Here is a 112,244-nt window from a genome sequence, read left to right on the forward strand (position 1 = left end):
TTCCAGTCACTGGCCAAGGGCTGCTCCGGGGGCGGGGGACCGTGACTTAAACTTCCTGGCTATTCTGGCGCCCTCACCATGCAGACCAAGTGGCCCCAGGAGCTGGAGGACTGTCCTGCAAGAAGAGTGCCATCAGAGGCCCAGAGAGAGCGAGGGCCACCGGCAGGGTGCCCCCTTTCCACGCAGCATGTCCCAAAACTGATTTTGTAACATCCATTCAACAAGCAGCCAAGAGCCTATGGGAACTGGGAGGCTTCTAGATGCTGGGATATCAGAATCAGACCGGAAGAAAAAAAAAAAAAGCCCCAAGTGTCAGGGGATTGCATCTGGCGTGAGGTTGCAGGCAGGGGAACAGCTCATAGGAAGGTCTGAGCGTGTGTGTTCCTGTCCAGCCTGTTACCGGGCATGGCCAGGAGGGCCAGGAGGCCGATCGGCTGGAGCCAAGGGAGGGATGGAAGAATGAGGTCAGAAAGGCAGCAGGGACCAGCTGGCAAAGGGTTAGTAGGTCATTTCAAGGACTTTGGCGCCTTTTTTTTTTTTAATGTCTATTTTTGAGAGAGAGAGAGAAAGTGGGGGAGGGGCAGGGAGAGAGGGAGACAGAATCCGCAGGAGGCGCCAGGCTCTGAGCTGTCAGCGCAGCGCCCGACGAGGGGCTCGAACCCACGAACCACGAGATCTGACCTGAGCCGAAGTCAGATGCTTAACTGACTGAGCCACCCGGGCGCCCCAGACTTGGGCTCTTTCTGAGTGAGATGGGGGCTGCTGGAGGGCTTTGCACAGAATGGGACACAATCTGACTTACGCTCTGAAAGGACAATGGTGGTGGCTTGGGCTGGGAGGTGGGGTGGGGACAAGTGGCCACATTGAGCAGAACACCACGTACCGGGTATCAGTTCCAGGGAGGACATCAGACAGCTCTGCCCGCTGCACCCTGTGGCCAGAGGCACCCGGGAAAGGGGTGCAGTCCAGCACTGGATGAATCATGCTTTGCTCACGCCGAGGAGGCAGCAAGATGAGTTTTGGCGGTTGGCGGCAGTCCCCCGTGGCCAGCAGGCCTCTCCCAGTAACCGGCATGGGGCCAGTGGCTTGCTCTCCCTGCCCTCCTGCCACAGTGGCAGGACGCTCCCCTCCCGGAGAGGACAGCTCTAGCAGTGGGGCTTGGCCGGCTGCCCTATGACACACACCCGTAAGCAGAACAAAAGAGCTCACCTTGGGCCTGAAACGGGAAAGATATTCCCGCTCGAGGTGACAAGGTCAGCACGGGCTGTGTGGGGTGGGCTCTTTATCTCTTGGTAAGGAAGTGTTCCAGCCTCAAGGCCACTGTTACCAGGCACGTGGGGTTGAAAGACCGCATGGAAGGGGCGCCCGGGGAGGGGTTCAGTCGGTTAAGCGTCTGACTTCCGCTCAGGTCAGGATATCGCGGTTGGTGGGTTCGAGCCCCGCATCGAGCTCTGTGCTGACAGCTCGGAGCCTGGAGCCTGCTTCCGAATCTGTCTCCCTCTCTCTCCAACCCTCCCCTGCTCTCTCTCTCTCTCTCTCAAAGTAAAATAAACATTAAAAAAATTAAAATAAAAAAGACAGCATGCAAGAGACTGCCTTTCCCCACAGGGCAGCTCAGGGGTATGTTTTGGAAACTGCTCGCCCCAGGAAGCAGATTTCCTCCTGCCTCTGGTCTCTGGCTAAGGAGGGCTGAAGCCACTGGTCTAGTTCCCAAATCCTGTATTTCTTGCTTACACAAAGCTGAGCCTTCCAGATGAGGGAGCCAGAGACAAGCCCTCCTCCTCCCGGGAGAGATCGAGGTCTTCTGTTGGTCCAAACTAGACCAGAGCCAGCCATACATGCGGGGCCCTTGCCTTGGGCCCGGCGGACGAGTCTCCAGAACAGCCTGGAAATTCCAACTCTCCCAGCCTCCCTCCAAAACAGCTCTAGAGCCAGCAAGCCTTGGTCAAATCCCTACTGCACCCTGTGACTGGCCGTATAAGAGACAGGACAGTGTCCTAACCTCGCCGTGACTCAGTTTCCTCATCTGAAAAGTTGGATAATAATAGTGCCTGACTCAGGGATTAGTAAGGTCTGAAAATGTGTCACGTCAGTGTTTCTCATTACCTGTGTTGCCACGTTAATTATTCAGAGAGAGGGAGGGAGTGAGGTAAGGAAAGAGTTTTCCTCAACACTTTTAGGGTCACTGGCTGGGTCTGAAAAGTGAACTGACGAAATTAACCGGGAAATCATGTGCATTTTATGGGACATTTACACGTCTACGAGAACCTTCACAAGAGAAGGAAGGCCTGAAGTGACAACAGCAGGAAGCATTTCTACCTTTCACACAAAGAAACAAATGTGTGAGCGGGGCGCCTGGGGGACTCGGTTGAGCTTACCTCAGCTCAGGTCATGATCTCGAGATTCAGAGTTCAAGCCCCACGTCAGGGGCGGGGGTCTCCAGCACAGAGCCTGCTTTGGATCCTCTGTCTCCCTGTCTTTCTGCCCCTTCCCTCCGCACCCCCGCTCACTCGCTCTCTCTGTCAAAAATAAATAAACATTTTTTAAAAATGTGTGAAGAACCAACAGGACAAAGGGGTGTGGGCTGGGGTAGTGAGTGGTGAAGAAGTGTCTAGGAATATAAGGGTCCGTTTAACAAAGGTTGGTTTCTACAGATTTCTTGGCCATAAGTTCCCTGTCTCCAGTGATAAGAATGTCCTCTTTCCTCCTGGTTCAGGAAGGGTAACTTTCACGTAGTAGATTTGGGACCTGTTTCAGGAAACGACAGGGGGAGGGGTCAGAGTGACTTTCCTGCTTCTGCTATTTTTTCAAACGCTCAGGTTAAGATGTCCATGATGCCAAGATGTCCACGATATCCAAGATGCTGTATTCTGGGGGTAGCATGTTGTGAGTCCCATCACCAGTCTGTCTGACCACCCATTCCTTTATTCATTAATTATTAGTCCTCTAAACATTTATTGAGTGCTTTCTACAAGATTTGAAACAATTGTCAAGAAGGAACATAGAGGTTTTCCTCACTGGCAACAGCAGACCTCTGTGGGTCCAGTTCTTCAGGTAGTTGAGGGCTTACGTTCATACTTATTAGTCTAGCGACTATGAACAGAGCCAGCACGTTATTATAAAACATTATCAGGGTGCCTGGGTGGCTCAGTCGGTTGAGCGTCCAACTTCAGCTCAGGTCATGATCTCACAGCTCATGAGTTCGAGCCCCACATTAGGCTCTGTGCTGGCAGCACAGAGCCTGGAGCCAGCTTCAGATTCTGTGTCTCCCTCTCTCTCTGCCCCTCCCCTGGCTGTGCACGTCCTCTCTCTTTCTCTGTCTCAAAAATAAACATTTAAGACAATTTTTTTAATGTTTATTTATTTTTGAGAGAGAGAGAGAGAGAGCAGGGGAGGGGCAGAGAGAGAGGGCGATGCAGAATCATAAGCAGGCTCCGGGCTCCAAGCTGTCAGCACAGAGCCCAGCGCGGGGCTCAAAGTCACAGACTGTGAGATCACGATCTGAGCCGAAGTCGGATGCTTAACTGACTGAGCCACCCAGGTGCCCCTAAAAAATTTTTAATTAAAAAACAAAAATCCCAAAAGCAACCAGGTAGAAACGATGTTGTCCTAAGAGAAATGACAATTACACTGGCAATTGATGTCTCAACAGCATCCAAAGGAGTCAGAAGACAGGGAACGATATGTTCAAAGTGATGTGAAAAATAACATAAACCTGAAATTGTGGACTAGGAGTTATCTTTCAGGAACGAGAAAAATAATGGCCCATTCAGAGAAATGACAATAGGGTTTATCACAAACAGACCTTTGATACAGAAACGTATAAAGAATCTTCTTGTAGAAAAAGGACATTTTTCCATGAGGAAGATCTGCCATACACAAAGGAAACAGTAAACATGTGGTTTAGTGTTCAGAAAAATGCTGGTATATTTCAGGAGGAGCTCACCAGGGACAAAGTGTAATAAAGACCTTTTCTGTCTGGAAGGAGAGTAAACACTGGATTAACTTTAGGCTTTGTTAAACTAATGTCTTGGAGAATCACTGAAAGAATAGAAGAAGAATGTGTGATTTCCAAGACACCATTGGAGGGAAAAAAGGAGGAAAAAGAAAGCCTTGATCAACTCTTTTGTTGTTGCTATGTGAGCAACTCTTCAAAAGGCAAGAAAGGAGAAGAAAGAAACATGAAGTCTGACCACTAGCTAACACAAAAATAGATGTGTTCATAGATACACATCATGATCATACCTTGTAAATGATTTTCCAGGAACTTCCAGCTCTATTGTGTTTATAAAAGACACACCTAGGGGCGCCTGGGTGGCTCAGTCGGTTAAGTGTCCGACTTTGGCTCAGGTCATGGTCTCACAGTTCGTGAGTTCAAGCCCCGCGTCGGGCTCTGTGCTGGCAGCTCAGAGCCTAGAGCCTGCTTCAGATTCTGTCTCCCTCTGTCTCTCTGCCCCTCCCCCGTTCACACTCCGTGTGTGTGTGTGTGTGTGTGTGTCTCGAATAAACATTAAAAATTTAAAAATTAAAAAAATAAATAAATACAAGACACACCTAAAATATAAGGACACAGGAAAGCTGAAAGTACAAGAATGAAAAAAGTTAAAGCCTGGCTGGCTCAGTCTGTGGAGCACAGGACTCTTGATCTCAGGGTTGTGAGTTCAAGCCCCACGATGGGTGCGCAGATTACTTAAAAATAAATCTTGGGGCGCCTGGGTGGCGCAGTCGGTTGAGCGTCCGACTTCAGCCAGGTCACGATCTTGCGGTCCGTGAGTTCGAGCCCCGCGACGGGCTCTGGGCTGATGGCTCAGACCCTGGAGCCTGTTTCCGATTCTGTGTCTCCCTCTCTCTCTGCCCCTCCCCCGTTCATGCTCTGTCTCTCTCTGTCCCAAAAATAAATAAAAACGTTGAAAAAAAATAAATCTTAAAAAAAAAACACAAAACTTTAGGGACATCTGGGGTCTCAGTTGGTCAAGCGTCCAACTTCGGCTTGGGTCATGATCTCTCAGTTGGAGGGTTTGTGTCCCACGTGTCCGGCTCTGGGCGGAGCCTCGAGCTCTGTGCTAAGCCCGGAGACTGCTTTGGATTCTGTGTCTCCCTCACTCTCTGCCCCTCCCCTGTTCACACTCTGTCTCTCTCTCCCCCCAAAATAAATACACATTAAAAAATAATTAAAAAAAAAAAACTTTACTAAATTAGTATCAGACCAACTTGCCTTTAAGGCATAAAGTACTACTTGAGATCAAAGAACACCAAGATCTAAATAACAAACATTCCAGCCACCAGGTTTAGGAGGAAATGTCGGATACACCGACTCAGGAAGTAATAAATACCCCCTCCTTTAAGAATTGCTTTAGACTTTAAGAAGCTCTTTGGCATTTATTTATTAAGTTCTCATGTCAAACCTGTGAGATAGTAGAGGAGGTGTTACCACACCCTTTTTACAGATGGGAAGCTTGAGGGTCAGAGAATCGAAGGACTTGCCTCAGGCACCCAATTGCAGCACCCAGGTATGTCACCGGTCACCTGCCCGGAGGCCGAGGGCTCTTTGCCCTCCCATCTCGGGGAGGAGAAAGCATGAAATCTGGACTGAGGGTGGAAAGGCAAGGCAGGACTCCCAGGGAACAGCATGGGCAAAGGTCGCAGGTGGAAAATGCCTAGAGGGCAGTGGGACCGGGCGTCACGAGGCACTGGAGGAGTGCGGAGGGTGCACTCCGGGCGGGTTCAGCGGTACACGGCCACGGCCAGCTTGGCCCGTCTTCCGCACGCCAGCCACTTGCACGAAGCCGCGAGGCTGGAGCTCAGTCCCCGGATGAGGGGCGGAGCCGAGACTCTGGCGGAGGAGCACGCGCTCCACTCGTGCCCTGTGGCCTACGCCGTGGGCACCTGCGGCCACGCTCGCGACTCGTGGAACCGCCCGCGTGCGCCCCGGGCTCCGCGAGTCCTCTGACGTCCCCTCACCTTACCCGCCTGGGTCGTTAGCCCTCGCGGGAGGTCCCCTCCAGGTTCAAACCGGACCAGGCGGAGGACCTGAGGAAGACAGACGCTCGGAGGACGGGTCCCAGAGGCTAGGAGCACTGACCACCGGTTCTTTGGGGGGAAGAGGAGGGAGGCTCTGATGTCCCTAACTGGACAGGGATGGGGGTGGGTAGCCAGGGAGCAGAGGGTGGGAGTGAGGAGCACGCAGATGAACAGATGAAACCAGCCACGGGGCGGGGACACTAAAGGTAGGGATATTGTGAGTTGAGCTGTTTGAGATCTCCTTTGGGGGGGGGGGGGGGGCAGGTGGTCTTGGTTATGAGCATGCGCCTGGAATTAGCCCCTCCTCCATCCGTGGCCCCTCTGCAGCCAGTGACCAGCTATAGGCTTTGGGCCGGGCACGGAACCCCTTTAAGTTCCAGTTGCCTCATCTCTAGTTCTTAGGGTTAAATGACAGGGTGTCTCCTAAAGCTGCATGATGTTTACCACGGTCAGTCGCTCGTTTTCACGGTGTGGAAGCCCCTGTTATGTGCCCAGCACTATTGCATGCGCTGCAAATACTGCAGGGGAAAAAAAAAAATAACAGTGGCTCATAGACCCCTGGAGGGATAGGAGCAAACAATACTTTCTTTAGTCTGTTAGGTGGTGGCAAGTCATGGAGAAAAACCACGAAGGGTAAAGAGAGGACAGAGTGGAGAGGGTGCTAAAGTCTGGGAGAACAGTCATGGAAGGGCTCACTGCTGCGTTTGAGGCAGGCCTTGAAGGAGAGAGGGAGAGACAGTTCTAGGCAGCGGGGACAGCAAGTGCAAAGGCCCTGGGGCGGCAACATGCACAGCATTTTTGAAGGACAGCAAGGAGGCTGGTGTGTTTGTTGCAGAGAGAGCAAGGGGGTCTAGGGGTGGGGTCGATAAGGTAACTGAGGGCCAGGTGATGCAGGACAGGGATCAGAAAACTTTTGTAAAGGCCTAAGAGTAAATGCTTTAGGCTTTGAGGCCCATAGGTCTCTGTTGCAACTAGTCTGCCATTGTATCAAGAAAGCAGCCAGAGACAAGCCATTAAACCACTAGATGTGGCTGTGTTCCAAGACAACTTTACTTACGTAACAGGCACCCTGCTGTGGGGCCTTGAAGGCAAGAGCTCAGCAAAGGAGGAACCAGCAGAGGTGACTGGGAAGGAGCTGGCAGGCAGGAGGGAGGAAAGGAAACCCAGTCAAAGGCCAAACTCAGCATATTGAGTAAAAGCAGGAAGCCTGAGTAATTGCAAGGCTCTCAACCTGCAAGGCAGGAAACTCAGGGCTCAGGAAGCAAGGCGTTCCGATTGCTCGTAAAGGGTTTTTATGGGATAAATACAGCAGTGATCTGGCTTTTAGAGCTGGTTGGGTGTCTAGTGGTCATTTTTATTTGGATCAGCGTGGCTAAGTCAGGGGGACAAGGACGTCCAGAGAGACTTGAACAGGCATGAACAGCCTTGGTGGTTGGGGGATTGGTTGGTGACCTCTGCTGATTTCTGAGAAGAGCTGTGCTTTCCTGTAAGGTTAGGTTAAGTGTCCTTTATGCACCTGCGTTAACCTGTCTCCATTCTGTTCTTGATATAAGTGACTCCCTTTGCGTTTGGTTCGATACCCAGGGGGGAGCATCCTGGAGTCAGGGAAGCAAGGGGTCCCAGGAAGATGAGTGAGTGACAACTGTCCTGCTGTTGCTGCTGCCTTAAGAGAACCCAGGGCCGGCCAGGGGTGTGATGTCTCAGGGATCACCTGGAGGAAAGCAGCCTCGGGCAGGTGGGGGTGGGGTGCCGATTGCAGCGAGGCCAGCAGTTGGAGATGGGAGAGAAATAGGGGGACTTGGGAGAGATGACCTGGGACCTGAGGCTCAAGAAGGGTGGGGGTGGGGGTGGGGGGTTTGCTTTCTGTTTTTAATTTTTTTTTATTTTGTTTTTTAACATTTATTTCATTTTGAGAGAGAGGCAGAGCGCGAGTGGGGAAGGGGCACAGAGAGAGGGGGACAGAGTATCTGAAGCAGGCTCCAGGCTCCGAGCTGTCAGCACAGAGCCTGATGCGGGGCTCGAACTCATGGACCATGAGATCATGATCTGAGCCGAAGTTGGATGCTTAACCGACTGAGCCACCCAGGCGCCCCTGCTTTCTGTTTTATAAAGTTGGAAGAAATAACCGCCTGCTTAAGTGCTCATGGGAATGACCTTGTAAAAAAGGGGGAAGTACTGATGGGGGAGTGGTTTCTGGAAGCAAGGACATGGCCCTGACCCACCATAGCCTGTGTCCCACCCCCCAAGCTCTCTGTCCAGGTTCGGGCCTGAGTCTGCCGTGGGGCTGTGGGGGTCATGGGTGCCTGTCTTGATGCCCAGAATGGCACCTCAGAGGCCAGTGGTGGCTCTGGGTGCTTTCCTTGGGGAGGTGAGATGGGATGGCCCCCAGAGTGCAGGGGAAGGTCAGCCTGGGAACAGGACTGCACGGGATGGAGCGGGGAGTTGGGGGGAGGGCAGGTGGGGGGAGGCTGTGTCCTGGAAGCTGCCCAGGAAGGAACACAGAGGCATTTCTCTTCTGTTGCCCTATTTTGTGAGTGCAACGGAAAGTAAGGTCTGCTGGGGGGAGAGGGGAGGGGAGAAGAGGTGGCAGGGGTTTGGGGACAGAGGGGAAAGTGTGAATTGGCATCTAGGAGGGAGGGGGGAGGGAACTAGTCTCATTCTCCAGCAGCCTTTGCACCCACGTGGGATCAAAGGCCGTCATTTGGAGCGAGGCTGTCGGTGCAGCAGTAGGGTGAAAACCAGTCATCAGTGTTGTGCAGAGGGAGGAGGGGCACGGTCCAGGGACGAGGTGTGCGAACGGGTGTTTTTACGTGGAGGGAAGGGAGAGACAGCAAGCAGCAAGGGACAGTCAGAGGTGGTGGGGCCAGAGGATGGGGCCTGATGGGGGAAAGACCACCGGCAGGGGGCACTAGAAGGTGGGGGTGGGCTCCAGAACTGGAGCAGGTACAGTTATTTAGGATGCTAGAGCCTGGGGGCAACAGGGGAGTGGATGGCTGAGGTGGGACAAAGGGCAAGATGGCAGGAAAGGAAGAGGTCAAGGACTCCGCAGGCCAGGAGTGAGAGGCATCAGCCATGTGGACGGTGAGATCGCCAAGGACTGAGGCGTGTGTTGGCGACTGCCACAGTGAGCCAGAGCTGAAACCTTCAACGAACGAGGGGACGGGGCCTGGACTGTTCTCAGTCCCATTCAGCTTTGGGCTGCAGTGTTCTGGGGTCGGCGGGGAGAAGGAAGGAAGTGGTCTGAGAGAGCCCCACCCCCCGCCAGGAGGGCTGTCTGGGAAGCAGGGGCCACAGAGAGGTCTGGGGTCAGTGTTAGAAGGAGGGGGTGCTGGAGGACATTCGAAAATCATCAGGGGAAGGTGGAGATATGGGGGCCTGACCAGGACAGCTGGGGCTGGGCCCCAGGGCAAGCAGAGGTGCTGACGAAGGGTACGGTGTGGACCAGGGCTGGGGTGTGGCCCGGTGGGAGCTGGGCATCCTGTCCTTGCCCTTCAGGACCTATCCGATCAAACAGGCCAGACCCCTGGCCTTAGTGTGGACCAAGGACGCCTCCGCCTTGGCTTTGCCCTCGAGTCCATGGAGCCGAGACACGACGCCAGCCGCAAGGAGAACGTGCCCCCCAGGCCTGCGACGCCCCTGAGGCCAGGCAAGAGGCTTGGTGGGTCTGGGTTGGATGTGGCAGGAATAGGGTCCCCTCTCGCTGTTGGCCCATAGCTTCTTTTCCGCCAGGCCAGCGCAGGGCCTCGCTAATTCCAGAGGTTGACCGTACAGGGCCAGCTGGGCTGGGACAAAGTCTTCCTAGCCTGGGACAGAGGGAGAGTCAGGATGTCAGGAAGTGAGGCCAGGAAGAAGAGGACCAGGAGTGGGCCTGGCTCCCCCCTCCCCCCGCCCCCGCCGCCCCCTGCTAAGGCGCTTGGCTACAGAGCCAAGGCTGGAAGCTGCCCCCAGACAAATTCAGATTCTGATGCACGTGCCAGTTTCTCCAAGTCCTAGCTGCGTGACTGTGGGGCAAGTTGCCAAACCTCCCTGGGCTTTAGTTCCTGTCTTCAAACGCACACCTCCTATGGCCCAGTATAGCTGCTAGGTCCCCAGGCGTTTCCTGGTCTCCGGCTGACGAATGGCCCCCAGAGCTGGGGAGACTAAGCCCCACCCTGAGTCACCCAGAGCAGCTCACCTGCAGCTGTTTGCTGTGTGGGTCTTGGCCCTGACCCCCAGCGCTGCTTCCCCATCACCCCTGCCCAAGCCAGGAATCAGTCATCCTTGATTCTTCTCTTGCCTTCACGGCCCCCAGCCCCCCAGCCCCGAGCCTCCACGGCAGATCCGCTTCCGCGTCCTTCTCTCCCCCATCCCTGATCCCAGCCCTGCCCTCTCTCACCTAGGATGCCCTCAACAGCCTCTTTACTGTCCCCCTGCTTCGCTCTGCCCTCCTCCCCCCTTCGCACCCCAGCCCTGCTCCCTGCAGCCAGGCATCGAGTCAGACCACCCCTCAGTCCTGACCCCCTCCTGCCTGGCATCCTGTCTCTGACCCGCTCCCCCCAACCCACCCGAGCACTGACCACTGCGTCCGCCCTCGGCTCACAACTCTGTCCTCTCTTAAGAGCGACGGAGATTTCCGAAGAGCAGAGGTGTCGGCCAGGGCAGCGGACATGGCCGGTGGGTGCGCGAGTGCTCGACTGAGAGGGAAGGGCCTGCCACCATACGCTCCCCGGGGGCAGAGCGGCGCCAGGAGCCCTGCCGGGTCCAGACCAACCTGGCCGGCCCGAGCCTCATCCTGAAGGACGCAACTGGCCGGCTGGTGAACTCAGGCTTGCAACAGCAGAGCAACCTGCAGACCCCGGCCGGCAGGCCCCAGGGGAGAGCCCGAGAGCTTGTCGTCCAGCAGAGTAACCTGAGCATAAGGGGGACCAGCTTGGCCGAAGGCAGGAGTCACCTCAGCCCCCGCCTCCGGTCAGAGCTTCAGGGCAGCTTCTGGCCCCACCCGATACCCCAGGGAAGCCCTCTATCCCGAGCGTCACTGGCTAACCCACCCTCCGGCCTGAGACAGTCCCGGTGGCTGGGCACAGACACCCCCTGCCCAGACGTCCAGCCTGCTGCAGGCTTCGCCTCTCTCAGTGGGCACACACTTCCAGGCTCCGGACCCTGGTGTGTCCTGGGGAACTGGCCCCCTAGGCTCATGGGGGAGCCCCTCACCCTGGAGGACCTGACTGTCCCGGTCCAGAGCCAGGCTCGGGCCCCATCCCAGACTGCCATCCACCAGCTGCTGGCCTCTGTGCGACACCTGGAGCACGAGGTAGCCCGTCTCGGGTGCCGGGCCTCCCAGGAACCCCCAGGCCCTGCTCACCGGGACCCCTGGACCAGCAGTGGCCGGGCCCTCCCTGCCCACCGCCAGCCCGGCCAGCCTGCTCTTGCATTCTGGGAGGGGAGGGAGAAACCCGTGCGAGGCCTCAGGGAAACTGCGGATTTCCCAGGGACACAGGGGGCCCAGGCTGGCCTCTCAGACGGTCGGGCAAGCAGTAAGCCTGCGTCACCGGAGGCCACGCTGAGGATGCCGACAGGGGATTTCCTCGACCCTAAGCAGGGGGCCCTTCTGGCCAACCCCTCGAGGCAAGGAGAGAACTTCTGCCCGGGGCCTACATATGGCAGCAGGCCGAAGAGGGACCCCCGGCTCCCTCCAGGGGTGGGTAACAGGGAAGCCAGACCCTGCTCTGCAGCTTGCTCCAGTGCTGCCCGGGGCGGCCCACCAGGGCAGAAAGGAAGGGAGGTGGCCCTGCAGGAGCTGGTCGGCAAGGAGGAGGAGAGGACAGCTTCCTGCCCACCAGATGCAGCCCCAGCAAGGAGCGCCCTGCAGGTAGGGGCCAGAGGAGGCTGGGTGGGGGAGCCGGGGGACCTCAGGAGTGCTCCCAGGAATTCCCTCTGCCAGCTGGCCGCCGCTCCCCTGTCACGCTCCCCGCCCCCAGGAAGGGAGGCCGGGGACAGGCAGGCTTGGTGTCCCACCCTGCTTGCTCTTCAGCCTGAGAACCTCGTCCTGTTCTTTTGCTTTCCAAGAACAAAGCCCGAAACGTTGGGAGCCTGGAGTCCGGGACGGCCCGGTGAGGCCATGGGCTGTGGGGGTGCGGAGGGGGGTGCCAGCCGCACTCCTGGGACAGCTGCTCTCCAAGTTGCCTGGGCCAGTGGAGACGAGCACCTGGTGGAGGGCAGGCCCTGGGCTGGGGGGGGGGGGGGGCAGATGCACACAGGACTTAAGGGGGGAGGGGACTTCCTTCACCCTGTCCCTGCTGGGGGGGTGTTTCAGATGTTTCAGAGCCTGGTGGCATCGGGTGCGGAAGCGGCGGGCCGTGGCTGCGGCGGTGGCCCTGGGCCGCCGGCGGCTGTTGCGCAGGGGCCTGCGGGCGCTTCGGTGGGCACTGCGGCTCCGGGAGGCCCAGCTGGAGGTGGCATGGAAGCGACACACTCAGGCCCTGCTGGCCCAGAGCTTCCGAAAGGTCCGGGGCCTCCAGGTTGGGCCGTGGGGAGGTGACGAAAGGCTGGTATGTCTGGGGAGGAGGCCACCTGTTTTATACCTCCCAAGTGATCAGCAGTACAGCGGATGGTGGCCCGCCCAGACACGTGACCCAGCTCTGCCCGAGTTCAAATCCAGCCTCCGCTACTTTCTTTTTTCCACAAATTTTTTTGCTGCGTGGCTTTGGGCAGGTTACTTAACCTCTCTGTGCCTTCGTGTCTTTAGCCCCGAAATGGGATAACAATAGTAGTACATACCTCTCGGGATTGTGGTGAGGTTAAATTAATAAATACAAAGGACTTAGGACCCTACTTAGCACATAGCAAGCACTCTGCCAGATGAGTAGCTGCTATGTTTTTCTAACCGTTAGCCAGCCAGGACTGGGAGGGCACGTCTGTGGTCTTCCCTCCTTGGGAAAGGAGTGCTCTGGGAGGGCCCAGCTCCAGGTTTTGCCCCCCAAGGAAAGCGCTGCATTTCTCCATGCGTTCATTAATTCCCAAGGTAGTCTATAGGTTAAGACCGGAGACTTTGGAGTCTCACAGAAATGTCCCACTCCTGTCCACCATTGGGGCACATTTGAGGCTATGGCCCACATCCTTCTGTCCCTTCTCTCTTGCCCCAGTGGAGAAACCAGACTCTGCAGCAGAAGCAAGGGCAGCCCCGCGTCCAGGCTGGGCCGGGACCCCCACCGTCTGGGACGGGCCAAGGCCAGAGCCCCTCAGGAAGGGAGCCAGGGGCAGACCCTGCCTGGAGAAGCAGGTAGTCTGGGACACCCCAGGGGTCAGTTGGTCAGTGTGGCCTGGGCGGTGCTGGTGGCCTTCCCTCCCCCCCCCCCCCGCTTCCTGCCTCAGTGTCCCCTTCTCGACTCCCCCACAAGAGAATGAGGATGACACCAGCAGATGTGGACAAAGATCTCTGCTCAAGTATGTCCACTGCAACATTATTTATACTAGTAAAAACCTCAAAACAGCCTAAATGCCCGACAGCGATTGAGAAAATAACGGTTTAACAACGTGATGAGCATTTGGCGACCGTTCCGTGTGACGTTTGTCAAGACTTTAAAATTTTCTCCCCGTTCTTTTTTGGTAAATTTTTCGTATCTAGTGTCTTTTATTGGTGTTACTTCTAAATATAACAGTCATGCGTGCTTGCTTTGAAGAACATTCCAAATGGTTGAAAGTTTCATCCCTCTCCCCATGTAACCCCCTTCCTGGAAGTAGTTTCACGGGTATTTGCATGGAGTTTTTGCTGACAAGGAAAAATGGTTATGACGACGTTAAATGGGGGGGGGGGGCGGAGAATGAAAATAGTGTGTAAGATATGTTTTCTGCGCGTGAAACAGTACAGAAGGAAAAATCTGTTGCTCAATGAGTTAGCACGATGGAACTGCTCACTCAGAGATGGTTAAGGTGGTTAAGTTTTATGTTTGGTGTATTTTACTGCGGTTAAAAATGAACATAAGTAAATATTTCACACACACACACCCCCCCCCCAAAACATGCTAAGATAAGCAGGTCGTGCGTATCTCTGGAGCGGTGGAATTCAAGTTGACTCTCTTCTTCTCTCTTCCCTCAATCTTCCACCATAGGGGTGTACTGGTTTTTGTTTTTTTTTTCTCGTTTGCAAATTAACTAGATGTGCTTGACATCATTATTCCAATAACATTTGTTTTATTTTATTTATTTAATGTTTATTTTTAAGAGAGAGCGAAAAAGAGAGAGACCGTGTGTACACAGGGGAGGGGCAGAGAGAGAGAGAGAGAGGGAGACACAGGATCCGAAGCAGGCTCCAGGCTCCGAGCCGTCAGCGCAGAGCCCGACGCGGGGCTCGAACCCCCCAACTAAGCCACCCAGGCGCCCCGCTGATAACATTTATTTTAACACACGTTTGTTGCAAGAGCCCAAATAGCACTGAAGAGAAGGGAGCAGAAACAGAACCTCCCTGCAGACTGCTTAGATAATCGGGGTGAAATGAGAATGGGGTGGGGGAGGGCCAGCTCAGCGCATCCTCAGGGTGGCCGGGTTGGGACTGTGCGCTCTCCCTCTGATGCCTGGGCATCGGTTTCCCTCTGGGCAACTTTACTCTCAGTCCAGGGAGTCAGAGGGAGGAGGCAGGAGCCTGGCAGAGACCAGATGGAGGCGATGGAGAAGTACAGATGCTTCAGGCCTTGCAGCAACTGGCTGGTGAGCCATGGGCCTGCGGGGGAAGCAGGGGAGAGGGAGCTGAGCCCCCACACTGGGCAGGGCAGGGGGTCCTGAGCGAAGGTTTGCTGAGCATCTACTCAGACGGCTTTTTGGACAGGATCTCATGTGAGCCTTGGGGGACCCGGGCGAGGCACTGTGCCTAGTTTACGGATGGGGAACTGAGGCACAGAGAAGTTAAGTGGCCAGCTGGAGGACACGCAGTATGACAGGCGCACGTCCTGCATTGGCGCCACCGATGCTAGTTCGGGTCCAGCCCAGGCTTGCATGGTAGAACCAGAAAGTCCCTCAGACATCCCCTCACTCACAGGGAAACTGAGGTCCAGAGATGGGGAGCAACATGGCCGCCTCCTGTCCCTGAGCCTCCCCACTCACTCACTCTCTCTTCTTGCTCTCTCTCCTCGCTTTCCAGGCTTCCTCTTATGGAAGGAATGGGCCAGGCAGGAGAGGAGGGTCCAGGGAGAGGCCTCCCGGGCCACGCTGAGGACTCCGAGGAGGGGGAGACCCCCCCAGGCCTGGCGCTCTCATGCTGCAGACGCACCCAAGATGGCCTCTCCGGACACCCAGCAGCAGAGAGCCTGGCTCGGCAGGTAGGGAGAAGGGGAAGAAATGTGGAGTGGGCACCCCTCTCCTGGAGGCAGAGGCTGGGACGCAGCTGGGAGGTACCCTTTGAGTCCGTTCTTGACTCCTGGTATCCAGAAACAGTGATAAAAATAAGAAATGAAAACAGCTGCGGTTTGCTGAGAGCCGAGGGCACCTCCCCGGAACTCTGGGATTTGGTCCAAAGCAAAGCTCAGTGGTGGTCCTGCCCCCCGCCACCCTGGTGGAACCATGGCAGTCACAGAGGGTGTGCTCCAGTCCCACTGAGTTCAGTGTTGTGAAAGGAAGGAACACAGATCTGTAAGAGGGGTTTTCTCTGGTTAACCTTTTATTATGGGGCATTTACATCTTATACAAAAGTAGGGAGAGAGGGTGTCTGGGTGGCTCAGTTGGTTGAGTGTCTGACTTTGGCTCAAGGCCATGATCTCGTGACTTGTGAGTTCGAGCCCCCGCGTCGGATTCTGTGCTGACGGCTCAGAGCCTGGAGCCTGCTTCGGATCCTGTGTCTCCCTCTCTCTCTGCCCCTCCCCTGCTCATGCTCTGTCTCTCTCTGTCTCAAAAATAAAAAAATAAAAATAAAAAATAAATTTTTAAATAAAATTTAAAAATTAGAATAGATACTAAACCCCAGGGTCCCCATCACCCAGCTTCAAGAAAATCACCTCCTAAAAACTCATTTTATCTGTACCCCAACTGTTTCCCCCTACGTTATTTTAAAGCAGGTCCCCCACATCATGGCGTCTCAGCCGTAAGTACTTCTGTAGCATCTCTAAAAGATGGGGACTCTTTTCAATGACATAACCACAATGCCACGATCACCCCGAAAAATGGACAGTCATTCCTTAACACCAGAGAATATCTGGTCAGCATTCAAATGTTCAATTGTTTTTTATAGGTATGCATTCTCTTACAGTTTGTTTGAACTGGGATCTAAATAAAGTCCACATGTTACAGTCTTTGAAAACGATCCCAAAATAAGAAATACAAAATATTTTGAGGGGTGGTCACTCACCAGAATATGTGTCCAGCTTCCTAAATGACAACCCAGAAGAGGCCGACATTCATTCAAACGCCAAAACTTTGTACTGTGTTTTTAAATTTTTTTTTTCAACGTTTTATTTTTTTTATTTTTGGGACAGAGAGAGACAGAGCATGAACGGGGGAGGGGCAGAGAGAGAGGGAGACACAGAATCGGAAACAGGCTCCAGGCTCTGAGCCATCAGCCCAGAGCCTGACGTGGGGCTCGAACTCCCGGACCGCGAGATCGTGACCTGGCTGAAGTCGGCCGCTTAACCGACTGCGCCACCCAGGCGCCCCTGTACTGTGTTTTTAAAGAATCAGTTTCTTTTCTTTCTATTGTACCCAAATAGTGCTTGATTAATGGGGACTTTTTTTCTGACAGCCCACAGACTACTTATAGAAAATACTAGTTGTTGAAACATTAAATTTAATATTTTCTCTTTGGAGTACTTGAAGAAGTTAAAATAGATGTTGGGGGCAGGGGGCCCCGGGTGGCTCAGTTGGTTAAGCTTCCAACTTCGGCTCAGGTCATGATCTCACCGTTTGTGGGTTCGAGCCCTGGGTTGGATTCCAAGCTGACAGGGACAGCCTGTTTCAGATTCTCTCGCTCTCTCTCGCTCTCTCTCTGCCCATCCCCAACTCGTGCTTTTTTCTCTCTCAAACTAAATAAATAAACGTTAAAAATAACATAAAATAGGTGTTAGACTTTGCAATGTTCATTAGATTCACTTAAAATATGATCTATTGCCTTCAAAAAAGAAAGAAAGAAAGGCAACATGTTAAAGTTGGCTGGAATCTTTAGCAGGCTGCACACTTATCATGGAGCTTGACTCCGTGCTCTCTCCCACGACCCTGCAGTCATGACCTCAACCGAAATCCAGAGCCAGATGCTTAACTGACTGAGCCACCCAAGTGCCCCTCATTATGGGGTCCCCTCTAGTTTTTTTCTCTGCAGTTTATCTGTTGAGGAAACCAGGCCGCTGGTCCAATAGAGTTAACCCGTCGATGTCTGCATCCTGCTGACTGCATGTCCCCCCGGTGCGGTTTTCATTTTTCAAATATATATTTTTAAGTTTGTTTGTTTGTTTGTTTGTTGAGAGAGAGCTCAAGGAGCAGAGAGAGAGAGAGCAAGACTCCCAAGCAGGTTCCACAGTTAGTGCAGAGCCCAAAGTGGGGCTTGAACCCACGACCTGCCAGGTCGTGACCTGAGCCAAAATCAAGAGTCAGATGCTGGGGCGCTCAGCTAGTTAAGCGGCCGACTTTGGCTCAGGGCACGATCTCCCGGTTGGTGAGTTCGAGCCCCGCATCCGGCTCTGTGCTGACAGCTCCGAGCCTGGAGCCTGCTTTGGAGTCTGTGTCTCCTTCTCTCTCTCTGCTTCTTCCTCATTCGTGCTCTGTCTCTCAAAAATAAACGTTAAAAAAAAAAAAAGAGTTGGATGCCTAACCGACTGAGCCACCCAGGCATCCCCCCCCACACACACACACCGCCAAGTGCAGTTTTCCATGAGACCTTTGGGTGAAGGTTGCTGAGCTATACTGGGGTTCAGCGGAGACGTGAGGCTGGGTGCTTGGCCGGTTAGTTGAGGGAGAGCCAGCAGGAGAGCGCCAGGCGAGGGAACAGCACAGGCAAAGGCCTGTGACGGAGGAGCATGAGAAGCGCAAAGGACACCAGTCAAGTTGGAGCCCCGCGGTCCAGGGTGGGGGCCGTGCCGGGGCCAGACCTTGCGCGGCCTTGTGGGCCGTGCAGAGTAGCTGACATTTTGTCCTAAGAGCGAGGGGGCAGTCACCGGACGATTTCAGCAGGGGAGCGAGATTGACCGCGTTTGAGATTTGAAAAAGATCACTCTGGCAACTGAGCAGCGGCTGTCTGGAGAGCCGTTGCAGGGGGCCGGGCAGGAGGCTGCCGAGGCCATCCGGGCACCCAGAGGCCCGGGTGTGGCGGCCTGGCCAGGTGGCGCAGTAAGTCCTTACAGCTGCCCCATTTTACATACGGGAAGCCTGAGGCTCTGAGAGGTGATGCGGTGTGGGGCAGGCGGCTGTTGCTGCAATCATCGCTCTTAGTACCAGCACCTTCTCTCGGCTCCCCAGGTGCTTTGGGGCCTGGCAGCAGTTTGTGCAAAGAGGGGCCCGGTACCGGGACCGCCTGGCTCACCGCCGGGCCAGGACCCTGAGGATATGTCTGCAGCAGTGGGTGCGAATGAAGCAGCTCCAGGCCTCAGATGGAGCGAAGGTGACCCAGCTGTCCCTCTGCCGGCAGAAGGCAGGTGAGCAAGCGAGTGGCGGGCGGAGGGGCTCCCTTTCCCTCCCACCCCAGCAAACAGCGTCACCTAAGCTCCATCCGTGATGGGCCCCAGTTGAACCGATGGCTTCTTGGGATGGGGGATGGTGACGCAGGCAGCGGGGGCGGGGGGTGCAGTCTGACGGGCGCAGGAGGGTCCAGGTGGGGTCCCCGGAGTGGGCAGGCTTTGGCTGGGCCCCATTCTCACCCCCAGTCATGAGCTTCTCTGGACAAGGGACTTTGTTCTGTCTTCTACCAGAGAGGGATGTGGTCCCTGCTCTCAGGAAGCTCCTGGTCTGGGGGACACACAGACCTTGTCCCCTACCCCAAAATCTGAAAGGGAAAGATGGGGCCTCTGAGAGGAGGATTTGGAGGCAGTGGGAGGAGGCAGTGCCTGGGAGGGGAAGGGTCCTCAGGAGGGGCGCGGGGAGGTGAGGCAGCAGCCTCTGTGACAGCCTCTGTGACTGCCGTGGGTTCCACTAACAGATTTGGGTGGAAGGAGGTCACTGGGGACGGGACTGATTCATCCCTCGACTGCTTCTCAGGGAACGTGGCCTTCTGCAGCTCAGCCCCTGGCGTGGCCACAGCCCAAGGCCTGGGGACGATGGCCCAGGTGCAAGGTGGCAGCTCCCTGCGGGAAGCCTGCCGGAGACTGGCCCTCCGCCGGGCGCTGCTGCTCTGGAGGACGCGGCTCTCCCAGCGTCGGAAGGCTGAGTAGGTGTCCGCGAGCCTGTGGCCCGGGGCTGGGCCTGGGGGATGCGTACAGGGTGGGCACGTGAGCAGTGCCCAGCACTGGCAGGAGTGCCCCATAGGGAACAGGCCAGACCCCGCTCTTCCCTGTGGCACACTGTGGTTCCCAGCAGGTGGGGGGCTGGGGGGAGGTGGCCCAGGGACCTGGAGCAGAGAGCTGCAGGAGCCACGGGGTAGCAGGGGACACAAACACAGACTTCTCCCTGAGGGGCTGGAACCCTGCGATGAGGGAGGTCAGTTTCTTGCTCGTCTCCCGGCCTGGTGGGAGCCCCCCGGGTGGCAGGAACCATGTGTGTCTCACCTCTGTCCCCCAGTGCCTGGCAAGTGTCTGACACGTCAGAGGCATGGGAAAAATCCTGTAAGGGAGTAAGTGCCCCCATCTGCCTCATTATACAGGTAGAGAAACTGAGGCTCCGCGGGTCGAACAGCTTGCTCTAAATCACGTTGTGAAGTAGGAGCAAGAAGGCCCCCTTGCTTTTCCACAAGACAGTCGCGGCTGGGATTCAGGGTCCCTGGGATGGTCGCGGTGGGTGAGGGGGGTGGAGGGGGTCGGGAGGGACCAGCTGCATCGATGATACGACAGGTGGAATGTAAACCAACAGTTGTAGGGATAAGAATTCTGTCACTGAAGGCCACATGCCTAGCATCCATTATCCCCCACCCGCTTGGTCCACTGGGACCCTCAGTCTCTTGTAATGTACCCCTAGAACTCTCGGGAAAGTCAGTTCACCGTGATCTCCCAGAAGGCAGCTTTCCCTCCTCCAGTCCATCCTCTACCCTTTGGGCATCAGGGAGCAGTCCATATCTATCTACAACATAGCTGGGGCTACCCTGTGACCTAGAAGGAGTATTTGGGGGTGCCTGGGTGGCTCAGCTGGTTAAGCGTCCGACTCTTGATTTCGGCTCAGATCTCTCTGAGTTCAAGGCCCACGTCGGGCTCTGTGCCGACAGCGAAGAGCTTGCTTGGGGTTCTGTCTCCAACTCTCTCTGCCTCTTCCCTGCTTGCGCATGTGCACACACACCCTCTCTCAAAAATAAATAAACATTACAATAATTGTAGAAAAGAAAGAAAATAAAATGAGTCTGTGGAACCCACATCTTCTGCTATTTGGAGTTTGGGGAAATGACCTTTCACCAGGCCTCAGTTGCCCTGTCTTCCTAACTGAGCAGAGGCAGAAGTGGTTATACCTGTGGCCTCTTGAATCTGGGGGCCTGGGGCCTGGGGCGCAGCTCCGTACCCATCAGGAGTGTGGCAGGGATCAGCTAGGTGATGCAGGTGTAGCAGTGGTCTCAGCCCGAGAGGCTCGCGAGGGTCACTCTGGGAGCTTTGGGAAAATTAGGAAGCCCAGGCCGCGCCTAGGTTAAGTCAGAGACTCTGGGGCTGGGATCCCAATGGGCCTCAGTACTTCCCAGGACTCCCCAAGAGTCCCACGTGCAGCTGGCTTGAGAGGTGGTGCTCTAGCCTTCGTTTGGCACGCGGTGGCTCCCTTCCAGCTCAGCGCCTTTGCAGGGACCCAGCTGGGGGGTAGCACCGGCTTGGGGCCCTGGGACTCACCTGCCCCTTCCTGTAGCTCCTTCCTCCGGGGCATGCGGCAACAGATGATTCGGCGTATCCTGAAGGGCTGGTGCCTGAGGGCCTGGGGTCCAGGCACCCCATCAGACAGTGCCAGGACCACCTTGGCCCCAGAGCTCCTGGACAGCATCCCGGTGGGGGAGGACTTGCTGGGCTGCAGCACACCCCGAAGCTCACTAGAGAAGGTGAGGGGCCGGGGGTGGGGATGGGCTAGGGTGGCAGGTGCGAGGAGAGGGTGGGGACGGAGCAGGGGCCCGGGGATCCAGGACTCCATCCCTCCTTCCCCAGGTTTCCAGGGCCCCCACCCTCCTGGAGACGCTCCGGCTGAGCTTTGTGTGGGCAGCTGGGCGGCAGCAGAAGAGGCGGTGCCTTCTGCTCTGGCAGGTGCGGGCACAGCAGTCCCGGAGGGCAGCGAGGTGGCACCGGTGTGCTCTTCGGAGGCGGTAGGGACCCCTCCCCTTGATGGATGAGCCATGCTGCCCACCGCTCCATAGACATCCTGTCTCCCAGCCCCCTTCCGATCAGTCCTTGTCCTTCACCGCTGCATCCCTTTGGGGTCTGCATCCTAGAGGGCTCCCATCTCACTCCCCCAGACTCAGATCCTCTGGACGTCTCCTGCCCTCTTGGCCCGCCCTGCTGACAGGGAAGGGGGCCTGAAGCACTCTACGGGGTAATCGTTTCTCCCAGAGACTTCGTAGCTGTGGCTCATTCATTTATTCATTCGTAGCACGATGCTTAATTAAGGGTCGGTCTGCCTGGGTTCTAATCCCAGCTCTGCCCCTTGCTGGCTGGCTGTGTGATCTTGGGCAAGTTGCTTAACCCCTCTGAGTCTCCGTCTCTCCATCTGTTCAGGGATAATAATAGTACTCCAATGGGAATCGACAAGGTAGGGGCCTGTAATCCCCTAGCACAGTACCTGGCACATAGCAATGTTTGTCACCAGTGGCTGAGCCCCAGGACTTGGCGCTGGGGTCCGGGATCCCATTTTATCCCTACCGCCTGTCACCGTGACACTCAGAGTAGCGTTTGAGCGGTCCGGCCCCCAGCAGCCCGCCCTCCCCCAGGATGGAAACAGGGAGAAGAGTCACCTGAAGCTCCCGACGGAGGGGAGGGCTGGGAGAGCCTGGGGTGGCCGTGCCCATCCTCAGGGTGGGCTCTCCGCTTCCTAGCATCCTTCTCGGCTGGAGCCACTGGGCAACAGCCCAAGGGGCCCAGAGAGAGCTGGCTGTTGGCTGGGCCTGGGATCGGAGCTGCAGGGCCGCACTGGGCTTGTGGCGGCGGCGGCTGGCGCAGAGGCTGCAGGCGGAGCGGTGCGTTCGGGCCCGGGGTCGCACACTGGTCCGGGGCGCCCTGCGCCGCTGGCACGGCTGCTGGCAGAGTGAGTCAGGGCCTGGGTCCGGGCCCCCGAGGCTGAGAGAAGGGCCAGGGCTCATCAGGGCGACCCGGGATTTTGTGTCCTCCCGCACAGAGTCCGGTGATGGGACGTCCACAGAGCTCACCCGGGATGGGGAGGAGCAGAGCAGAACCTGGGGGCGTGGACACTGTGAACACTGCCCTTCCATTCCCCAGCTGTGTGGACCTTACACAAGCCACTTAGCCTCTCCGAATCTCAGCTTACTTAGCTGGAAAATGGGAGTCGTAGCAGCACCCTCCTCAGGGGGCAGTTGTGGGGACACTAGGAGACCATCCCTGCACAGTGTTTGGCTCAGAACCCAGCTCCTCGCGGATGTTCCATCGTCCTCGCCTCCGTCCTCATCCTCATTATCCTCACCTGGCCTTCAGGAGTCATGGGTCTGAGCACTGAGTCATGGTGCCCTCAGAGCCCAACATGGGAGGTGGGGACCGTTGGGGGCCCCTTTCGAGGCTCCCCACTACACAGATGCATCGTATCGATGGGTTGGCAGGTGGGGACCCGGTGGTTCTGGAGAACCCCTGTCCTGTTCACTGAGGACAGCTGCTGCTCCAGCCCACTTGCTGCCCCGTTATGCTGTCCCAGTGTTGTCAGACCTAGCTTTCAAAGAAAAGCTGGAAGTCTGGATTTTAACATGAATTCTCCTGATTCCTAAACATTGCCAAGAAACGAAAAACAGCGAGTCGGGTTGATCTGGTCATCACTGGACACGTGTAACCGAAGCATTTATCTATCTATCTATCTATCTATCTATCTATTGTTTAACCTTTATTCATTTTTGAGAGACAGAGAGAGACACAGCATGAGCGGGGGAGGGGCAGAGAGCGAGGGAGACACAGAATCGGAAGCAGGCTCCAGGCTCCCAGCTGTCAGCACAGAGCCCGACGTGGGGCTCGAACCCATGAACCGCGAGATCATGATCTGAGCCACAGTTGGATGCTTAACCGACGGAGCCACCCAGGCGCCCCATAACCCCCAATGGTTAGGGGGCCTCCTCTGTCTGCATTTGGCTGAGGAGGGCCCCACAGTCACCCGGGGCCAGAGGGGCGAGGCTGGGATGAACACGCAGTGGCATTTCAGCCTCTCTCTGGCCACAGGGCGGCAGCTCCTGCACGAAAAGTACCAGCAGTGGATGCAGGTCCAACTCCAGGGCCTGAGGAGGTCCGTGTTCCGGGACTGGCGACGGGCAGCAGCTCATCGGAGGCGCACAGCGGCCCCGCCAGAGCAGCCCCTACTGCAGAGGTGGGTGGGCCTTGCTGGTCGGGGGATGAGGGTCACACCCTCTCTGGAAGAAGCAGGGAGAGAGCCCGGAAGGAGCCAAAGAGCCACGACCACCAACCTTCTATCACCTGCTTTGTTTGAGTGGTGGGGGAGGGGTGGTGGTGGCAAGGCTTTAACTCCACCCGATGCCCTGATGAGCCCCAGGTCTCCAACTCCCGACCGGGTCAGTCCTTTGGTTTCAGAGGACACGGTAAAGATGGGGGAATTCAGCTCCTCAAACACCCACCATATCGTGTGCTCCAATACCACGTGTTGTTCAAACACAGGCAAGCTCTCCTCTATACCATTGCCAAAGGAGTGAAATCTTGAACAGACATGTTCTAGTAAAACGCCTATACATCATTCGTGCGTATTTAAAAGCAGAGCAGGGGGCGCCTGGGTGGCTCAGTCGGTTAAGCGGCCGACTTCGGCTCAGGTCATGATCTCGCGGTCCGTGAGTTCGAGCCCCGCGTCGGGCTCTGTGCTGACAGCTCAGAGCCTGGAGCCTGTTTCAGATTCTGTGTGTCCCTCTCTCTGACCCTCCCCTGTTCGTGCTCTGTCTCTCCCTATCTCAAAAATAAATAAAACGTTTAAAAAAAATTAAAAAAAAAAAAAAAAAAAGCAGAGCGGGCCGATGACGCCTCTTCCCGCTGTTCAGCCACGAATACCCCGACGTTCACGGTGTCCGCACACGGGCCGCCGGCCACAGACCGCCGAGCGGCTGACTCCTGGGCTTTCACCTCTGAGCAGTGGACACCGTTTTTCTGGCCCCTCCTGGAGTGGGTGCTGTGCTCCCCTCACTGACCTCCTGCCCCGGAGTGGGCTTGTGAAGGGAGACCAGGCCTGGCTGCTCCCCCGATCGCACTGGGACTGACTAGGACTGGACCCCACATCCGCTGGGTTCCCGCAACCTCCCGGAGAGCCCCTGCTGCCCTGAGTCAGTTGGCTCCTGCAGCAGCTCTCAAAAGCCAGCACTTTGACCTGTTACACGTGGGTCCGTGCATTTTTAATTTTTTTAGTGTTTATTTATTTATGAGACCGAGAGGGACAGACCATGAAGGGAGCGGGGGTGGGGGAGGTCAGAGAGAGGGAGACACAGAATCCAAAGCAGGCTCCAGGCTCCGAGCTGTCAGCACAGAGCCCCGACGCGGGGCTCGAACTCATGGACTGTGAGATCATGACCTGAGCCGAAGTCGGACGCCTAACCGACTGAGCCACCCAGGTGCCCCAGGGTCCGTGCGCTTTTTTAAGGTGCAGGGTTGTATGTGCAAAACCACGTATTACCTCTGACATCGTGGAGGGGATTTGCGGGTGTGATTTTGAATTGTGACTTCTGACTCTGAAAGCCCGCCGGGCCCCTCCTCTACTCCTGTTTTGCAGCCATTTCCAGGCCCCGTGTGGAGTTGTGAGAGACACAGGGGTGTTCCCAGCCACCAGAGCCTTTCGGGATGGCCTGAGAAGGGCCCTGGGGACCACATTTTCCATGTGGCGGGAAGCCGGAGCAGCCAAAGCCTGGGCACAGGAGCAGCACGTGGCCCGGGTCCCCGTGACCCACTGGAGAAGCCGTGCACGGGGGGGCCCGACGGACCAGCAGCTGAGGAGGTGAGTGGCTCTGGGCCGGCGCTGCAAGGCCCACCGGCTGGCGGAAGAGAGAGCAGCTCTGTGCTGGACGCGGTGGGTGCATGGGTCCCACCCACGCTGAGTCAGCAGAGCCCATGCTGCCCAGAAGCTGAGCGCCAGGTGGGTGCCCACGGCCCGCGGGCAGCCCCACACTGTGCTTCCAGCTGGGTTTGTTTTTGAGGTCTTGAGCTTGTTTGGGGCACAGGTAGAAGGTATTTGGTGGCTGGTGACGGGGCTTCGGAGGCGGGGGTCAGAGGGAGAGGTGATCCCAGCCGCTGGGGCTAGTGCTGGGGTCCAATTCCAGGCCTGCGCTTCCCAGCAGTGTGACCCCTCTTTGGGCAAGTCTCTAACTTGAAAGGTCAAAGGAAGAGAACAGGCCTGCCTTATAGACATACCGCACGCAAATGCTCAGTTCAGGGGTCAGAAACACAGCAGGTGCTCAACAGACAGTGCTCTTTCTTGTGAAGGAAGGGGAGGAGCAGTGTGGCCGCAGGACTACCCACTCTCTGTCCCATCAGCGGGGCGCCTGTCCCCGGCGTGTGATGTTCTGCAGCTTTCGGTGCTTGTTTGAACCGGATCTCCCCAGAAGAGGGATGAGGGGAGGAGCACTGGCAGGGGCTTGGCCTGGGGCAGGGGAGGGCTCCCTACAGCCCACCACAAACATGGGCTCCTGCCTCTCTCCCAGGGTCCTAGAGGCCTGGGCCCAGGCAGCAGCCAGGGGCCGTGTCCAGGGAGCCGCCATCACCCAGTTCCGGCAGGCTGCGTCCAGACGCCTCCTGTGGACCTGCTGGGCCCAGTGGCGGGCAGTGCTGCTCAGTGGGCAACTGGAACCACAGGAGGCAGAGGCCCAGGAGGCCTGCCCGGTTGACCGCAGGCAGCGGCCCAGGGTGGCCAGCAGAGGGCGCCTCCTAGCACTGATGGACACTCCAGCCCCGTGGAAGCAGGTGAGGTAGCCTAGGTGGGGTGGGAGGTCCCAAAATGACCTGAGGGCCAGTGGCCTCACAATCAGCTTGTTTCAGCCCAAGGTGGCAAGCGTGGCTGGATGCTTATCCGGGGGCCCACCGACCTTGGGGACAACACCCCTACCTGGTTGTGGGACAGTCTCCTGGCTCTGGAAGACTGCCATCTTTGGGCCCATCAGCCAGTGCCAGCCCAGTGCAGATCTGCCCCAAAGACAAATGCTCTGGGCACCATCTACCAGGGAGACGGGCACCTAAACTCACACATGTCACGGTGCAACCTAGATCTAGATGGGTACAGGGGAACAGGAGCAACTAGCAAGTCCTTTTTATTCTTTATTGGAAAAATTACGCATGGTCACTACGGGGAAATCAGGAAATATAAATGGAAAAAAACAGTTTCTTTCATAACCCTCTCCACCCAAAGATAAACCACCAGTCAGTCACTCTCCAGACCAGAAGCAGTTGGTTCTGTGGGTACCTGGCTGGCTCAGTCGGTAGAGCATGTGACTCTTGATCTCAGGGTTGTGGGTTTGAGCCCCGCATTGGGTATAGAGATTACTTAAAAATAAAGAAAAAATTGGGGGGCACCTGGGTAGCTCAGTCGGTTAAGCATCCAACTCTTTTTTTTTTTTTTTTTTTTAACGTTTTATTTATTTTTGAGACAGAGAGAGACAGAGCATGAACGGGGCAGGAGCAGAGAGAAAGGGAGACACAGAATCGGAAGCAGGCTCCAGGCTGAGCCATCAGCCCAGAGCCCGACGCGGGGCTCGAACTCACAGACCGCGAGGTCGCGACCTGAGCTGAAGTCGGACGCTTAACCGACTGAGCCACCCAGGCACGCCAAGCATCCAACTCTTAATTTCGGCTCAGGTCATGATCTCACAGTTCATGAGTTTGAGCCCCTCGTCTGTCTCTGTGCTGACAGCACAGAGCCTGCTTGAGATTCTTGCTTTCCCTCTCTCTCCCCACCTCTCTCTCAGCCCCTCCCCAGGTCGCACATGTGTGCTGTCTCTCCCTCTCAAAAATAAAACATAAAACATTTAAAAAATAATGTTTTCAATTTTAAATATCTTTAAAAGAAAAAAAGCAGTTCTGACACTAGCAAATGGCAACAAGAGCTTGATGGCAAACAGGGCTGATTCAAAGCCACAGTGAGAGCCGGGGACAAGGAATAACACAGCATAGCAGCCTTGGGACGTGTCACTGGAGGACACACAGCCCCAGAGTTACCGGCGAGACACTTAGTGTTCCTAAAAAGGAATTGGAATCATCAAGAATCCTGTTTCAGAATGCTAGGAAGCATAAAATAAATTCTACAAAGAGTCTAAGAAAAAAGATTAAATTGTTTTTTTAAATGGAATAAGGGGCTAGCTTGGTTATTTGCAGAATCCGTGTATTCACACGTATAGGGCTATGGTAACAGCAGATTCTGGGGTTTCAGAGTATTTTATTTCTAGATCTGTGTCACAAGACAATTTTATTTTCAGAGTGTGCTTAAGAATATTAACATTCTGGGGGCGCCAGGGTGGCTCAGTCAGTTGAGCATCCGACTCTTGGTTTTGGCTCAGATCATGATCTCAAGGTTTGCGGGATCGGCTCCCACGTCGGGCTTTGCGCTGACAGTTTGGGGCCTGCTTGGGATTCTCTCTCCCCTTCTCTCTCTGCCCCTCTCCTGCTCGCCCGCACTCTCTTCCAAAATAAATAAACATTTAAAAAAAATTTTTTTAAATATATTAACATCCTGGGGTGCCTGGGTGGCTCAGTCGGTTAAGCGCCTGACTCTTGATTTCGGCTCAGGTCATGATCCCAGTGTCATGAGATGAGCCCCGTGTTGGACTCTGCCCTGTGCATGGAGCCTGCTTAGGATTCTCTCTCCCCCTGGCTCTCTGCCCCTCCCTAATTCGTGCGAACATGCACGTACTCTCTCCAAATAAACATTTAAAATAAATAAATTAACTCGTTATCGTTCCATTCTTATCGGCAAAGGCAGGCGGGGATCCCATTTGCTGGTGGAGAAACAGGCATATGGAAACCAAAAGTAAATGAGAACTAGGGTGCTTGGTTCCAGGCCTCTCCTTTCTAGCACATGAACGCACGCAGCCAGGCAGCCCTCCCCCATCGACACGAGAAGGTCTTTTGACACCTCATGGTGCAGAGGCCTTCGGACAGCCCCTGGCCTGTAGTCGAGTAGAAGCTGGGGCTCAGGCTCTGGAGTCACACTGCTCCCGAGACAGGGGGCCTCAGACAAGTAATCTCATCTGTAAAGGCTAAGTGGGGGCGGGGAGGGGGGCAACCTGCTCACAGGCTGTGCTGGCACCGGTACGCTGTCACCAGGTGGCAGCTGTTACTGGCCTGCCCTCCGCTTGAATTTCCAGCCTCGCTGGGGAGAACGGGGAAGAGGCTGTAATGTGTACCGATGGCCATGCTACACCTTCTCCGTCTCCCCCTGGGAGCCCCAGGGCCGCTCAAGAGCGGGAGGCCCTGCTTCTGGGGCAGGACAGGAAAGGATCCTGCCAGGTCGCCTGAGTGCCAGGGGGTGCAAACCCCTCGGGTTCAGGTTTTGCTCTCTGGCTGTTCCCTCAGACCCACCGCTGCAGGACGCGACCCAGCCCAACGCGGCACCACGGCCGCGGTGGACCGAAGGAGCAGAGAGAGATGTCCTGGGCTCAGAGTAAGGAGACCTGCCCCTGGGGTCCATCATCTCGCAGGCCTGGAAATCAGCTTCCGGCAAGGTGGCAAATCCGTTCTGTGTACTTATTCTTTATTAACCTCTTCTTTCCAGGTGACAGAGAGCCTCCCCTCTGCCGTGCCTTCCAGGTCCAGCTGCAGTGGCCCGGACGCACCGGCCAGGCCCAGGGCCCGCCGCCCGGAAAACCAGGAGGGGACTGCAGCTCTGAGGCCAGTGTCCTCAAAGGCCAAGGCGTGGCCGCTGAGAGGCAGCTAGGGTAAGATCAGCTGCGCGTGCGTGCGGCAGCGCCCCGGGGCTTGCCTGAGCCACGGCCGGAGCTGGGCTCTTCCCGGCCGGCGCTCGTTCCTGGAGGATCCCGGGGGATCCGTGGCGCTGGCCTTCTACCTGGTCACGAAGGGCTCGTGATGGTCTGGGCTGTCGGGGTGCTCAGCAGGGCCTCACCCCACCAGGAGGAGATACCTGCAGCGCTGGCACCTTGAGGCCTTGCTTCGCCGGCTCCAGGGCTCCCAGCAGGCCAGGTGCCTGGCGGCAACATGGCAGCACTGGGTGGACGCTCAGGGAGAGGAGCAGCTGGCACGGACGCTGGTGAGCAGGCTCAGCGCCACCCCCCCCCCACCCCCTTCCCAGCCTTGTGCTGATCTCTCAGCTCATCTCACCTCAACCCTAACCCCTAGAAATGAAGTCTCCCGAAGCATCTTGGTCTGCATCCGTGGGGTCAGGCGACGGGATCTGCGTTAACACACCTCAGGGGATACCCCCGTCCCCGCCCCATCACGGCCCCTCTGTCCTGTGCTGCAGGGGTGTAGGGGGAAGACGTGGCAGAGGGGCGGCGGGCCAGCTTGGGGCCTCACCACCTGTCCCCACAGCTCAGGCAGTGGCACCTGAAGCGGGCCTGGCGCGTGTGGCGGCGGCGAGTCCTGCGGCTGCGGGCGGCTCGGCGACTGCAGCAACAGGAAGGCGGCCGGGTCCTTTCCCAGGTACTGGGGGGTACCCCCCTCCCCCCCGGCAGGACTTCCCAAACTAGGGCCACACCTGGACACTTCTGAGCTGGGGGCCCCTTCGTTTCCCGTGGAGGAGTCAGTTCCTTTGAGAAAACACAGCTTGGATTCTGATTTGGCTGCTGGCCATGTGCTCAGCCCAGTCCTACCCTGCCACTCAGCGTGGGAACAAGGCTCAGTCACAGCACAGCTGCCACTCAACGCTAGCCCACGCTGGGTATGGGTCCCCGGGTGCCCACTCCCTCATCTGCCCCACTCAGAACACAGCTCCCCGGATCACAGATCAGAGCTGTTCTGAGCCTCTGCATTTGGCCTGGGGCAGAGCCGGCTGAGTAGCTGGGGCGAGGGAGGGATCTCCTATTCCCTCTGGGGACAGAAGGAGCTGAGCACAGGCATTCGCCTGGCACAGACAGCACTGACCCAGGAGGGGGCCAAATAGCCTTTCCTTTCTCCTCTCTGGCTCCAGGCCTTTGAGAAGTGGTGCCAACAGCTGGCAGCCAGGGGCCGGAAGAGAGGAGCCACCAGCAGCCCGGTACCCCCTGAGCAAGGCGGGCATCGGGACCCTGGGAGCAGGCTGGAAGCTGCTGGGGTGGACGTGGGCGGGGCAAGGGGCCCAGCTGCAGCTGTGACTTGTTCCCGTGGAAAGAAAAACAGAACTGTGCCCAGCCTTCCTAAGGAAGGAACCACGTCCCACCCATCCGGGGAGTGCAGGCTCGAGCCACCAGGCACTCATCCCACAGCCTGGGGACAGAGCTCTGAAGGACAATAAAACACCCTCCTTGGTCCTAGCTGCTTCTCTTGCTCAGTCTCTCCTAAGTTAGGCTGCCCCTCTGCCTCAACCAGCCACCCTGGGAAGGAAGAGGGTAGGTAACCCACGACTGTGCCTGCCTCTTCTGCCATCAGGCTGCTCTTTGGACACCCACCCCCACCCTTGCTGAGCCAGCGAAGACCAGCAGGCAGGGACGGGGACAGGGACCAGCTTCTGTGCATCCCCTGGTCACTGTCCCTGAGCAGCGGGGCTTAAGGGCTGACTCCAGGGGAGCAGGGCCAGGCAGACAGCTTTGGGAATGGCGAGGGAGTGGGGGTGGGGGGGATGGGGGAGGAGGGAGCAGAGGGGACAGAGCAGCTGGCAGGAAAAGGTCCCATCTAAAAAAATAAGCCAGGAAGAAATAAATCCTGCTCAGTGGAGCCTTACCTTTGCCCTTGACGGTAACAGGCAGGGTAGCGCTCCATGGCGGGGGTTGGGGGGAGGGAAGGCCGAGGGCTCCACCAAGTAGAAGGGTATAGATGCCTTCAACCTTTAAGAGACACTTTCCCTCTCGAGCCGCCAGAACATAGAAACGGCTCTTTCAAAAAGCAGCCTTGTGGAAAGGTGAAAGCCCGCAGACGCTGGCAAGAAATGCCCACGCTATCACGTTTCAGGCCAAGGCCTGTCCGGAGGCCTGGGACACGGCCAGACGGGCAGGTGGGCAGGGCAGTGGTCTGCTCCTCCCGCCCACGAGCACTTAAGTGCCCGGCGGCCAACACCTCAGAGATGAGGGTGCAGCGCCCTCGCTCTATGTCTCTTCTGCAGCACTGCCCGTGCCCGCTACCCAGGTTCGCTTTGCCATCCCCGTGGGTCCCAAGTGCAAGGTCACTGGCAGCCCCAGGCCGGCTCCCAGGGGCTGCCCTGGTTCGAGGCCTCAGTCGGCAACAACCATCCTCTCTCCTTCTCGGGGAAGATGCTGTCCCACCCCCCCACGGTCCTCTGCAGGAGGGGGGTGCTTCTCACCAAAGAGCACTAGGCTGAGCCACAAACGCCCCGTTCCGACGTGGGGCGGACTCAGGTCCAGCCGGAGCCAGCAAGCCTCACACCAAGTCTAGCTGCCATCACCGTGTGAGGAGTGGAGGCCAGGGCTCGGGGAGAGATGAAGGAGAAGAGGGGTCCCCAGGAAAACCAGGACTGGGGAGGAGGAAGGCAGGACACGAGTGGCCTCAGGCCAAGAACATCAGGGCGCGGGATCACAGGGTCTCTGTCTCCTGCTCTGGCCCGGGTCTGTTGAGAAGCTCAAACGTGTCTTCTACCACTTGCCACAGGCAGTTGTCCAGCGGAAACTCATTGTCTACCAGGTTGACCAGGAAGTAGTTGTCGTGGATGTACTGGATGATCATGCGGGACGGAGACTCCTCCTCGTACAGCTTGCCCCACTGCTCGATCCACAGGGCAAAGGCTTCATCCTGCACACACGGGCACGTGCAGACACACACACGCACACGCACAGACACACACACACAGACACGGGCAAGGTTAACAGAGCCGCAGGTCAGGGCTCCACGTTCAGCGCCCCAAGGGCCTCCATGCTGCCCAACAGGACATTTCCCGGAACAGAAACGAGGCTCACTGCCAGGGTCGCCTCCCATCCCCCAGCCCAGAAATCAACACCTCAAGGCAGAGTCCACCAGCCCTGGGCTGCCGCTGCCACTGCCAGCCTAAGGTTTGCAAGGTGGGCAGGGCAGGCCCGCTCCCAGCATCCTTACCTTCCAGAACATGAAGCTGACAGGATCCACCACTGTAGGCTGGATGATTTCTCGCCCAGGGAAGATGCCCCAAGTGACTGCATTGGGCTGCAGCTCGGGGGCATTGGTGATGTTTTCACCCTGATGGGGATGGGGGGTGGGGTTGGGGGAGGGGGTCAGAACAGACCTGGGCACAGACACCTGCAGACCTTCCAGTGCCTGCGAACCCAGCTCACCCAACCCACGGGGAGTGCACTCTGTTCCATCCCCTCCACCTGCCCCTCCCAGCTCTGCCACTCTGTGAGAGGCCACAGGCTGCTTCCTTCCTCCTCCCGGCCTCCAAGCTCCACTCCCCCCAAGTCCCATCCCCCACATCCGGTGGCTCCTGCCGGCTTACTGCAATCCGTCCCCTCGTGGCTGCCCAGCCCAGCCTGTCTTTGCCACCGGACTACCACAGGGGCCTCTGACTCTAGTCTTCCTTGGCCCTACCATTCGCACCACCGTCCGCCCTGACTTGCCTACGACAAAACACGGAGCCAAGCGACCGCTGCTGGGGAAGGCTCCTTCCTGTGTTTAGGGGAAAACCCAGCTTCCAAGCCGGACAGTCGATATTTAGCCTGACTCTGAACCCACTCCGCGGTGTCCCCACGGGCTGTGCAGACAATGCCTTCGCACACCCTCTGCCCTTTCCCCGTGAGGTCCTTGCCCTTGTCCTCAAAGAGTCCAGCCAGCCACACGGGACCCCTCTAAGCCTTCCCTGACCTCCCAGGTCAGACGTCCCTCCCCTGGGTCCCAGCATCCCATACTGAACTTTATTGTTAAAAGTGCAGCTGCATTTGTAATTACCCACTGACTGGGCCCCCTCACTAGGCTGGGGGCGCTCTGAGCCGAGGGCAGGGGCCTGGCTCTGTGTACGTGTGTATCCGTTTCCTCCGTGCCTGGCCAGGGCTCGGCGCTCGGTGCTCGCTGAGTGGAGGAGTAAGCGTGGTGCCTTCAGCCCTGGGTGTCTGGGCCTGCTGAGCGCTGTCGACACCCCGGAAGCCGGCCTACCTTCACATCCACGATGTGGTAATTAACCCGGAGCTCGTACTTCTTCAGCACCTGCAGAAGCGCCCCCACCGTCTCACGGGAAGTAAAGAACTCCAAGTAGGCCTGCGGGAGAGGGGCGGGCACCGCCACATCAGCCCCGGGCCTCGCATGACCCTGCTCCGTGTGCTGCTGAGCACACCACGTGCTCCGCGACACCGGGCGCTGGCCCTCCAGACCGTCCCAGGGAGGCGCCCCCTCCCACACGTGTGGCAGGACTTGAGGCACTGGGACTAGCGTGGCCGTGCGGATCGCATCATGAATCCAGGCAAGGGGGACAGGAGCAGGTATGTGAGGTGTTTCGGTCTGGACAGGTCTGAGGGACACCTGCCCCCCTCCCGCCACTAGGGAAGGTTCCACGGAGAAGCCATCTCCGAAAACGGACGGGAGGCCCAGTCTGACGAGCTGAGACATGGGAGAGAGGCCTGACTCATCCCAGCCTCCCCGCTCCCTTCACGGTAACACTGATGGCAAGGGCTTCTTGAACCCCAGCTGCCTGTCAGGGGTTGAGTGGGGGCACTATTGTCCCCATTTCTCACATGGGGAAACTAGGTTCAGAGACGTTGAGCAACTTGGCCGCACGGAAGGTGCAGCAGACCTGGTACTCAAATCCACGTCTCTGAAATTCCAGAGCCCACGGGCTTTAGTTTACAATGTCATTTTACCTCTAGCACCCCTTTCTAGAGAAAGGTGCCAACTCAGGAGACCAGTAACAGTTCCATTTCGTGAACGCTTCCCGCGTTCTTCCCACGTGCTAAGCATTTCCCATGTGTTGTCACGTTTCCGCCCCAGAACGTGACGGGATCTATCCCCATTCTGCAGAAGAGGCAGTTGAGGCTCAGAGCGGTCACGCGACCCACCTGCCCAGGTCTGCCCGACATAGAGCATGAGCTCCTATCCGCTCTACCTCTCAGAATAAAGAGACCCCAGAGAGGAAGGCTTCTCTGTCCTCCTCTCTGGGGAACCCCTGGGTGCCAGCCGGGGTGGGGAAGCCCCATGTGTCCCTGCCACACCTTCTGGAAGACATAGCCCCCACTGGGGCCCCAGCCCACAATGGGGTCAGAGGATGGCTTCCCGTTGATGTTGGGCTGGGAGTTGATGGTGAGGATGCCTTGCCGGTTCACTCGAAGCAGCTCCTCCTTCATCAGGCTGGTCTCGGCCGCCAAGGGCTCGTCATTCCAGGGCAGGCAAGTCACCTGGGAGAGAGGGCGGGCCAGGCTGGGGCGGCATCACGCCCGGCAGCCCGGCTTCCTCCCTCTTGCGGGCTCCGCCGGTCACCAGGCACCCCAGGCGGGGACTTCCCAGCTCACCCTTCCCTTTGCTGAGGTGCTGTGTCCAGAGAGAGGTGAGGCTTAGGTAAACGGGGGGCGGCATGAGTCCCAGCCCCGAGGCCTGGCCCACAGGGAGACAGGGCAGGGGACCTAACAGGGCCCCCGCGGCCCTCACCTTATAGCCATTCTGGTTGGGCTCTCCCGAGAGGTAGCAGGCAAAGACTTCAAAGACGCTTTCTTCCCCGGTCAGCTCCTCCCCCCACATCTTCAGCAGCTCCTCCCTCGGGGACTTGCTCGTCAGGTAGAAGAGGTAGTAGTCCTTCAGCTCCCCGAAGGCTGGAGAGGAGGAATTGCCCCTGGCCAGGGAGGCACCCGGAGGGCAAGGCACACTCCTGACCCGGGGCTCCTGATGGAGGGACAGGCGCCCCCACCCACCCGGGGGCATTCTTGCGGATCCTGTCCCTGACTGCTCCCCAAAAAGCATGCAGAGAAGCAGGCAAACTCCCTTCAGCTCCCTCCCAAGAAACAGGACACACTCGCACTTGCTACGGGGTCCCCAGCAGGTGCTCACCAGCGGCCGTTGGGGAACTCATCCCACTCCTGGGTGCGGTAGATGTAACTCTTTGGTCTGGAGGCCCAGAAGATGGGACGCACGTCCTCCTCCCGGCGCTTGGGGTGGGCACTGACGGCCCAGGGCAGGGGACGCCTGGGGGAGAATGGAGACAGAACGAATGAGCAACTGGCCAGAGGACGCAGGAAAGAGGGGCGCACCACTGAGCCGGATGGAGGACCTCTGCTCTCACTCTGTGCATGGACTTCCCCCTGAGGCGGAACCCTAAGTGTACCGCTAGCCAGGGGAGACCTCCCTCTGGACGGCTGTGGCGGCCAGCACCACTAGGGCATGCTCATTCTGTGGTTACTGACTTCTCCGCCCACCCGACCTTCCTCTGTGGCTCCTAGGCCTGAATTCGGGGCCGCCGGCTTCACCTGGGGTCCTCAATCCACATGCCCAGGCGCTTCAGCACCTCTGTGGTGGCCATCTCGCGGTTGAGGGTGTAGAAGTGAAGGCCTGGCACCAAGCCACTGGTCAGAAGCTCCTGGCACAGGCTCACAGCCTGCTCGATGCCATAGTTGCGGATGGCAGCGTCATTGTCTTTGATTGGCTCGATCACGTCCTTGATCTGCTGCGGTACCTCCAGCTTGGACAGTTTCACAAGCTGCCGAAGGGAGTGGTAGCCCTGCCCGAGACACAGGGGACTCTGGGTGCCATCTCCCAGCCCGTCTCTTCCCCGAAATACTTACTGCCCTCCCCATCCCTGCCAGGCCTCCTGGCCAACTGTCGCGTGGCACAGAGGGACTCCGGGAGGTCAGACCAGACTGTACACGTGCCCTCGCCTTGTCCAGCTTCTTCCACTCCACAGAGCATACCGGCTGCCCACGGCATTCCTGCCCTCGGTCTGAGCCAGCCCTTCCGCCCCTAGTTGTCTTTACTGATAACATAGTGGGCATCAAGGCCAGTGGTTCCCAAGCCACACTGATCATCAGCACGGCCTGTAAAACTTAAGTAACGTGAAAGTCCCCAGGCCCTACCTCAGATCTATTAAATCAGAACCTCTAGGCATGGGATTTGGAAACCTACATTTTGAAAAAGCTTTTCAGATGATTCTGATGACGGCCAAGTTTGGGAAACATTGACTTAACCAAGATTTATAATGGCAGTGATAATCCCCTTTAGTGACACTTGTCAGCAGGCCCCTCCAACAGCCCCTGTTGCTGTCTGGGAGGGTGGGAGCCGAGGTAATCAAAATGGGGTGGCATTTTCCAAGGATTGGAGCATCTGTCGGAAGGGAAATCCAATGAGCATCAAAGCACGTTACCAGGAACTTGGCATTTCAATTTCACCCCAGGGCCCTGGCCTATGCTAGGACAGCCCTCCTGGGACCCTCACCTGGATAGGAAAGATTCCGGGGAGGATGGGGCAGGTAATGCCTATCTCGCTGCAAGCCTTAACAAAGTGGAAGAATGTGTCAGCCTCAAAGAAAAGCTGGGTGATGATGAAGTCGGCTCCTGCGGATACCTTCTCCTTCAAGTACTTCAGGTCGGCCTCAAAGCTCCCTGCGTCGGGGTGGCCTTTGGGGTAACCTGCCGATAGGGATGACAGTTGGGAGAGGCTGGCTCCCACCTGCTCAAGGTGAATGATGAGGAGACCAGAAAGCTGGGAACCCAGAGTTCTCTGCCTCGGGGGTTCTGGACTCGTCCCCTGCAATACTGCAGCACGAACGGGCCGAAACAGTGGGTGGCTGGGCTCGCAGTGATGTGCCTCTCACTCTGGACATGACCCTCGGTGAGAGGCAGCCTATGGCCACCCGCCAAAGAATTGTGGGGGACGGCTCCCTGACCTGCCTCACGTCCCTTGCAACCAGCCAGGCAAACCAGGCCTGCACTTTGTGGCCACAGAAAAGAGGAAGTACCACATTCAGCACGGGTCAGGCAGCATCTGGGGTCTGGGCAGTGGATTAATTGAACATCAAAATTATTCAGGGATCTAAGAGACTGAAAGTTCGAAACCATGCACACAGAGGGAAGCCTTGACTAAAGTGGAGATGTTCCACCTGAAGGAAAGAATGGACGGAATTCCATAACTACCACCAAAAGCCCAATGGTCTGTCATACGGGGAGAAGGGATTCACCTGCATCAAGTTCCTTATCAGTCATAGTCTGTTGCTTCTGATGACAGAGCCAGGATCGGTCCCAGCGAGCAGCCCCAACAGGTAACAAGCTCCTGGAGGGTGAAGCACTGGGGCTGCCGGGGAGCCTGAGGATGGGATTCGGGAGGTGGGACTACATGTCACCTAGGCTCCTCCCTAGCTCTGGAAACTGATTGCTTCCCTGAGCAGCCCTGCCTGCAAACGATGACGGTAGGCCTTGATGAAGCTACAGCGGAGGGGGCAGAGGGAGAGGGAGAGGAGGAGACAGAGAGAGACAGAGACAGACAGAGAGAGGGAGACAGAGACAGAGAGAACCTCACGCATGCTCAGCACAGAGCATGACACGGGGCTCAATCCCACGACCCCTGGGATCATGACCTGAGCCAAAACCAAGAGTCGGATGCTCAACAGACAGAGCTACCCAGGTGCCCCCATTTTCAACTTTTTATTACAGAAGTTTGAAAACTTACTACTCCCAAGTAATGAAAACAGTATAATGAACTCCCAGATCTCTAACAGGGATCAAGCCAGAGGAAACGAATACAAATATCATCGGGGACTGTCCAGTGAAAAGTTGCTCACAGAAGAATGCCCTGCCCGTGGGTGCACAGCTTCTGGAAGCAGAATCTGGTTAGAAACTGCATGCATACTCTTGACTCTGGTCTTCTTATATTTTTATTAATTTTTTTTTTTTTTTTTTTTTTTGCTTCCCCTCTGTCTTCTTGATGATGAGCCCCAGGTATCACCAAAGTTGAATTATGTCCTGGTGAGGGGTGCTTGGGTGGCTTGGTCGGTTAAGTGTCCGACTCTTGATTTCGGCTCGGGTCGTGATCTTAAGGCTTCTGAGCTGGACCCTGGTGTCAGTCTCTGCACTGACAGTCCGGAGCCTGCTTGAGATTCTTTCTCTCTCTCCCTCTCTGCCCCTCCCCTGCTCATGCTCTCTCTCTCTCTCTCTCTCAAAAATAAATTAAAAAAATTTTAAAAATATATGTTAAATCTTAAAAAAAAAAAAAAAAATGAAGCTATCGGGAGTGCTGGCTTCCTCAGCCTCAGCCCTGGGCAGGATCCTGAGCCAGGCTGCGGAGAGCGAGCCTGCTTTGCTGTGATAAAGGCAGTTTTGTTCTGAAGAAACTGCAAGTCAAAAGGGAAGATAAAAACTCTTGTTTCAAGGGGTGAAACATGGGAGGGACTGAGCACCACAATTTCACTTTCAATAACAAGCTATTCTTCCAGCAGGAATTTCAAAATCAAGGAGATTTTCGCAGCTGAGACTAGAGCTATAAATCATCAGTATCAGCAAACACAGCACATACTTACATTTAGATTTTGCTCCATTTACTGTATTTTCTGTCACAGCCCCAATCTGCTGTTTTCCAACCCTAGGATCAGCCTTCTCGCCCACTTCATGACAGGCGAAGCACCAGACCCCTCGGCACCTGCAAGCTCACGGCTCAGCCGGTCTCCATGCACGTAATGCCTACTGCACATGTGCATGTTCCTCAATTAACTGACCCAAGGGTGGCCAGTGTGGGCAGCTAACACTTGAACAGGTGGCAATGCCCGCCATGTGCCTGACTCCTCATCAGGGCCTCCTGCACTCACCTAAACACGCCTGTTGACTGTGAAAAGTGGATACGGGGGCGCCTGGGTGGCGCAGTCGGTTAAGCGACCGACTTCAGCCAGGTCACGATCTCGCGGTCCGGGAGTTCGAGCCCCGCGTCAGGCTCTGGGAGGATGGCTCGGAGCCTGGAGCCTGTTTCCGGTTCTGTGTCTCCCTCTCTCTCTGCCCCTCCCCCGTTCATGCTCTGTCTCTCTCTGTCTCAAAAATAAATAAATATTTAAAAAAAAAAAAAAAAAAGAAAAGTGGATACGTACATGGGGGCCTGGGACTAAACCCACAGCCATAGGCAACAACTAGCTACCTTGAAGCCACGTGGCTTATCACGTCACTTTGACATGCTACTTCCAGAATGTGGCTATGTTTGTTTTAATATAAAAATGATATGATTTTCCCAAAAATTTTTTCAGAAAAGTTGTCACGCTAAATGATGTGTCAAAGCAATCCCTGGACTTCTCATATCCCTGGCACATCTGCTTCACCATACCCAAGCCCTGGCTTGAGAAGCTGAGGCCCCATCCCAGTAAGCGGGGGTAAGAGGGAAGGCCATCTCCAGCAAGTGAGCCTTGCCTCTTGGCTGTAGCCCACAGAACGGACGCTGAGCTGATCCAATGCTCTCTCCTGAGAATTCAGAACCGATACTGAGACCTGTCGGTCAGTCTGGACTATTGGCTGGATGTGATCATGTACACTTAGCAGCTGGCAGCTGGTCAGTGTGTGTAAAAGCAGACCTATCCGATCTATCGGAAGCATGGAGCAAATGTGCGGTGGGAGGCAGAGAGGGGGTCGGGGTCGGTGGGGGGGGGTACTCTGTGGCTCCAGACAGAATGAGGGAGGCCTTGGTTTCTGACTGCTTTCTGAGCCGGGGCCTAGTGAGGTCAGATGCCATTTCCTGACTGGGGTTCTGAGATTCCTTGCCCCACCCCCCCACCATCTTAATAAATATTCTTTTTGTTTAAAGAAGAAGAATAGGGCTAGGAAGCAAGGTAAGAGTGCAAAAAGGCAGAGGAGTAAAAATTCAAAGGGTGGGGCAAGACAATGAGAGCAAGGGCATTGTGTGATGCACCCCTGAGCCTCCCTCACCTGGCACAGGCTCCGGCCCACGGCGCCCTGGGATATCGGGTCCTGAACTGAGTGCTGGTGGGCATTCTGTGCCCTCTGGGTGCGTCATTCCTTCCCTCCCCTGTCCCCATGCACTGGGAAGGCCCAGCCACTCACCTGCCACACAGACGTCAAAGTAGTCTCCAAACTCGCTTCGGATGTGCCTCACCAAGTCTGCAGCATAGCTGAAGCCTCCTTCCTCCTCTTCCCACTGGTCACCCACGGGGTCTGCAGGGGTGGCAGAGGTCACAGTCACTGGGTGTCACCCACCCTCCAGACAGCCTTTTTGTTCCTTCTCCCCACCCCCCACCTGGGTTGTCAGCTCCTCAGAGGTAGAGCCTTGATTTCCTCCAGGGTGCGTGTTCCTTCCTCCCAGCGTGGCCCTTGGCAAATGGTGGCCAGGAAGACCGTGGCCATCCTGCCAAACGCTTACCGAGCACCAACTCTGCGGGCAGTGCGCCGGCAGGGCTAACCAGGGGGCAGCTGCGCCTCCTCAGTTAGCCTGGGGCATCGGAGAGCCCTTCCCTACCCAGATCTGGCTGTGTTCAGGCACCCTCACCCAACCCTACTGCTTACTCTCCCGCCCTCTTGGACCTCTTGCCTCCCGGGAGAATGTCTACTCAAGTGAGTTCTTGTGGAGGGCACGAGGCCACAGAATCCCACCCGTCCGGCTCCTCCTTCTCACACGTGGGTGGGACAACAGGTACTAGAGGCACCAGCGACGGTCTCACCCCTGGGATTAATGCCAGAACCACGCTCTTTGATTGGGCCCAGGGCTGGGTACAGCCAGCGATCGATGAAGCTGTGTGCAGCCAGGGCAGAGGGTTATCAGGCGCTGGCCGCATTCCTGCCTGAACTACGCCGGGGTCAGGAGGTCAAGAAGTGGCTCCGTGTGTGTGGTACCCACAGTGCTCACTACCCACAGTGCCCGTGGACACTACTGGCAGGGAGGGGACTGAGCGCGCCCAGTGTGGGACCCGGAGAAAAGTAAAGGACCGCTCCAGGGACAGAAGAGGCCTTCGAGGAAGTGAGATCCCAGATAGCAGAGTGCGGGCTCCACACCTCCCCTCAACGCCAAGATGTTCTTCAGGCCCAGCCGCTTGGCCTTGTGCAGATAGCCTGTGATCTGTTCCCGGCTCTGACAGCAGCAGGTCATGTGCAGGATGGTCTCCAGGCCACAGTAGTTCACGGCGGTGCTGGCGATCACCATGGAGGAGGTCTCCTTGTCTGAGCCGGGATCCCCTGCTGGGTGCCAGGTCACATCTATGAAGAGGGGGCCACCTGCCCCCATCCGATCAAACCTGTATGGAATTGCTTTCTGAAGAGGGGCTCCTGAGAGCACACTACCCTTCACCACCTTCCCTTGGGGCCCAGGGGTCAGGGAACCATCACACGCAGGTGGTAATCGGGCCACCTCCATTCGTCTCCTGCTGGCTTTGCTGCTTATTAGCTGTGTGATCTCGGGAAAATTACTTGATCTGTCTGAGCCCCAGTTTCTTCACTGCAAAAACGTGCGAAGAACGGTACCTACTTCGTGACAACACTACGGAAGTACTACCATAGACAGTTCCACAGCTCTTAGAAAAGTGCTTGGTGGGGCGCCTGGGTGGCGCAGTCGGTTAAGCGTCCGACTTCAGCCAGGTCACGATCTCGCGGTCCGTGAGTTCGAGCCCCGCGTCGGGCTCTGGGCTAATGGCTCAGAGCCTGGAGCCTGTTTCCGATTCTGTGTCTCCCTCTCTCTCTGCCCCTCCCCCATTCATGCTCTGTCTCTCTCTGTCCCAAAAATAAATGAACGTTGGAAAAAAAAAATTAAAAAAAAAAAAAGAAAAGTGCTTGGTATACACCGAGCACTCAGGCAGTGTGAGCTTCGATGATGATGATGACGACTGTAGAGATAACTGATGAGCAACAGCGAAACCCTTTCATGTGAGAGCAGGACATCAGCCTTTTCAAAGTGTTTGTACGCTCGTTATCTCGGGTGAGCTAAGACACTTCGATGGTCAGAGGTTTGGGGAACTCTCAGAGTGGCAAACAGAGGCTCACTCTAGGAACGGGGAGAAAAGAGGGTCGGCAGACACAGGTTTCTTTCATGCTGCCTCCGGCTGCGGTGCAGCGGCCAGCGGCCTTATGGAACAAGGCCACGGTTCCCGAAGAGCCACAGGTATGCACGTGTGCACGAGCTGTAACAGGGTATTTAAACATCCTTGTGCCTTTAAACCTCAAAACCGTGAGAGCGACACATGGAAGATACAAATGGTAAAAAGCAGACACTTTCTGTCTTTAAAAAGGAACTGCAATTCATAACGTGCTAACGTAACTCATTTCGCATTTCTAGATTTCAAGAGGCCTAAGTCAAATTCCTAACTTGTGGAAAATGTTCTCCAAGCCGCTGCTTTATGACTTCCTAAACTGTATTTGTGCACCAGCCCCAAGTTCCACCAAAGAATGCGGTCTGAGAGAATGAACATTTTTAACCCGTTGCGTGCAGTGTGTGACTCTAAAAATTCCAAGTTGCTTGCAGGGACTTTTATTGACAGCCGAGAAGCTGCCACTCAGATGATCTCCCCCCCCCCCACCCCCCGCCCGCTCTTTTCCACCCCCTCTGGCGGCCTTCTTCTGCCGGGTCAAAGTGTGGCCCTGCCCCAGGCTGCCGGTTTCCCTCCCCCACCCCCCTCATTCGGCCCCTATTTCCTAAGGACATCAGCGCACCTCGAGATGAGATTGACGGCTCCCTGAGCGGTCCGAGGAGGGAAGAATTCTAGGGAGAACCACTTGTCACCAGATTCCATCCTCCGCCTCATCTTCTCCCTGAGTCTGTCGTGGCGCTCGGGGTCCAGCCCCGGCGTGGAACATCTCGAACTATCTTTGGAGCTCTCGCTGCCACTGCTGCTGCCCTCCGAGCGGGACGTGGGGACACCATCCCCTCTGGGTTCGTTCACCATGGCCGGGTTCCTGCTGCACGGGGTGGAGGGCAGGAGCGTCAGAGGGCAGGCAGCCAGGACCCGGAGTGGCAGGGTCAAGTGAGAGATGCCGCATTTCCACGCGGGAAGAAGGCTGGTGAGGGTAAGGGTGACGGTGCCCCCACCCAAGGGCTGCACACACCACAGCTATGACTGTCTATACTGCTTCACTCAAAGCTTTGCCCTCCACAGCTGCCTGGCTCTAAATAAACCAGCCCCCACCCGGCACAGAAACATGCTCTTTCAGCCCGTGGATCCTCGGTGACAGCTACCTGATGGAGGGTGGCACTGAGAATCTCCCGCTGCTGGCCTCCAAAGCCCACATTCGTAGGGAGGGGCAGCGGGGCCTGGCTAGGAGGACCTTGGGTGTTGGATGGTCCATCTCCGCCAGCTCAGACCCAGAGTGGGTGGGGACGAAACAGGAGGAACCTTCCCCCAGCCAGTGTGTTTGTCTGGGCGGAGGGAGGTGTGACAAGGGAAGAGCCCAGAGCTAGAGCTGGGGCCCTGCGCAAGGGGGCGGGGGCAGGGCTTCTAGGCGAGAGAGAGAGAGAGAGAGAGAGAGAGAGAGAGAGAGCGCGCGCGCAAGCGAGCTGGGGCTCTAGCAGCAGAAGCTGGAAGGAGGGGGATGTTGACTGGAGGCTGCAGGGGTTGCTGGATATGAGACCAACAGACGATCAGGGTCACTGGATCACTCTCCCAAGAAGGCAGAGCTCAGCCTGGCCCTGCCTGGAATACCTCCTGTTACTTGGAACGGTTTGTGTACTTGCAGGATGGAAGGGTGCGGGCATGACAAGGCAGCCAGATTTCTCCTGAGTTCACGCTTCTCCAAAAAAAGATGCGTCATGGCTTAGAACTTGACATTGAGTGGGTTCCACAAGGAAACAGACCCAAATTCAGTAAGGGCATGAATTTATGTTCAACTCAGAACAAAAGCTGTCCCGTCTGTGCCTGCCTTCCAGACTGTCCTCCTTACACACACCACTGAAGTCAGTTAAAGTAATTATAGTGACTGCACAGCAACCACATAGGAAGCCCTGAGCCTTGGCAACCACAGGCAGGCCAACAGAGGGCACGGCGTCATTGGCCGGTTTGGTGGGGAAAATAAGACAAATTCTTAAAAACAAAACAGAAGGCTACTCTTGCACAGCAATGTGCAAACACACACTTTTGGTAGTGAAAATCTAATGTGTGGTGACTTGGGGTCATCAGAGGAACAACCAGGCCAAGTTCATTCCTTTCAGGGATCATCCACTGCCAAGCCAGTGTTCTTAACTATTTGGGGGCTCTAGACTCCTGAGAAATTGATGAAATCCACTGCTCCTCTCCCCCGAAACACACACAAGTGCACACAATACAAGTTTGCACGTCCAAAGTCAAGGAGTCAGGACCAGAGTAAAAACACTCATACCGATGATTTTTCTCCCTAGGGATGCCCATTTTGATCCTATAACTCGAGGTTCTCGGCAGGAATGGCCAACGTGAGTGAAGGAGGGAAGAATGTCAAGATGAGCCTAGCTGGCCTTCCTCCTGAACTCATGAGAGTGGCTCATTAACTGTCTGCTGGAACAAAACCAGGAGAGGGGGCAGGAAGCAGAACCACCCACGAACTACCCGCTCTTTCATTTCTTTAATAAAGACTTGCAGCATTCCTAGAACGTGCCAGGCATGTGCCTTCTTTCAACCTTCTACCTCCCAGCACTACTTACCCATTTTAAGCTGGACTCCCATAGCACCCAACACAGGGCTGTAATTGTGGCTTCACGGTTTTGTCTCCTCTCCTACCCACCCCCCCACCCCAGTGCCCTGAGACGAGAGCCCAATATCCTGCCTATGGCATCCCCACGATGATAAAAGCCAGCACTCAGCGCCAACAGGTCAGGCGCCGTCACTCTCTTCTCAAAATAACCCTCTACCATTTACTGGCCACTCGCTTAATCTGTGCCAAGCACCGCGCAGTGCGCGAATGCAAAACCCATCGCTCCCAGAAGGGCCAGGGGTGGACACCTGTGCGCAGCCCGACGCAGTGGGCACCACAGACGGCAGTGTCAGCGGCCCACAGGTGCTCAGCTGGGAGGCAGGTTTAAAAGGCTGGAAGCCGGAAAAACGCCACCGGCACCCGGGTGGCTTCCAAAACCGCGAATCGAGTCACCGGGTCACTGGGTCATGGTGGGGGCGGGGACGCGGACCCAGGGTCTGGGTCACCACCCCCCGTCTCAGGGCCGCCTCTTCCCCGGGGTCCCTCCGTCCAGGTCGGAGACTGCAAGGGAGTCTTCGTTTCAGGGTTGGAAGTCACTGAGGTTCGCAGCCTTTGGAGGTTACAGAGGTCCCCCGGGGGGCGTGCGCCGAAGAGCAGGAGCCCACCGCCTCGAGGGCCGGGTCGGGCGGGCCTCCTTCGCTCCCCGCCCCTCGGTGGGTGGTCCCCACTTCCCGGATATCCCTCCCTGGCGACCCCACGCCTCGCTTCCACTCACCCTCCCTTGGCGGGTGACTCAGAGCCCTCGCACCCGCCGCAGCTGCGTGACCACTGTGTGAGCGCCGGAGGACGGGCGGGGCGCGCGGGGGGCGGGGCGCGGCGCAGGTGTCAGGTTGCAGTGCAGAGGGAGGCGGGACGAGAGGGCGGAAAACATCCGTGCGGGAGACCGGAAGCTCCATCCCCAATATGGCCGCGCCCAGAGGTCTCTTTGGAAGTGGTCCCTCCACCGTCATGTGACGCGGGCCCTCGCCCCACCCGTCTGCAGCCACTCCCTGTCTCGGTCCCAAGCTCGAGAGGGCCACGTGACACTGTCGGGGCCAGTCACGTGAGGCGCGGATTCTGGGTGGGAGGGGGTCGGTGGAGGGTTCCGGAGTGGCAGTGAAGGAGGGAGATGGCGGGGTGCAGGGGGTCCCTGTGCTGCTGCTGCAGGTGGTGCTGCTGCTGCGGTGAGCGTGAGACCCGCACCCCCGAGGAGCTGGTAAGGAGCAGGCGGAGCCCGCCTGGGGAGGGGGCGGTTGCCAAGGGATGGCGAGAGGCGTTGCCGGGGGGTGGGGCCGAGCCGCGCTGGGGCCTCAGGTGGCAGCGGGTGGGGTCTGGGGACTGCATCCTAAGCTCTCGAAGCATCTGCCGGGCTTCACGTACCCAAGTCTGGGGTCTTTTCTCATAACCCCTCCCTGGAATCTGAGGGAATATCCAGGCCCGCTCCAGTTAATCCCCTCCGTGTTTTCTTTTATTTCCATGTGAAAAGAGTTTTGAATGAAACCAGCGTTTTCAGAATGAGCCCCTTCACTGGACTTTGTGCTTATCATGCAGCTGGCTTAGTTTCTCCAGCCCTTTCTCACCGTATCCCTCACCTTTTCTGGGTCATTGATAATCCAGCTTCCCTCTGCAAAGCACCCTGGGAAGACTTGAGTTGCTGTGTCCCAGAGTTGACAGGTCCCTTCTGTTTTCAGATTCGCCACATTGTCAGATGGAACCTGATTTTTCCCCCCTTTAGCTGGCAAGGGACATCTTTGAGGTGTCCTGAAATCGTTATTTGAAGAACACATCAGTAGAAACAAAGAGCTCAGCTGGATGACCGTAGATTGCCACCCACAACACCCCCTATCCCAAAAGTGGTTGTTCTTTTTGAGGTCTTGTTCCCATTTGATAATAGTTCGAGACGATGTGGAAATTAGCAACAGATTTCCATAAATACTTCTGTCTCTTTTTACTTTTAACCATTAAAAGAGTCTTGCTTTTGTGGATCTGTTTTTCTAGACCATCCTTGGAGAAACACAGGAGGAGGAGGATGAGATCCTTCCAAGGAAAGACTATGAGGTGAGATTCTTAGATGCTGTCTTGGGTAACAAAAGCAGTGAGTGACCTGGTCACTTCCGACCGAAACATTAGGATTTCAGTGAGAGATGCTCTTTGTCTCTCCCAGGGAGTGAATGGGTAAGAAGAGGTCATTTGTCTCTCTCTCGAGAAACGAGCTGTTTAACAAGCCCTTTTCTCACCATGACCCCAAAACAGGGTCTGGGTATGTCTCCATGCATTCACAGGTCTATGGTACCTTAACCTGGATAGAATATGTTTGCTGTTAAACTATTTCCTCTTATAGCTAGAGACCCAGAGTCAAAGCCACTGATAGTGTGTGTTCATAACAGGTGTGGGACAGGAGTGTGTGCTTCTCTTCCGAGAGAACTTCGTTTTCAGATAGGTGATTGTTTCCTGCCCAAGGAACTTTTTTCTGAAGTGCTCTTAATTATAGTCCTTGTTTCAAGTATGGGATTTTTAGCGTGTGTGTGTGTGTGTGTGTGTGTGTGTGTGTTTAGTAAGGCCAGTGCTGCTGGAGTAAAACCAAACAAATACACCTCTTTATCATTTAATCCGTTTACGATAATGTGTCTGTGATTTTTGAAATAACAAAAACAAGCCTTGGTTGTGATGGAGAATTCTTAAACTGTTTACAAAAAGAAGCTAGAGAAAAACCCATAACCCTGTTCATTAAAAGATGACCATTAACCTGACTGAATGCCCTTTTCCACGTTCCCATTCCTGCTTTTTTTAAGTAACAAGTGTGATTTTTACTACGTGTACTCTTTTAACATGTTCTCCCCCAACTTGAAAACAACTTTCGTATTGCTAAGTACTTTCCTACAGTATCTTTTTAAATAGACAAGTATTTTTTATTATGCCACAATTTATTTAATTTGATTTTTTCGTAGGATGAACTGTATAGTCTTGACTATCCTTTCTGTTCATTTTTAATCGCTTCCTTAAGCAATTCTAAGAAGTGTAATTAATCATGCATGTATAACGCTTTTTAAAAATGTCACATAGGGGCGCCTGGGTGGCTCAGTCGGTTAAGTGTCCGGCTTCGGCTCAGGTCGTGATCTCACAATTTGTGAGTTCGAGCCCTGAGTCAGGCTCTGTGCTGACAGCTCAGAGCCTGGAGTCTGCTTCAGATTCTGTGTCTCCCTCGCTCTCTGCCCCTCCCCCACTCATGCTCTGTCTCTCTCTCTCTCTCAAAAATAAATAAACATGAAAAAAAATTTTTTTTAAATGTCACATAGACTAAAAGTTCAATATTTTAGGGCACTAACAGACTAGTTTTCTTTTCAACATTTTATCTTTTGCTGTAGAATTTAGTACAGCTAATAGGATTTATTAGTATAACATGGAATTTAAAAAAACCTTTCATTATAGAGAATTTCAAACATAGAGAAAAATGGACAGGATAGTATATTGAAATCCCTTGTACTCATCATACAGTTTCAGCATTCAACTCCTGCCCAACCTTGTTTCATCTGGCTCCCATCCTCTTCCCCTTCCCTTGTTATTTTGGAGACAATTCTACCCATCACGTTATTTCACCCGTAAATAATTCAACATGCATCTGTAGAGGATAAGGTTTTTGTTTTTTTTTTAAATGTTTATTTATTTTTGAGAGAGAGGGAGAGAGGTGCAGAGTATGGGCGGGGAGGAGCAGAGAGAAAGGGAGACACAGAACCTGAAGCAGGCTCCAGGCTCCACGCTGTCAGCACAGAGCCCAACACGGGGTTCAGACTAACAAACTGTGAGAACATGACCTGAGCCAAAGTAGGACATTTAACCTATTGAGCCACTCAGGCGCCCCAGGGATTTTTTTTTTTTTAGCAAAACAGAATACCATGTTCATACCTAAGAATTTAACAATAACGCCTTGACGTTAAATGTCCAGTGTTCAAATTTCTCAGTTGTCTGATAAATGTCATATAATTTTTTAATAGTTTCTTTGAACCCAGTTCCAAATAAGGTCCTCACATTGCATTTGTCTGATTATCTTTTAAGGTTTTTTTAAACTTTTTTTTTTTTAAGTAATCTCTACTCCCAGTGTGGGGCTCAAACTTGCAACCCCAAGGTCAAGAGTCACAAGCCCACCAGGTGCCCTCCTTCTAAATTTTTTTTAATCTGTAGGTCTCTCCTTCATCTTTTTCTTCCCTTGCAGTTGACAGAATAATTTTAGGACTCTGGCATTTGCCAGTTGCACACCGTGGTATATGCTACACTGACGGGAATGCTTTTCCTGAATCAAAATAAAAAAGCAGGGTATCTACTGTGCACACATCTACTGATGTGTTTTCCCATATTTCTAAAATATTTGTGTCCGTGCACACTGTTGAGAGGTTTGCAACAATTAGTATAAGAAGCCTCATAATGTGCTGTCACCTTACATTCCCTCACTGAGCCCAGTGATGTTACCCTGAATGTGTGACCATGACTGGAACTTTCTGGCAGCTTTCATCTACCCCCTGGAACTCACCATGGTTTCTCTGCTCCATTGATCCCGCTATTCCCAAGCCTCCTTCTCTCCTTTTGCTAAATTGCACTTACATTTGTAATGCATTTACTTTCACCTGATATGCATATTTATGTAAATGGTATGGGTTAATGTTCTTTCGTGTGAGTCATTAATATTTCTCAATTAACTATCTTCAAGGATGAGCTTCTTGAGAACATTTGCCTTGCATAAGAGCAAATTGAGCTGGACGCTTAATCAGAAAAGTCTGCTCAGATTTTATTAGGGATCAACTAGAAAACCCTTCTTTTGAAAATCTTTCTAAAATGTGTTCCTTCTCATTCATGCCTCACTAAGAGTTCATTACACCTACTTGACTAATTTCTTTGTAAGTTGGGGGTCTTACAAGATGTTAGGATTGCTGTTTTGACATCCTGTCTCGTGCTGGATGGTTCATCTGTGGGATGAGTCTGTTAACAGACAGTGATGTTTCATGCTGGTCACAGACCCTCTATTGCTGTTCTGAATTAGGGAAAGGCACCCCTCAGAGCAGAGGATTTAGAATAAAAGGCCTCTCCCTCTGGGCCACAGCAGCTCCTCTAGCTCAAGACCCATTGAAAGTGCTTCTTGTTGGTGGAACGTGGGCTGCCTTTCAGCCCCACTTGCCCTCTTCCCCCGCTCCCCCCACCGTGGCTGTATACCATTTTGCTCATAACCTTGGGCAGCAGGCACCTAATACGTATTTTATTTAAAAAAAAAAAAAGTTGAGGCGCCTGGGTGGCTTAGTCAGTTAAGCATCCGACTTCAGCTCAGGCCATGATCTCATGGTTCGTGAGTTCGAGCCCCACATCGGGCTCTCTGCTGTCAGCACAGAGCCCACTTCAGATCCTCTGTCCCTCTCTCTCTATGCCCTCCCCTGTTCACGTGCACACGTGTACCATCTCTCTCTCTCTCTCTCTCAAAAATGTAAACATTAACATTTATTTTAAGTTGTTAGCCCCCCACCCCCGACCCAAGAGCAGAATACAGCAGAAATCAAAGGAAGTTCGTTGTCACAAAAGAGAAGTAAACGATATCTCGTTTTAATGAATAAATTATCTAGTTCATTGGTACATACTTAACAAAGTGTCAAACTCAATTTTAAAAAAAGAAAAGATCGATGTCCTGGTGTTAGAATTGTTTTCAAAATGTCCCTTTTAACAGTTTTATACAGTTTTAAACAGTCTATACAGTTTATCCATCTAAAGTATATGATGGAGTGGTTTTTGTAGTATATTCACCGAATTGTGCCACCATCACCAGATCACTTTTAGAACATTTTCGTCACCCCAACAGGGAACCCTGTATCCATTATTGGTCACTGCTCACTCCCCTTGACCTTGACCCTAACCCTAAACAACCACTAGTCTACTTTCTGTCTCTAGAGATTTACCTGTTCTGGACATCTTAAAAACCTCTTAAATGTTTATGAAGCCGTAGCATTATTAAACAAACCATCAAGCACATAATTGGCTGGCAATTTCTCTATATGTTTGGTATGAAGGATGTTCGTATTTTTCAACATTTTTTCCCTGTTTGTTCCTGGAATGTGATATCACCTTAACGTTTTTTTTTTTTTTAATGTACATATATATTTATATGTATGTATATAAAACACATATAAATATGTATGTATTACGCGCACATACTCTATATCCCACCCCTTGCACAGTAAAAAAATCTACATATAACTTTTTGACTCTCCAAAACTTTCTACTAATAGCCTACTGTTGGCCTTACTGATAACATAAAGTCAGTTAACACATAATTTGTATGTAACGTGTATCATATGCTGTATTCTTAGAATAGAGTAAGAGAAAAGAAAACGTTAAGAAAAAAGAGAAAATACATTTACAGTACTGTACTGTATTTTTTTAAAACAATCCGTGTACAAGTGTACTTGCTCAGTGCAAATCAGTGTTACAGGGTCAACCGTATTACACGTATAGTATGTTATATATATGTAATCACTAAATACATACATATCCTCATCATTCACAGATGAGTCCATTTCCTGGCAGAAGTATTTTTTACCGACTGCGGAATTTTGTTTCGTAATCAGAAAAAAAAACGTCTTTTTTAAATATAAAAAGTACATGTGAGAATTTCAAACAACACCCAGATGTGAACAGCCACCTCAGAGATATGCATGGTTAACAGTTTTCCCAGGGGTGCTTGGGTGGCTCAGTCGGTTAAGCAGCCAGCTTGATTTCAGCTTAGGTCATGATCTCACAGTTCATGCATTCAAGCCCCACATCAGGCTCTGTGCTGACAGTGTGGAGTTTGCTTGGGAGTCTGTCTCTCTCCCTCTCTCTCTACCCCTTTCTGCCTCTCTCTCTCTCTCTCTCTCTCTCTCTCTCAAAAAATAAATAAGCTTTAAAAAAAATTTTTTTAAAGTTTTCCCAGATGTCTGGCATTATCTGCTGACATTCAAATAACCTTAATTTTGTGTCATCAAAACAGGATCATATTATATATTTCATTCTGCATCTGGCTCTGTTTGTGTACTTTGCATTTTCTTTTACTTAATAATTTCTATACGTTTTCCACATCCGTCTGTGAAGACCTATCATAATTATGGTTATGTAGTCTTCCATATTTGGATGTTTGATCATCGATTTACTAAGTTGCCTGTCGATGCCCCAGGACCCTTTTAAAAAAGGGATTTGGGGGGCGCCTGGGTGGCTCAGTCGGTTGGGTGGCCGACTTCGGCTCAGGTCACGATCTCGCGGTCCGTGAGTTCGAGCCCCGCGTCGGGCTCTGTGCTGACAGCTCAGAGCCTGGAGCCTGTTTCGGATTCTGTGTCTCCCTCTCTCTGACCCTTCCCCGTTCATCCTCTGTCTCTCTCTGTCTCGAAAATAAATAAACGTTAAAAAAAAATTGTTTAAAAAAAAAAAGGAAAAAAAAAAGGGATTTGGACTTTGGGGATACATTTGGATGGAATAAATTGTCACGTGTCACACCTGTGTTTGGCTGACTGCTGACTCTTGTCGTGGGAGTGGGGCTACCGGGCCAGCGTCCAGCTTGTTCGCCAGCCCATGTGTAGGTAGCAACAGGTTTAGGAAGGAGAGAACACACAACACATCATTTCCTTTGTTGCCAGACTGCTGCTTCTCTTACAAAACATAGAAGAAATAAAATTAGTTCCTTTGAGTTGTTTCTCAAGATGTCTCTGGCACACACACAGATTGGTTGCAGAATAGCTCAGTTTAAGGAACACTGCTGTCGATGCAGTTTTAGGAGCTGTGCTGAATCTGTGCCTCTTCCCAGCATAAACTGAAAGTTGCTTTTTAAAATACCTTCCACGTTGGTTCGTCTCGTGACTAACCTCTTTCTCATGGAAGCTGACTACTGAATAGACTTGTAATTAACTGATTCTCTAAATGAATTTGGTTCTGGTTAGTTGATGTAGTGGGATAAGTTGGGTAACACTGATAGCCAGAGGTCTTTTCGTGTTTCACAGAAGCAGGATGTTTAAAGGTAGGTAATCGAACGCTTTTCCCGCAGCAGGAGTCTGTAGCCGTGCTGCTGGAACGTTCGTGCACGTCCAGCACCAATTCTGATGTGACAGATCAAAGGTCTGAGATGCTGCACTTCTAACCAGCTCGCCCCCCGCTCCCCCCAACCCCCCCCCCCCCCCGCCCCGGTGCTATAGGCCCACTGTCCTACCCGTCCACATTTGGAGTAGCAGGAACCTAGAGCTTTATTTTCCAGGTTTCGGTAATTGTTCCTGTCTTGTGACTTTTTTTTTACTCCCGTTTGTCTTTCAGAGTTTGGATTATGATCGCTGTATCAATGACCCTTACCTGGAAGTTTTGGAGACCATGGACAATAAGGTGAATCCCTTATTGATTTCTTGGGACTGGAGAGATCTCACAGTAGCTTCTTTTTCCCATCTAAATGCCCCTGTGAATAGCCTTACTCCCGTGGCTTTTAGCCCCTTTCGTGAGATATCTGCATTTACTCCTGAAACCTTCACCCTGTCAACCACAGTACCCACAGCCAGTGTACCTGGCCCAGCCTCTTACAGTATATCCTTCTGGCCTTGTAAAGCACCTGCTATAGCAGACGCCATTACCGTGCTTGCTGTCCCTGTGGAATCTAGCCTGACCCTGATTGGCCAAGATGTGTTCCTTCCTTGCTGCCAACAAAGCCGTATAATGAACTGAGCTTGTCTTTCTCTGTGTGAACAGAAAGGTCGCAGGTATGAGGCGGTGAAGTGGATGATGGTGTTTGCCATTGGAGTCTGCACTGGGCTGGTGAGCAGGCGGGGGCATGGGGACGTGGCGGGCCAGAGGGGTGGCAGAGGTCAGGGGGCAAGTCATTTGTCATGATAACAGAGACCACCTTTTCTGTTTTTCTCCCCCGCCCCCAAATAATGATCCTGACACCGTTTTCATGTCTTGTTTTTCTCTTTATGAAAGTGAACCAGACATCACTGGTACTCTTTAAAGCACTCAAAGGCTTGGTTAGGACCAAGCTGTCGTAACATGGCATTGTCCCGTCAGGTAGACATAGTGGGGAGAGTACTGAGTGGAATCTGAGGTCACTCTGTAGGGAAAAAGCAAAGTAGTGGAACAAAACCGACCGTCATACCCTTTCCTTTAGTATGGCGTGCCCATAAGCAGGACACCGTAGACCTCAGTGAATTTATTGTCCTGGGCTGCTTCCCTGCACGTGGCTTGTTTTATCTAGAAGGTAGAGCTGGTGGCTGTGGGTGGAGGAACACGCCTGAATGCACAGGGGCCTGGGGTCGGCTTGCTCGTACGTGAATCACAGACCAGAAAAGATTATGAAACACTGCCAAACTTGAGTAGTAGCACAAGGCCTGGAATCCTAACTGCTGACCTAACCACACTTAAAGCTGGGGAAGAGAAACTGGAAAAGTCAGCAGACAGTCAAAATGAGATGTCAGATATGATTTGCCATCAGTACAGTGTTAGAATAGGCAGTCTTCCTCCATCAGGGCTGCTATAATAAAAACACCGACTTGCAGGGACTTAAACGACAGGTGTTTATATCTCACGGTCCTGGAAGCCAGGAAGTTCAAGATCAGTGGTACCAACAGATCTGTGTCCTGGGCTTCCTGGCTCCTGGCTGTGTCCTCACAGAGCAGAAGGGGGCAAGAGCTCTGTGGGGTCTTTTATAAGGCTACTAACCTTATTCACGAGGGCTCCATGCTCAGGACTTACTTAAACCACCCAAAAGGCCCCATCTCCTAAGGTCGTCACAATGGGGGTTAGAATTTCACCAGATGAATTTGGGGGGGGAGGGGGGATGCAAACGTTCAGTCCAGGACTGGGGTTATAAGTATTCCTAAGCAGCAGCCTGTTTATGTCTCTGGAATGACTACAAGTCTCACCTTGACTCTGTACGATATACCCATAAAATGCAAACGTGTGTTTAATGTAACGTAGCCACAAAGGCTATGACCAATTTTTATTTTTCTGGCGCTTGTCAAATTTATACTGTAGTAGATTCAGAGGCCAAGGACCATCTTACTAGTTAAGACAGACGGCACTCAGAAGGCCTCTTTAGTGATGGATGCCGATGTGGGGGGATCTTGGGTTGACCAAATTGTTTTACTGAAATTTTAGAGTGTCTACTTTGTTGTGTATGTTTCTGGTTGCAAATTTCCCGGCAATAAGCATCTACGTGTTTAGTCTTTCTGCTACTTTCATATCAAACTCCTTTGAGCTGCCATTTATCGGTACCAGCAACCATACCGCGTACCTTCGTGTTATTGGAAGGCAGACTTGCCTGTATAGCCTAGCAACCAGCTCTTGTTACTGCTTGGCTCTCTTATCCTTAGATCTGTCACGGTATCTGCTGCAGTACTTGAAAGCCTCCAGGCATTGGCTTGAGGGAAGGCCAGAGTCAAAGGCATGAAGCCTTTGATCCTGAATCCACCAAATCATAAACCTTTCCTGAAGTTCTCCTTTAAGCCCCGAGCCGAGCCGAGACTTGGGGCTTAACATGGACTGGTTGGTGGAGCTTTTCCATATACACCTGAGTAAATGTTGTTTTTCAAAGTTACATCCTAAGCTATATACTTAGCTAAGCATCACTGAAGATATTATTGGAATTCTTCATCTGAGACTGCCTTTGGAACATGCTGAGCAGTCCACGATTCTGGATATTACTGTAGTCACAGGATGGCCTTCCTCGGTTTCACGTCTTTTCCGGCATTCTTTTCCCTCTTTGTTTTACTCTCCTTCTCTCGGCAGAGCTATGCCCCCATCCTTTGTTCTTTGGAGAGGCGGTGGGGCCAGGCTGGCAGGGAATCTCCTGGAGAGTCAGAGTCCCTAACAGGAAACTGTTTCCGCATTGCCTGTTGGTAACGCGGGTGCAAGCGCCAACCAGGAAAGGCCAGGGGGTCATCCCAGCATTTGAGCAAAGTACCTGCGCCCCGGTGGGGAAAAGCTGTGTGACGGTTTGCTTGCTCTTCACAGGTGGGTCTCTTTGTGGACTTTTTCGTGCGCCTCTTCAGCCAGCTCAAGTTCGGAGTGGTTCAGACCTGTATCCTTTTCCCGGTTCTTGGCATTCCCAGATGTCAGCAGTCTCTGACTTTGCTCTCTTACCTAAGAACAGTAGACAGGGTCTGTTGAAGAGTTTTTATTAGCCATTCAGCTTAAGTTTTTTAATGATCATTGAAGGACACAGGAGGAAGAATTTGATAGAGACTCGTGTTCAGGTTGGTAAGACACAGATCCCACAAAGATGCCTGCTCTTCCCAATCATCTATAAATTCGGTGTGTTCCAGTCACAATTCCAGTGGAGTTTTCAAGGAACTGGAAAATTCTCTTCCTAAATTTGTTGGAAAGAGTAAAGGGCCAAAGGTGGTCGAGACAGTTTTGAACAAGCAGGGGGAACTTGACCTACTCAACGTGAAGGCTTGCATAATTTAAGATATAGTAACTGAAACCATGTCATATTGGTGCAGGAATTCCCAGTTAGGCCAACGGAAGGTAACAGAAGCAGAAATTAGCTTGCACATGTAGAGAAGTGTGGCGAATGACAGAGTTAATGTTGTAAGTCTGTGAGGAAGAGGTAGATAATTTAACAAAAGATGCTGGGACACTGGTTATCCATCTGGAAAAATATAGATTCCTACTTTGCCCTGTAAATTAATTCCAGATGGATTGAAGATGTAAATAAGCAAAACAAAACTTGAAGAGGCCACGTGATGTCAAGAGTAGGGAATAATTTCTTAAAACTCCAGGAGGCGCAGAGTGAAAGGGAAAAAGATCAATAAACTTGACCACAGCAAAGTAAGTTTGTTTTTCTTTCTTTTTTTAAAAAAATCTTTTAACGTTTATTTCGTTTGGAGAGACAGAGCGCAAGCAGGGGAGGGGCAGAGGGAGAGGGAGACACAGAATCCGAAGCAGGCTCCGGGCTCTGAGCTGTCAGCACAGAGCCCGCCACAGGGCTCAAACACGCAAACCGTGAGATCATGACCTGAGCCGAAGTCAGATGCTTAACCGACTGAGCCACCCAAGCACCCAAGTTTGTTTTTCATGCAAACAAAAAACCTCAAACCACAACAATAAAACACCATAAACAAAATGGAAAACGAGTCCACAGCCTAGGAGAGGTGGTTCACCATACATTTAAGAGGCAAGTAATTCGTATCTGGAACACAGGAAGAGCTGCAACTCGGTAAGGAAAAAGCCTAATAGAAAAATGAGCAAAGGAGCAAACAGGCAATTCTCAGAAGAGGAAAATTGAATGGTCAGTAAATAAACCTGGGGAAAGGGTTCCCCTCACCACTAACCAGGGAAATGCCAGCCAAATAGACAGCAACTCCTGAATCCCTCTTTTTCCTGCGGACCTTGGACCTGGGACACGTACATACCCGTTCATTACAGCTTTGTGATTGCAGAAAGGTGAAACCACACCAGGTGGGAGAATGGAAACATTGTACCACTACAATGGTACCATGGTACAATGGTTCGTATGGTGTGATTTTACGCAGAATTTACGATGAATGGACCAGCGCTGTATATATCAACATGACTAATTCTCAAAAACTTGATGTTGAAGAAGAGGAAATTGTAGAATGTGTATGAAGTGCAATCCCATTATTTTAGTTTTAGAAACATACACTACGATACGGCTACGTATAAAAACACAGAAAGACACACAATAATTTCAGGTTAGTGGTTTCTCTGAGGGGAGAGAGGGAGGGAAACAAAGGATTTTTTTTTTTTTTTAATTTTTTTCAACGTTTATTTATTTTTGGGACAGAGAGAGACAGAGCATGAACGGGGGAGAGGCAGAGAGAGAGGGAGACACAGAATCGGAAACAGGCTCCAGGCTCCGAGCCATCAGCCCAGAGCCCGATGCGGGGCTCGAACTCCCGGACCGCGAGATCGTGACCTGGCTGAAGTCGGACGCTTAACCGACTGCGCCACCCAGGCGCCCCAGGATTTTTTTTTTTTTTTTAATGGTATCTAATATTTTAATTAAAAAAATAACCTGGAGCAAATTCAGGATTTGTTAAAGTAAGGATGGGGGTGGGGGGTGGGGGGTGTTTGTTACTTTTTATAAAGTGAAGTATTGATGTGAAATGTTGGGGTCCGGGAGTGAATGGTCAAGAAAGATTCCTGCGACGTTTTCGGTGCCAAAAAAGGTGGTCTTATGAAAGCACAGGGACAGGAGCCATGGGCAGAAAGAGCTGCCCCAGGATTGTGAGGAGTGAGTGATTATATACTTTTAAGTTGGGAGGGGGTCAAGGATAGCGCTAAGTCTTTAAGGAATTTGGAAGCAAGGTTTCCAGGGCCTTGAGAGGCTAGCTGCTGTTAAGATAAGGTTATTTACCATTGTCTAGTAAAATCTTTGTCGTGGAACCCTTCAGATGTGTTATCAGTGGGCCGTGTGTTTGAAGGATGATTGTTAACATAAACCTTGGGTAGCGAGTTGAGATAAAAGAAGTTTCCAAAGGGATTTTCGTTTGTTAAAGAAGACTGACGATCCCGGAGGTCGAGCAAATGTCAAACTGAAGTTGCCCTTTGCCAGGAGCATTAAGGGTCAGACATTTGAGCTCCTGGAGGGCAATCACTGTACCACCTCAAGTATTTGTCGATGGGCTGCAAATTGTAAGGTTATTTGAGTTTTTTCTACATTCCTTTTGCCTTTGTTCTCCCCATCACTGTTTCATAATTTAAAAATGGCCCCTAATGTAGAAGACATCTCAGGCAGTTTCCTTTTTTTTTTAAGTTTACGTATGGAGAACAGGAAGATGCACAGGAAACAGCCACTATGTCTTAGAGGAAGGTGATGGTGGGAACACCCTTGACTGGCGGAGCATGTTTTCCTTAACCCTGGTTCTGTAGCGGTGGAGGAATGCAGCCAGAAAGGGTGCCTTGCCCTGTCCCTCCTCGAGCTCTTGGGTTTCAACTTGACCTTTGTCTTCCTAGCAAGCCTTCTCGTCCTGATTGAGGTGAGGTGGTGTGGGTGTTGCCTTTTTGCTAATGAAGTTTTGGATTCTTTCGTGTCCACTGCTGGAAATGCCAGGAAGCTGAATCAGACTTAGAAATGTAAGTTCTGGCAGAAAGTGGCCCCTCCTACACTTAAGAGTTGTTTCTGAAAGTAAAGGTTTCAGCCTCTGGTGAGATTACAGAGGAAAAGTCCAGATTAGGAGGGTGGTTCTCAACCGTGGCAGCACATTAGAGTCACCTGGGGGGACTTTAAAAAATGACTTTAAACTAACTTTAAAAATGGCAGATACCCGGCTCGAATGAATGAGATCGGAGTCTCTGGAAGGGGAATGTCTGCATTGGCAGGTGCAAGTTTCCCAGGTGATGCTGACTCACCGGAACCTGTTAGGAATGCAGCTGTTTCGGTTTCCCCTCAGACCTGCTGAGTCAGAAACTCAGGGTGGGGCCCACCGGGGTGATGCTGATGTGAATGAAGGGCAGCCCCCCCCCACACACACACACCTTGGTAGTGAGGCTGTTGCCGGTAAGCCATAGGACCAATGGATTTTGAGTTTACGGGTGTCCTACTCTCCCCCATCAGCCAGTGGCAGCAGGTTCTGGAATACCCGAAATCAAATGCTACCTGAACGGGGTGAAGGTGCCCGGAATTGTCCGTCTCCGAACCCTGCTCTGCAAAGTCTTTGGAGTGCTGTTCAGTGTGGCTGGAGGTAAGGAAGCTCTTTCTGACTTTTATCCTTCCAAGTATTCAGGGGGTGAAGATAACAAGAAGCATCATGTACGTAAATTAAGTCGATCTGGATTTGAAGGGCCTGCCCTCAGACCCCTGCACTGTCTCTTGGTAAGTCATTGTTTTAAATACAGACACGTTAGGAAGTTACCAGAGATATGTGACAAACACATTTAGTTTTGGAGTAGTGTGACCATTTAGTTGGTCCACGGAGTTGGCTTTTAGCAAAGTCAGCAAGCTTTTTGTGTAAACAACCAGACAGTAAATATTTTAGGCTTTATGGGCCAAGAGGCAAAAGGGGAGATGTTATGTAGGTACTTAAACCTCTATAACCATTTGAATTAGATCCATGTAAGGATGTAAAGACCAGGGGCACCTGGCTGGCTCAGTCGGTGGAGTGCATAACTCTTGACCTCGGGGTTGTGAGTTCGAGCCCCACGTTGGGTGTAGAGATTGCTTAAAAATAAAATCTTTAAGGAAAAAAAAAAAGAAGGTAAAAACCATTTTTAGCTCCCAGGCTGTAGAAACAGACATTGAATCTATCTTGGCCCACAGACTATAGTTTTCTGACACCTCCATTTAAAGAGTATTTTCTCTTATTTGATGGGAATTTGACTCTCTTACAAAGTCATATAATCATCTCTGTTGTACGGCTGTCGAGAGAAAAGTCTACATAGCAGAGGTCTCCTAACCAAGTGGGGTGTCTGTGCTGACTGATGGTCTCCCCTTTTCCACCTGTTCCCAGGGCTCTTTGTGGGGAAGGAAGGCCCCATGATCCACAGTGGAGCAGTGGTGGGAGCTGGCCTGCCTCAGGTAAGAGTTGATGGGCTGGGACGATACATCCCTCACAGCGGGCCCCTGGGCAGGGGCACGTCTATGGTTGAGTTGATAACCAATGCGTCGGGAGCACCTAACGTGGCTTTGGAACCAGATGTCAGTTTGGGTTGAGGTGGAAACTGTCCTGTCATCCAGGAGAGTGGGTAACTGGTACCTCGAGGTTTTAACAAGGCCCTGCTGAGTGCCCGGGGCAGCCATGGGACATTCTGTTCGAATGAGAGTCACCTGGTGCGCGCACAGCCATTGCCAAGCACCTGCACGTCCAGGGGCTTGATGGGTCATCTACATGCTGCCAAACCCGAAGAGGCTGGAGGTATTGACCGAGGCGGTCTCAGGCCCAGGTCTGTGCCGACCCCCTTTGGGGTAGCACAGGAAAGGTAGCAGCCGCTGTCTGCTGAGTGCCCTCTGGGCCAGACTCTCCATATACCGACTTCTTTCTTCTTTCAAGCCGCCTCAAGGGTTTGGTTGGCCTCAGTCACCCCCATTCGCATTTGAGGAAACTGAGTGGCCGGCTCGGGACGCCAGAGCTCCCGCTTCTCACGGTTTTTCTGGATTCCCCAGCTGCCAGTTGGAGAAGTCTGTGTTTCCTTGTAGACAGCCCTCGTGCTCTGAGGGAAGAGTCGCTGTGGCTGTGGGTTGTCCAAGCCCATCTTCTGGTCTCTGTCTTGCTACTGCGTCGTCTCCTTCACATCAAGTGCTCATCCTGGCCTGCCAGGAGTGAGCGGAGATGGGGGGGGGGGGGGGGAGGCCAGGCGAGGGCTGGGCGGCAGCAGCCTGAGAATTTGCTGGACGCATTGGAGGATGGCTCTCCCGGCCCCTTTCTTACTGACCTCCCCTGAGCAGAGCCTACTTCGTCTTCTGCTGCAGCTTTCAGATCCTCCTTTTGCTCAGCAGTTTCCCCTTTTGCTTTGCTTTGTTTCTTTTTCTTTTAAGATTTATTTATCTTGAGAGAACACGAGAACACGTGCACGCATATGTGTGTGCGCACGTGAGTGGGAGAGGGGCAGAGAGAGAATCCCGTGCTGTCAGCGCGGAGCACATCGTAGAGCTCAATCCCATAACCCTGAGCCGAAATTGAAATCAATAGTCGGACGCTTAACTGAGCCACCCAGGCACCCCTCCTCTTCTCTTCCTTCCTGACTTGTTGACTGTGCACTAAATGCGATTTCCAAAGATCCTAGAATTATGGGGGCAGGAAAAGAAGTTCTTTCCAAAAATGATGCCTTCCCCCCCCCTCCCCCCCACCCATGTTCTTCTGGACTTCTCCTTCTTGTCACACATCTGGCTGGGTGTGCTCAAGCAAAGGGACTTTCCAGGGCCTCGGTCCCTGTGGGCCCCCCTCTGACTTTGTTTTCCCTTCCTCTAGTTTCAGAGCATCTCCTTACGGAAGATCCAGTTTAACTTTCCCTATTTCCGAAGTGACAGGTATGAAAACCCAACCCACTTCATTTCCTGCTGCTCAGACCCCTACAGTCACTGAAGCTGGCTTGTGGTCTGCCTGGCCAGGCAGGCTGCGTTCGGAACCCAACCATCAGAGAAGGGGGGGCTTTGAATGTTTCTGAGAATGTGCACTAGGGCCATGGTGGCATCATGGCTTCTATTTTATCATGACCTAAGGCCTAGAACCATCTCAGGCAATGAAGAAGACAGCCCAGTATCGAATACATGACCAAGAAGGTCCATAGGCATATTGTCGAGAACATGTTTTATGTTCCAAAATGTCATACTTGGTCAGCTGCCTCTGTGGGTTGCAAGGTGCTCTTCCTGGTACTTTTTCGCCCCATGGGATTTGTGTGTGTTACCAACCTGCACGCCTTGCTGGGCCCTTGCAATCAGGGGCCCAGGTTCAGAGCTGTCCATCTTCTCGTATCAGGAGTCCCGCCGGTCACTGTTACCGCTCCTCTGCATGTAAACAGCGCTTTGACATTGTTCACTGATGCTGAGGCTTGCTAGAAGAAAGATCTGGTGAGAATGTGGCTCAGCAGTGACCGACAAAAGTCTGCACTCAGTCCATGTTCAGAGCAGACTGACGTCACGGAGCCCCTCCGACTCAGGAGTGTGTTTGGCTCTTAGGTAAACCATATTTGCTGCTCAGTCGGCCTCACCAGACACCTGCCCGTCATGAGCCCTGACTGTTTGCGCGTCACAAGACATTGGTGGACCAGGAAGTAAAAACTGCCTTCTGCGGCCTGAGGACTCTTTTTTGGGGGGGTAAGCCACCTGTCTGTCTTCTCTCCCCCAGAGACAAGCGGGACTTTGTATCAGCGGGGGCAGCTGCTGGAGTTGCTGCAGCTTTCGGGGCTCCCATTGGGGGGACCCTGTTCAGTCTGGAGGAGGGCTCATCCTTCTGGAACCAGGGGCTCACGTGGAAAGTGGTAAGGAGGACTTTGAGTGAAAACCTTTTCCTAAACCTAAAACCACTCCCGCCCCCGAATTAAACTAGACCATCTCTTACTTGGTGTGTTTACCTGTCATTTGGTTGAGACCAGGACGGGTGACTATATCAGAAAGTCCTTTGCTCTAGCCCCGTAACCCCCAAACTTTGGACTTTACTGTACTTTTCCTGTTAATGCCCCCATCCTCAAATCAAACTGCCCTTGTCCTCTGTTGATGAGCCGTCTGGCGTGACAATGGGAGACGGGCTGAGGTCAGAGGCAGGCAGTGGCAGAGCTTGGACTTGAACCCTACTGGCGTCCTACCTCAGACTACTGTGTTCCTCCTCTCGTATTTGCTGTTCCTTTTAGGGCACAATATCCAGTCCATAATAGGCGCTAAATAAACGGACTCTCCCAATAGGCTGTTGAACGCATACTTCTTACGGCCTGATTTCACACTTTCTCATGCTTGAGGTGTGCCCACGGTGGGTTTCTATGCAGGGCAGTAGGTGTCCTGAGGCCGCGTCCAGCAGAAAGTAGGACTTGTCACTACTGAATGTTCTCGTGTGTCCCCTTTTCTCCTAGCTCTTTTGTTCCATGTCCGCCACCTTCACCCTCAACTTCTTTCGTTCTGGGATTCAGTTTGGGAGTTGGGGTTCCTTCCAGCTCCCTGGATTGCTGAACTTTGGCGAGTTTAAGGTAGGTTTTATCCTTTCTTCCATAGTTGTTGGTTTTTGTTTTTGTTTTTACTTGACCTATGAAAATCGCTCTTAAGTACCAGAGAGAAGTCGTCAGAAGGGCAGGTATGGCTTCCGGTGGGGCATCTCTGCCCCGTTATTCTCGTGTGTGTGCTCAGTGCTTGGCGTGGGTGGGCTTCCAGCACCGCATTGGCTCTTGTAGAAAGAAAGCAGCCTCGCCTCTTACTTCTTTCTTCTCTGCTTCTATCCCTCCCTGTTCTCACGGGCACTATGGTTTTTCTCTCTCCCTCCCTTGCCCCTTCTCTCAGTGCTCTGACTCTGATAAAAAATGTCATCTCTGGACAGCTATGGATTTGGGTTTCTTCGTCGTGATGGGGGTCATTGGGGGCCTCCTGGGAGCCACATTCAACTGTCTGAACAAGAGGCTTGCAAAGTACCGTATGCGAAACGTGCACCCGAAACCTAAGCTCGTCAGGTACCTGTGCAGTCGCCTCCCCAGCCTGCCGTGGCTCCCTGAGCTTCCTGTGGACCGGGCCACCTCTCCCTAGGAGGGCGAGCGTGTGAACTGACCCTCCTTCCCGTGCCAGCTTTGATTTCGTGTCTCAGACGGGGTCGTAGATCTCCTCTATTTGTCAGACAGGCCAAAAGGCTGAGTCTGAGCTTAACTTACATCAGAGTTGCTGGTTGAGTCCCAGCCGTTAGGACATGTGACAGAGTCAGAAGGCTCTCACCCCGGGACCTAAAATGGAGGGCCATTTTGTTCCTCTGAGAGAGATGATGTGGATGTAGCAGCCCGTGTTACTGGCTACCCACTGTTTACATACGCCTTGCTGGGATGCAGTGAGCCGCTGACAAATTCTGCACAGATGCTGACTGACTAGAGGCTGCCGGGCGTGCTCTTTGGGGAAGTGATGGTTGGGGGTAGACAGGGTTGTGGCTTTTTAGTTCCCAGGACTGGGGTGTCTTTTTATCTTGTAATAACAGCTGTGCTTTGCTTCCTAGAGTCTTAGAGAGCCTCTTGGTGTCCTTGGTAACCACTGTGGTGGTGTTCATGGCCTCGATGGTGTTAGGAGAATGCCGACAGATGTCTTCTTCGAGTCAAATCGGTAATGACTCATTCCAGCTCCAGGTAACCCGTGTGCACCTGCTACCTTTGTCCTCTACCCACAAAAAAAAAAAAAAAAAAAAAAGAAGAATCCAGAAATGTATGACCTACCTGCCTCTGCTTAGGGCTAGTAGATACGTTGGGTTCATTGCTCTGCGCCTGTGTCAGATTGCTAAGAGAGGAATCTGTAGTGGCCTTTCTACTGAAGCAAGAATGTCCACGCTCTGTCCTTTTCACTTTGGTGAAGAGTCATGGACATCCTAGAGGGGAAGTCTTCTCTCTCTCCAGTCCCCCGGCCCCCCTTTCTGTTGATCCATATTAACTGGATACCAGCTCAGGAAGCTGATCATCCCTTCTTCATCAAGCCCCAGTTTCCTCTTCTAACTCTTCACCCCTGAAAGGTGCCCACCAGCCTCACCGTGATTGTGAGAATCACCCCTAAGAGGGGGAGAAAGGAATGTCTGTTTTGGGGTGATCAGTGATCTGGCTCTCCTGGCATCTTCTGGTTCTTACTGGGTTTAGGTCATTTACTGGCATATGTTCTTTTTCCGTCTCTCTTTCTCTCTCTTTTTAGGAGTATTTAGTATTTTCTAGAACCTTTCCCTGAAAGAGCAGGGTCATTGAGGGAAGCATTAGAGCTTTGTCCCGCAAGTTTTTGGTCCAACCTGTTGGGTTTAGAGAGCCGAATCTAGTCAGCCAGATGCAAGGTTCTGGCCTCTAGGTTAGGGGCTCAGGAGTGTTCACTAAGTCCCCTGTCCTCTTGTTGTCCCTGAGTAGCCGCTAAGCTCCCTCAAGGCCTCGGTAGGGACGTTTTCTTGGATGACTGTCCTTTTGGTGTCCCCAGGAGCATCCATGAATAGCACGTGTTAGATCAGGTGTCAGCAAACTATGGCCCATGGGCCAGAGCTGGCCTTTGGCAACTGCTTGTTTTTGTGTAGCCCCCGAGCCAAGAACAGGGTTTGCATTTTTAAAGGCCGTTAAGGAAAAGAAGAATGTGCAACAGAGGCTGTCTATGGCCCGCAAAGCCTAAAAGATTTATTATGTGGCTCATTATAGAAAAAGTTTGCCAGCCACTATCGCTAGTCAGTCCTGAGGCGATCTCATCACCAGCCCAGCATTTTCCAAATTTGTTTTGTGGAATGTTGACATATGTGATTCGGGAACAAACAGAAAAGAATTCTGCAGTCTGACAGGGTAACCAGAATTAAACAGGTTGCTCTAATACGGGACTTCCTAGGGCCTTTAAGATTCCAGGAAGTGTGACAGACGTTTGGAACGTTTATTGGGTGCCAGGGATTCCACTAAGCACTTCACGTGCAGGACTCCATCGAATCCTTACCACTGCCGTGTTGGCACCCCATTTTACAGGTGGGAAGACAGACAAAGTGAGGTCTTGACCGTGATCTCTCAGTAGCATATAACATGAGGTCGGCATTACTCCCATTGCATAGGTGAGGCAGCTGAAGCTCTCACAGAATGAAATGCCTCTCCCACCGGGCTGGCGAGGGGCTGGGTTAGAGGCCAGTCCTTCTGCATGTGGAGCCTGTGCTCTGCCTTCAGCAGGTTCCCTGATCTCCAACAAGTGCTGTGCTGCATCTCGATGCACTCGACCACAGGACTCTTTCCTGGGAGCCCTCGGGACTGGGGTTCCTCTAGACATAGTCTGGGAAACACTACACCCGTTGGTCATTCCGCGGTCACACACACATTTCTCCCTTGGCAGCTCCTCCCTGCCAGGTTCCTCCAGTAAGGGGCACCGACCTGCTTCCTGCGGCAGCCCTCATCCAGCTGTATCGCCCAGGCAGGCTCACCTGGCAGGACTTTGCAAACCCATCACCTCACAGGACGGCATCTGTAGAATGTCCTCAATAGAACTGAATCCAGGCAAGATCCATTACTCGTGATGAACTTTGTAGTAACAGTGTATCCATACACACAGTGTTAAGTACCCGACCTGTACCGTTGTGCACCAGAAGCTAAAACACAGGGACTGTCCTACCCCAAATGCCCTTATCCTCCGATGAGTCAGGCCGCTACCAGGATGTCCTCTTCCCACACAAAATGGCAGAGAGAACGAGAGGTCTGAATCGTGGAGAAATCACCTCTTTTTCCTGTTGGGGTTTTTGTTCAGCCAGACGGGCCTGGGAGGGAGAGACAGCCAGGAGCAGAGCATCTCCTCCAGGCCTCGCGTGGAACTGGCTTTTCTCCTGCAGAAAATGCAGGGGGGAGGCTTTTTCCATTTGGACCCAAAGTCGGGGCATTGGGTCAGGCAGGAACCTGGCCTGTCCTCCACCATCACCTGTCACCTCCCAGCAACTCATCTGTCACCCACCTCCTCTTCCCACAGCCCACGGGGCTCTGGGGTCAGGCTTCTGGCAGTGTCACCTACTAAATTAGCACCAGGAGAGGAAGCAGAGGCAGATCCATGGCGAATTTCATTGTAGTAACTCAGGAGCCCTCCTCCCGATTCTTGCGTCCTCAAAACATAAGGAATACAGTATTATGGTTGGCTGCTCGTGGCTAGAGATCTGTTTTTGCCACAGGTTTAATTTCTGGGTAAAACTTGCGAGCCAGACTTTCTCAACCTGAGCAGAGACATCCCGCTTGAAGACTCTGAGCGCCCTGGTCCGGTGTATTGACCCTTTAGTGACCTTGTGCCTACTTTTTGATTCCTGTGTCTCAGGTCACATCAGAAGATGTCAATTCAAGTATCAAGACCTTTTTTTGTCCCAACGAGACCTACAATGACATGGCCACACTCTTCTTCAATCCCCAGGAGTCTGCCATCCTTCAGCTTTTCCACCAGGACGGTGAGAATCCGTGAGCCTGCCGTCCTCGGGCGATCGGTCTTTTCTGCAGGGAACAAATTACCATTTCTCTGCCCCTTCTGTCGGCCCACGGACACAGCCACGCTCGCCCTCAGATCTGAGCAATGGGACTTTTCTTTTGTAATACCACCCCAGACCAGGCCAGAGTTTCTGCCTCCAGTGTCGGAGGCGGACCAGTGGGGTACGGAAGGATCTGGAAGGAGCCAGGGCAGCCCGGTGGGCCTTGGTGGCATCCGGTGGTGGGACTCAGGGTGGCCCTTGCCTTGCAGGCACTTTCAGCCCTGTCACCCTGGCCTTGTTCTTCGCCCTCTATTTCCTGCTCGCGTGTTGGACCTATGGCACTTCTGTTCCTAGTGGCCTGTTTGTGCCTTCCCTGCTGTGTGGAGCCGCTTTTGGGCGTTTAGTTGCCAATGTCCTCAAAAGGTACCGTGTGTGCGCGTGAGCACGCCCGTGTGTACATGCTCGCGGGTGTGGAAACCTTGGGATCCTCAGCCAGGGTCTCGGTTTCCTTCGTCCCCAGCTACATCGGCTTGGGCCATATCTATTCGGGGACCTTCGCCCTGATTGGTGCCGCAGCCTTCCTGGGTGGGGTCGTGCGCATGACCATCAGTCTGACGGTCATCCTGATTGAGTCTACCAACGAGATCACTTATGGGCTCCCCATTATGATCACTCTGATGGTGAGTGCTCCCCTTCCCGGCCTCTCTCAGGTGCGCGGCCAAGATTCCCCACGCACCCCCCCCCCACCCCCCACAGCAGCTTCTTTTCAAGTCTTTGTTTCCTGTTTCAGGTGGCCAAATGGACGGGAGACTTTTTCAACAAGGGCATTTATGACATCCACGTGGGCTTGCGAGGCGTACCACTTTTGGAGTGGGAGACAGAGGTGGAAATGGACAAGTGAGGCCACGCCTTGTCTTCGTGTGCTTGTTTCAGAATTTATAAACCCTGGGGCCCAAGGGATATTTGTATCAGGGTGGGAGGTGGTAATTAAGGTTCTGCGGTTGGGCTGCAGGAAGCATGTAGGTGTGGCGGGGACCCGGGGGTGGAGGACAGAGGGGCCTGGTGGGGGCAGAGGTGGGCAGGCTGCTTCCTGGTGGTCTTTGGCTCCTGTGGCATTCCGGCTAAACGCGAAGGGGGGTCTCTCGATGAGGCCTGTGTCATGACGACGTTTAAGGGTCTGCCGAGCCCTGTTGAGTGCAAACCAGCCCGCTTCCCGCCTAACGAGTGTCATGCTATCAGCTGTGCTTTTTCTGGGCATCATCACCAAATTCTCCACCAGCCCACAGATGGTTTGGGCCGCCTGTGTCTGGGTATCCCACCCGGCCCTGAGAGTCCCACAGAGGGATCAGCAGACTTTCTGCAAAGGGGCAGATAGCGTCTTCAGCCTTGCGGGCCACGTGGTCTCTGTTAACGTATTCAGCTCGGCCACTGCAGTGCAGACGCAGGCACAGATGACACGCAAGTGAGCGGGAGAGGCCAGATTTGATCTGTAACCTGCAGTTGCCACCCCGGTGGAAAAGGACACCCCGCGCTTTTTTTTCTTTTAATTCCAATAGTACGATTAGCAGTTCAGTGGTAACACAAGCAGCGTGCCATAGAGGGCTGAGGAGGGAATGGCCGATCACCCAGACAAGTGGATGGGGTCTGTGGGGAGGGGACATTTTGTGTGGAGCTGAGGGGTGAGGAAAGGCCCACCGGTTTGGCAGAGCAGGGAGGGGCTTTCCAGGCACGGGGAAGGGCATTTGCAAGGATAGAAATCCAGAGGAGCTGCCAGAGAGAGAGGGAGACACAGAATCTGAAACACGCTCCAGGCTCTGAGCTGTCAGCACAGAGCCCGACGCGGGGCTCGAGCTCACGGCCCGTGAGATCATGACCTGAGCCGAAGTCGGACGCTTAACCGACCGAGCCACCCAGGCGCCCCAAGAGGAGCTGCCAGAGATGGTTCGGAAGAGGGACCCCCACGGTCCAGGAGTGCAGGAGCGCCGGGACTCGCTCCCGAGTGCTGTGGGCTCTCTGCTGAGGCTCGACGGCTTTCCTCCCTCCTCTAGACTGAGAGCCAGTGACATCATGGAGCCCAACCTGACCTACGTCTACCCGCACACCCGCATCCAGTCTCTGGTTAGCATCCTGCGCACCACGGTCCACCACGCCTTCCCGGTGGTCACGGAGAACCGGGGCAACGAGAAGGAGTTCATGAAGGGCAACCAGCTCATCAGTAACAACATCAAATTCAAGGTACAGCAGCCCGAGGGGAGCGGTGGGCGACAGCCAGGCAGTTTCTTGACACACACCCTCATCTCGTGCCTGCCAGCCCGTAGGTGGGGTGCCCCGGTTGGCTCTTGGCGGGGAGAATCAGCCAATCAGCCTCTTCATTGCGTGCAGCGAGAGAGTGAGTGTAGACACGATAGCAAGTGTGGACTTCGTTAGGCCATCGGGACATGTGTCCGTTCTCATTCCAGCAATCCGTGTAGGCGGATCTTTTGTTTTAATTGACGTGATTTATGGCGTATAAGTGGTAGCAGGGGGCTCTCTAGAGTTGTCAATGACAGAGGTGGACTTGGGCCTACTTACAGACAGAAAAAGAAACAAGCCGGAGGCTGCAAGACTGACAGGAGAGCTGGGGAGTGGGGAGCAGCACGCCGGGTGTGCGGGCGGCTGGCAGACGCCCTGGAGGGGACGCCAGCCGCTGCTCCTGATTTGAAATCCAGGCAGTGGGAGAGTCCCGCTGCCTCACGGAGGCCTTGTGCCCACCCCTTGGCTCTGGGGGCCAGGCCCACATACATCGACGGTCCCCCCACGACGTGATGTAGGAGAGGGGCTCTCCCTTGGAGAGTTGAGGAGGGGCTGCTCCCAAACCCAAGGGGTGGGGAAGTTGGGCCGGCAGAAAACCGCAAGATCCCAACCCCGAGGCTCAGAGAGGTTCCTTTCAATCCCAAGCCCCCTGAGCCACCGTGAAGATTTCTTGCAGGTCCTCTGTCGGCTTATGCTTTTGACCCCACCGTCCCCCAAATCCCCAAGCTACGAAGATGCCACGTTTGTGTGCCCGTGCCCAGCAGTCGCTGGCCGCCCCGCTAGAAACCTGTCCCCTCCCCTCCTGCCCACGCACAGAAGTCCAGCATCGTCACCCGGGCCGGCGAACAGCGCAGGCGGAGCCAGTCCATGAAGTCGTACCCGTCGAGCGAGCTGCGGAACGTGTGTGACGAGCACGTCCCCGAGGAGCCGGCCGAGAAGGAGGACCTTTTGCAGCAGATGCTGGAGCGGAGGTGAGCGCGCGGGCTCCGGAAGAGCCGGCGCTCTGCTGTTAGCTCCCCAGCTTCCTGGGGATTTGGGGAGCTGGTTGGGGACGTGGGGGAGAAGCAAGAAGCAGTCCTGCTGAGGGTGTGCTAGGCAGCGTCTGGTTTTTATGTAACAGATACACTCCCTACCCCAACCTATACCCTGACCAGTCCCCGAGCGAAGACTGGACCATGGAGGAGCGCTTCCGCCCTCTGACCTTCCACGGCCTGATCCTGCGGTCACAACTGGTCACCCTGCTCGTCCGAGGAGTTTGTTACTCTGAAAGTCAATCAGTGAGTGTCTCTGGTCTGCACTGGGATTCTCGAAGGCACGGGGTGGCGGGAGGACAGTCTCTGTGCCTCCGCTGGGGAGGCCAGGTGCCAGCGGGCTGCTGTGAAGGGTGCGTGCGGCCCCGCGGCTCCCTCTGCCGCGGTCCGTGCCTCTCAGGTGACCCTGAGCCGCAGGGGACTCTCCCAGTCACCTTCCCCTTAGTCTGTGCGCTGGCTGTCAAGTGTCCTTCTAGCCTGCAGACTTCTAACATAGTTTCTACGCTTTGATTTCTGATTCGGGCGAACTTTTGTACGTACGTTACCAAAAAATACTGTTTTTCCCATTAATTTCCTTTTTTCCTTTCCTTTGGTGTTTACGGAGAAAAGCAGGGGTAGGAGGGGGTGTCTTGTTCAAAGTGGTCCCTGTGGCGACCTGAAGACCCTGAAGGTTGCCCAGAGGCCCGGTTTCCAAACTGACACTCCCGGTTCGGCTCTTGCCCACAGAGGCCAGCCTGAGGTCACTCGTGGTCCTGGTGGCCTGTGGAAGAGAGCCAGCGTGGGGCAGGACAAAAGGGGCCACGGGGAGAGCGGTCTGTGGTGAGGACAGCCTGGCTGGATGAGGGTGGAGGTGGCGTGTGGGGCACAGGAGGGGTGAGGTGGGCTGGGTGACTGAGCAGAAACCAGCCGGAGCAGGTGCCGCCCAGCAGGCGGCGGGTGGAGGACGCTGTGTGCAGAGACAGCGGGGTCCCGGGGAGAGAGATCAGGACAGAGCAGTGACTGGTGCTTGCAGCCACTGTGCCCAGCCTGAGTGCCAGTGGTGGTGGCCCAGGAGCCCAGGGAGGGTGGAGGGAAAATCTAAAATGCTCAGGATACAGGGATGGTAACAGAGCTGCTGTGTCCGTTCTCCGTGGCTGCCGTGTCCATTCCCCGTGGCTGCCGTATCCAGTTGCCACAAACTGGGTGGCTGCAAACCACAGAAATCTATTCTTTTCATGATTCTCAAGGCCGGAGTACCAAGTCCACACGCCAGCGGGCCTTGCTCTCTGGAGAGGCTCCGGGGGAGGGGCGTTCCTTGCCTTCCAGTCCGTGCTGGCTGCCGGCCATCCTTGGCACGGCGTGGCTGTGGATGTGTCACTCGAGTCTCTGCCTCCGTTGTCACGTGGGCTTTTCCCTCCGCATCCTCTCCTCTGTTTCGAGGGACAGCCGTCATTGGATCTAGGGCCCACCCTAATCCAGTGTGACCTCACCTTAACTTGCTCACATCCGCCAAGACCCTGTTTCCGATACGGCCTCGTTCCCAGGCAGCAGGAGTTAGGACTCAGATCTTTTGAAGGATACAGGTCAACCCACGACAGCTGTTGGCTAGCTGTTCTCTCATTTAGACTCCAGAATAAGCCACATCCATCTTACAGATGAAGAGAAGCAGGTTCCGAGAGATCAGGAGACTCCGCGAGGGTGGCAGGCTGGCGGGGAGCCGGCTGGAGATGGCGGCGGCTCTGTGCCGAGCGCTCTGTTCTGCACTCCTTGCGCCGGGTGGGGCCGTGGCTGGGGGGACATGGACTTAAAGGGGGAGGGGCCCTAGACGTGACCCTGACGGTCGCTGTGCCCGAGCAAGGACAGTGTCTTGGTCGGGATTGCAGAGCGCCAGCCAGCCTCGCCTTTCGTACGCCGAGATGGCTGAGGATTACCCGCGCTACCCGGACATCCACGACCTGGACCTGACGCTGCTGAACCCACGCATGATTGTGGTGAGCGGGGCTGTCCCTTGGGGCGGGGACCCCAGAGAGGAGGCCAGCAGTCCGTCCCACGCGGAGCTGGTCGGCGCCGTGCGCGCCTCATCCTGGTTAGGGCGGCGGTGGCCGCCGGTGACTTGTGTTGTCCCCTCTGCAGGACGTCACCCCGTACATGAACCCTTCGCCCTTCACCGTTTCACCTAACACCCACGTCTCTCAAGTTTTCAACCTGTTCAGAACGATGGGCCTGCGGCACTTGCCCGTGGTGAATGCCGTGGGGGAGGTGAGTCTGACTTCCGGTCTGCCCACAGCCGTGCCTCTTCTGGAGAGGACCCCCCCCCGCCCCGTGAGGGCCTCCCAACCAGCAGGGTTCCTGGGGCCAGAACCTCCTCCGCAGCCCTCGGAGGACCTTTGCCTCCTGCGTGTTGCTGACGCGCACACTCCGCTCGGCCAGCAGGTGTCGCCAGTGTCACGGCAGCCTTAGCACAGTCCAGTTTCGGGTTTCCAGGTTTTCGTCACCCTCCGTGGGGGCCTGTACTTCCTGGAGGAGGGGCTCTGCTCTCCACCTAGGATGAGCATTTATAACATTAAATGAGAGAATGTCAAGCAAAACACTTGAACGGTTTTACAAGATACAGCCAGGTACAACTAGTAACCATTGCTGCAGACTTTTCCTTTTTTTCTTTTTAGAACTCCATGTTTTTTCTCTCATTACGCAGGTGTTGTTTGGTTGCTAAAAAGACGTATGTAAGAAAATGTAGAGAAGCAGAATATAAACAAAAAGAAATACCAAAGCGTTATTTCTAAGAGGTAGCCACGCTGTCTAGCCAAGGTAGAACTTTTGTCGTTCTTCTCAGCATCTAGGAGTAGCGATTTCATGTATCAAGTTTTAATGAGAATGTTATCACTGTTTATACTGTTTAATACCCTAATGCTTTGTTTAATCTAGAGGAAATGACTTTCGGTGGCAGAAAACTTCGTTGGCCTACAGTATAGATATATTTTTAAGTTTATGTTTATTTTGAGAGAGAGAGAGGGAGGAAACACGTGGGGGAGGGGCGGAGGGGGACTCCTAAGCAGGCCCCCAGCTGTCAGCACAGAGCCCGATGCAGGTCTCAAACACACGAACCACGAGATCATGACTTGAGCAGAAATTAGGAGTCAGGTGCTAAATCGACTGAGCCACCCAGGCGCCCCGCCCCCCCCCCCCCCCCCCCCCCCCCCCCCCGGCTTATGGTATTTTAGTTGGCTGGATAACATTCCACTGGCTGGCTGTCGGCCACTTACCCAGCGGTCCTCTGTTGGGGGATATTTTATTAAATGTCACTCTAGTGTTCACCCTCCTGAGACTTTGGATCTGTGCTGCCAAGTGGCCCCCCACCCCCGGGGAATGAAACCTCTCTAAATAGAAGCATCCTATGGCAGACACTGGCACCCCACAGCCTGCTCTTCGTGGGTGTAGTTGTGGGGGATCAGATCGTGTTCCTTGAAACACAAGTCCAGTGAGGGTTCTGACACGTTTCGCAGTGCAGAGTACCCACGTGAGTGACAGATGTGTGTTGCCGCCTCGGTCACAAAAACCTGTTTCTCTGGATGCATCCTCTGCTGTACTTCTGTCCCTGTTCCGCACACGGGCAGTTCCGAGTCTCTGAACACCGGCTCGGCGTCCCACGGCGTAGCTTGTTTCTGACACCATGTACCTGGAGGTAGCTAGCATGTGACCGCACATGTTAAGGGCTCAGCCCTACCAACCCCTCCCCCCACTTCGGATGTCAGTCAAAAGTCCAGTTGTCATCTGTGTTTCTGGCTAGGTGGCTATAGATCGGAGGTTCCCGTGATCCTCTGCTCCTAGAACTCGAGAAAGCAGTTTACTTACCAGATTACTAGTTTACTATAGAAGACTGTGATTCGGGAACAGCCAGATGGGAAGAGATGACGCACAGGACAGGTATGTGGCGAGGGGCGCCACGCGTCCACGCTCTGCAGCACGCTGCCCTCCCAGCACAGAAGCTCTCCACACGCTGTAGTTCAGGAATCTTCTTGGAGGCTCTATTACGTAGGCATGATTGATCACATCATGGGTCACTGGTGATTGATTCAACCTCCAGCCCCCACCCCCCGAGATAGGGGGTGGGGCTAGAAGATCCAATCCTGTAGGCACATGGTTGGCCCCCCTGGCAACTAGCCTGTGTCCTCAGGAGCTTCCTAAAAGTCTTGTTATTCACGTAAACTCAGGTATGGTTGAAAGGAGCCTGCTATGAATGATAAAAGACACCTTCTCACTCTCATCACTTCATTCCACGAATTTCAAGAGCTTGTGGCAGGGACTAGGACGAAGACCTGTTATAAATTGCCTATTATAAGTCCCGTTATAAATCACAGGATCATAATGACTCAGGTGATGCTGAGAGACCATATTTATGAGCTGTAGCGGGGTCTGGGCCTGTCGGAAGCCTGCTTTGAGCTATGCCTTTTGGACATGTGTGTGAGGCAGGCTCTAGGGGTGGTGGGAACTGAGAAGGTTAGGGAGCATGTGCCTTGCTCCAAAAGACATTCAAATTCAGGGGCGCCTGGGTGGCTCAGTCAGTTAAGTGTTTGACTCTTGATTTCAGCTCAGGTCATGATCTCAGAGATCTTGAGTTCGAGCCCCACATCGGGCTCTGTGCTAACAGCTCGGAGCCTGCTTGGGATTCTCTCCCTTTTTCTCCCTCTGGCCCTCTCCTGCTCGTGCGCATGCTCACTCTTGTGCTCGCTTGCTCTCTCTCTCTCAATCTCTCTCTGTCTCAAATAAACATTTTTTTTAAGACATTCAAATTCAGATTTTAGCTGGCCCGACTAAAACTCCTCTTGGGGGTGAATTTGTCCCATTGGCCTCCAGTTTACAAGCCCTGGTTACATTGATCTCCTTCTCATCTGGAAACTGGGTAACCTTGAAGTGCACAGCGTGACCGGGTTGTCCCCGCGCTCTACAGGCCCGGACTCTGTCTCCTCCGCCTACTGCGAAGGATCGGGCAGGCTCCCTTTGCTCCTGTTCTTGCCCCAGTGAATTTATCCTGCAGGTGACGTGGGTCTTCTCTTGGTTCTAGATCGTTGGGATCATCACTCGACACAACCTGACGTTCGAGTTTCTGCACGCCCGACTACGGCAGCACTACCAGACCATCTGATGGGCCAGGGTGGCCAGCCCACCCTCTCCCAGAGCTGCCTGAGGGCGCGGCTCACTCATGCTCCGCCGCCACGGCTGGCCGGGGCCGTGCCAGGGCACGGAAGATTCCCACACACCCACTCGCTCGGAAAGCCTACAATCATCGAACACTTTGCTGGTCAGAGATCCCGGGGGTGGTATTGCACCAGGAGAGCGTGAACTTGCCTGATTCTCTCAGCAAGTATCTTCCTGTCTCCTGCTCACTGCTTTCCTGCCGTCCAGCATCGGCTCAGGCCCCAGGCCCCTCCACCCCACTAGTGCCAGGACCAGAGGGGACGTCAGGCCTCACCCCCCGGAGAGTGACCCCCAGAGCAGTTTTCCCGCCCCTCCCTGCTGCTTTCCTAGGGAGCCCAGCTGTTGCCTTAAATTGTAACAGGAGGGACTTTGACCAAGGCAGACACTGGGGCAAGCGCCAGTCGCAAAATTCAGTGAATTCCCAAATTTAGGGATTGGGCAGTGAGAAAATGACCCCTTTCGGGGAGGTCTTCCTTCGTTGGGACCCTTAACTCGATGTGCTCAGCAGTTCGTTTGGAGGAAGCACCTGTTTTCTGGAGGCGGCTGCTCTGGGCGCACCCCTGGGGCCGCGGTCTCCGTGGGGGCGGCGCCTTCCAGAAGCACAAAGCATTAAGGTCCCACTGATCATCCCTGAGATAAGTCTGACCATACGCCCCGATTTACAACCCCCCCCTAGTTTTTAACATTTCAGCTTCTCTCTCCTCCGGTCCGTCCCTCGTCCTTTGATCTGCATTGACTAACTTTCCTTCAGTTCTTACGTGCGTCTTCCTGGTGAAGCAGCCTGGTGAAGCAGGAGGATCTTGGCGTTCCCCCCGCCACCCCAAGTTAGCTAAAAGGGCGCCCCATGATCAAACTGCTCTACCTAACTCCGGGGGGGTGGTACAGTTGTGTCTCAGACAGAAAGAAGCGAGCCCTGAGCCAGTGACCTCGGCAGTAACGTGATGTGGCTGGAGAAGCCAGTGTCAGGATGAAGCTTCTTCCCGGAGGAGGGTGTGTGCCCCTCACAAACCTCTCTCAGCCCCCTGCTGCCAACCGGTCCCCAGGGTGGGCAGGACCAGGCCCTGAGGCTATAGCGTTAACCTTAGGAAGGAGGCCTCTGGCTGTCAGTGACCTGCCTCCCTCCGGGCCGGGTGGTCCTCTGACTGGGCACCCAAAGTGAACACTTGCCTTCAGGTATTTGCCCTTCTCCCCTGTCGACCCCCCCCCCCCACCCCGCTCTCCCCTTATTGTGTCCCCATCCGAGGCCCATCCTGCAGCCCTGGGGCAGACGCGCTTTGGGACTCAAGACGGCCATTCCTTCGCATTTAAGTTATTTTTGTAAATTGTGGAAGATGCCTGAGGGCGTGGATGCCAGGACCTCGGCAACACCTCTTGCCCTCTGCCTGGGGGCGTCCGTCCGTCTGTCCTTCCGTCCTTCTGTCCATCCGTCCATCCGTCGGGGCCAGGCCGGCCCAGGCCTTGTGCTCAGCACACTCCACAGTGAGGAGGCTGCTTTCAGGCTCTTTCCCACCTGACTGCGGCCCCCTCCGTTCTTCCCGTTTTCTTGCCTCTTTGACCAAAAGTACGTTAACGTGTACATTTTTCAGTTTCCTTGGATGCACTTGACTTGTGAGATGTGGATGGGACCCCCCCCCCCCCAATAACTAGTTGGGGGAATCACAAGGACCAAAAAAGGCAAGCCCTTCTGACTGTGACTGTGTTTAACCGGCTGCCAGTGTGTTTTAAGGCAGCGTTCAGAGCTTGGCCAACATTAGTCTTTCCCTTTATTAAGAAAGAAAGCAGTTCCCCGAGTCAGGCAAACATGAGGACCACCCATCACAGGAACAACCCCCTCTTCCCATGCCTCCCTGAAATCGGCAGAACTAAAGTGCTGCGGAGGGACCTCTGGCCTCCGGGGGTCTGGGACGCCAGCTGCCTGCCTCAAGGCCGCCCTGGGTGAATGCTGTTGGAATGTACCCCCCCAGTGCACACTGCCTGGCATTTAAGTCACCAGATACTTTGGCCCCACTGGTGTAGCCCAGAGGCAGATGGCACCGTGCAAATGCCTCCCTCCATCCGCTGGCCGCCACCGACCCAGACTCCCTCTGGAAAGGCACGTTGCTTCCTGTCCTTTGTGGGCGTCTGCCCCTCCCAGATAAGCCCAAAGACAGCGACTGCCCCACTTGTAACAAAGTAACTGGAAGCCTCACCCCTTTGATAGCGAGAAGCCCACGTTGTCACCATCTCCCCCATCACCAGCCCCGTCGCCTCCGGGTAGGATGGCATGTCCATAAACAGAACCCACAGGGGGACCACGGGGGTGGCCGGAGATGGTTTTCTGTGTTTCATCTCGTGCTTGGTGTTTCCGGTTCCCCAGCTGAGGTGATCGGGAGCTAGGGAGCGAGAGTCCCTCCCGACCGTGGGACCTTTGCGCTCTGGGGGGTGATTTGCTCATGACCTTGATTAACTAGCGGTTCCTGGCTGGGATGGACGCTTGCTTGCTTGACCCAACCAACTCTATGACATTTCTGATGCAAAATCGCGTACTGATGCGGCCCTCGGAGACCAGGAAGCCTCTGGAAAGGCCAGAAGCGCCCTCCGGGCCCTGCAGTGTCAATGTACAGTGTTGCCCCCCAGCTCCGTGGACCTTGGTCACCTCGACAGTAGCAGCTTCCTTTTCTCTGTTTGCACTGTTGGTTTGTATAGTAATACTAGCTAATCCTATTGTGTACATAAATTGTATTTTTTTTTAATTTGTAAAATTCTATTTTTGTTTGGACTTTTGGAACTTGGAAGTTCTCACTGTAACCGTAACACATCAGAATAAAATGTCTTCATCTGTCTCCTTCGAGCTTTTGTCCCCACTGTGCTCTTTCTTTGGAGTTGCACTTGGCTTTTACTTTACTCTCTCTTCTAATATGGAAAAATCACAGAGTAGATGTAGCGTCTCAGCTGTCTCCTGCTAGAGCTCTGCCAGCAAGAAGGCTTCGTCCCCAGGGGTCCATCTACTCCCACCTTAGTCCTGTGGATCTTAGCAAAAATCAACCCAGTTCCCAGTCTTCCGTTTCTCCCCTCCAATGAACACTGTGCGATCTCGTTTGCTGATGCTTTGCACCCGCTCCCTCAGCTACCGCTGTCCCCTGTCCGCTGTCGCTGTCGCTGTCCGTAGCAGGAGGCAGAGGATCCATTTGTATGCCTGAAGGGCTGCGTTTAGGACTTCGCCCCACCGACAGGTTCCCCGACACCCAGCAGAAGTGAAATCCATACTGAGTCTGTAGATGTTTAGACCTTGGGGCCGGCTTCCCTGATGCCATCTGTCATTCTCTTTGCCAGAAACAGGATTCTCTTTGTCTCTGGTTGATCTGCTCTAAGTTACCCTTCGAGCAGCAGTAGAAATGGTCTCCGTTCAACCCTGTCCCCTGGTTTCCTGAGCGCCAGGGGCACTTTCTGTGTATCCGGCACTGTCCGTTCCGTTCCGCGAGAGCCCGCCGTGTCCCAGTGACCCCTCAGGAGCGTGCGCGCGGTTCACCACGCTCCACTCCTAGCAGCCCCTCCTCCCCAGACCTCGGCAGCCACGTTTGGACAGACGCTTCTCCCTGTGGCTGCTCTTGTCCTTGCTAGGCCTTCCCTGCTTCTTGGTTTCCCATCCTGTGCTCAAAGTCCACGTGAAGAATATTTTTATCAGAGGTGGTTAGATTAAAGGTCTTTCCCCACCTCTACTCCTGAACTGTCAATTCACTTCTGGCCTCCCCTCTTCTCTACGAAGAGCGAATTACTACTTTATTTCCCTCTTTTCCTAATTTCTGTACGCGACCAAGACAATTTGACTTTTTTTTTTTAAGTTTATATATTTTGGGAGAGAGAGTACATGGGCAGAGACAGAAGGAGAGAAAATGAATCCCAAGCAGGCTCCACACCATCCGTGCAGAGCCCAACACGGGGCTCCTGCTTAAGAACTACAAGATCATGACCTGAGCTGAAACCAAGAGTCTGGTGCTTAAGCGACTGAGCCACCCAGGCGCCCCGACAATTTGACGTTTATAGGGCACCAAGAATGCCATGTGCTGCAGCGGTGCTGACCAGGCCTCCACCTTCAAGGAGTTTCCAGTCCAGGGACACAGACACAATCGCATACCAAGGCAAATTGTCTTGTGTTGTAATAGTCCTATACAAAATGCTGCTGGTGCAGAGCTTAATTAGTACCGGGCATGTGATCTCAGGGTTGAAGTGGCATTTTCGATGAGCCTTGAATGTGTAGAATGTTCCCAGGAGCACTAGCTAAATCGCATTACAGGAGGGCATGAAGTGAACGTTTTGGCGGGGGAGGTGGGGGGCGCTGGTCGGAGGAATGTTGTAGAATCTGACATGGAGAATGAGGCCTGTAGGGCGGGAAAACAGGTTCGAGCACAGTTCCCTGTTGTGGGTGAACCTAGTGCCTGGGACTCTCTGCTTTTCAGAAACGGACACAAGGAAACGGCATCCTCTCCAGTGCAGCCCTGCTCCGTCACCTTGGGCCTGAATTAGAGAAAGCTGGCGGCTACTTTTTATGTGTTAGTACCCAAAAGGCACATAAATGTGCGGTTCGTCAGCACATGTTTTTTCTTCACTTTGCTCAGCATTTTGGGGAGGGGGGGAGAGAAAAAGAGAGCATGAGTGAGGGAGGGGCAGAGAGAGAGGGGGATCAAGGATCTGAAGTGGGCTCCACACTAACAACAGCGAGCCTGATATGGGGCTCCAACGCAAGAACCACGAGATCATGACCTGAGCTGAAGTCGGGTGCTCAATCGACTGAGCCCCGCAGGTGCCCTGCTTTGCTTAGCTCTTAAACCCAGATGCTTTGCCCACTTTTCTTAAAGTGCAGTCACTCAGCTGTGCCAAGTAACTCTCTCAAAATGTATCAAAGTTTTGTTAGTGGTCTCATTTACAAGTGTGCCTTGATTTTTTTTTTTTTTTTTTTTAGGCTCTGGGTATATATGTGTCTCCAAAAACAAAAAACAAAAAACAAACAAAAAAACCAAAAAACAAAAACTACTGGGTGTACAAAATTGTCTATGGGGTACAAGCTACATTAGATGCAGCCAGAAAAAAAAAAAACAACAGATGTTTGTAAGTTTTCTTTTTAATAAATAAGTGCCCTGAATATGAGCAAGTCTGAAAAATAAATGCCCTTTCAGTGTCCTGGGGCATTTCCAGGATCTGTGATAAGGCCGATGTGAGAGAGTAAACTGTGAACTGTGGTTTGTGCCCCACCCTCCACCAAAGAAAATTTTAAGGGTAAGAGGTGGGAGGGAATACAAGCAAGAATTTGTCCAAATCCACAGAATGCCACCAAGAGTGACCCTAATGTCAGCTGTGGACCCTGGGTGACAACAATGTGTCAGTGTAGGTTCATCAGCTGTCACAAAGGCTCCATTCTGGTGGGACACATTGATGACGGGGCTGTTCTGCATGTGTGAGGGCAGTGGGCCTATGGGAAGCCTCTACACTTTCTGCTTCATTTTGCTGTGAACCTTAAATGGCTCCCCAAGATAAACTCTATTATGTTTAAAAGGAAGAAGAGAGAAACTGGGCATTCTCTCTGACAAAAGGTAAATGGGTATCAGGCTGAATTCTCTTCCCGGGAAAAAGAAAGAAATCACCAACCCGAGCCTTCGGCTTCTGTCCGTGGTGCTGAAGTTTATTCATGATTCAAACAGCTTTCAGTAATGGGTGAGCGTCTATCCTAAAATTTAATGCATGGGATGGGAGCGGAGGGGAAGCCACAATTAAACCACTTGGTCTACATTCAGCATAAAATGTGAGAAACGTTGACAAGAGGCTGCAGCTTGAATAGGGTGCTCATCACGGCTCAACTTGATGGCAATGAGATGGGACAAAGTTGAGTGAGAGACCCCAAAGGATGAGGGTCTCTCGAAGTCTGCACAGGGCCTGGCCTGCCTTTTCCTCCCTGGCCATTATCTTCGGTACTACAAAGAGAACAGAGACAAGGTTGGCTTGGTGACCTGGCCCTATTGGAAAAGTCAACCTCACAGGACTGTGCTCACTTCCCAGCAGCCCCCACTCCGGCCTGACAACCCTGAGTTTCATGAACTGGTACACAAATTGCTTGTTAGAAGCTATAAGTCAACCCTGGTCATTTTCATTTAATCCTTTGGGGTCTGACAATTCTGGGGAGGCGCATGAACTGCCAATCAGCAGAACAAAGGTGACTTGGCTCCGTGAACATTTTAAGTCCCCAGTGCTCATGGCAGTAACTTTTTTTTTCTTAGCATTTCCTTAGCAGCCTGTAGCTGAGAATGATGAATGATGTCATTGCCCCAAGTTGGGACACAAAATTTCCAAAAAGAAAGCTTCTACTCTGGTCTCTTTACTGCAGGAGGCATCCCCTGGTGGTGTTCTTTGACAAAGTTTGAGTCTCAGTGAAACCATAACCACCTTCCTCCCCACCCCATTTCCACCCCCAGCTCCTCTTACCCGGAAGCTGTTGCAGCCCAGTCCACTCTGAGCTCCAATCCTGTCCATCCTGCCTCCAAAGCAGCTGGACCTCCGCAGACTCCGAGGGGCAGCAAGCAGTGCCCTCAGCTTGCTTTTCAGGAGGGCAGATCTATCGGAGGAGTCCCAGGAGCCCCGCCCAAGGGCACCCCCATCTCTCTGGGCTGGGTTGACCTCCCCAGCCCAGGGAGGCACCTCAGGGAGGGGGCTAAGAGCTGCCCCAGCTTCCTCATTCTGCTCACTTAGTACTTGTGGGGGCACGACTTCATCTTCCAAAGGCATCTTGTCCTCCAAATGGTCCAGCAAATTCTTTACAAAAGGAACACACGGGGAAAGGGAGAGGTCTCAGTGGCCGGCACAGTGTCACAAAGCCCCCTGGTCCCAGACTGTGGCCCCTGTCCCGGCCCTACCTTGAAATCCATCAGGTCTGCGTTGGACACAGAGCCATATACCGGGTTAGCTCCTGTTTGCCACAGGAGCTGACACGCCAGGAAGAGGAGGAAGCTCGCGGTGATGGTGGAGAAGGAGCCCATGATGGCGTCGGTCAAGGAGTGTTCTGGTGCTTGCTGCCTCTCTGTCCTCTCTTCTCCTTCTCTCAGCCTCCCTCCGCCTGTCTCCCAGCTGCCCTGCGCCTCCTCTTTTTATAGCCCCCCAGCTCTCCAAGAGGGACGGAACCCTCCCCATTCTGTCACTTGCAGCGATAAAGCAGCTGAATGAGGGAACAGCAGAAGATGACCTTTTAAAGCTATCAGCCCAGCAGAGCCTGTCACTGCCCCCTCCACCTTGAGCAGCCCCAACAACCCCAGACCCTCAGCTGCAAGAGCCACATTCTTGTTGATTTGCCTCAAGAGGTTCCCACTTCAAAGGTGTGAGAAGAGCAAAAAAGAGTCCTTGGTTATCTCACAGTGATGCCTGGGGCTTCTTTCTCCTGGGCAACAGGACCCATGCGGGGAGGCAGAGGGTGACGGTTGGCCAGCGCCCAGCTCCCCGGGTAGGTTTTTCGGCTCAGCTGTCAGGGGCTCCAAATAAGGGCGGGAGAGGAGGAAGTGGCAGGCGGCCGGCAGCTCGGGACAAATTAGTCCAGATGCTCAAGCCGGCCTCACACCTGACTCATCAGCCGAGAGGGCAGACCTCTCCCTCCAACTGAGCTGCCCTCACTCCTGGCAGTCATTCTCGGCAGTCAGGTGAAGAGGGAGTTATTATTTAGAATATTAAGTCAGCCGGGAACCAAATGTGATGAACATCCCAAGAACTCAGCTCCCACACGTAAACACCAAGAAAACTTTTGGGAACGCAACCATCCCTCTGCCAAGCTCCTCCTCCTTCCCCTCCACAGTGTTGAGGGAGGTGGGCACTTAGAGAGGCCAATGGTTTCATCCCTGTCACCTCGATGATTATAGCAGCTCAGACTCTGAGTTTGAAGTTTATAATGGCCCCAACACTCCCAGGAAAGCTCCTGTGGTAAGTTGGCTGGTGGAGTGACGGGGAGGTGAATGTGGCACCCAGCTTCCCTTAATGTCTTCCATGACCTTCCATGAGGCCAGGTGAGTGATGAGCCACTGAGGCCTCCATTTTCCTGACCCATCCCCCCCAAAGAAAATTAACAGGCAGCAAGTCCTCTCCCCCTTTTTTTTCCAAGATTTTAACTTTTTTAAAAAGTTTATTTATTTATTTTTTAGAGAGAGAGAGAGAGAGAGAGAGTGACAGAGCATGAGCAGGGGAAGGGCAGATAGAGAGGGAGATAGAGAACCAAAGCAGGCTCCAGGCTCTGAGCTGTCAGCCCGGAGCCCGACACGGGGCTCGAACCCACAGACCACAAGATCATGACCTGAGCCGAAATCAAGCTTAATCGACTGAGCCACCCAGGCGCCCCTCAAGATTTTAAGTAATCTCCACACCCAACGTGGGGCTCGAACTCACAACCCCAAGAGCACGAGTTGCACACTCTCCCAACAGCCAGCCAGGCTCCCCAAGCCTGCCCAGATTTAATGAGCGCCCTCCGTTCACTAAGCACTGAACTCCATGTTAGCGTACTAAATGCAAGATGGACTTGGGGGGAAAACCCCAAATTTGAAGGGTTGAGAGACCTGTGCTAGAGCCCCGAGCAAACCAAGTTACACACATTGTCACAGCCTTATTTTCCCCATGCTCTACCCACCCCTCAGTGTTGCCATGAGGCTTAGATGAACTACCAATGTGTGCATTCTGCACACGCGTTCTCAAGTATGAAGTGCTATCTGTTTGAAAGATGGTGAGAACGGTTGCCCGTGTTGATCAGCTGCAACGTGCCCGACACCATGTGGAGAACTTTAGATGGATTATCTAATTTTCATCACAGCCCCCATGGGGGGGTGGGTAATATTGTTCCCATTCACAGAGGGGCAGAACTAAGACAGAGGTCATGTCACTTGGCCAAGGTCACTGCCTAAGCGGCAAGGCCAGGGCTGGAACCCCAGGTCTGACACCAGTGCCCGTAATTCCTAATCCATTTCACAGGTGACCTCTGAGCAGCTCCTTTACCCTCCCCCTTCCTGGGCAGGGGGTGTCCTTGGCAAGTCCGTGAGCGTGCGCCTGTGTGGACTACCTCACGGAAAGGGCCATCCAAGCCCCGCAAACGGCCGACACACCCAATGTGTTTCGAGGGGCTCCCCAGAAGCCAAGAAATGCATGTGCCAAGCCCCCTCCCTGGCTGGTCGGGTAGAGAGGCTGTTCTGCGGGCGGGCAGGAAATCGGGGCAGTACGAGGCCAGAGGTCACAAGAGGTATCCAGGGTGATTTTATTCTAAGACAGAAGGAGAAAGGACCGCTCTCCAGGAACCTTATCAGGGTCAGCCGAACTCAGCTTGAAACCCAGAGTGCGTGCAACCCTGAACAGGAAGTCTGGGGGCAAAACCCTCGTATCCTGATGAGTCCCTGGAATGTGCTCACAGCTTAATCGCTCGGTTGGCAGGGTTATTATTAGCAAAGAGGATTCAGTGAGCAGCCACACTGGGGGAACTGATGCTCCTTGCTGTGTGCGTCACACGGCCGATCCCCTGGAGATGCCCCTTTCGGACAGGCCTTTGAGGCGGGCGGCGACTTCCGGAAGGGCCTTGTGGTAGTCCCTGCAATAGCTCGGCCCGAGGGCCTGTGCTGCTCCTCTGTCCTGAGCCACTTCTGAAGTCTGCAGGTGGCCCGAGGAGGGGTGGAAATGCCCTTCCGGGTTCCAGAAAGAGAATGTCAGAATTTTCTCGGCTCCTTGTATTAAAGGAACCTCTCCTCTTCCAGAGTGAAGCCCGAGCAAGGCCTCAGTGTCAGTTGTGGCACTTCTTCTAGTAGCCTCGGCTTTTTGTCCAGGTTGCGTTTGGTTTTTATTGCTGTTTATTTTGTGGAAGGGGGGGGGGTGGCAAGAAAGAGCATATTCAGTTTTGCTGCCCCGAGGACTTGACGTTGAACCAACTTACCACCTTCTGCACTGACAAGGCTTAGCGGAAACGGAGACCAGCCTCAGATTGTCTGATTACCCCAATCCTGGTGGAGCCTTCCATTTGCACCTGAGACAGAAAATGGCTTGATGTGAAGTTTCTCTTCTTTTCCATGCCCCGGCCCAATTTTGGGGGGTGTGCACACCGCCCGTGTGGAGGAGTTAATATTTGACGGCGTGTTTGGAAGCCAGCCTGGAGGAGTGAGGCAGAAGGAAAGCAAAGGCCCGGAAAAGCAGATCCACCCCCCACCCCCACCTCTCCCACCAGCTAAAAAGTCAACAGCCTTTATTTCCTTATCACTGGAAAGAAGTTGTCTCAGTCACACAGTGGAATGAGCATTGCAAATGGGCGGGAGGATCCAGAATTGGGGAGTCTCTAGCTTCTATGGCAGAGTCCCCATCTCAGGATTCTCCGCGGGGACGCTGTGGGCTGCTTCGGGGAGCCATGAGGTCCCAGCAATGTCACACGTGGTCTGCAGCAGAAGCCCCAGTTGGAAGAAATCAGCAAGACCCTGCTGCACGTTTAGGGATGGCTGTTTCTGACTTTGAAAATGATGTTCAGGGCGCCTGGGTGGCTCAGTCGGTTAAGCGGCCGACGTCAGCTCAGGTCATGATCTCGCGGTCCGTGAGTTCGAGGCCCGCATCGGGCTCGGTGCTGACCGCTGGGAGCCTGGAGTCTGCCTCGGATTCTGTGTCTTCCTCTCTCTGCCCCTCTCCTGCTCACATTCTCTCTCTCTCTCTCTCTCTCTCTCTCAAAAATAAATAAACATTAAAAAAAATTAAAAGAAGAAAACATTCAGTCCCAATACTATCCTGACTTCTGTAACCTCAACACTTGGGACCCAGCAAAGCCCATCCACTCTCTACTTAAATCCTTTCCAGCTTTGAAGACGTGGGTTAGGGCTCCTGGGCTCTATTTTCACCAGCACATCTTTCTGGAAAGACGACAGTGATGAGCATCTACGGAGAGATATAATCTGGCAGCTTCGCTGGACAATGAGGTTGATAATAGGGAAGTCAGGGAGATGAATGCCGTGGCTATAGCTACATGGGGGGGGGGTACATTTGAAGGGGTCAGGGTCACAGGTTAGGGAGGGCCATGTTTTTTTCCATGTTTATTTATTTTTGAGAGAGGCAAGGAAGGGCAGAGAGAGAGGGGGACCGAGTATCTGAAGTAGGCTCTGCACTCATAGCAGACAGCCTGACTCGGGGCTTGACCTCACAAACTTCAAGATCATGACCTGACCCTAAGTCTGATGCTTAACTGACTGAGCCACCCAGGCGCCCCAGGGGAGGCAGGTTTTAAAGGGCATCTATAGGGGCGCCTGGGTCGTTCATTTGGTTTCGATTAAGCATCTGACTTTGGCTCAGGTCATGATCTCACGGTTAGTTGGAGTCCCTCATCGGGCTTGCTGCTGTCAGCACAAAGCCCGCTTCGGATCCCCCGTTCCCCTCTCTCTCTGCCGAACCCCACTCTTGCATGCTTTCTCTATCTCTCTCTCAAAAAAAAAAACATTTAAAAGAATTTTAAGGGCATCTATAGACAGGGCGTGTTTGCATTGCTCCCCATAAACACCAAACACGAGGGGAACTCAATGAGAGGTCCCTCCATTGAGTACACGGGCTACCCACCCCCATCCTCCAGCGGTCACATTTGGCTCCTTTGCTGTTCTCTCTGCGATCCTCTTTCTCAGACTTTTGCCTGCAGAGAAGACCCAAGTAACACACGTATCGTATGTACAGACCCCACCCACCTGAGCCCTACATAAGGAGAAGCCAGACTCACTGGAAAGAACCCTGAAGCGTTGGCTGGATTTGGGGAGTGGGTGTTCTGGGAAAGGCCCGCCTTCATCACCTGAGCAGAGGGGAGAGGTCACCAGCGGGCAGTGGCAGTTCACCAAACGCGGAGCCGAATGATGCCATTAGGAGGGCAATTTTACTCCCACCAGCAAACCTGCTTCACTGACTTGGGAGGGACGGGGTGATGCAGTGGTTAGGGACCTGGGTGCTGGACCTGAACCCCGGCTCTGCCACTTGCTAACTGCATGATCTTGAGCAAGTCACATCACCTCTCTGTGCCTTAGTTTCCCCCTCTGTTAAAATGAGGGTTAGTAAGAGCTCTTCAGAGGTTTGTTGCAAGGACTATAGGAGTTAACGAGACAGTAGCTGGTGCCTGATGAGGGCTTTGTGAAAGTTAACTACGCTGAGTATTCATTGCACTCCCTGGGTCGGAAACACCAGGTAAAGGTGGCTCACAGTTTTATTAGAAAGTAACTCGCTCCTCAACCTCATTTTAAAAACCTTAATTGATGTCATCGGCTGTCCAGAACCTTTGGCACACACTGGGCTGACATAAATGACACAGAGACCTACTAATTGTGGTTCCCCTCGGTGGAAGCAACATTAGCTGAGAACAGCAGGAAGGTCAGGAGAGTGAAGTTCAAGGCCAGGAGCATGAGGAGAGGGCACAGGCTCAAGAGTCACTTGGCTCCCCACTCAGTGGGAGAGCTCAGAGCATCCTTGGCCACATGCGGCCAGGTAGGGGGCTTCAGTTTTCTGGGTCTCGGTTTTCTCACCCATCAAACGGGGATAAGAATGGTCCTGTCCCTTCTGCGGAGCTAGCATCCTAAAAGGCATTCTGGGCAAGGGGACCGCAGGAGCTGAGGCCTGGGAGCCTGAAAGCAAAGGAGTGTGGCCCGGGATGCTCGAGAGGCAGGGCGCTTGGGAAGGGGGGACCGTAGGGTACAGGGCAGCGTACCAACAGGACTCCCTGCAGAATAAGACAACACAGTATGACTCTGGTGGTTGTTTCCTTTTCGGCCCTAGAAATGAGAGGTTTCTCTCTCTGAGGCAGAGAGGAAGTAAAGATGTGGAGCCCCCGGAAAAGGGGCACCCTAAATGCTGGGCCTTTTGTCAGACGCTTCTAAACCTGGGCTGGGGAAGTGAAAATGCTATTGAACTCAGGGCTTTAAAGGAAACAATCACCAGGGAGAATGTCTCCGACGGCAGAATTCCAGACAGAGGGAAAGCTAGTGAGGAAACACTGACCCACACTCCCGTGTTGCGTGAACGTCTCAGGGCCCATCTGCACTCCCAGGGAGAGTGCTTGAGGTATTTGTAGACATTTCAGAACAAGAAAAACCCTTCAAGAGAAGCAGGGCACCCCTACTCCTACCTGACCAGCTCTGATGCCTTCTCCCCACCCCACCACTAGGACACTTTTAGAACCTTCAGGAAAACAAAGGCTTTGGGTTTTTTGGTGTGTGGGTTTGTTTGTTTGTTTGTTTTTTTAATGATGTATTTCTTCTAATGCACTAAGACGAATCAGTTTCTTTTCTTTAACATTTTTTAAGTTTATTTATTTATTTTGAGAGAGAGAGAGAGAGAGAAGGAGCAGAGAGAGAGGGAGAGAGCAAGAATTCCAAGCAGGCTCTGCACTATACACGCAGAGCCCGACAACGGAGCTTAAACTCACGAACCGCGAGATCATGACCCAAGCTGAAACCAAGATCCGGAACGAAGCGCGACCAACTGAGCCACCCAGGCACCCCAGGACAAATCCGTTGCGAAAGAAGAAGATAAAATGTTGACTTTATTTCACCGTGGAAAATGGGTGCTCGGAGATAAGAATCATCTTATATAAAACAATCACAATAAATAAATAAATAAAAATAAATAAATAAGAATTGCTTCAAAGGGGCTCAGGGAGTTGATGAAGAATCAGACGCAGATGTCTGCATCAGCACTTCCTCTTAATGCCTTCTCAGCACTGTGGGGGGGGGGAGAAAGGGTGATGAGAGCGTCAGGTGGGAAACTGAGGCAGGATCTGAGCTTCCCCACACTGGGTGTGATCCCTGCCACCACCCCCCCCCCCATTCTCGGCTGATCTGGGTGTTTGAGGCTTTAGAATAATCCACTCTCTGGACCTCAGTCTCCTCATCTGTAAACTGGAAATTATTGCTGCCCTGGTGATCCCGTCCTCTGCCTTTGAGGCTATAGACAGGCTGGGGGAAACCAGGAGGAAAACGTTTAGGACTCTTTCTGCCCCAAGGAGATGCAGCCAGAGAATGACTGGATTCCATCCTAAGGCGACTCTGCCCCTTTTGGCCAGAGAGGCAAGAGAAGGTGGGTAGGGACTCGTGGACATAGTAACGAATGATGTCCACATTTAATATTTCCAGAAAGGCGCCCCTTGGCCCTAAGCACTGTCAGCAAGAGAGAGTAAAACCCAAGTGTCTTTTTCTCAGAATGTGGTTCCCGGAGACAATAAACCCAGAAGTGGTTCCGATGGTGGGACCCATAGGAGTGGGGCAGGGGGATCAAGCTGGCAGGGAGGGGGTTTACCATTGCAGCCCAGGCCACTGAGGGAGCCAATCCGGTCCAGCCTCCGGCCAAAGCACCTTGAATCACGCATCATCTTGGAACTGCCTAGTCGTCTCAGGGCCCGGAGGACATTGTCACGGGGCGCAAGGATCCGCGCAGGGGGTTCCTCCTGGGCCTCCAAGGATTCTGCGGGGCTGTGGCCCTGCTGGAGGGGTCCCAGGGCCATCTGGGCTTCCTGCAGCTCTGAAACTGTGTCCCGCAGACCGTCCAGCAGCTCCTGCAATGCGTGGGGACAGCCCCAGCCTCAGCAACCCGCACCTGGCCAAACCGCCCTAGACGGAGCTGAGATGAACCAACCACCTTAGGTAGGGGTCCTGGCACCCAATCCGGTTGCTTTCTAATCCCTTATCACTAATTCGCTAGGGGGGCTGAGGACCTTTTGGGACAATAGCTCAGGACCCGTTCAACTGCTGCTACCCACAGCAGCCTTTTCGCAGGCTGAAGCTCTCTCACCCGTATTGCGGACGCTTCCGAGGCGGGGCCGGGGCCGCCCAGCGGGTGGGAGCGACCTCCTAGTGGCGACAGGTGCAAGAACAGGAAGAGCAGGAGGGCCCGGAGCAGCGCCGTCTTGGGGTCCATGTCACCGGGGAGATGGTTGCCGCTGCCGCTGCGCTGTGTTCCGGGTCACGTCTCACCTCCTAGAGGCCGGCGGACGCTCTCCCGGATCCTGGGACAACCTCGGCCTTTTATCCCGGGCCTGGGGTTATCTCTGATTTATCGGCCGCATTCCGGCACGCTGAGCTCAGGGCGGGGGAATGTACCCCTCCGCGCCTGCGACCATACTCGCTGGGGGTGGATGCTGGGGAGAGCAGGCCTTGTATAGCAATGGGCCCGGCCGGGGGGGGGGGGGGGGCGGGAGCGCGCAGGGGACACCAACAGGTCCTTCGCCTCGCGCTGCCTCCTTTCCTGCAAAACTCCCAGGGCCTCTCCTCCCCACCCCCAACCATTCTCCGAGAGGGCAGACACAACTCCAGCGTTCCGAGGCCCCACGACGCAAGTGCGGAGCGCACGGGGTGACTCAGAGCCTGAACAGTCCCAGCCAACCCCCCCGGCACCGGCACCGGAGCGCGTCTTCCCTCCCCTCGCCTGCCTGTAACTCGGCGCGGGCTCGGCTCTCTGCACCCTGCGCCGTGGCGGGTCTTCAGGGCACCCTGACCGCTGTCCGTGGTTCTGATGGTTCTGAGCAAACTCAACCAAGAGGTCTCGCTCTCCTCAACCCAGGTCTGGCCGGAAAGACAAGCATGCAGCAGGGACCTTTGAGACCCCTCCCCACCCTCTCACAACTGCCTGCACTAGGATGCTAATTCTCCAGTATCATCTGATTACAAGCCTGGGTATGACAAGGAACTTCTGGAATGCTGACCCTGCTTCCATCCCTTAAACGGTAGAACTGATTTGGCTGGAATTTTGAGAGGCAAGGCCCAGAGATGAAGTCATCCAGGAATGCCTTCTATCAAACCTCCTCCAGGTGCCAACACTTCCTCTCCCCCACCAAGCCAACACGTGACGGAAAAAAGCAAGGATGACTGGAAGATGGTTATCTATTTGGTGGGACACTACAGGTATGAGGAGTGCTCCTCCCCAGTGCCTCCCTCATCTGACCATCCGTGACCTAATTCCCATTAGCAGATGGTCTGGACCTCCCATCTGTGATTGCAAATGAGGCTGCAAGGAAAAATGGCCCTGGGAAGAGACACAGCAGATTAACCACCCCTCCCCCCCCAAAGCGTACATGACTGATGTCACCACCCCTTCCAGATGCCTTGTGTTGACAAGCAGCACGATGAAAGACTGGGGTATGGGTGATGGAGAAAAGGCAGCAAGGGGCAGAAGCAGTGACCTCTAAACAAATCTTACCTTCAAAAAATAGCATCTGCCAGATATGTGAGAAAAATACTGTTTATTGTTTTTCATTTTTTAAATGAGGGAACAGGGGCACCTGGGTGGGTCAGTCAGTTAAGCATCCGACTCGATTCGGCTCAGGTCATGATCTCACAGTTTGTGGGTTCGAGCCCCACGTCAGGCTCTACTCTGAATCCCTGCTTGGGATTCTCTCTCTCTCTCTCTCTCTCTCTGCCTCTCCCCTGTTTGTGCTCTATAAACAAACAAACAAACAAACATACTTATTTTTTAAAAAGTGAGGAAACAGAGCTCAGAGGAATTAATATGCTTTCTTAGTTAATGACTAGGAAAGCTTGGGTTCCAACCCAGGCAGTCTGATTCCAGACCTGACCCTCTTAATCACCGCCAGGGTGATTGCAAGGGGTTTCTACTAAAAGTAGATTAATTCACTGTCGTTTCCAAAGGTAGAGAAAGCTGTGCCATGAGGGATGTGTAAGTTGGTGGCTGTGTGCAAAAAAAAAGGATGTAAAGTGTGGCTAAGATGACCATTTTACAGATGAAGATGGGGGGACAAGGGGTAAGAGCTCCATAAAGATGCCAGTCCTGGGAAGATTCTGGGGGCCGGAGTGCGCGTGCGCGCGCGCGTGTGTGTGTGTGTGTGTGTGTACATACACCACAGGAAGAATATCCAGAGATTAAGTGAAAGTGAAAGAGAAAACAAAATCCAGTCAAGTGGCAGAGCTGAGTCAGAGGGTCAGAGGCTGCTGAGAATGTAGGGTCCCTCATGCTGACGTTAGAAGTAAAGAGTTGGGGGGCGCCTGGGTGGCTCAGTCGGTTAAGCGTCCGACTTCAGCTCAGGTCATGATCTCACGGTCCGTGAGTTCGAGCCCCGCGTTGGGCTCTGTGCTGACAGCTCAGAGCCTGGAGCCTGTTTCGGATTCTGTGTCTCCCTCTCTCTCTGCTCCTCCCCCGTTCATGCTCTGTCTCTCTCTGTCTCAAAAATAAATAAACGTTAAAAAAAAAAAAAAGAAGAGTTGGAAGCAAGACAGAGTCCATCAACCAGCATCTATCAAGAAATGACCCGGGGCGCCTGGGTGGCTCAGTCGGTTAAGCATCCGACTTCAGCTCAGGTCATGATCTCTCAGTTCATGAGTTCGAGCCCCGTGTCGGGCTCTGTGCTGGCAGCTCAGGGCCTGGAGCCTACTTCGGATTCTGTGTCTCCCTCTCTCTCTGCCCCTCCTCCACTTGTACTCTGTCTCTGTCTCTGTCTCTCTCTCTCTCTCAAAAATAAATAAAACGTTAAAAAAAAAAGAAATGACCCTGCATGTAACCTGAGCCTCACTTTGCTCTTCTGCAAAATGGACACATACTCCCTCCTTTCAAGGACTACAAGAGAGAAAATGAAGTCTGTGAAAAGCCCAGGGCATCATGGGAAGAGACAAAGAATTAGGAATACAATTTCCCTGAAGGAGATAGTGATCTCACTGGGAGAAGAGTCAGGCCAGGGAAACAATTAAGTGCTAAGCACTCTGACGGAGCCTCCACCTGCCCCGGGGTGGGCCGGGGGGATTGTAGAGAAGATTTTAGGGAAGACACAGGACTGGACACATCCTTCAGGACCTTCTGTCCAGTGAAGAACAATGCATTATCAATCAGCTGTCACACCAGATCATCCCCACGAACACTTATGCGCACCCCCTGTGTGCCACACATCTTCCACTCCTATTGAGTGGAGCTTGTACCACTATGTCACAGCATTACTGTACAAGGGTTAAATGAGATGGTATATGTCGTAGACTGCACAATTTTCCCCAAAGATGTCCATGTCCCAGTCTCCAGAAACTGTGAATATATTGCTTAATATGGCAAAGGGGGCTTTGTCTATGTGATTAAGGATCTGGAGGTAGAAAGATTATCCTGGATTATGGGGGGGGGGGGCTAATATAATCACAAGGGTCTTTATAAGAGGGAAGCAGGAGGATCAGGGTCAGAGAGAGAAAAATGGAAGGATGGAAATGGAGATCAGGTATGAGAGAAGATTCTACACGACTACTGGCATCTTTGAAGATGGAGGAAGAAGCCATGGGCGCAATTGGCCTCTAGAAGCAAGAAAAAGCAAAGAAATGGATTCTTCCCTAGAGCTTCCAGAAGGAACACAGGCCTGCCTGCCAGCACCTTGAGTTTAGCCCATTGAAACATACTTCAGGCTTCTGATCTCCAGAACCGTAGGGAAATAAATTTGTTATTTTAAGGCACTAAGTTCGCAGCAATTTGTTTCAGTGGTAACGTGCAATTAATCCAGTATACGCAAAATGCCGAGCATAGTGCCCGGTACTTCATAAGCCTTCCGTAAAGGTGGTTGTGGCGGCAATGTTGGTTCTTACCAGTGTCAAACCTTAGGGGCTAGGTGCTAGCTACAGAGAAAGAAAGAAGCCCCTTAATTCATTCAACAAGCCTTTATTGAACGCGTGGGGTCTCCGTGGTCTGGAGCCCGGACTCTGAAATCAGACTGCCTAGATTCAACAACACCTCAACCTTTTGCTACTTATGGGATCTCAGGCAAGTTACCGCGCATCTCTTCGTCTTTTCTCATGTCTGTGTTACATGGTTGTCATGAGGAGGGATGAGACTGTGCAGGCAAAACTAAGCTTTCTGCTAGGAAGTGGGAACACAGAATGAACAAGACAGGCTCTGCTCTTGGGGGACGCACAGTGCAGGGAGAAAGATGCAGTCACAGACTCCCCAGGGGGGTGTGGCCACCGACCCTGGAGAGTCCTGGGTGTGCTCTGTAAGCACAGCAGGAAGACTCAGTCGAAGGGGGAGCTTCCCAAAGAAGTTATTACTGAGCTAAGGCTTTGAAGGAGAAGAAAGAATTATCCACGGGGATGCCTGGGTAGCTCAGTCGGTTAAGAGTCCGACTTCAGCTCAGGTCATGATCTCACGGTTTGTGGGTTCAAGCCCCGCATCGGGCTCTGTGCTGACAGCTTGAAGCCTGGAGCCCACTTCAGATTCTGTGTCTCCCTCTCTCTCTCTCTCTCTGCCCCTCTCCTGCTCATGCTCTGTCTCTCTCTCTCTCTCTCTGTCTCAAAAAATGAATAAAAACATTAAAAAACAAAAGAAAGAATTATCCATTAGAAGGAAGATGTGGAGGGCATTCTGGGCAGAGCTGAGGGCTGCTTAACTGATCAACTACCACCTCTAGTCTCTTAGTGTGGGCTGCCTTATAGCAAAATACCATAGACTGGGTGGTTTATAAGCAACAGAAATGTATTCCTCATGATTCTAGAAGTTGGAAAGTCCAAGATCAAGACTGATAGATTCTTGATCTACTGTGGTAGATTCCATGTTGGGTGAGAGCCCTCTTACTGGTTCGTAAGCACTGTCTTTGCCCTATAACCTCAACTGGCAGAAGGGACAAAGGAGCTCTCTGGAGTCTCTTTTAAAAGGGCAGTAATCCCATTGTGAGGGCTCCACCCCCATGACCTAATCACCTTCCAAAGGTCCCACCTCCTAACCCCCTCACATTGGGGAAATAGGTTTCAACAAATGAATTTGTCGGGGGCGGGGGCACAGACACTCAATCTCTAGCATCTAGGCTCTTGTCAGAAGGGAGAAGACGCAGACAGGGAAAGGTTTGGGGCAAATGTGCTGACCTACTTCTCCTTAGCTCCCCTCTGACTCTGGCCTCCAGCCCTGGGCAGCCAGAAAGGGCAGCACAATGAGAGCACCGACCTCCGGGGAAAGGGGAAGGAGGAAGCAAGGCACACTGTCCAGGGGGTCCACAGGTGGTAAGTCTCTGCCCGCTGTTGTCTCATGGTGTGGCTTTTATGCACGTCATTTCTCTGCTCTGGGACTCTGTTCCCCCTTGTGTAGAATGAAGGAATGAAATGAAGATTTCTCACAGGTGCAAAAGCCCTGTGAGAGTCAGCTGCCCCTCGTTCATGGTTAGGTCAGCTCGCCGGCTCCCAGCCCCTGCTAGTATCTGCATCTTCTGTGACTCTTTACGCTTTCTCCAAAGGCCAGAAAATATCTGCAGAAGAGCCATCAGATCCTTCACAGCTGTGGCATCAATGCAGGTGTGCGTGTGCGTGTGTGTGTGTGTGTGTGTGTGTGTGTGTTGGGGGTGCTTTGGAAACCAGCATATGAGTTCATGAGTGTGCAGCTCTTTGCTGTGAAGTGAATCTCTAAACTGACGGTTATCAGAGGGAAGGCTGAGATCAGTAGCCTGGAAGAAAATAGCTCTTAATTCTTCCCATCCCGTGTCCAGCCTCACCAGCAGCATCTGAGCGTAATTTCTATCTCTATAGAAATTACATTTCTCATTTCTATAACCTCATAAGGGAAAAGAGTTCTGAAAGGGTCGCCTTATCTTTCCCACCACCTCCAGGAAGGACCGCACCATATTGTCCCTCTAGCTGACACCCCGGTGAGATCATTAGAGCTCCTGGACCCAGAAATGCCCAAAGTTAATCTACTTCAGCCTTTGCAGTTATAGGAGCCAGTAAATCTGCACCCCCCCACCTTTGTGCCTAGACCAATTTAAGTTCGATTTCTGTCACTTCCGCCCCAAATCTTCCTGACACAGTCCCCAAAAGAAACCGCACACCTTTTTCTTAGAAAAGTTTCTTGAGAACAAGGTATCACAGCCCTTAGCAACAGCCCAAAGTCTGGAGCCTTTGCAGACAAAGTTGCTGGACACCGTCTAATTTTTTTTTTCTGCTTTACTGCAGAACTTTATTTTCCTCACGCGATGATGTAGTGCTGGGGCCTAATGTTCTCACATGACAGTAGAACACCAAAATTTATTGTCATCTCTTGAAGAATTGAGAATTGCATCCAAAAACCTTACATAAATTAAAAGGAGGAATAAATGTACAGGTGTAAATGCAAACCATTTTTCAACTCAGGGCAAGTAACACCCCACGGCATTCTGGCAGGAAAACACCAGAAAGCAAAGTGGAGGGGCGCCTGGGGGCTCAGTCGGTTAAGCATCTGACTCTTGATCTCGGCTCAGGTCATGATCTCACAGCTTGTGAGATCGAGCCCCGCATTGGGTTTTGTGCTGTCAGACCGGAGCCTGCTTGGGATTCTCTTTCTCTCTCAATCTCTCTTTCTCTGTCCATGCCCTGCTTGTGTGCTCTCTCTCTCTCTCTCTCAAAATAAATAAATAAACTTTAAAAAAAAAAAAAGAAAGAAAGAAAGGAAAGTAGACAGGGGGCACCTGGCTAGCTCAGACAGTGGAGCATATGACACTAGACCTCGGGGTTGTGAGCTCAAGGCCCATATTGGCTGAAAGGATTACTTAAAAATAAAATCTAAAAAAAAAAAAAAAGAGGGGCGTCTGGGTGGCTCAGCTGGTTGAATGTCTGACTTCAGCCCAGGTCATGACCTCGTGTTTCGTGAGTTCAAGCTCCATGATGGGCTCTGTGCTGACAGCTCAGAGCCTGGAGCCTGCTTCGGATTCTGTGTCTCCCTCTCTCTGCCCCTCCCCACCCCCTCAAAAATAAATAAACATTAAAAAAAATTTTTTTAAGAAAGAAAAGGAAGTGGGTCCTAAGGCTCAGACTCTCCCAGCCGCATCGGACCAGCAAGACGGAAATGACAACCAGAAAAGTGGTGGCCCCACCGGGCAGCACCCTGTCAGCGAAGAGGTCCTTCCGGATGTCAGTGTCATGACAACTTCGTGATGGAGTTGAAGGTGGTCTCCAGGATTCCCCAGGAGGGAGGGCTGAAAGAGTGCCTCGGGGCAGGGCTGATGGTGATCCCCACCTGTGGGCAGCTCGTTGCTTTTCTCCAGGGAGGAGGATGACAGGCTGCTGGCCAGCTCCCGCTCCAAGTCCAAGGTGACATAGCACATCATCTCTGTGACGTCATACATGATTTCCCACTCGGCCACTGTGCTAAAGCTGTAGCCATGCTCCAAGAGGACGTTCATGAGGTAATTCATCATGTCTTGGGCAGCCAGGTCCGGATGCAGGGTGGCCTGGGAAAGTGTGCAGTGTGGGTGACCCCATCTCCAGAGCCCAGGACAGTACCAGTGGTGCAGCCAAAGATCTACAGGGACAGCACGGCCTGGATGGCCACAACCACGGCAGAAGTGTTGACAGTCTCGAACAAGCATGGGCGGGACAAAGGAACAGCCAGTGCAGAGGCCCTACAGTGAATCCGGCACGTCGGAGAACGGCTAACAGGCCAGCACGGGGAGTGGAGGGAGCGATAAGAAATGGGCTCAGAGACAGGGCGCCTGGGGGGCTCAGTCAGTTAAGCATCTGACTCTTGATTTCGGTTCAGGTCATGATCTCACAGTCATGAGACTGAGACCCACGTCAGGCTCTGCGCTGACAGGGTGGAGCCTGCTTGGGATTCCCTCTCTCTCCCTCTCTCTGTGCCCTTCCCCCACTTGTGTGTTCTCTCTCAAAATACATAGATAGACTTTAGAAGAAGGAGGAGGAGGAGGAGGAGGAGAAAGAAATAGGCTCAGAGAGGTAGTGATGTTTCCACAGTGCACAGCCTTCTGGTTAAGACCTTGGCTAACCTTAGCTCGAGTGAGATGGGGGCCGTCGGAGGGTTTCAGGTCAGAGAGGACGTGCTCTGCCTCACTCTAAGTGTGGCCCTGCCTGTTCCGGGGAGCTGACCCCAAACACCTCCTTTTCTGCTTCTCCTCATCAGGCTGGGACCCTGGGGCTCCTCCTCCAAGCTGCTAAGTTTGAAGCATTCCTACGGGCCCCCTGCGTTACCCTAGCGGGGCAAGGGGGTGAGTATTTCCTTCTAGCAGCTTCCCCCCTCTCTGATACCTAGCGTTCTCTGTTTGCCTTTTCAGATTCTCCGCGCCTCGTTAACAAGTTTATACATTAAATTCTCTCTGTTAAAATAACTGGTGTGGTTCCTGGTCTCCGACCAGCCCTTAGCAGTAGGCTCAGCAGCAAGGCTTCCCCGGGAACAAGGCCTGGTCTCCAGCCTCAAGGACACCCCCGTAAGGCGGTAGGAAGGAAAATGCCGCCCTCACGTTCCCAGAGATGCCATTACAAATTACCACCCGGGGGGCGCCTGGGTGGCTCAGTCGGTTGAGCGTCTGACTTTGGCTCAGGTCACGATCCTGTGGTTCATGAGTTCGAGCCCCACGGTGGGCTCCGTGCTGACAGCTGCTTGGGATTCTCTGTCTCTCCCTCTCTCCTGCCCCTCACCCCCCTCAGAAATAAACACTTTTTAAAAATTACCACAAACTAACCAGCTTAAAACATCAGGAATTTTCTCAGTGTTCTGGAGGTGGGAAGTCCAGAATCAAAGTGTTGGCTAGGCCACGCTCCCTCAGAAGGTTCTAGAGGAGGATCCTCCCAGGATGCTTCCAGCTCCAGGTGCTCTTTCGCTTATAAATGTATCTCTGCCTCTGTCTTCGCGTCACCTTGTCCCCTCTGTGTCTGTCTGTGTCTCAAACCCTCTCTCTTTTTCCAAATGTTTTTTTTTTTATTTTTTAAGTTTTTATTTATTTGCTTATTTTTGTTTTTGAGAGAGAAAGAGAGACAGTACGAGCAGGGCAAGGGCAGAGAGCAGGGTGGGGGTCGGGGGACAGAGGATCCAAAGTGAGCTCTGCACTGACAGCAGAGAGCCCCACGCGGGGCTCCAACTCAAAAACCGTGAGATCATGACCTGAGTCAAAGGCAGACAGCTCACCGACTGAGCCACCCAGGCACTCCTGTGCATTTATTTTTGAGACAGAGAGAGGCAGAGAGACAAAGAATCCCAAGCAGGCCCTGTGCTGTCAGCATAGAGCCTGACACAGGGCTCAAACTCACAAACCATGAGATCGTGACCTGAGCCAAAATCAAGAGTCGGACCCTTAACCGACTGAGACACGCAGGTGCCCCACTCTTTCTTTTATAAGGATAACCTGTCATTGGACATCGGGCCCACCTCGTATCTGGGATGACTTCATCTCAAGATCTTTAATTTCATTGCATCTCCAGAGGCCCTCTTTCCAAGCAAGTTTACATTCTCAGGGGTCAGGACGTGGACAGATCTTTTGGGAGACCGCCATTCTCCGTAACGCAACCCCCCAACCCCACCGCCAAAAGTCGGTCTTACTGTCCCACGTTCTCTGCTCACCTAACGCCCTGGCCTGCCTCCCGAGTCCCTCATGGTGTGCCCCAACTCACTTTCCACTTCTCTGGGCACAGTCTTTATACCTACACGCCCTCAACCGACGGACTGGCAGTCCTTGAGACCCTAGGCCCTTCACAATGTGGCTGCTTCCTCCATCTGGAAAGCTCTGCTCAGCTTGGCATCATGTTTTCTATGATGCTGGGATGCTGGCTTTGATCCTGCCAACCATACCCTCCCCCTACCGTCCCCCTCACGAATGGCTTGGAGCAGAGTGTTCACCCGAGACCCAGATCATGAATGACTGTCCCAGAAGACGCTAGAAGTTGTATTTCCTCCTTCCCCTGTGCCTCCCAGAGCATCTGGTGCGGACCTCCATTGACAGGCTCCTGATACTATAGCGTAATTATTCAGCGGCTGTCTGTTTTCCCTGCCGGGGTGGGAGCTGCATAGGGCACGGGTCAGACTTACCCATTTTGTATCTGGAATGGCTGGCACAGGTCTGGACACATGGAAGAGGCCTCCTTAGACATGTGTTAACCCAGAGATACGCAAATATGTCTGTTTGTGGGGCACCCTGGTGGCTCAGTAAGTTAAGCATCAGACTCTTGTTTTATGCTCGGGTCATGATCTCGCAGATCGTGGGTTCGAGCCCCGCGTCCGGCTCCGTGCTGCCAGCTCAGAGCCTGGAGCCTGCTTCGGATTCTGTCTCTCCCTCTCTCTCTTCTCCTTCCCCGCTCGTGCTGTCTCTCTCTCTCTCTCTCTCAAAAATAAATATTTAAAAAAAGAAAGCGCGTAATTCAATAGCTTCTAGTATACTCGCAGATAGATGCAGTCATCATAGGCAATTTTAGAGTATTTTCGTCACCTCAGAAAAAAAACACCTCCATGCCCTTCAGCCATTATCCCCTCCGCCCCCCCCCCCCCGACGCCAGCCCCAGGCAACCACTGATCTTCCTGTCTCCATAGATTTACCTACTCTGGATTTTTCATATAAATTGAGATCATAAATGTGTAACCTCTTGTGTCTGGCTTTTTTCACACGGCGTAATGTTTTCAAGGCTCATCTATGCTGCAGCCTGTATGAGAACTTCGCTCCTCCCTATGGCCAAACAATATTCCATTGTGTGGACGTCTCACGTTGTGCTTCTCCATTCTTCCGCCTTTGGAGTTACTTCCGCTGTTAGGCTATCGTCGACAATACCACCGTGAACGTTCACGCACAAGTTTTCGTGAGGCCATACTTTTTCACCTCTCTTGTGTATATACCTAGGAGTGGAATGGATGGGCCATCCAGTAACTCTGCTCGATCATTTGAGGCATTTGTACATACAATTATCTATAACATTCCTATATATAAGTTTTCATATAGTTCTCAATATAGCTAAAGAGCTGTCATATTTATTCTTTTAAATTTTTTTTCAATGTTTATTTATTTTTGACACAGAGACAGAGCATGAACCGGGGAGGGTCAGAGAGAGGGAGACACAGAATCGGAAGCAGGCCACAGGCTCCGAGCTGTCAGCCCAGAGCCCGACGCGGGGCTCGAACTCGCGGACCGCGAGATCGTGACCTGAGCCGAAGTCGGACGCTTAACCGACTGAGCCACCCGGGCGCCCTCATACCTATCCTTTTAAGTGGTCGTTTTATAATCCACTGCATTTTGTATTCGTAATGTCATTATTTTCTAATTTGATTGGTAGTGCCTAGACTTCTTTTTCGTTAGTTTAAATGATGCCGCTATAAAAATCTTTACATATGTAGGCCCTTTGTCCTTTTGGGTGTGGGTTCCTCATCCTCCAACATGTAGACATTTGGGGCCAGATCCTTCCTGGTCGGGGTCAGGGGCAGGGGGGGGCGGGGGCTGTTCTGTGTACCGTAGGATTCTTAGCAGCACCCACGGTGTCCACTCACCACACGCCAGTGGTGTCCCTCTCACGCAAATAATGAAGGCCAAAGGTGTGTCCAGACATTACCAAATGTCCTCTGGGGGAGCAAAATCCCACCTGGTTGAGAACCACTTCTTTATTTTTACTAGGCTACGTGCCCAAGAAAGAGTTACCGAATTGAAAGCACGAGCATTTTCAGGACTCTCAATGCTGATGAGGGGCTGGCCCCCCAACAGGACCGTAGCAGCTGACAATCTTTGTCACAAGGGCCAAGAGAGCGGAGTCAGGGACCCTCGTGAAAGTGGTGGGGGTGTCTGCGAAAGAGGAGACCTTACACGCGGGGAGAGAATGGCTCCCTACTGTTGCGTGCACACCTACAGGGGGCGCCGTTCACACGGCAGTCCCTGGGAAGGGCTGTGCGGGGCACATCTCCGAGCAGACGTTGCTCACTTCCGGGGCGATGTGAACACAGCAGCAGCCTCTAACTCCGGGGGGGGGGGGGGAGGGTCACTCTGAAGAACAAGCACATCGTGGCTTAGATCCTGCAGGCTCTGGAAATGGAGAAGGGCAGGGAGGGAGGGAAGGAGTGGAAAACAGAAACAGCCACAGGAGAGGGAGAGGGAGCCGGCCAAGCCCGGAGGGTCACATTCATGAATGGCTTGGAATGGGGTGGGGCGGGGGGGCACACGTGAGGCCAAGATCATGAATGGCCGTCCCGGAACTTCCACATGAGAGCTATTTGAGGAGAGAACACTCTGTGCCTGGGGAGGGTCACACAGGAGCAGGGCCACGTGCGGGGCAAAGAGCTCTGTGACACTCCCACTGCCAGAACAGGGCACCCAAGGCCTTCTGGTTGGCTCTTCTCCCTCAACACTACTCCCCAGAGAAGGGGGCAGTCCCCAGGCGCCTCAGAGCTCCAGGCCCTCCGAAGCTAGCTGCATCCTCCGGGACATGTTTGGGGACCTGTCCCCGTAGTCAGAGCCATGTTCCCTCATTTAAAAGGGATGATGTGAGGGGCTGAGAAAGTAGGTCGGGGGTGATAGGAAGATCAGACAGGGGTCACTGTGCTGAGTTGAACTGTGTCCCTTAAAATTCATGTTCTCCCAGAACCTCAGAACGTGACTTTATTTGGAAATAGGAGCCTTGCAGTTGTCATTAGTTAAGACGAGATCATACTGGAATAGGGTGGGTCCTAAATCCAATATGACTGGTCTCCTTATAAGAAGAGAAGAGACACAGATCCAGACAGACAGGGAGGGAGGGAGGGAGCAGTGTTAAAAACAGAGGCAGAGTTAGGAGTTAGGAGCCAAGTGTCTACAAGCCAAGGATTTCCAACAACCACCAGAAGCTGGAAGAGGCAAGGAGAGATCCACCCCTAGAGCCTTCAGAGACAGCACAGCCTTGCCGACACCTTCATCTCAGACTTCCGGCTTCCAGAACTGGGAGAGAATAAATTTCTGTGGCTTGAAGCCATCCAGTTTGTGGTGCTGTGCTGTGGCCACCACAAGAAGGAACACAAGCATCTTGGATTTAAAAAGCGTCTTTGGCCTGGGCTCCTGGGTCCTTAGGTTTATGCCGTAGGTCTCTGGGGGGCTTAGGCTTTGATAGGACAAGGTAGGGTCTGGGTTCCGGGAGTCAGCCTGCCTAAGATTTGGAGTTTAGTCCCGCCTCTTCCCTCTGTGGCAGATGGCCACAAGATCTCCCACAGGACATGCTCTTCCTACAACGGGATCTGTAACTCTCCTTCCCTCCGAAAGAGGGTCCACCACGTTCCCTCCTCTGGAACCTGGGCAGGCTCATGGTTATGGCAGAAGTCACACCCACCTCTCAGGCTAAGTCTTGGAAAGTGAAGCAGCTTTTGCTTTGCTCCGCAGATCACTTGTGCTGGAGGCCAGAGTCAGCATGTGAGGAGTCCCACTGCCTTGAGGCCTCCATGCCATGAGGAAGCCCAGACCAGCCCACCTGGAGAAGCCCTGAAGCCCCACGAAGAGAGAGAAACGCCAGGCCAGCCCCACCTGCCCCAGCTCCAGCCACTGCCTGTCTGCAGTAGCATCCAAGACCCTGAGTCAGAAACCACACAAGCCCTTCCCAAACTCTCGGCCCACAGAAACCCTAAGACAGAATAAAACCTTAAGCCACTGAATTCTGGGGTGATTTACTACACAGCGATTGATAACCAAGTGCTAACTGTATATCTTGGGCAAACCACTTTAGCCTCCCTTTGCCCGTCTATATTAGCAGCACCTACCTCAGGGGGTGATTGAAAGATTAAATGAAGTAATATATGTAGGGGCACCCAGGTGGCTCAGTCGGTTAAGCATCTGACTTCGGCTCAGGTCATGATCTCACGGTTCATGTGTTCGAGCCCCACATCGGGCTCTGTGGGAAGGAGTGGGGGCGGGGACAGGAGATCCAAAGTGGGCTCCGTGCTGACAGGAGCAAGCCCGATGCAGGGCTCGAACTCATGAACCATGAGATCATGACCGGAGCTGAAGTCAGACACTCAACTGACTGAACCACCCAGGTGCCCCCTCTTTTTTCTTTTTTTTTTTTAATGTTTATTCATTTATTTTGAAAGAGAGAGAGAGAGAGAGAGAGAGAGTGCCCATGCACATGAGCAAGGAAGGGGCAGACAGAGAGGGACAGAGAATCCCAAGCAGGCTCCTAGCTGTCAGCACAGAGCCCGACACAGGGCTCTAGCTCACAAACCATGAGATCATGACCTGAGCCACAATCAAGAGTTGGATGCTTAACTGACTGAGCCACCCAGGTGCCCCCTATTTTCTTAAGTCATTAAGTTTGGGCTACTTTGTTACACAGCAACAGCTAACTAATACAGGTAATACTATAATACAGGTAGATATTATCATCTCTGTTCTATAGATGAGGAAATTAAGGAAATAATTCATCCCTTCGGCAACTGTTTACTGAGTGTCTACTCTATGCGACGCTGCCTTAACACTGGGGCCAAACAGGCACCAAAGAATATAGGACTCCCTTCCTCACAGAGCAGGAGACCTGAACCTGCTAAGTCATTTGGTCTCGACCCACAGCAAAGTGACACAACCGAGGTTCAGCTTTTATCCATCTCGCTCTAATTGTGTGACCCCAACACCCAGAGATTCCCCCCCTCCACATACAAAGTGATTCCTGGGAGGCTGATGTGCTCACCTCCCACTGCCCACACCCGAACTGGAGGCCAGAGAGACAACTCCCCACGGAAGTGTGGATCCTTCCAGGGGTACAACCTGTGAACAGGACAGGAAGTCCTGCCCCCCTCCACTGCTCTGTTGCGGGGGGTCGGGGGGCTGTCAGGCACTTGCCACCTGAGAGGAAACTCTGATGAGGGAGGAAAGTGACAAGAATGTCCCCAGGTGGGGACACTTAGGGATAAAGCAGACCGACAGCTTCTCCGTTCTTCAGCAACCACTGTGGTCATCTCAAGAGGATCGTTTTGGTTGCATGATGCCAAGCAGCTCTTGGCCAGAACTCCAAACCTGCTAAAGGTCATTTAGCATTCATGGTCACTGACAGATGACTCCTGCTCTTGGGGACCCACCAGTCTGTTCTGCTCTTTCCAACTCCAAGGCGAGGGCCATAGACGAGTCTTTCCTTCTAGAACCACACGGCCGCCTCGTCGCCTCAGGTCCCGGCTGCACAGAGGTGCCCACTTTGCCCTGAGAACGGAGCCCATGCCACCAGGACAGCTCAGCTGCTCTTGCCTCAAAAATAAACAAATGAGGGGCGCCTGGGTGGTGCAGTCGGTTAAGCGTCCGACTTCAGCCAGGTCACGATCTCACGGTCCGTGAGTTCGAGCCCCGCGTCGGGCTCTGGGGTGATGGCTCAGAGCCTGGAACCTGCTTCCGATTCTGTGTCTCCCTCTCTCTCTGCCCCTCCCCTGTTCACGTTCTGTCTCTCTCTGTCCCCAAAATAAATAAAAACGTTGAAAAAAAAAATTAAAAAAAAAAATAAACAAATGAATGAATGGAGAGTTCTAAAATCACCCATTTCCAACCCCTCAATTTAAATAGAAAGAGAATCGGAGGCCCAGAGAGCTAAAGCCATCGTTCCAAGTTACGGGATCAGCTTCTTACCTTCCTCCCTCCTTTCCTCCCTCCATCCCTTCCTCCCTTCCTCCTTCCCTTCTTCCCTGCTTTCTTTCTCCTCCTTTCCTCCCTCCCTCCCTCCTTCCCTTCTCTCCTTCCCTTCCTTCCTTCTTTTCTTTCCTTCCTTCCTTTCTTCTTCCCTGTGCTCACACATACACCAGGAGCCCTCTAAGGGGCCCTGGGAGACAAGCTAATGTTCACTGAGCACATAGCGGGGGTCATGAACGGTTCTACCCGCTGAAGGTAATCATCATGTCATTTACAGTGAGGAAGAAATGAGCAGAGCCGGGGGCCGAGCAGCACTCCATAAATGCTCACTCGTATTTTTATTATGCTGGGGTGCAGAAGAGCCAGGTGCCTTGCCCAATGCCCCTGGTGGGTGAATTGTGGCAACAGTGTCCGCTGCCCCCAACACTCAGTCCCCAGGGGCCTCTGGGGAAGGCTCAGGGAATGTTCCAAGGCTCCGGAAGACAGGTTTCCCCTTCAGGACTCAGGTGCTCAGAACGGGGTTCCTCTCCATCGCTTTTATTCAACATCTTTGCGTTGAGCACCTACTGTGTGCCAGGCACAGGGGCCGACTAAGAAAGTTCTCTCCACAGAGGTGACATTGGAGCCAAGACCCGAAGAATGAGAAGAAGCCAAGATTCCAGGGAAGAGTGATCCAGGCAGCAGGAAAAGAGGCCAGGCCTTGAGGAGGGAAGGGGTGCTGTGTTTGAGGAACAGCAGAAAGCCAGCAGGCTGGAAGAGCAAGGGTGAGAAAGGCTAATTAAAGGCCTCCAAAAAATGTCCACAGCCTAATCCCTGCAACCTGTGAGTGTCACCCTACCTGGCCACAAAAGGACTTTCCAGATGTGACTAAATTAAGGGTGTTGAGGTAGGGAGATTAGCTTGGATCATCCAAGTGGCCCCAAAACGCAGTCACAGGTACCTTTGTAAGAGGGAGGCGGAGGGGGACTCGGCCTGGGCGGAATGGAAGAAGGCCGCGTGACCTCCCAGGCAGGGGCCAGAGCGATGCACCGTGAGCCAAGGGACAGCAGCCACCAGGGGCTGGAAGATGCAGGGAATGGACTGCCCCCAGGGCCTCCCGAGGGAGTGTGACCCTCCCACACCTTGACTTTAGCCCGGTGATACAGATTTGGGACTTCTGGCCTCCGGAACCATGAGCGTTGCGTCGTTCTGAGCCAGCACGGTTCTTGGTTCCTGTAGCTTCCGGACGGTGAGAGTGAAGGCAGGGAGGACAGCGGCAGGGGCAGCGGAAGTGGGAAGGAGCCGGGATCCTGGTCCTGATGCGGCTCCCTGCCCTTTCCCCCTTCTCCTGCTCCCCTCCTCCTTTCCCTGCCAGTGCATCCCGGCACCCCCGCCCCTTTTCTTTTTTTCAGTTTATTACTTATGTATTTATTTTGAAAGAGAGAGAGAGCAGGAGTGGGGGTGGGGCAGAGAGAGAGGGAGAGAGAATCCCAAGCAGGCTCCACACTGTCAGCACAGAGCCCGACACAGGGCTCAATCTCACAAACTGTGAGATCATGACCTGAGCCTAAACCAAAAGTGACACACTTAACTGACTGAGCCACCCAGGTGCTCCAACACCCCAGTCCTTTTAAAATAACTTGTAGGGGCACCTGGGTGGCTCAGTGGGTCGGGCTTTGGACCTCGGCTCAGGTCATGATCTCCCCATTAGTTGAGTTTGAGCCCCCCATCGGGCTGTGTGCTGTCAGTGCAAAGCCTGCTTCGTATCCTCCGTCTCCCCACCACCACCACCCCTGCCCTGCCCCCTCCTGCTCTCTCTCTCTCAACAATAAACAAACATTAAAAAAAAACTTTTTTTAATCGATAAAAATCTAGCAAAATATAATACAATAAAATAACTCGCAGCCATCAGGCATCAGCTTTGAAACTGCAAACACCTGCTTAAATCTTCGAAGGCAAGCAGTGGGAGGGTGGGGGGAGGGGGGAAGCAAGATTCATCTCTGTCTCTCTTCTCCCTGCCGTTCTTGCAAATGTCCCTGCAAAGCGCGCCTCCGCCCTGTGCTGGGAACCGGAGGCCAGAGGCCCGGAGCCCAAGCTGTGCCCCACCAGCCCCTGGCTGTCAGCACCCTTGGCCCACAGGATTGCTGCAACTCTGTCACTCTAACAGCTTGATAAAGCCCCGCGACCTGCTCGTCTGGAGCCCGGGCCTCTACGCCTGATAAGGTGGGCCTGTCAGCGGGCTTGTCCACACCTGCTCCTGGCCCAGCCTCCCTGGGCCCACCCCTGCTCTGGGCTTCCTGCTGCCTGTTTACAGCCAAGCCCCGGCCACCGTGCCTAGGCCGGGCCACAGTCACCTTGAGGTGACCCCTGAGAACCAGGCTTGTGTAGCAGGATCGGGAAGAATAGTTCATTCAGGATATGGAGTGGGTCCACGGTGCCAGAGATTTTCTGCCCCAAGTGCAGGCCAACCCACTATTTCCAGAACCTTCCTTTGGTTTGGGGGGTGGGGGGGGGGGCGGTGGTTAGAGAGAGGTAGGCGTGGGATTCCAAATGCAGCAGCATTGGGGCCTTTCTTAAGGCAGCCAGCTAAGCCAGTAGGGCCTTGACCCCTGGAAGACATTTGGAACGCCCAAGACATCACTGTTGTCATAACAAGGGAGGGGGGTGCTCCCCACATCTATGGATAGAGGCCAGAGAAACTGCTAAGCATCCCACAGTGCACAAGACAGCCCCCACAACAAAGAACGATCAGTCCAACATTTTGTTGACAAAATGTCAACGGTGCCGAGATCGAGAAACCCCGGCTGGACAACAGAGAAGTAAGCCTGGAAGTGGGGCTTTCAAATCCCTCACCCAGAGATGCAGAAGTCAAGTCCAGCAACTGTCTGGAAGCCCGGGCATGGGCCAGAGCCAGGGCAGGGCCCTGCCTTCAGGCATCAAATGCCCCTGGAAAGGCCAGCATCTCCCCGAGGTCCTTCCTGACCCCACGGTCTCTTGGCCAAGTTCATCCTAGGAACGCCGTAGAAAATAACAGCTGCTGTTTTCCTGAGCACCAGCTATGAGTTGGGCATTGCATCGAACATTTTTCTTCTTTGTGGTGTTTCTACACAGCAATCTGGGGAGGAAGGGATTGTCTCCAGCCTCATCTCATAGACAAGGAAATTTTTCTTATTAAAACAAATTTGTTAAACATTTATTTACTTTTGAGAGATAGACAAAGCGTAAGTAGGGGAGGAGCAGACAGAGAGGGAGACACAGAATCGGAAGCGGGCTCCAGGCTCCGAGCTGTCAGCACAGCGCCCAACTCAGGGTTCGAACTCACAAACTGTGAGATCATGACCTGAGCTGAAGTCAGAGGCATAACCGACGACGGAGCCACCCGGGTGTCCCCCGCCGAGTCATTAACTCACTTACCCAAGGTCACCGTCATGGTCACGTTGGAGTACCAAACCCTAGTCCCTCAGAATTTCCTTATTTGGAGATAGGGTCTTTGAGAGATGATCAGGTTTAAGTGAGATCATTAGGGTGGGTCCTAAAATCCAATATAACTGGTGTCCCTCTGAACAGGGGAAACTTGGGCAGACACCCTAGCATTTAGCAGGTCCCCTAAGTAAAGTTTCTGCTTCCAGAAGCTTCATTTGGTTGCTGCTCATAACACCTAAAATACTGCTGCTAAATAATAATAATAATAAATCAGTGTGAGCACCATCCCAAGTTGTGCTGGAATTTTTTTTCCATAATAATTCATCTGGGCCACCCAGGCAGTAAGGACTAGTAGATGAGTAATTAGGAGAAGAACCCCGGGCTCTAGAGGTCTGAATGACAGGCGTGGGTCGAAATCCCAGTTCTAAAGCCCACCAGCTCTGTGTGATCTTAGGCACATCACTCCAGACTCGCCAGCCTCAGCTTTCCCAATCCGTAAAATGGATATAGCAATAGTGCCCACCTCATGGGGTTTTCACGGAGGCTAAGTGAGACGATGCCTGTAGGAATCAGCCCAGTGTCATTCTCTGCACATTATATTCCCCCCATAATGAGCTATTGTTGTGACTCTGATTATCACTATGATGGTGGCTTTGCCCTACTGTCCCAGGAGGACGGAGGGGAGTGGCTACCCACGACTGGCTCTCCTTGTTGAATCTCTGCTCCAGGTCCCCCCTAAGGGGGCGGGGGGACACTCAGAAGACACTGGGGAGTCAGGAGAGGGCTGTGGGGCCCTCACCCGGCTCCTGCGGGAGTCACGTGGGTGGTCACATGCGGAGCACGAGGCACTGTCTGCGTCTCCATCACATTCCCGGGAATCCTTAGTGACAGAGCCTGAGCTGCTGTCCCACGGGATGGCTTTGCCCCACGCAGGATAGCGCTACGCCCCCCACGTGGTGCCCGGCAGGCATTGCTAGCTGGGCCTGAGACAGCTGCCACGAAGCCACCAGAATCCGTGACAGGATGGACGTGTCTGCTGGAGAAACCTCTCAGAAGAGGTGGAAGGAAGACCAAAGACTGGTGCCACCAAGAGATCCCCCTGGACCTGTTTCTTCTGAGAGACAGGCTGGGTGTCCCTCCACCTGCAGGACGCAGCAAACGTCCAGCAACACTGACCAGAAGCCTGACACTTTGTGGCACAAAGGGGGACCCCAAAAATGCCCCTGCCCTCGACGCATTCGTCGTCGAGAAGGAGGGAAAGACCAACACATCTTTTCGTTGTTGTATTTTGCTTTGTTACGTGATGAATGACAAAGGCCAGATCTCCCAAATTTTCCTGCCAAAGCCCAGAAATAAATGATAGAAAAATAACAAAGGAAAAAACCCTAGTCGTGTAAGAGAAAACTGGGAGTCCAGCCTAGGGGGAGGACGGTGGTAGATGATCGACCTTTTGTTTTCTTTAATTTTCGTTCTTTTTATTTTTCTATAAAGTTTATCTATTTATTTTGACAATGAGAGAGTGCACAGGAGGGGCAGAGAGAGGGAGAGAAAGGGAATCCCGGGGCTCAACACGGGGCTCACACCCAGAAACTGCGAGATCGTGACCTGAGCCTAAACCAAGAATAGGAGGTTTAACTGGCTGACCCACCCAGGCACCCCTTTAATTTTATTTTTCGGGCAAAAGTAACACATGTCCCCAGTAACGAAAAGGAAATCGGGCTTTGGAAAGAGTCCCGTCTGGATCCCCACCCCTCAGCTCTACTCCGATCCCGGATGCGCGCTGATCCATTTCTCACAGCCCCTTGCATGGATCGCTCAGCCACACATGGGCACATGCATGGACATCCAGTCCTTTGCATTTTCCGCTTTGTTGCTTAAATTATTCAGCAATTCGGTTACTGAATTACATGATCTTAAAGACCATTCTATACGAACATATAGACCTAATGTATCGACCTCATGGCATAATCATGCCACAAAGTCCAAACCAGGTAGCTTTCGAGCATGAAATGGGGTGGTGTTAAGAACCAGGACTCCCCAGGGGGGCCTGGGTGGCTCAGTCGGTTGAGCGCCCAACTTGGACTCAGGTCGTGGCCTCGCGGTCCGTGAGTTCACGCCCCTTGTCGGGCCCTGTCTGTGCTGACGGCTCAGAGCCGGGAGCCTGCTTCAGATTCTGTGTCTCCCTCTCTCTCTGCCCCTCCCCGACTTGTACTCTGTCTGTCTCAAAAGTAAATAAATATTTTTTAAAAATGAAAAAAAAAAAAAAAAAAAAACAGTACTCCCTAGACAACCAGACAACCAGGTCTTAGAAGGAGTTGTGAAAAAGCCCGAACCAAAGTTGAGTCGGATACAGTTGGACAATCGAACACATCTTTCCTGAGTGCTCTCCGTGACTTCTAAGCGGGTCTGGGGGTAGGAGACACCTTAGGCTGGGCTCACCTCATCGGTCCTCAAATCTGAGAGACTCCTAGGGAAACCCAGTGTGCTAGACTTTGGGGACACGTATGTCATTTTCCTTGTGGATTCTCCTACTTTCCCTTCAAAAATTCCAGCAGTCTCCCTGAGGGTTGATTGAAGATCTATCTGCTTATCTGCTCTATTTTTTCTTTTTTTAATGTTTATTCATTTTTGAGAGAGAGCATGTGTGAGCGGGAGAGGCGTGGCGGGGGGGGGGTGGGGAACAGAGGATCCAAAGTGGG

The 112,244-nt window shown here is 53.4% G+C and overlaps 5 protein-coding genes, 1 long non-coding RNA gene and 1 pseudogene across 14 annotated transcripts; 3 read left to right on the forward strand and 4 right to left on the reverse strand.

Moving 5' to 3' along the window:
- The first annotated feature begins 5,924 nt into the window (after nt 1-5,924).
- On the forward strand, nt 5,925-30,670 carry CC1H1orf167 (chromosome C1 C1orf167 homolog). The gene is given in 23 exon segments (XM_043578470.1): nt 5,925-6,087; nt 9,517-9,667; nt 10,620-11,869; nt 12,067-12,110; nt 12,314-12,503; nt 13,143-13,279; nt 14,609-14,703; nt 15,134-15,311; nt 18,430-18,605; nt 19,165-19,333; nt 20,941-21,127; nt 21,231-21,385; nt 22,112-22,320; nt 22,725-22,777; nt 23,294-23,595; nt 24,994-25,215; nt 25,919-26,177; nt 28,779-28,866; nt 28,978-29,093; nt 29,151-29,469; nt 29,559-29,871; nt 30,021-30,099; nt 30,322-30,670. Coding segments are annotated over 22 exon segments (4,941 nt in total). The 5' UTR covers nt 5,925-6,087; nt 9,517-9,597; the 3' UTR covers nt 30,652-30,670.
- A 386-nt stretch (nt 30,671-31,056) lies between these two features.
- Nucleotides 31,057-45,860, reverse strand: MTHFR (methylenetetrahydrofolate reductase). Of its 7 annotated transcripts, none has more exons than XM_043573760.1 (12): nt 45,594-45,858; nt 42,872-43,114; nt 41,225-41,463; nt 40,280-40,390; nt 36,684-36,877; nt 35,723-35,973; nt 35,307-35,441; nt 34,911-35,091; nt 34,478-34,660; nt 33,429-33,530; nt 32,400-32,519; nt 31,057-32,099 (listed from the first exon to the last, which is right to left on the reverse strand). In XM_043573760.1, the coding sequence occupies exons 2-12, from the start codon at nt 43,102-43,104 to the stop codon at nt 31,884-31,886; spliced, it is 1,965 nt and encodes a 654-aa protein (XP_043429695.1). In that variant the 5' UTR covers nt 43,105-43,114; nt 45,594-45,858; the 3' UTR covers nt 31,057-31,883. The 7 variants fall into 7 exon arrangements, with proteins under 7 accessions (XP_043429695.1, XP_043429694.1, XP_043429696.1 ...); XM_043573759.1 differs by having other exon boundaries at nt 42,872-43,117; XM_043573761.1 differs by lacking the exon at nt 45,594-45,858 and adding an exon at nt 44,829-45,516 and having other exon boundaries at nt 42,872-43,117.
- LOC122479933 lies at nt 42,988-44,777 on the forward strand. Of its 2 annotated transcripts, none has more exons than XR_006296485.1 (2): nt 42,988-43,091; nt 44,550-44,777. It is a non-coding gene; the product is annotated as an uncharacterized LOC122479933 (long non-coding RNA). The 2 variants fall into 2 exon arrangements; XR_006296486.1 differs by lacking the exon at nt 42,988-43,091 and adding an exon at nt 43,117-43,225.
- Nucleotides 45,861-45,927: 67 nt separating the features above from the next.
- CLCN6 (chloride voltage-gated channel 6) lies at nt 45,928-78,735 on the forward strand. Of its 2 annotated transcripts, XM_043573757.1 has the most exons (23): nt 45,928-46,073; nt 46,856-46,915; nt 53,168-53,233; nt 53,591-53,656; nt 55,850-55,916; nt 58,733-58,839; nt 59,418-59,544; nt 60,310-60,377; nt 61,768-61,826; nt 62,644-62,776; nt 63,362-63,475; nt 63,783-63,949; nt 64,477-64,603; nt 67,263-67,389; nt 67,677-67,830; nt 67,928-68,087; nt 68,198-68,304; nt 69,456-69,642; nt 70,516-70,670; nt 70,820-70,976; nt 72,593-72,700; nt 72,843-72,968; nt 75,772-78,735. In XM_043573757.1, exons 1-23 carry the CDS (start codon nt 45,987-45,989, stop codon nt 75,850-75,852), a joined length of 2,610 nt encoding a protein of 869 aa, XP_043429692.1. In that variant the 5' UTR covers nt 45,928-45,986; the 3' UTR covers nt 75,853-78,735. The 2 variants fall into 2 exon arrangements, 1 of the variants encoding a protein (XP_043429692.1); XR_006296484.1 differs by lacking the exons at nt 72,843-72,968; nt 75,772-78,735 and having other exon boundaries at nt 45,932-46,073; nt 70,854-70,976.
- Nucleotides 78,736-81,540: 2,805 nt separating this feature from the next.
- Nucleotides 81,541-83,007, reverse strand: NPPA (natriuretic peptide A). The gene is made up of 3 exons (XM_043573386.1): nt 82,787-83,007; nt 82,359-82,685; nt 81,541-81,850 (listed from the first exon to the last, which is right to left on the reverse strand). The coding sequence occupies exons 1-3, from the start codon at nt 82,907-82,909 to the stop codon at nt 81,839-81,841; spliced, it is 462 nt and encodes a 153-aa protein (XP_043429321.1). The 5' UTR covers nt 82,910-83,007; the 3' UTR covers nt 81,541-81,838.
- A 6,405-nt stretch (nt 83,008-89,412) lies between these two features.
- Nucleotides 89,413-91,228, reverse strand: NPPB (natriuretic peptide B). The gene is made up of 3 exons (XM_043573766.1): nt 90,675-91,228; nt 90,183-90,438; nt 89,413-89,607 (listed from the first exon to the last, which is right to left on the reverse strand). The coding sequence occupies exons 1-3, from the start codon at nt 90,798-90,800 to the stop codon at nt 89,591-89,593; spliced, it is 399 nt and encodes a 132-aa protein (XP_043429701.1). The 5' UTR covers nt 90,801-91,228; the 3' UTR covers nt 89,413-89,590.
- A 6,372-nt stretch (nt 91,229-97,600) lies between these two features.
- On the reverse strand, nt 97,601-100,693 carry LOC122482052 (annotated as a pseudogene).
- Between the last annotated feature and the right edge of the window lie 11,551 nt (nt 100,694-112,244).

Source organism: Prionailurus bengalensis, chromosome C1 (genome assembly GCF_016509475.1).
Source record: "Prionailurus bengalensis isolate Pbe53 chromosome C1, Fcat_Pben_1.1_paternal_pri, whole genome shotgun sequence".
Lineage (NCBI taxonomy): Eukaryota > Metazoa > Chordata > Mammalia > Carnivora > Felidae > Prionailurus > Prionailurus bengalensis.

Excerpts from the sequence above, each read along its gene's own strand:
- MTHFR (XM_043573765.1), bottom strand. The coding sequence starts at position 43,504 with ATGGACCATCCAACACCCAAGGTCCTCCTAGCCAGGCCCCGCTGCCCC. Across the intron at positions 35,974-36,683 it reads CCGGAATCTTTCCTATCCAG|GGCTACCACTCCCTTCGGCA; the intron begins GTGAGGGTCCCA and ends TGTCTCGGGCAG. Across the intron at positions 35,442-35,722 it reads ATGTGGATTGAGGACCCCAG|GCGTCCCCTGCCCTGGGCCG; the intron begins GTGAAGCCGGCG and ends ATTCTCCCCCAG.
- CLCN6 (XM_043573757.1), top strand. The coding sequence starts at position 45,987 with ATGGCGGGGTGCAGGGGGTCCCTGTGCTGCTGCTGCAGGTGGTGCTGC. Across the intron at positions 46,916-53,167 it reads TTCCAAGGAAAGACTATGAG|AGTTTGGATTATGATCGCTG; the intron begins GTGAGATTCTTA and ends TTTGTCTTTCAG. Across the intron at positions 68,305-69,455 it reads ACAGAGGTGGAAATGGACAA|ACTGAGAGCCAGTGACATCA; the intron begins GTGAGGCCACGC and ends TCCCTCCTCTAG.
- NPPA (XM_043573386.1), bottom strand. The coding sequence starts at position 82,909 with ATGGGCTCCTTCTCCACCATCACCGCGAGCTTCCTCCTCTTCCTGGCG. Across the intron at positions 82,686-82,786 it reads CAGACCTGATGGATTTCAAG|AATTTGCTGGACCATTTGGA; the intron begins GTAGGGCCGGGA and ends CCTTTTGTAAAG.
- NPPB (XM_043573766.1), bottom strand. The coding sequence starts at position 90,800 with ATGGACCCCAAGACGGCGCTGCTCCGGGCCCTCCTGCTCTTCCTGTTC. Across the intron at positions 90,439-90,674 it reads CGGAAGCGTCCGCAATACGG|GAGCTGCTGGACGGTCTGCG; the intron begins GTGAGAGAGCTT and ends CACGCATTGCAG.